This window comes from Vigna unguiculata, chromosome 7, assembly GCF_037176805.1.
Source record: "Vigna unguiculata cultivar grain cowpea cultivar isolate G323 ecotype 2 chromosome 7, ASM3717680v1, whole genome shotgun sequence".
Classification (NCBI taxonomy): domain Eukaryota; kingdom Viridiplantae; phylum Streptophyta; class Magnoliopsida; order Fabales; family Fabaceae; genus Vigna; species Vigna unguiculata.
Window position 1 is genome coordinate 20,175,096 of NC_140798.1, and position 144,179 is coordinate 20,319,274.

A 144,179-nucleotide genomic window follows, 5' to 3' on the forward strand; every position below is an offset into this window, starting at 1 on the left:
ATCGAAGGCCACCCATGTTCAGTTGCATTCATTTACGAAAGCGACAACAATGTTGTAAGCCAAAGATTGGTGGAGAAACTCAAGTTACCAACAAGCTTTCATCCAAATCAACCAAGGATCAAATTCAGTACATGACAATGTGTGAAAGAAGTATTATGTGATATTGCTCCCACGAACTCTTGTCATCTTCTTTTGAGATGGGCTTGGCTTCATTTTATAACGGTCAATCTTGATGAACGTTCCCTTTATTTGAGGCATGAGGGACATGAAATGAAGTTGAGATTTATGACACCAAGACAAACCAAGAAGGATCAACATACATTGAATTCGTTTACGAAAGCGACAACAATGTTGTAATCCAAAGATTAGTGGAGAAACTCAAGTTACCAACAAGCTTTCATCCAAATCAAGCAAGGATCAAATTCAGTACATGACAATGTGTGAAAGAAGTATTATGTGAAATTGGTCCCTCGAACTCTTGTCATCTTCTTTTGAGATCGGCATGGCTTCATTTTATAACGGTCAATCTTGATGAACGTTCCCTTTATTTGAGGCATGAGGGACATGAAATGAAGTTGAGATTTATGACACCAAGACACACCAAGAAGGATCAACATACATTGAAGGAGAAAATAGAAAAAGAAAGAATAGAAAAAGAAGAAATATAAACTGCAGAAGGAAGGGAAATTGAAGAAAAAGAAAAGGAAGTAAAGAAAAAGATTATGGAAAAGGTGGTAGAGAACAACGTGTTTAATCGAAGGCCACCCATGTTTAGTTCCATTCGTTTACGAAAGCGAGAACAATGTTGTAATTCAAAGATTAGTGGAGAAACTCAAGTTACCAACAAGCTTTCATCCAAATCAAGCAAGGATCAAATTCAGTACATGACAATGTGTGAAAGAAGTATTATGTGAAATTGGTCCCTCGAACTCTTGTCATCTTCTTTTGAGATCGGCATGGCTTCATTTTAAAACGGTCAATCTTGATGAACGTTCCCTTTATTTGAGGCATGAGGGACATGAAATGAAGTTGAAATTTATGACACCAAGACAAGCCAAGAAGGATCAAAATACGTTGAAGGAGAAAATAGAAAAAGAAAGAATAGAAAAAGAAGAAATATAAACTGCAGAAGGTAGGGAAATTGAAGAACAAGAAAAGGAAGTAAAGAAAAAGATTATGGAAAAGGTAGTAGAAAACAAGGTGTTTAATCGAAGGCCACCCATGTTCAGTTGCATTCGTTTACGAAAGCGACAACAATGTTGTAAGCCAAAGATTGGTGGAGAAACTCAAGTTACCAACAAGCTTTCATCCAAATCAACCAAGGATCAAATTCAGTACATGACAATGTGTGAAAGAAGTATTATGTGATATTGCTCCCACGAACTCTTGTCATCTTCTTCTGAGATGGGCTTTGCTTCATGTTATAACGGTCAATCTTGATGAACGTTCCCTTTATTTGAGGCATGAGGGACATGAAATGAAGTTGAGATTTATGACACCAAGACAAGCCAAGAAGGATCAAAATACGTTGAAGGAGAAAATAGAAAAAGAAAGAATAGAAAAAGAAGAAATATAAACTGCAGAAGGTAGGGAAATTGAAGAACAAGAAAAGGAAGTAAAGAAAAAGAATATGGAAAAGGTAGTAGAAAACAAGGTGTTTAATCGAAGGCCACCCATGTTCAGTTGCATTCGTTTACGAAAGCGACAACAATGTTGTAAGCCAAAGATTGGTGGAGAAACTCAAGTTACCAACAAGCTTTCATCCAAATCAACCAAGGATCAAATTCAGTACATGACAATGTGTGAAAGAAGTATTATGTGATATTGCTCCCACGAACTCTTGTCATCTTCTTCTGAGATGGGCTTGGCGTCATTTTATAACGGTCAATCTTGATGAACGTTCCCTTTATTTGAGGCATGAGGGACATGAAATGAAGTTGAGATTTATGACACCAAGACAAGCCAAGAAGGATCAACATACGTTGAAGGAGAAAATAGAAAAAGAAAGAATAGAAAAAGAAGAAATATAAACTGCAGAAGAAAGGGAAATTGAAGAAAAAGAAAAGGAAGTAAAGAAAAAGATTATGGAAAAGGTAGTAGAGAACAAGGTGTTTAATTGAAGGCCACCCATGTTCAGTTGCATTCGTTTACGAAAGCGACAACAATGTTGTAAGCCAAAGATTGGTGGAGAAACTCAAGTTACCAACAAGGTTTCATCCAAATCAAGCAAGGATCAAATTCAGTACATGACAATGTGTGAAAGAAGTATTATGTGAAATTGCTCCCACGAACTCTTGTCACCTTCTTTTGAGATGGGCATGGCTTCATTTTAAAACGGTCAATCTTGATGAACGTTCCCTTTATTTGAGGCATGAGGGACATGAAGTTGAAATTTATGACACCAAGACAAGCCAAGAAGGATCAACATACGTTGAAGGAGAAAATAGAAAAAGAAAGAATAGAAAAAGAAGAAATATAAACTGCAGAAGGAAGGGAAATTGAAGAAAAAGAAAAGGAAGTAAAGAAAAAGATTATGGAAAAGGTAGTAGAGAACAGGGTGTTTAATCGAAGGCCACCCATGTTAAGTTGCATTCGTTTACGAAAGCAACAACACTGTTGTAAGCCAAAGATTGGTGGAGAAACTCAAGTTACCAACAAGCTTTCATCCAAATCAAGCAAGGATCAAATTCAGTACATGACAATGTGTGAAAGAAGTATTATGTGATATTGCTCCCACGAACTCTTGTCATCTTCTTTTGAGATGGGCTTGGCTTCATTTTACAACGGTCAATCTTGATGAACGTTCCCTTTATTTGAGGCATGAGGGACATGAAATGAAGCTGAAATTTATTACACCAAGACAAGCCAAGAAGGATCAACATACATTGAAGGAGAAAATAGAAAAATAAAGAATAGAAAAAGAAGAAATATAAACTGCAGAAGGAAGGGAAATTGAAGACAAAGAAAAGGAAGTAAAGAAAAAGATTATGGGAAAGGTAGTAGAGAACAGAGTGTTTAATCGAAGGCAACCCATGTTCAGTTGCATTCGTTTACGAAAGCGACAACAATGTTGTAAGCAAAAGATTGGTGGAGAAACTCCAGTTACCAACAAGCTTTCATCCGAATCAAGCAAGGATCAAATTCAGTACAGGACAATGTGTGAAAGAAGTATTGTGTGATATTACTCCCACAAACTCTTTTCATCTTCTTTTGAGATGGGCATGGCTTCATTTTAAAGCGCTCAATCTTGATGAACGTTCCCTTTATTTTAGGCATGAGGGACATGAAATGAAGTTGAAATTTATGACACCAAGACAAGCCAATAAGGATCAACATAGGGTGAAGGAGAAAATAGAAAAAGAGAGAATAGAAAAAGAAGAAATATAAACTGCAGAAGGAAGGGAAATTGAAGAAAAAGAAAAGGAAGTAAAGAAAAAGATTATGGAAAAGGTAGTAGAGAACAAGGTGTTTAATCGAAGGCCACCCATGTTCAGTTGCATTCGTTTACGAAAGCGACAACAATGTTGTAAGCCAAAGATTGGTGGAGAAACTCAAGTTACCAACAAGCTTTCATCCAAATCAAGCAAGGATCAAATTCAGTACATGACAATGTGTGAAAGAAGTATTATGTGAAATTGGTCCCTCGAACTCTTGTCATCTTCTTTTGAGATCGGCATGGCTTCATTTTAAAACGGTCAATCTTGATGAACGTTCCCTTTATTTGAGGCATGAGGGACATGAAATGAAGTTGAAATTTATGACACCAAGACAAGCCAAGAAGGATCAAAATACGTTGAAGGAGAAAATAGAAAAAGAAAGAATAGAAAAAGAAGAAATATAAACTGCAGAAGGTAGGGAAATTGAAGAACAAGAAAAGGAAGTAAAGAAAAAGATTATGGAAAAGGTAGTAGAAAACAAGGTGTTTAATCGAAGGCCACCCATGTTCAGTTGCATTCGTTTACGAAAGCGACAACAATGTTGTAAGCCAAAGATTGGTGGAGAAACTCAAGTTACCAACAAGCTTTCATCCAAATCAACCAAGGATCAAATTCAGTACATGACAATGTGTGAAAGAAGTATTATGTGATATTGCTCCCACGAACTCTTGTCATCTTCTTCTGAGATGGGCTTTGCTTCATGTTATAACGGTCAATCTTGATGAACGTTCCCTTTATTTGAGGCATGAGGGACATGAAATGAAGTTGAGATTTATGACACCAAGACAAGCCAAGAAGGATCAAAATACGTTGAAGGAGAAAATAGAAAAAGAAAGAATAGAAAAAGAAGAAATATAAACTGCAGAAGGTAGGGAAATTGAAGAACAAGAAAAGGAAGTAAAGAAAAAGAATATGGAAAAGGTAGTAGAAAACAAGGTGTTTAATCGAAGGCCACCCATGTTCAGTTGCATTCGTTTACGAAAGCGACAACAATGTTGTAAGCCAAAGATTGGTGGAGAAACTCAAGTTACCAACAAGCTTTCATCCAAATCAACCAAGGATCAAATTCAGTACATGACAATGTGTGAAAGAAGTATTATGTGATATTGCTCCCACGAACTCTTGTCATCTTCTTCTGAGATGGGCTTGGCGTCATTTTATAACGGTCAATCTTGATGAACGTTCCCTTTATTTGAGGCATGAGGGACATGAAATGAAGTTGAGATTTATGACACCAAGACAAGCCAAGAAGGATCAACATACGTTGAAGGAGAAAATAGAAAAAGAAAGAATAGAAAAAGAAGAAATATAAACTGCAGAAGAAAGGGAAATTGAAGAAAAAGAAAAGGAAGTAAAGAAAAAGATTATGGAAAAGGTAGTAGAGAACAAGGTGTTTAATTGAAGGCCACCCATGTTCAGTTGCATTCGTTTACGAAAGCGACAACAATGTTGTAAGCCAAAGATTGGTGGAGAAACTCAAGTTACCAACAAGGTTTCATCCAAATCAAGCAAGGATCAAATTCAGTACATGACAATGTGTGAAAGAAGTATTATGTGAAATTGCTCCCACGAACTCTTGTCACCTTCTTTTGAGATGGGCATGGCTTCATTTTAAAACGGTCAATCTTGATGAACGTTCCCTTTATTTGAGGCATGAGGGACATGAAGTTGAAATTTATGACACCAAGACAAGCCAAGAAGGATCAACATACGTTGAAGGAGAAAATAGAAAAAGAAAGAATAGAAAAAGAAGAAATATAAACTGCAGAAGGAAGGGAAATTGAAGAAAAAGAAAAGGAAGTAAAGAAAAAGATTATGGAAAAGGTAGTAGAGAACAGGGTGTTTAATCGAAGGCCACCCATGTTAAGTTGCATTCGTTTACGAAAGCAACAACACTGTTGTAAGCCAAAGATTGGTGGAGAAACTCAAGTTACCAACAAGCTTTCATCCAAATCAAGCAAGGATCAAATTCAGTACATGACAATGTGTGAAAGAAGTATTATGTGATATTGCTCCCACGAACTCTTGTCATCTTCTTTTGAGATGGGCTTGGCTTCATTTTACAACGGTCAATCTTGATGAACGTTCCCTTTATTTGAGGCATGAGGGACATGAAATGAAGCTGAAATTTATTACACCAAGACAAGCCAAGAAGGATCAACATACATTGAAGGAGAAAATAGAAAAATAAAGAATAGAAAAAGAAGAAATATAAACTGCAGAAGGAAGGGAAATTGAAGACAAAGAAAAGGAAGTAAAGAAAAAGATTATGGGAAAGGTAGTAGAGAACAGAGTGTTTAATCGAAGGCAACCCATGTTCAGTTGCATTCGTTTACGAAAGCGACAACAATGTTGTAAGCAAAAGATTGGTGGAGAAACTCCAGTTACCAACAAGCTTTCATCCGAATCAAGCAAGGATCAAATTCAGTACAGGACAATGTGTGAAAGAAGTATTGTGTGATATTACTCCCACAAACTCTTTTCATCTTCTTTTGAGATGGGCATGGCTTCATTTTAAAGCGCTCAATCTTGATGAACGTTCCCTTTATTTTAGGCATGAGGGACATGAAATGAAGTTGAAATTTATGACACCAAGACAAGCCAATAAGGATCAACATAGGGTGAAGGAGAAAATAGAAAAAGAGAGAATAGAAAAAGAAGAAATATAAACTGCAGAAGGAAGGGAAATTGAAGAAAAAGAAAAGGAAGTAAAGAAAAAGATTATGGAAAAGGTAGTAGAGAACAAGGTGTTTAATCGAAGGCCACCCATGTTCAGTTGCATTCGTTTACGAAAGCGACAACAATGTTGTAAGCCAAAGATTGGTGGAGAAACTCAAGTTACCAACAAGCTTTCATCCAAATCAAGCAAGGATCAAATTCAGTACATGACAATGTGTGAAAGAAGTATTATGTGAAATTGGTCCCTCGAACTCTTGTCATCTTCTTTTGAGATCGGCATGGCTTCATTTTATAACGGTCAATCTTGATGAACGTTCCCTTTATTTGAGGCATGAGGGACATGAAATGAAGTTGAGATTTATGACACCAAGACAAACCAAGAAGGATCAACATACATTGAAGGAGAAAATAGAAAAAGAAAGAATAGAAAAAGAAGAAATATAAACTGCAGAAGGAAGGGAAATTGAAGAAAAAGAAAAGGAAGTAAAGAAAAAGATTATGGAAAATGTGGTAGAGAACAACGTGTTTAATCGAAGGCCACCCATGTTTAGTTCCATTCGTTTACGAAAGCGACAACAATGTTGTAATCCAAAGATTAGTGGAGAAACTCAAGTTACCAACAAGCTTTCATCCAAATCAAGCAAGGATCAAATTCAGTACATGACAATGTGTGAAAGAGGTATTATGTGAAATTGGTCCCTCGAACTCTTGTCATCTTCTTTTGAGATCGGCATGGCTTCATTTTAAAACGGTCAATCTTGATGAACGTTCCCTTTATTTGAGGCATGAGGGACATGAAATGAAGTTGAAATTTATGACACCAAGACAAGCCAAGAAGGATCAAAATACGTTGAAGGAGAAAATAGAAAAAGAAAGAATAGAAAAAGAAGAAATATAAACTGCAGAAGGTAGGGAAATTGAAGAACAAGAAAAGGAAGTAAAGAAAAAGATTATGGAAAAGGTAGTAGAAAACAAGGTGTTTAATCGAAGGCCACCCATGTTCAGTTGCATTCGTTTACGAAAGCGACAACAATGTTGTAAGCCAAAGATTGGTGGAGAAACTCAAGTTACCAACAAGCTTTCATCCAAATCAAGCAAGGATCAAATTCAGTACATGACAATGTGTGAAAGAAGTATTATGTGATATTGCTCCCACGAACTCTTGTCATCTTCTTCTGAGATGGGCTTTGCTTCATTTTATAACGGTCAATCTTGATGAACGTTCCCTTTATTTGAGGCATGAGGGACATGAAATGAAGTTGAGATTTATGACACCAAGACAAGCCAAGAAGGATCAAAATACGTTGAAGGAGAAAATAGAAAAAGAAAGAATAGAAAAAGAAGAAATATAAACTGCAGAAGGTAGGGAAATTGAAGAACAAGAAAAGGAAGTAAAGAAAAAGATTATGGAAAAGGTAGTAGAAAACAAGGTGTTTAATCGAAGGCCACCCATGTTCAGTTGCATTCGTTTACGAAAGCGACAACAATGTTGTAAGCCAAAGATTGGTGGAGAAACTCAAGTTACCAACAAGCTTTCATCCAAATCAACCAAGGATCAAATTCAGTACATGACAATGTGTGAAAGAAGTATTATGTGATATTGCTCCCACGAACTCTTGTCATCTTCTTCTGAGATGGGCTTGGCTTCATTTTATAACGGTCAATCTTGATGAACGTTCCCTTTATTTGAGGCATGAGGGACATGAAATGAAGTTGAGATTTATGACACCAAGACAAGCCAAGAAGGATCAACATACGTTGAAGGAGAAAATAGAAAAAGAAAGAATAGAAAAAGAAGAAATATAAACTGCAGAAGAAAGGGAAATTGAAGAAAAAGAAAAGGAAGTAAAGAAAAACATTATGGAAAAGGTAGTAGAGAACAAGGTGTTTAATTGAAGGCCACCCATGTTCAGTTGCATTCGTTTACGAAAGCGACAACAATGTTGTAAGCCAAAGATTGGTGGAGAAACTCAAGTTACCAACAAGCTTTCATCCAAATCAAGCAAGGATCAAATTCAGTACATGACAATGTGTGAAAGAAGTATTATGTGAAATTGCTCCCACGAACTCTTGTCACCTTCTTTTGAGATGGGCATGGCTTCATTTTAAAACGGTCAATCTTGATGAACGTTCCCTTTATTTGAGGCATGAGGGACATGAAGTTGAAATTTATGACACCAAGACAAGCCAAGAAGGATCAACATACGTTGAAGGAGAAAATAGAAAAAGAAAGAATAGAAAAAGAAGAAATATAAACTGCAGAAGGAAGGGAAATTGAAGAAAAAGAAAAGGAAGTAAAGAAAAAGATTATGGAAAAGGTAGTAGAGAACAGGGTATTTAATCGAAGGCCACCCATGTTAAGTTGCATTCGTTTACGAAAGCAACAACACTGTTGTAAGCCAAAGATTGGTGGAGAAACTCAAGTTACCAACAAGCTTTCATCCAAATCAAGCAAGGATGAAATTCAGTACATGACAATGTGTGAAAGAAGTATTATGTGATATTGCTCCCACGAACTCTTGTCATCTTCTTTTGAGATGGGCTTGGCTTCATTTTACAACGGTCAATCTTGATGAACGTTCCCTTTATTTGAGGCATGAGGGACATGAAATGAAGCTGAAATTTATTACACCAAGACAAGCCAAGAAGGATCAACATACATTGAAGGAGAAAATAGAAAAATAAAGAATAGAAAAAGAAGAAATATAAACTGCAGAAGGAAGGGAAATTGAAGACAAAGAAAAGGAAGTAAAGAAAAAGATTATGGGAAAGGTAGTAGAGAACAGAGTGTTTAATCGAAGGCAACCCATGTTCAGTTGCATTCGTTTACGAAAGCGACAACAATGTTGTAAGCAAAAGATTGGTGGAGAAACTCCAGTTACCAACAAGCTTTCATCCGAATCAAGCAAGGATCAAATTCAGTACAGGACAATGTGTGAAAGAAGTATTGTGTGATATTACTCCCACAAACTCTTGTCATCTTCTTTTGAGATGGGCATGGCTTCATTTTAAAGCGCTCAATCTTGATGAACGTTCCCTTTATTTTAGGCATGAGGGACATGAAATGAAGTTGAAATTTATGACACCAAGACAAGCCAATAAGGATCAACATAGGGTGAAGGAGAAAATAGAAAAAGAAAGAATAGAAAAAGAAGAAATATAAACTGCAGAAGGAAGGGAAATTGAAGAAAAAGAAAAGGAAGTAAAGAAAAAGATTATGGAAAAGGTAGTAGAGAACAAGGTGTTTAATCGAAGGCCACCCATGTTCAGTTGCATTCGTTTACGAAAGCGACAACAATGTTGTAAGCCAAAGATTGGTGGAGAAACTCAAGTTACCAACAAGCTTTCATGCAAATCAAGCAAGGATCAAATTCAGTACATGACAATGTGTGAAAGAAGTATTATGTGAAATTGCTCCCACGAACTCTTGTCATCTTCTTTTGAGATGGGCATGGCTTCATTTTAAAACGGTCAATCTTGATGAACGTTCCCTTTATTTGAGGCATGAGGGACATGAAGTTGAAATTTATGACACCAAGACAAGCCAAGAGGGATCAACATACGTTGAAGGAGAAAATAGAAAAAGAAAGAATAGAAAAAGAAGAACTATAAATTGCAGAAGGAAGGGAAATTGCAGAAAAAGGAAAGGAAGTAAAGAAAAAGATTATGGAAAAGGTAGTAGAGAACAGGGTGTTTAATCGAAGGCCACCCATGTTAAGTTGCATTCGTTTACGAAAGCAACAACACTGTTGTAAGCCAAAGATTGGTGGAGAAACTCAAGTTACCAACAAGCTTTCATCCAAATCAAGCAAGGATCAAATTCAGTACATGACAATGTGTGAAAGAAGTATTATGTGAAATTGCTCCCACGAACTCTTGTCATCTTCTTTTGAGATGGGCATGGCTTCATTTTAAAACGGTCAATCTTGATGAACGTTCCCTTTATTTGAGGCATGAGGGACATGAAGTTGAAATTTATGACACCAAGACAAGCCAAGAAGGATCAACATACGTTGAAGGAGAAAATAGAAAAAGAAAGAATAGAAAAAGAAGAAATATAAATTGCAGAAGGAAGGGAAATTGCAGAAAAAGGAAAGGAAGTAAAGAAAAAGATTATGGAAAAGGTAGTAGAGAACAGGGTGTTTAATCGAAGGCAACCCATGTTAAGTTGCATTTGTTTACGAAAGCAACAACACTGTTGTAAGCCAAAGATTGGTGGAGAAACTCCAGTTACCAACAACCTTTCATCCAAATCAAGCAAGGATCAAATTCAGTACATGACAATGTGTGAGAGAAGAATTATGGGATATTGCTCCCATGAACTCTTGTCATCTTCTTTTGAGATGGGCATGGGTTCATTTTAAAACGGTCAATCTTGATGAACGTTCCCATTATTTGAGGCATGAGGGACATGAACTGAAGTTGAAATTTATGACACCAAGACAAGCTAATAAGGATCAACATAGGGTGAAGGAGAAAATAGAAAAAGAAGAAATATAAACTGCAGAAGGAAGGGAAATTGAAGAAAAAGAAAAGGAAGTAATAAAAAAGATTATGGAAAAGGTAGTAGAGAACAAGGTGTTTAATCCAACGCCACCCATGTTCAGTTGCATTCGTTTACGAAAGCGACAACAATGTTGTAAGCCAAAGATTGGTGGAGAAACTCCAGTTACCAACAAGCTTTCATCCGAATTAAGCAAGGATCAAATTTGGTACAGGAAAATGTGTGAAAGAAGTATTATGTGATATTACTCCCACGAACTCTTGTCATCTTCTTTTGAGATGGGCATGGCTTCATTTAAAAGCGCTCAATCTTGATGAACGTTCTCTTTATTTGAGACATGAGGGACATGAAATGAAGTTGAAATTTATGACACCAAGACAAGCCAGTAAGGCTCAACACAGGCTGAAGGAGAAAATACAAAAAGAAAGAATAGAAAAACAAGAAATATAAACTGCAGAAGGAAGGGAAATTGAAGAAAAAGAAAAGGAAGTAAAGATCAAGATGATCGAAAAGGAGGTAGAGAACAAGGTGTTTAATCGAAGGCCACCCATGTTGAGTTGGATTCGTTTACGAAAGCGACAACAATGTTGTAATCCAAAGATTGGTGGAGAAACTCAAGTTACCAACAAGCTTTCATCCAAATCAAGCAAGGATGAAATTCAGTACATGACAATGTGTGAAAGAAGTATTATGTGATATTGCTCCCACGAACTCTTGTCATCTTCTTTTGAGATGGGCTTGGCTTCATTTTACAACGGTCAATCTTGATGAACGTTCGCTTTATTTGAGGCATGAGGGACATGAAATGAAGTTGGAATTTATGACACCAAGACAAGCCAAGAAGGATCAACATACGTTGAAGGAGAAAATAGAAAAAGAAAGAATAGAAAAAGAAGAAATATAAACTGCAGAAGGAAGGGAAATTTAAGAAAAAGAAAAGGAAGTAAAGAAAAAGATTATGGAAAAGGTAGTAGAGAACAAGGTGTTTAATCGAAGGCCACCCATGTTCAGTTGCATTCGTTTACGAAAGCGACAACAATGTTGTAAGCCAAAGGTTGGTGGAGAAACTCAAGTTACAACCAAGCTTTCATCTGAATCAAGCAAGGATCAAATTCAGTACATGACAATGTGTGAAAGAAGTATTATGTGATATTGCTCCCACGAACTCTTGTCATCTTCTTTTGAGATGGGCTTGGCTTCATTTTACAACGGTCAATCTTGATGAATGTTCCCTTTATTTGAGGCATGAGGGACATGAAATGAAGTTGGAATTTATGACACCAAGACAAGCCAAGAAGGATCAACATACGTTGAAGGAGAAAATAGAAAAAGAAAGAATAGAAAAAGAAGAAATATAAACTGCAGAAGGAAGGGAAATTTAAGAAAAAGAAAAGGAAGTAAAGAAAAAGATTATGGAAAAGGTTGTAGAGAACAAGGTGTTTAATCGAAGGCCACCCATGTTCAGTTGCATTCGTTTACGAAAGCGACAACAATGTTGTAATCCAAAGATTGGTGGAGAAACTCAAGTTACCAACAAGCTTTCGTCCAAATCAAGCAAGGATCAAATTTAGTACATGACAATGTGTGAAAGAAGTATTATGTGAAATTGCTCCCTCGAACTCTTGTCATATTCTTTTGAGATCAGCATGGCTTCATTCTAAAACGGTCAATCTCTATGAACGTTCCCTTTATTTGAGGCATGAGGGACATGAAATGAAGTTGAAATTTATGACACCCAGATAAGCCAAGAAGGATCAACATACGTTGAAGGAGAAAATAGAAAAAGAAAGAATAGAAAAAGAAGAAATATAAACTACAGAAGAAAGGGAAATTGAAGAAAAAGAAAAGGAAGTAAAGAAAAAGATTATGGAAAAGGTAGTAGAGAACGGGGTGTTTAATCGGAGGCCACCCGTGTTCAGTTACATTCGTTTACGAAAGCGACAACAATGTTGTAAGCCAAAGATTGGTGGAGAAACTCAAGTTACCAACAAGCTTTCATCCAAATCAAGCAAGGATCAAATTCAGTACATGACAATGTGTGAAAGAAGTATTATGTGATATTGCTCTCACGAACTCTTGTCATCTCCCTTTGAGATGGGCATGGCTTCATTTTAAAGCGCTCAATCTTGATGAACGTTCCCTTTATTTGAGGCATGAGGGACATGAAATGAAGTTGAGATTTATGACACCAAGACAAACCGAGAAGGATCAACATATATTGAAGGAGAAAATAGAAAAAGAAAGAATAGAAAAAGAAGAAATATAAACTACAGAAGGAAGGGAAATTGAAGAAAAAGAAAACAAAGTAAAGAAAAAGATTATGGAAAAGGTAGTAGAAAACAACGTGATTAATCGAAGGCCACCCATGTTTAGTTCCATTCGTTTACGAAAGCGACAACAATGTTGTAATCCAAAGATTGGTGGAGAAACTCAAGTTACCAACAAGCTTTCATCCAAATCAAGCAAGGATGAAATTCAGTACATGACAATGTGTGAAAGAAGTATTATGTGAAATTGCTCCCTCGAACTCTTGTCATCTTCTTTTGAGATCGGCATGGCTTCATTTTAAAACGGTCAATCTTGATGAACGTTCCCTTTATTTGAGGCATGAGGGACATGAAATGAAGTTGAAATTTATTACACCAAGACAAGCCAAGAAGGATCAACATACATTGAAGGAGAAAATATAAAAAGAAAGAATAGAGAAAGAAGAAATATAAACTGCAGAAGGAAGGGAAATTGAAGAAAAAGAAAAGGAAGTAAAGAAAAAGATTATGGAAAAGGAAGTAGAGAACAAGGTGTTTAATCGAAGGCAACCCATGTTCAGTTGCATTCGTTTACGAAAGCGACAACAATGTTGTAAGCCAATGATTGGTGTAGAAAATCCGGTTACCAACAAGCTTTCGTCTGAATCAAGCAAGGATCAAATTCAGTATAGGACAATGTGTGAAAGAAGTATTGTGTGATATTACTCCCACGAACTCTTGTCATCTTCTTTTGAGATGGGCATGGCTTCATTTTAAAGCGCTCAATCCTGATGAACGTTCCCTTTATTTGAGGCATGAGGGACATGAAATGAAGTTGAAACTAATGACACCAAGACAAGCCATTAAGGATCAACATAGGGTGAAGGAGAAAATAGAAAAAGAAAGAATAGAAAAAGAAGAAATATAAACTGCAGAAGGAAGGGAAATTGAAGAAAAAGAAAAGGAAGTAAAGAAAAATATTATGGAAAAGGTAGTAGAGAACAAGGTGTTTAATCGAAGGCCACCCATGTTCAGTTGCATTCGTTTACGAAAGCGACAATAATGTTGTAATCCAAAGATTGGTGGAGAAACTCAAGTTACCAACAAGCTTTCGTCCAAATCAAGCAAGGATCAAATTTAGTACATGACAATGTGTGAAAGAAGTATTATGTGAAATTGCTCCCTAGAACTCTTGTCATATTCTTTTGAGATCAGCATGGCTTCATTCTAAAACGGTCAATCTCTATGAACGTTCCCTTTATTTGAGGCATGAGGGACATGAAATGAAGTTGAAATTTATGACACCAAGATAAGCCAAGAAGGATCAACATACGTTGAAGGAGAAAATAGAAAAAGAAAGAATAGAAAAAGAAGAAATATAAACTACAGAAGAAAGGGAAATTGAAGAAAAAGAAAAGGAAGTAAAGAAAAAGATTATGGAAAAGGCAGTAGAGAACATGGTGTTTAATTGAAGGCCACCCATGTTAAGTTGCATTCGTTTACTAAAGCGACAACAATTTTGTAAGCCAAAGATTGGTGGAGAAACTCAAGTTACCAACAAGCTTTCATCCAAATCAAGCAAGGATCAAATTCAGTACATGACAATGTGTGAAAGAAGTATTATGTGATATTGCTCTCACGAACTCTTGTCATCTTCCTTTGAGATGGGCATGGCTTCATTTTAAAACGGTCAATCTTGATGAACGTTCCCTTTATTTGAGGCATGAGGGACATGAAATGAAGTTGGAATTTGTGACACCAAGACAAGCCAAGAAGGATCAACATACGTTGAAGGAGAAAATAGAAAAAGAAAGAATAGAAAAAGAAGAAATATAAACTGCAGAAGGAAGGGAAATTTAAGAAAAAGAAAAGGAAGTAAAGAAAAAGATTATGGAAAAGGTAGTAGAGAACGGGGTGTTTAATCGGAGGCCACCCGTGTTCAGTTGCATTCGTTTACGAAAGCGACAACAATGTTGTAAGCCAAAGATTGGTGGAGAAACTCAAGTTACCAACAAGCTTTCATCCAAATCAAGCAAGGATCAAATTCAGTACATGACAATGTGTGAAAGAAGTATTATGTGATATTGCTCCCACGAACTCTTGTCATCTTCTTTTGAGATGGGCTTGGCTTCATTTTATAACGGTCAATCTTGATGAACGTTCCCTTTATTTGAGGCATGAGGGAAATGAAATGAAGTTGAGATTTATGACACCAAGACAAACCAAGAAGGATCAACATACATTGAAGGAGAAAATAGAAAAAGAAAGAATAGAAAAAGACGAAATATCAACTGCAGAGGGAAGGGAAATTGAAGAAAAAGAAAAGGAAGTAAAGAAAAAGATTATGGAAAAGGTAGTAGAGAACAACGTGTTTTAATCGAAGGCCACCCATGTTTAGTTCCATTCGTTTACGAAAGCGACAACAATGTTGTAATCCAAAGATTGGTGGAGAAACTCAAGTTACCAACAAGCTTTCGTCCAAATTAAGCAAGGATCAAATTTAGTACATGATAATGTGTGAAAGAAGTATTATGTGAAATTGCTCCCTCGAACTCTTGTCATCTTCTTTTGAGATCAGCATGGCTTCATTCTAAAACGGTCAATCTCTATGAACGTTCCTTTTATTTGAGGCATGAGGGACATGAAATGAAGTTGAAATTTATGACACCAAGATAAGCCAAGAAGGATCAACATACGTTGAAGGAGAAAATAGAAAAAGAAAGAATAGAAAAAGAAGAAATATAAACTACAGAAGAAAGGGAAATTGAAGAAAAAGATTATGGAAAAGGTAGTAGAGAACAAGGTGTTTAATCGAAGGCAACCCATGTTCAATTGCATTCGTTTACGAAAGCGACAACAATGTTGTAAGCCAAAGATTGGTGGAGAAACTCAGGTTACCAACAAGCTTTCATCCAAATCAAGCAAGGATCAAATTCAGTACATGACAATGTGTGAAAGAAGTATTATGTGATATTGCTCCCACGAACTGTTTTCATCTTCTTTTGAGATGGGCTTGGCTTCATTTTACAACGGTCAATCTTGTTGAACGTTCCCTTTATTTGAGGCATGAGGGACATGAAATGAAGTTGAAATTTATGACACCAAGACAAGCCAAGAAGGATCAACATACATTGAAGGAGAAAATAGAAAAAGAAAGAATACAAAAAGAACAAATATAAACTGCAAAAGGAAGGGAAATTGAAGAGAAAGAAAAGGAAGTAAAGAAAAAGATTATGGAAAAGGCAGTAGAGAACATGGTGTTTAATTGAAGGCCACCCATGTTAAGTTGCATTCGTTTACTAAAGCGACAACAATTTTGTAAGCCAAAGATTGGTGGAGAAACTCAAGTTACCAACAAGCTTTCATCCAAATCAAGCAAGGATCAAATTCAGTAGATGACAATGTGTGAAAGAAGTATTATGTGATATTGCTCCCACGAACTCTTGTCATCTTCCTTTGAGATGGGCATGGCTTCATTTTAAAACGGTCAATCTTGATGAACGTTCCCTTTATTTGAGGCATGAGGGACATGAAATGAAGTTGGAATTTGTGACACCAAGACAAGCCAAGAAGGATCAACATACGTTGAAGGAGAAAATAGAAAAAGAAAGAATAGAAAAAGAAGAAATATAAACTGCAGAAGGAAGGGAAATTTAAGAAAAAGAAAAGGAAGTAAAGAAAAAGATTATGGAAAAGGTTGTAGAGAACGGGGTGTTTAATCGGAGGGCACCCGTGTTCAGTTGCATTCGTTTACGAAAGCAACAACAATGTTGTAAGCCAAAGATTGGTGGAGAAACTCAAGTTACCAACAAGCTTTCATCCAAATCAAGCAAGGATCAAATTCAGTACATGACAATGTGTGAAAGAAGTATTATGTGATATTGTTGCCACGAACTCTTGTCATCTTCTTTTGAGATGGGCTTGGCTTCATTTTATAACGGTCAATCTTGATGAACGTTCCCTTTATTTGAGGCATGAGGAACATGAAATGAAGTTGAGATTTATGACACCAAGACAAACCAAGAAGGATCAACATACATTGAAGGAGAAAATAGAAAAAGAAAGAATAGAAAAAGAAGAAATATAAACTGCAGAAGAAAGGGAAATTGAAGAAAAAGAAAACAAAGTAAAGAAAAGGATTATGGAAAAGGTAGTAGAGAACAGGGTGTTTAATCGAAGGCCACCCATGCTAAGTTGCATTCGTTTACGAAAGCGACAACAATGTTGTAAGCCAAAGATTGGTGGAGAAACTCAAGTTACCAACAAGCTTTCATCCAAATCAAGCAAGGATCAAATTCAGTACATGACAATGTGTGAAAGAAGTATTATGTGATATTGCTCCCACGAACTCTTGTCATCTTCTCTTGAGATGGGCTTAGCTTCATTTTACAACGGTCAATCTTGATGTTCCCTTTATTTGAGGCATGAGGGACATGAAATGAAGTTGAAATTTATGACACCAAGACAAGCCAGTAAGGATCAACATAGGGTGAAGGAGAAAATAGAAGAAGAAAGAATAGAAAAAGAAGAAATATAAACTGCAGAAGGAAGGAAAATTGAAGAAAAAGAAAAGGAAGTAAGGATAAAGATGATGGAAAATGAAGTAGAGAAACAAGGTGTTTAATTGAAGGCCACCCATGTTCAGTTGCATTCGTTTACGGAAGCGACAACAATGTTGTAAGCCAAAGATTGGTGGAGAAACTCAAATTACCAACAAGCTTTCATCCAAATCAAGCAAAGATCAAATTCAGTACATGACAATGTGTGAAAGAAGTATTATGTTATATTACTCCCGCGAACTCTTGTCATCTTCTTTTTAAAATGGGCTTAGCTTCATTTTACAACGGTCCATCTTGATGAACGTTCCCTTTATTTGAGGCATGAGGGACATGAAATCAAGTTGAAATTTATTACACGAAGACAAGCCAAGAAGGATCACCATACATTGAAGGAGAAAATAGAAAAATAAAGAATAGAAAAAGAAGAAATATAAACTACAGAAGGAAGGGAAATTGAAGAAAAAGAAAAGGAAGTAAAGAAAAAGATTATGGAAAAGGTAGTAGAGAACAAGGTGTTTAATCAAAGGCAACCCATGTTCAGTTGCATTCGTGTACGAAAGCGACAACAATGTTGTAAGCCAAAGATTGGTGGAGAAGCTCCAGTTACTAACAAGCTTTCATCTGAATCAAGAAAGGATCAAATTTGGTACAGGACAATGTGTGAAAGAAGTATTATGTGATATTACTCTCACGAACTTTTGTCATCTATTTTTGAGATGGGCATGGCTTCATTTTAAAACGCGCAATCTTGATGAACGTTCCCTTTATTTGAGGCATGAGGGACATGAAGTTGAAATTTATGACACCAAGACAAGCCAAGAAGGATCAACATACATGGAAGGAGAAAATAGAAAAAGAAAGAATAGAAAAAGAATAAATATAAACTGCAGAAGGAAGGGAAATTGAAGAAAAAGAAAAGGAAGTAAAGAAAAAGATTATGGAAAAGGTAGTAGAGAACAACGTGTTTAATCGAAGGCCACCCATGTTCAGGTCCATTCGTTTACGAAAGCGACAACAATGTTGTAATCCAAAGATTGGTGGAGAAACTCAAGTTAGCAACAAGCTTTCATCCAAATCAAGTAAGGATCAAATTTAGTACATGACAATGTGTGAAAGAAGGATTATGTGAAATTGCTCCCTCAAACTCTTGTCATCTTCTTTTTAGATGGGCATGGCTTCATTTTAAAACGGTCAATCTTGATGAACGTTCCCTTTATTTGAGACATGAGGGACATGAAATGAAGTTGAAATTTATGACACCAAGACAAGCCAAGAAGGATCAACATACGTTGAAGAAGAAATAGAAAAAGAAAGAATAGAAAAAGAAGAAATATAAACTGCAGAAGGAAGGGTAATTGAAGAAAAAGAAAAGGAAGTAAAGAAAAAGATTATGGAAAAGGTAGTAGAGAACAAGGTGTTTAATCGAAGGCCACCCATGTTCAGTTGCATTTCTTTTACGAAAGCGACAACAATGTTGTAAGCCAAAGATTGGTGGAGAAACTCCAGTTACCAACAAGCTTTAATCCGAATCAAGCAAGGATCAAATTCAGTACAGGACAATGTGTGAAAGAAGTATTATGTGATATTACTCCCACGAACTCTTGTCATCTTCTTTTGAGATGGGCATGACTTCATTTTAAAGCGCTCAATCTTGATGAACGTTCCCTTTATTTGAGGCATGAGGGACATGAATTGAAGTTGAAATTTATGACACCAAGACAAGCCAGTAAGGATCAACATAGGGTGAAGGAGAAAATAGAAGAAGAAAGAATAGAAAAAGAAGAAATATAAACTGCAGAAGGAAGGAAAATTGAAGAAAAAGAAAAGGAAGTAAAGATAAAGATGATGGAAAAGAAAGTAGAGAAACAAGGTGTTTAATCGAAGGCCACCCATGTTCAGTTGCATTCGTTTACGAAAGCGACAACAATGTTGTAAGCCAAAGATTGGTGGAGAAACTCCAGTTACCAACAAGATTTCATCCAAATCAAGTCAGGATCAAATTCGGTACAGGACAATGTGTGATAGAAGTATTATGTGATATTACTCTCACGAACTCTTGTCATCTTCTTTTGAGATGGGCATGGCTTCATTTTAAAGCGCTCAATCTTGATGAGCGTTCCCTTTATTTGAGGCATGAGGGACATGAAATGAAGTTGAAATTTATGACACCAAGACAAGCTAGTAACGATCAACATAGGCTGATGGAGAAAATAGAAAAACAAGAAATATAAATTGTAGAAGGAAGGGAAATTGAAGAAAAAGAAAAGGAAGTAAAGATAAAGATGATGGAAAAGGAAGTAGAGAAACAAGGTGTTTAATCGAAGGCCACCCATGTTCAGTTGCATTCGTTTACGAAAGCGACAACAATGTTGTAAGCCAAAGATTGGTGGAGAAACTCCAGTTACCAACAAGATTTCATCCAAATCAAGCAAGGATCAAATTCGGTACAGGACAATGTGTGAAAGAAGTATTATGTGATATTACTCTCACGAACTCTTGTCATCTTCTTTGGAGATGGGCATGGCTTCATTTTAAAGCGCTCAATCTTGATGAGCGTTCCCTTTATTTGAGGCATGAGGGACATGAAATGAAGTTGAAATTTATGACACCAAGACAAGCCAGTAAGGATCAACATAGGGTGAAGGAGAAAATAGAAGAAGAAAGAATAGAAAAAGAAGAAATATAAACTGCAGAAGGAAGGAAAATTGAAGAAAAAGAAAAGGAAGTAAAGATAAAGATGATGGAAAAGAAAGTAGAGAAACAAGGTGTTTAATCGAAGGCCACCCATGTTCAGTTGCATTCGTTTACGAAAGCGACAACAATGTTGTAAGCCAAAGATTGGTGGAGAAACTCCAGTTACCAACAAGATTTCATCCAAATCAAGTCAGGATCAAATTCGGTACAGGACAATGTGTGATAGAAGTATTATGTGATATTACTCTCACGAACTCTTGTCATCTTCTTTTGAGATGGGCATGGCTTCATTTTAAAGCGCTCAATCTTGATGAGCGTTCCCTTTATTTGAGGCATGAGGGACATGAAATGAAGTTGAAATTTATGACACCAAGACAAGCTAGTAACGATCAACATAGGCTGATGGAGAAAATAGAAAAACAAGAAATATAAACTGTAGAAGGAAGGGAAATTGAAGAAAAAGAAAAGGAAGTAAAGATAAAGATGATGGAAAAGGAAGTAGAGAAACAAGGTGTTTAATCGAAGGCCACCCATGTTCAGTTGCATTCGTTTACGAAAGCGACAACAATGTTGTAAGCCAAAGATTGGTGGAGAAACTCAAGTTACCAACAAGATTTCATCCAAATCAAGCAAGGATCAAATTCGGTACAGGACAATGTGTGAAAGAAGTATTATGTGATATTACTCTCACGAACTCTTGTCATCTTCTTTGGAGATGGGCATGGCTTCATTTTAAAGCGCTCAATCTTGATGAGCGTTCCCTTTATTTGAGGCATGAGGGACATGAAATGAAGTTGAAATTTATGACACCAAGACAAGCCAGTAAGGATCAACATAGGGTGAAGGAGAAAATAGAAGAAGAAAGAATAGAAAAAGAAGAAATATAAACTGCAGAAGGAAGGAAAATTGAAGAAAAAGAAAAGGAAGTAAAGATAAAGATGATGGAAAAGAAAGTAGAGAAACAAGGTGTTTAATCGAAGGCCACCCATGTTCAGTTGCATTCGTTTACGAAAGCGACAACAATGTTGTAAGCCAAAGATTGGTGGAGAAACTCCAGTTACCAACAAGATTTCATCCAAATCAAGTCAGGATCAAATTCGGTACAGGACAATGTGTGATAGAAGTATTATGTGATATTACTCTCACGAACTCTTGTCATCTTCTTTTGAGATGGGCATGGCTTCATTTTAAAGCGCTCAATCTTGATGAGCGTTCCCTTTATTTGAGGCATGAGGGACATGAAATGAAGTTGAAATTTATGACACCAAGACAAGCTAGTAACGATCAACATAGGCTGATGGAGAAAATAGAAAAACAAGAAATATAAACTGTAGAAGGAAGGGAAATTGAAGAAAAAGAAAAGGAAGTAAAGATAAAGATGATGGAAAAGGAAGTAGAGAAACAAGGTGTTTAATCGAAGGCCACCCATGTTCAGTTGCATTCGTTTACGAAAGCGACAACAATGTTGTAAGCCAAAGATTGGTGGAGAAACTCAAGTTACCAACAAGATTTCATCCAAATCAAGCAAGGATCAAATTCGGTACAGGACAATGTGTGAAAGAAGTATTATGTGATATTACTCTCACGAACTCTTGTCATCTTCTTTGGAGATGGGCATGGCTTCATTTTAAAGCGCTCAATCTTGATGAGCGTTCCCTTTATTTGAGGCATGAGGGACATGAAATGAAGTTGAAATTTATGACACCAAGACAAGCTAGTAACGATCAACATAGGCTGATGGAGAAAATAGAAAAACAAGAAATATAAACTGTAGAAGGAAGGGAAATTGAAGAAAAAGAAAAGGAAGTAAAGATAAAGATGATGGAAAAGGAAGTAGAGAAACAAGGTGTTTAATCGAAGGCCACCCATGTTCAGTTGCATTCGTTTACGAAAGCGACAACAATGTTGTAAGCCAAAGATTGGTGGAGAAACTCCAGTTACCAACAAGATTTCATCCAAATCAAGCAACGATCAAGTTCGGTACAGGACAATGTGTGAAAGAAGTATTATGTGATATTACTCCCACGAACTCTTGTCATCTTCTTTTGAGATGGGCATGGCTTCATTTTAAAGCGCTCAATCTTGATGAACGTTCCCTTTATTTGAGGCATGAGGGACATGAAATGAAGTTGAAATTTATGACACCAAGACAAGCCAGTAAGGATCAACACAGGGTGAAGGAGAAAATAGAAAAAGAAAGAATAGAAAAAGAAGAAATATAAACTACAGAAGGAAGGGAAATTGAAAAAATAGAAAAGGAAGTGAAAAAAAGATTATGGAAAAGGTAGTAGAGAACAAGGTGTTTAATCGAAGGCCACCCATGTTTAGTTGCATTCGTTTACGAAAGTGACAACAATGTTGTAAGCCAAAGATTGGTGGAGAAACTCCAGTTACCAACAAGCTTTCATCCGTATCAAGCAAGGATCAAATTCAGTACAGGACAATGTGTGAAAGAAGTATTATGTGATATTACTCCCACGAACTCTTGTTATCTTCTTTTGAGATGGGCATGGCTTCATTTTAAAGCGCTCAATCTTGATGAACGTTCCCTTTATTTGAGGCATGAGGGACATGAAATGAAGTTGAAATTTATGACACCAAGACAAGCCAGTAAGGATCAACACAGGGTGAAGGAGAAAATAGAGAAAGAAAGAATAGAAAAAGAAGAAATATAAACTACAGAAGGAAGGGAAATTAAAAAAAAAGAAAAGGAAGTGAAAAAAAGGTTATGGAAAAGGTAGTAGAGAACAAGGTGTTTAATCGAAGGCCACCCATGTTTAGTTGCATTCGTTTACGAAAGTGACAACAATGTTGTAAGCCAAAGATTGGTGGAGAAACTCTAGTTACCAACAAGCTTTCATCCGTATCAAGCAAGGATCAAATTCAGTACAGGACAATGGGTGAAAGAAGTATTATGTGATATTACTCCCACGAACTCTTGTTTATCTTCTTTTAAGATGGGCATGGCTTCATTTTAAAGCGCTCAATCTTGATGAAGGTTCCCTTTATTTGAGGCATGAGGGACATGAAATGAAGTTGAAATTTATGACACCAAGACAAGCCAGTAAGGATCAACACAGGGTGAAGGAGAAAATAGAAAAAGAAGAAATATAAACTGTAGAGGGAAGGGAAATTGAAGAAAAAGAAAAGGAAGTAAAGATAAAGATGATGGAAAAGGAAGTAGAGAAACAAGGTGTTTAATGGAAGGCCACCCATGTTCAGTTGCATTCGTTTACGAAAGCGACAACAATGTTGTAAGCCAAAGATTGGTGGAGAAACTCCAGTTACCAACAAGATTTCATCCAAATCAAGCAAGGATAAAATTCGGTACAGGACAATGTGTGAAAGAAGTATTATGTGATATTACTCTCACGAACTCTTGTCATCTTCTTTTGAGATGGGCATGCCTTCATTTTAAAACGCGCAATCTTGATGAACGTTCCCTTTATTTGAGGCATGAGGGACATGAAATGAAGTTGAGATTTATGACACCAAGACAAACCAAGAAGGATCAACATACATTGAAGGAGAAAATAGAAAAAGAAAGAATAGAAAAAGAAGAAATATAAACTGCAGAAAGGAGGGAAATTGAAGAAAAAGAAAAGGAAGTAAAGAAAAAGATAATGCAAAAGGTAGTAGAGAACAAGGTGTTTAATCGAAGGCCACCCATGTTCAGTTGCATTCGTTTACGAAAGCGACAACAATGTTGTAAGCCAAAGATTGGTGGAGAAACTCCAGTTACCAACAAGCTTTCATCCGAATCAAGCAAGGATCAAATTCAGTACAGGACAATGTGTGAAAGAAGTATTATGTGATATTACTCCCACGAACTCTTGTCATCTTCTTTTGAGATGGGCATGGCTTCATTTTAAAGCACTCAATCTTGATGAACGTTCCCTTTATTTGAGGCATGAGGGACATGAAATGAAGTTGAAAATTATGACACCAAGACAAGCCAGTAAGGATCAACATAGGGTGAAGGAGAAAATAGAAAAAGAAAGAATAGAAAAAGAAGAAATATAAACTGCAGAAGGAAGGAAAATTGAAGAAAAAGAAAACGAAGTAAAGATAAAGATGATGGAAAAGGAAGTAGAGAAACAAGGTGTTTAATCAAAGGCCACTCATGTTCAGTTGCATTCGTTTACGGAAGCGACAACAATGTTGTAAGCCAAAAACTGGTGGAGAAACTCAAGTTACCAACAAGCTTTCATCCAAATCAAGCAAAGATCAAATTCAATACATGACAATGTGTGAAAGAAGTATTATATTATATTACTCCCACGAACTCTTGTCATCTTCTTTTGAGATGGGCATGGCTTCATGTTAAAGCGCTCAATCTTGATGAGCGTTCCCTTTATTTCAGGCATGAGGGACATGAAGTGAAGTTGAAATTTATGACACCAAGACAAGCTAGTAACGATCAACATAGGCTGAAGGAGAAAATAGAAAAAGAAGAAATATAAACTGCAGAAAGGAGGGAAATTGAAGAAAAAGAAAAGGAAGTAAAGAAAAAGATTATGCAAAAGGTAGTAGAGAACAAGGTGTTTAATCGAAGGCCACCCATGTTCAGTTGCATTCGTTTACGAAAGCGACAACAATGTTGTAAGCCAAAGATTGGTGGAGAAACTCCAGTTACCAACAAGCTTTCATCCAAATCAAGCAACGATCAAGTTCGGTACAGGACAATGTGTGAAAGAAGTATTATGTGATATTACTCCCACGAACTCTTGTCATCTTCTTTTGAGATGGGCATGGCTTCATTTTAAAGCGCTCAATCTTGATGAACGTTCCCTTTATTTGAGGCATGAGGGACATGAAATGAAGTTGAAATTTATGACACCAAGACAAGCCAGTAAGGATCAACACAGGGTGAAGGAGAAAATAGAAAAAGAAAGAATAGAAAAAGAACAAATATAAACTACAGAAGGAAGGGAAATTGAAAAAAAAGAAAAGGAAGTGAAAAAAAGATTATGGAAAAGGTAGTAGAGAACAAGGTGTTTAATCGAAGGCCACCCATGTTTAGTTGCATTCGTTTACGAAAGTGACAACAATGTTGTAAGCCAAAGATTGGTGGAGAAACTCCAGTTACCAACAAGCTTTCATCCGTATCAAGCAAGGATCAAATTCAGTACAGGACAATGTGTGAAAGAAGTATTATGTGATATTACTCCCACGAACTCTTGTTATCTTCTTTTGACATGGGCATGGCTTCATTTTAAAGCGCTCAATCTTGATGAACGTTCCCTTTATTTGAGGCATGAGGGACATGAAATGAAGTTGAAATTTATGACACCAAGACAAGCCAGTAAGAATCAACACAGGGTGAAGGAGAAAATAGAAAAAGAAAGAATAGAAAAAGAAGAAATATAAACTACAGAAGGAAGGGAAATTGAAAAAAAAGAAAAGGAAGTGAAAAAAAGATTATGGAAAAGGTAGTAGAGAACAAGGTGTTTAATCGAAGGCCACCCATGTTCAGTTGCATTCGTTTACGAAAGTGACAACAATGGTGTAAGCCAAAGATTGGTGGAGAAACTCCAGTTACCAACAAGCTTTCATCCGTATCAAGCAAGGATCAAATTCAGTACAGAACAATGTGTGAAAGAAGTATTATGTGATATTACTCCCACGAACTCTTGTTATCTTCTTTTGAGATGGGCATGGCTTCATTTTAAAGAGCTCAATCTTGATGAACGTTCCCTTTATTTGAGGCATGAGGGACATGAAATGAAGTTGAAATTTATGACACCAAAACAAGCCAGTAAGGATCAACACAGGGTGAAGGAGAAAATAGAAAAAGAAGAAATATAAACTGTAGAAGGAAGGGAAATTGAAGAAAAAGAAAAGGAAGTAAAGATAAAGATGATGGAAAAGGAAGTAGAGAAACAAGGTGTTTAATGGAAGGCCACCCATGTTCAGTTCCATTCGTTTACGAAAGTGACAACAATGGTGTAAGCCAAAGATTGGTGGAGAAACTCCAGTTACCAACAAGCTTTCATCCGTATCAAGCAAGGATCAAATTCAGTACAGGACAATGGGTGAAAGAAGTATTATGTGATATTACTCCCACGAACTCTTGTTATCTTCTTTTGAGATGGGCATGGCTTCATTTTAAAGCGCTCAATCTTGATGAAGGTTCCCTTTATTTAAGGCATGAGGGACATGAAATGAAGTTGAAATTTATGACACCAAGACAAGCCAGTAAGGATCAACACAGGGTGAAGGAGAAAATAGAAAAAGAAGAAATATAAACTGTAGAAGGAAGGGAAATTGAAGAAAAAGAAAAGGAAGTAAAGATAAAGATGATGGAAAAGGAAGTAGAGAAAAAAGGTGTTTAATGGAAGGCCACCCATGTTCAGTTGCATTCGTTTACGAAAGCGACAACAATGTTGTAAGCCAAAGATTGGTGGAGAAACTCCAGTTACCAACAAGATTTCATCCAAATCAAGCAAGGATAAAATTCGGTACAGGACAATGTGTGAAAGAAGTATTATGTGATATTACTCTCACGAACTCTTGTCATCTTCTTTTGAGATGGGCATGCCTTCATTTTAAAACGCGCAATCTTGATGAACGTTCCCTTTATTTGAGGCATGAGGGACATGAAATGAAGTTGAGATTTATGACACCAAGACAAACCAAGAAGGATCAACATACATTGAAGGAGAAAATAGAAAAAGAAAGAATAGAAAAAGAAGAAATATAAACTGCAGAAGGAAGGGAAATTGAAGAAAAAGAAAAGGAAGTAAAAAAAAGATTATGGAAAATGTAGTAGAGAACAAGGTGTTTAATCGAAGGCCACCCATGTTCAGTTGCATTCGTTTACGAAAGCTACAATAATGTTATAAGCCAAAGATTGGTGGAGAAACTCCAGTTACCAACAAGCTTTCATCCGAATCAAGCAAGGATCAAATTCAGTACAGGACAATGTGTGAAAGAAGTATTATGTGATATTACTCCCACGAACTCTTGTCATCTTCTTTTGAGATGGGCATGGCTTCATTTTAAAGCACTCAATCTTGATGAACGTTCCCTTTATTTGAGGCATGAGGGACATGAAATGAAGTTGAAAATTATGACACCAAGACAAGCCAGTAAGGATCAACATAGGGTGAAGGAGAAAATAGAAAAAGAAAGAATAGAAAAAGAAGAAATATAAACTGCAGAAGGAAGGAAAATTGAAGAAAAAGAAAACGAAGTAAAGATAAAGATGATGGAAAAGGAAGTAGAGAAACAAGGTGTTTAATCAAAGGCCACTCATGTTCAATTGCATTCGTTTACGGAAGCGACAACAATGTTGTAAGCCAAAAACTGGTGGAGAAACTCAAGTTACCAACAAGCTTTCATCCAAATCAAGCAAAGATCAAATTCAATACATGACAATGTGTGAAAGAAGTATTATGTTATATTACTCCCACGAACTCTTGTCATCTTCTTTTGAGATGGGCATGGCTTCATGTTAAAGCGCTCAATCTTGATGAGCGTTCCCTTTATTTCAGGCATGAGGGACATGAAGTGAAGTTGAAATTTATGACACCAAGACAAGCTAGTAACGATCAACATAGGCTGAAGGAGAAAATAGAAAAAGAAGAAATATAAACTGTAGAAGGAAGGGAAATTGAAGAAAAAGAAAAGGAAGTAAAGATAAAGATGATGGAAAAGGAAGTAGATGAACAAGGTGTTTAATCGAAGGCCACCCATGTTCAGTTGCATTCGTTTACGAAAGCCACAACAATGTTGTAAGCCAAAGATTGGTGGAGAAACTCCTGTTACCAACAAGATTTCATCGAAATCAAGCAAGGATCAAATTCGGTACAGGACAATGTGTGAAAGAAGTATTATGTGATATTACTCTCACGAACTCTTGTCATCTTCTTTTGAGATGGGCATGGCTTCATTTTAAAACTCGCAATCTTGATGAACGTTCCCTTTATTTGAGGCATGAGGGACATAAAATGAAGTTGAGATTTAAGACACCAAGACAAACCAAGAAGGATCAACATACATTGAAGAAGAAAATAGAAAAAGAAAGAATAGAAAAAGAAGAAATATAAACTGCAGAAAGGAGAGAAATTGAAGAAAAAGAAAAGGAAGTAAAGAAAAAGTTTATGCAAAAGGTAGTAGAGAACAAGGTGTTTAATCGAAGGCCACCCATGTTTAGTTGCATTCGTTTACGAAAGCGACAACAATGTTGTAAGCCAAAGATTGGTGGAGAAACTCCAGTTACCAACAAGATTTCATCCAAATCAAGCAACGATCAAGTTCGGTACAGGACAATGTGTGAAAGAAGTATTATGTGATATTACTCTCACGAACTCTTGTCATCTTCTTTTGAGATGGGCATGGCTTCATTTTAAAACTCGCAATCTTGATGAACGTTCCCTTTATTTGAGGCATGAGGGACATAAAATGAAGTTGAGATTTATGACACCAAGACAAACCAAGAAGGATCAACATACATTGAAGGAGAAAATAGAAAAAGAAAGAATAGAAAAAGAAGAAATATAAACTGCAGAAAGAAGGGATATTGAAGAAAAAGAAAAGGAAGTAAAGAAAAAGATTATGGAAAAGGTAGTAGAGAAACAAGGTGTTTAATCGAAGGCCACCCATGTTCAGTTGCATTCGTTTACGAAAGCGACAACAATGTTGTAAGCCAAAGATTGGTGGAGAAACTCCAGTTACCAACAAGATTTCATCCAAATCAAGCAACGATCAAGTTCGGTACAGGACAATGTGTGAAAGAAGTATTATGTGATATTACTCCCACGAACTCTTGTTATCTTCTTTTGAGATGGGCATGGCTTCATTTTAAAGCGCTCAATCTTGATGAACGTTCCCTTTATTTGAGGCATGAGGGACATGAAATAAAGTTGAAATTTATGACACCAAGACAATCTAGTAAGGATCAACACAGGGTGAAGGAGAAAATAGAAAAAGAAAGAATAGAAAAAGTAGAAATATAAACTACAGAAGGAAGGAAAATTGAAAAAAAAGAAAAGGAAGTGAAAAAAAGATTATGGAAAAGGTAGTAGAGAACAAGGTGTTTAATCGAAGGCCACCCATGTTCAGTTGCATTCGTTTACGAAAGTGACAACAATGTTGTAAGCCAAAGATTGGTGGAGAAACTCCAGTTACCAACAAGCTTTCATCCGTATCAAGCAAGGATCAAATTCAGTACAGGACAATGTGTGAAAGAAGTATTATGTGATATTACTCCCACGAACTCTTGTTATCTTCTTTTGAGATGGGCATGGCTTCATTTTAAAGCGCTCAATCTTGATGAACGTTCCCTTTATTTGAGGCATGAGGGACATGAAATGAAGTTGAAATTTATGACACCAAGACAAGCCAGTAAGGATCAACACAGGGTGAAGGAGAAAGTGAAGGAGAAAATAGAAAAAGAAGAAATATAAACTGTAGAAGGAAGGGAAATTGAAGAAAAAGAAAAGGAAGTAAAGATAAAGATGATGGAAAAGGAAGTAGAGAAACAAGGTGTTTAATCGAAGGCCACCCATGTTCAGTTGCATTCGTTTACGAAAGCCACAACAATTTTGTAAGCGAAAGATTGGTGGAGAAACTCCAGTTACCAACAAGATTTCATCGAAATCAAGCAAGGATCAAATTCGGTACAGGACAATGTGTGAAAGAAGTATTATGTGATATTACTCTCACGAACTCTTGTCATCTTCTTTTGAGATGGGCATGACTTCATTTTAAGACTCGCAATCTTGATGAACGTTCCCTTTATTTGAGCCATGAGGGACATGAAATGAAGTTGAGATTTATGACACCAAGACAAACCAAGAAGGATCAACATACATTGAAGGAGAAAATAGAAAAAGAAAGAATAGAAAAAGAAGAAATATAAACTGCAGAAAGGAGGGAAATTGAAGAAAAAGAAAAGGAAGTAAAGAAAAAGATTATGCAAAAGGTAGTAGAGAACAAGGTGTTTAATCGAAGGCCACCCATGTTCAGTTGCATTCGTTTACGAAAGCGACAACAATGTTGTAAGCCAAAGATTGGTGGAGAAACTCCAGTTACCAACAAGATTTCATCGAAATCAAGCAAGGATCAAATTTGGTACAGGACAATGTGTGAAAGAAGTATTATGTGATATTACTCTCACGAACTCTTGTCATCTTCTTTTGAGATGGGCATGGCTTCATTTTAAAACGCGCAATCTTGATGAACGTTCCCTTTATTTGAGGCATGAGGGACATGAAATGAAGTTGAAATTTATGACACCAAGACAAGCCAGTAAGGATCAACATAGGGTGAAGGAGAAAATAGAAAAAGAAAGAATAGAAAAAGAAGAAATATAAACTGCAGAAGGAAGGAAAATTGAAGAAAAAGAAAACGAAGTAAAGATAAAGATGATGGAAAAGGAAGTAGAGAAACAAGGTGTTTAATGGAAGGCCACTCATGTTCAGTTGCAGTCGTTTAAGGAAGCGACAACAATGTTGTAAGCCAAAAATTGGTGGAGAAACTCAAGTTACCAACAAGCTTTCATCCAAATCAAGCAAAGATCAAATTCAATACATGACAATGTGTGAAAGAAGTATTATGTTATATTACTCCCACGAACTCTTGTCATCTTCTTTTGAGATGGGCATGGCTTCATGTTAAAGCGCTCAATCTTGATGAGCGTTCCCTTTATTTGAGGCATGAGGGACATGAAATGAAGTTGAAATTTATGACACCAAGACAAGCTAGTAACGATCAACATAGGCTGAAGGAGAAAATAGAAAAAGAAGAAATATAAACTGTAGAAGGAATGGAAATTGAAGAAAAAGAAAAGGAAGTAAAGAAAAAGATTATGGAAAAGGTAGTAGAGAACAAGGTGTTTAATCGAAGGCCACCCATGTTCAGTTGCATTCGTTTACGAAAGCGACAACAATGTTGTAAGCCAAAGATTGGTGGAGAAACTCCAGTTACCAACAAGCTTTCATCCGAATCAAGCAAGGATCAAATTCGGTACAGGACAATGTGTGAAAGAAGTATTATGTGATCTTACTCTCACGAACTCTTGTCATCTTCTTTTGAGATGGGCATGGCTTCATTTTAAAGCACTCAATCTTGATGAACGTTCCCTTTATTTGAGGCATGAGGGACATAAAATGAAGTTGAGATTTATGACACCAAGACAAACCAAGAAGGATCAACATACATTGAAGGAGAAAATAGAAAAAGAAAGAATAGAAAAAGAAGAAATATAAACTGCAGAAGGAAGGGAAATTGAAGAAAAAGAAAAGGAAGTAAAGATAAAGATGATGGAAAAGGAAGTAGAGAAACAAGGTGTTTAATCGAAGGCCACCCATGTTCAGTTGCATTCGTTTACGGAAGCGACAACAATGTTGTAAGCCAAAGATTGGTGGAGAAACTCAAGTTACCAACAAGCTTTCATCCAAATCAAGCAAAGATCAAATTCAATACATGACAATGTGTGAAAGAAGTATTATGTTATATTACTCCCACGAAGTCTTGTCATCTTCTTTTGAGATGGGCATGGCTTCATTTTAAAGCGCTCAATCTTGATGAGCGTTCCCTTTATTTGAGGCATGAGGGACATGAAATGAAGTTGAAATTTATGACACCAAGACAAGCTAGTAACGATCAACATAGGCTGAAGGAGGAAATAGAAAAAGAAGAAATATAAACTGCAGAAGGAAGGAAAATTGAAGAAAAAGAAAAGGAAGTAAAGATAAAGATGATGGAAAAGGAAGTAGAGAAACAAGGTGTTTAATCGAAGGCCACCCATGTTTAGTTGCATTCGTTTACGGAAGCGACAACAATGTTGTAAGCCAAAGATTGGTGGAGAAACTTAAGTTACCAACAAGCTTTCATCCAAATCAAGCAAAGATCAAATTCAGTAGATGACAATGTGTGAAAGAAGTATTATGTGATATTACTCCCACGAACTCTTGTCATCTTCTTTTGAGATGGGCATGGCTTCATTTTAAAGCACTCAATCTTGATGAACGTTCCCTTTATTTGAGGCATGAGTGACATGAAATGAAGTTGAAATTTATGACACCAAGACAAGCCAGTAAGGATCAACATAGGGTGAAGGAGGAAATAGAAAAAGAAGAAATATAAACTGCAGAAGGAAGGAAAATTGAAGAAAAAGAAAACGAAGTAAAGATAAAGATGATGGAAAAGGAAGTAGAGAAACAAGGTGTTTAATGGAAGGCCACTCATGTTCAGTTGCAGTCGTTTACGGAAGCGACAACAATGTTGTAAGCCAAAAATTGGTGGAGAAACTCAAGTTACCAACAAGCTTTCATCCAAATCAAGCAAAGATCAAATTCAATACATGACAATGTGTGAAAGAAGTATTATGTTATATTACTCCCACGAACTCTTGTCATCTTCTTTTGAGATGGGCATGGCTTCATGTTAAAGCGCTCAATCTTGATGAGCGTTCCCTTTATTTGAGGCATGAGGGACATGAAATGAAGTTGAAATTTATGACACCAAGACAAGCTAGTAACGATCAACATAGACTGAAGGAGAAAATAGAAAAAGAAGAAATATAAACTGTAGAAGGAAGGGAAATTGAAGAAAAAGAAAAGGAAGTAAAGATAAAGATGATGGAAAAGGAAGTAGAGAAACAAGGTGTTTAATCGAAGGCCACCCATGTTGAGTTGCATTCGTTTACGAAAGCCACAACAATGTTGTAAGCCAAAGATTGGTGGAGAAACTCCAGTTACCAACAAGATTTCATCCAAATCAAGCAAGGATCAAATTTGGTACAGGACAATGTGTGAAAGAAGTATTATGTGATATTACTCTCACGAACTCTTGTCATCTTCTTTTGAGATGGGCATGGCTTCATTTTAAAACTCGCAATCTTGATGAACGTTCCCTTTATTTGAGGCATGAGGGACATAAAATGAAGTTGAGATTTATGACACCAAGACAAACCAAGAAGGATCAACATACATTGAAGGAGAAAATAGAAAAAGAAAGAATAGAAAAAGAAGAAACATAAACTGCAGAAGGAAGGGAAATTGAAGAAAAAGAAAAGGAAGTAAAGAAAAAGATTATGGAAAAGGTAGTAGAGAACAAGGTGTTTAATCGAAGGCCACCCATGTTCAGTTGCATTCGTTTACGAAAGCGACAACAATGTTGTAAGCCAAAGATTGGTGGAGAAACTCCAGTTACCAACAAGCTTTCATCCGAATCAAGCAAGGATCAAATTCGGTACAGGACAATGTGTGAAAGAAGTATTATGTTATATTACTCCCACGAACTCTTGTCATCTTCTTTTGAGATGGGCATGGCTTCATGTTAAAGCGCTCAATCTTGATGAGCGTTCCCTTTATTTGAGGCATGAGGGACATGAAATGAAGTTGAAATTTATGACACCAAGACAAGCTAGTAACGATCAACATAGGCTGAAGGAGAAAATAGAAAAAGAAGAAATATAAACTGTAGAAGGAAGGGAAATTGAAGAAAAAGAAAAGGAAGTAAAGATAAAGATGATGGAAAAGGAAGTAGAGAAACAAGGTGTTTAATCGAAGGCCACCCATGTTCAGTTGCATTCGTTTACGAAAGCCACAACAATGTTGTAAGCCAAAGATTGGTGGAGAAACTCCAGTTACCAACAAGCTTTCATCCGAATAAAGCAAGGATCAAATTCGGTACAGGACAATGTGTGAAAGAAGTATTATGTGTTATTACTCCTACGAACTCTTGTCATCTTCTTTTGAGATGGGCATGGCTTCATTTTAAAACGCGCAATCTTGATGAACGTTCCCTTTATTTGAGCCATGAGGGACATGAAATGAAGTTGAGATTTATTACACCAAGACAAGCCAAGAAGGATCAACATACATTGAAGGAGAAAATAGAAAAAGAAAGAATAGAAAAAGAAGAAATAGAAACTGCAGAAGGAAGGGAAATTGAAGAAAAAGAAAAGGAAGTAAAGAAAAAGATTATGGAAGAGGTAGTAGAGAACAAGGTGTTTAATCGAAGGCCACCAATGTTCAGTTGCATTTGTTTACGAAAGCGACAACAATGTTGTAAGCCAAAGATTGGTGGAGAAACTCCAGTTACCAACAAGCTTTCATTCGAATCAAGCAAGGATCAAATTCAGTACATGACAATGTGTGAAAGAAGTATTATGTGATATTACTCCCACGAACTCTTGTCATCTTCTTTTGAGATGGGCATGGCTTCATTTTAAAGCACTCAATCTTGATGAACGTTCCCTTTATTTGAGGCATGAGGGACATGAAATGAAGTTGAAATTGATGACACCAAGAGAAGCCAGTAAGGATCAACATAGGGTGAAGGAGAAAATAGAAAAAGAAAGAATAGAAAAAGAAGAAATATAAACTGCAGAAGGAAGGAAAATTGAAGAAAAAGAAAACGAAATAAAGATAAAGATGATGGAAAAGGAAGTAGAGAAACAAGGTGTTTAATGGAAGGCCACTCATGTTCAGTTGCAGTCGTTTACGGAAGCGACAACAATGTTGTAAGCCAAAAATTGGTGGAGAAACTCATGTTACCAACAAGCTTTCATCCAAATCAAGCAAAGATCAAATTCAATACATGACAATGTGTGAAAGAAGTATTATGTTATATTACTCCCACGAACTCTTGTCATCTTCTTTTGAGATGGGCATGGCTTCATGTTAAAGCGCTCAATCTTGATGAGCGTTCCCTTTATTTGAGGCATGAGGGACATGAAATGAAGTTGAAATTTATGACACCAAGACAAGCTAGTAACGATCAACATAGGCTGAAGGAGAAAATAGAAAAAGAAGAAATATAAACTGTAGAAGGAAGGGAAATTGAAGAAAAAGAAAAGGAAGTAAAGATAAAGATGATGGAAAAGGAAGTAGAGAAACAAGGTGTTTAATCGAAGGCCACCCATGTTCAGTTGCATTCGTTTACGAAAGCCACAACAATGTTGTAAGCCAAAGATTGGTGGAGAAACTCCAGTTACCAACAAGATTTCATCCAAATCAAGCAAGGATCAAATTCGGTACAGGACAATGTGTGAAAGAAGTATTATGTGATATTACTCTCACAAACTCTTGTCATCTTCTTTTGAGATGGGCATGGCTTCATTTTAAAACTCGCAATCTTGATGAACGTTCCCTTTATTTGAGGCATGAGGGACATAAAATGAAGTTGAGATTTATGACACCAAGACAAACCAAGAAGGATCAACATACATTGAAGGAGAAAATAGAAAAAGAAAGAATAGAAAAAGAAGAAAGATAAACTGCAGAAGGAAGGGAAATTGAAGAAAAAGAAAAGGAAGTAAAGAAAAAGATTATGGAAAAGGTAGTAGAGAACAAGGTGTTTAATCGAAGGCCACCCATGTTCAGTTGCATTCGTTTACGAAATCGACAACAATGTTGTAAGCCAAAGATTGGTGGAGAAACTCAAGTTACCAACAAGCTTTCATCCAAATCAAGCAAAGATCAAATTCAATACATGACAATGTGTGAAAGAAGTATTATGTTATATTACTCCCACGAACTCTTGTCATCTTCTTTTGAGATGGGCATGGCTTCATGTTAAAGCGCTCAATCTTGATGAGCGTTCCCTTTATTTGAGGCATGAGGGACATGAAATGAAGTTGAAATTTATGACACCAAGACAAGCTAGTAACGATCAACATAGACTGAAGGAGAAAATAGAAAAAGAAGAAATATAAACTGTAGAAGGAAGGGAAATTGAAGAAAAAGAAAAGGAAGTAAAGATAAAGATGATGGAAAAGGAAGTAGAGAAACAAGGTGTTTAATCGAAGGCCACCCATGTTCAGTTGCATTCGTTTACGAAAGCCACAACAATGTTGTAAGCCAAAGATTGGTGGAGAAACTCCAGTTACCAACAAGATTTCATCTAAATCAAGCAAGGATCAAATTCGGTACAGGACAATGTGTGAAAGAAGTATTATGTGATATTACTCTCACAAACTCTTGTCATCTTCTTTTGAGATGGGCATGGCTTCATTTTAAAACTCGCAATCTTGATGAACGTTCCCTTTATTTGAGGCATGAGGGACATAAAATGAAGTTGAGATTTATGACACCAAGACAAACCAAGAAGGATCAACATACATTGAAGGAGAAAATAGAAAAAGAAAGAATAGAAAAAGAAGAAAGATAAACTGCAGAAGGAAGGGAAATTGAAGAAAAAGAAAAGGAAGTAAAGAAAAAGATTATGGAAAAGGTAGTAGAGAACAAGGTGTTTAATCGAAGGCCACCCATGTTCAGTTGCATTCGTTTACGAAATCGACAACAATGTTGTAAGCCAAAGATTGGTGGAGACACTCCAGTTACCAACAAGCTTTCATCCGAATAAAGCAAGGATCAAATTCGGTACAGGACAATGTGTGAAAGAAGTATTATGTGATATTACTCTCACGAACTCTTGTCATCTTCTTTTGAGATGGGCATGGCTTCATTTTAAAACGCGCAATCTTGATGAACGTTCCCTTTATTTGAGCCATGAGGGACATGAAATGAAGTTGAAATTTATGACACCAAGACAAGCCAGTAAGGATCAACATAGGGTGAAGGAGAAAATAGAAAAAGAAAGGATAGAAAAAGAAGAAATATAAACTGCAGAAGGAAGGAAAATTGAAGAAAAAGAAAAAGAAGTAAAGATAAAGATGATGGAAAAGGAAGTAGAGAAACAAGGTGTTTAATCGAAGGCCACCCATGTTCAGTTGCATTCATTTACGGAAGCGACAACAATGTTGTAAGCAAAAGATTGGTGGAGAAACTCCAGTTACCAACAAGCTTTCATCGAAATCAAGCAAAGATCAAATTCAGTAGATGACAATGTGTGAAAGAAGTATTATGTTATATTACTCCCACGAACTCTTGTCATCTTCTTTTGAGATGGGCATGGCTTCATTTTAAAGCGCTCAATCTTGATGAGCGTTCCCTTTATTTGAGGCATGAGGGACATGAAATGAAGTTGAAATTTATGACACCAAGACAAGCTAGTAACGATCAACATAGGCTGAAGGAGAAAATAGAAAAAGAAGAAATATAAACTATAGAAGGAAGGGAAATTGAAGAAAAAGAAAAGGAAGTAAAGATAAAGATGATGGAAAAGGAAGTAGAGAACAACGTGTTTAATCGAAGGCCACCCATGTTTAGTTCCATTCGTTTACGAAAGCGACAACAATGTTGTAAGCCAAAGATTGGTGGAGAAACTCAAGTTACCAACAAGCTTTCATCCGAATCAAGCAAGGATCAAATTCGGTACAGGACAATCTGTGAAAGAAGTATTATGTTATATTACTCCCACGAACTCTTGTCATCTTCTTTTGAGATGGGCATGGCTTCATTTTAAAGTGCTCAATCTTGATTAACATTCCCTATGTTTAAGGCATGGGGGACATGAAATGAAGTTGAAATTTATGACACCAAGACAAGCCAGTAAGGATCAAGATAGACTGAAGGAGAAAATAGAAAAAGAAGAAATATAAACTGCAGAAGGAAGGAAAATTGAAGAAAACGAAAAGGAAATAAAGATAAAGATGATGGAAAAGGAAGTAGAGAAACAAGGTGTTTAATCGAAGGCCACCCATGTTCAGTTGCATTCGTTTACGAAAGCCACAACAATGTTGTAAGCTAAAGATTGGTGGAGAAACTCCAGTTACCAACAAGATTTCATCCAAGTCAAGCAAGGATCAAATTCGGTACAGGACAATGTGTGAAAGAAGTATTATGTGATATTACTCTCACGAACTCTTGTCATCTTCTTTTGAGATGGGCATGGCTTCATTTTAAAACGCGCAATCTTGATGAACGTTCCCTTTATTTGAGCCATGAGGGACACGAAATGAAGTTGAGATTTATGACACCAAGACAAACCAAGAAGGATCAACATACATTGAAGGAGAAAATAGAAAAAGAAGGAATAGAAAAAGAAGAAATATAAACTGCAGAAGGAAGGGAAATTGAAGAAAAAGAAAAAGAAGTAAAGAAAAAGATTATGGAAAAGGTAGTAGAGAACAACGTGTTTAATCGAAGGCCACCCATGTTCAGTTGCATTCGTTTACGAAAGCGACAACAATGTTGTAAGCCAAAGATTGGTGGAGAAACTCCAGTTACCAACAAGCTTTCATCCGAATCAAGCAAGGATCAAATTCCGTACATGACAATGTGTGAAAGAAGTATTATGTGATATTACTCCCACGAACTCTTGTCATCTTCTTTTGAGATGGGCATGGCTTCATTTTAAAGTGCTCAATCTTGATTAACATTCCCTATGTTTAAGGCATGGGGGACATGAAATGAAGTTGAAATTTATGACACCAAGACAAGCCAGTAAGGATCAACATAGACTGAAGGAGAAAATAGAAAAAGAAGAAATATAAACTGCAGAAGGAAGGAAAATTGAAGAAAACTAAAAGGAAATAAAGATAAAGATGATGGAAAAGGAAGTAGAGAAACAAGGTGTTTAATCGAAGGCCACCCATGTTCAGTTGCATTCGTTTACGAAAGCCACAACAATGTTGTAAGCCAAAGATTGGTGGAGAAACTCCAGTTACCAACAAGATTTCATCCAAATCAAGCAAGGATCAAATTCGGTACAGGACAACGTGTGAAAGAAGTATTATGTGATATTACTCTCACGAACTCTTGTCATCTTCTTTTGAGATGGGCATGGCTTCATTTTAAAACGCGCAATCTTGATGAACGTTCCCTTTATTTGAGCCATGAGGGACATGAAATGAAGTTGAGATTTATTACACCAAGACAAGCCAAGAAGGATCAACATCCATTGAAGGAGAAAATAGAAAAAGAAAGAATAGAAAAAGAAGAAATATAAACTGCAGAAGGAAGGGAAATTGAAGAAAAAGAAAAAGAAGTAAAGAAAAAGATTATGGAAAAGGTAGTAGAGAACAACGTGTTTAATCGAAGGCCACCCATGTTCAGTTGCATTCGTTTACGAAAGCGACAACAATGTTGTAAGCCAAAGATTGGTGGAGAAACTCCAGTTACCAACAAGGTTTCATCCGAAACAAGCAAGGATCAAATTCAGTACATGACAATGTCTGAAAGAAGTATTATGTGATATTACTCCCACGAACTCTTGTCATCTTCTTTTGAGATGGGCATGGCTTCATTTTAAAGCGCTCAATCTTGATGAACGTTCCCTTTATTTGAGGCATGAAGGACATGAAATGAAGTTGAAGTTTATGACACCAAGACAAGCCAGTAAGGATCAACATAGGGTGAAGGAGAAAATACAAATAGAAAGAATAGAAAAAGAAGAAATATAAACTGCAGAAGGAAGGAAAATTGAAGAAAAAGAAAAGGAAGTAAAGATAAAGATGATGGAAAAGGAAGTAGAGAAACAAGGTGTTTAATCGAAGGCCACCCATGTCCAGTTGCATTCGTTTACGGAAGCGACAACAATGTTGTAAGCCAAAGATTGGTGGAGAAACTCAAGTTACCAACAAGCTTTCATCCAAATCAAGCAAAGATCAAATTCAGTATATGACAATGTGTGAAAGAAGTATTATGTTATATTACTCCCACGAACTCTTGTCATCTTCTTTTGAGATGGGCATGGCTTCATTTTAAAACGCGCAATCTTGATGAACGTTCCCTTTATTTGAGGCATGAGGGACATGAGATGAAGTTAAAATTTATGACACCAAGACAAGCCAGTAAGGATCAACATAGGGTGAAGGAGAAAATAGAAAAAGAAAGAATAGAAAAAGAAGAAATATAAACTGCAGAAGGAAGGAAAATTGAAGAAAAAGAAAAGGAAGTAAAGATAAAGATGATGGAAAAGGAAGTAGAGAAACAAGGTGTTTAATCGAAGGCCACCCATGTTCAGTTGCATTCGGTTACCGAAGCGACAACAATGTTGTAAGCCAAAGATTGGTGGAGAAACTCAAGTTACCAACAAGCTTTCATCCAAATCAAGCAAAGATCAAATTCAGTAGATGACAATGTGTGAAAGAAGTATTATGTTATATTACTCCCACGAACTCTTGTCATCTTCTTTTGAGATGGGCATGGCTTCATTTTAAAGCGCTCAATCTTGATGAGTGTTCCCTTTATTTGAGGCATGAGGAACATGAAATGAAGTTGAAATTTATGACACCAAGACAATCTAGTAACGATCAACATACGCTGAAGGAGAAAATAGAAAAAGAAGAAATATAAACTGTAGAAGGAAGGGAAATTGAAGAAAAAGAAAAGGAAGTAAAGATAAAGATGATGGAAAAGGAAGTAGAGAAACAAGGTGTTTAATCGAAGGCCACCCATGTTCAGTTGCATTCGTTTACGAAAGCGACAACAATGTTGTAAGCCAAATATTGGTAGAGAAACTCCAGTTACCAACAAGCTTTCATCCAAATCAAGCAAGGATCAAATTCGGTACAGGACAATGTGTGAAAGAAGTATTATGTGTTATTACTCCTACGAACTCTTGTCATCTTCTTTTGAGATGGGCATGGCTTCATTTTAAAACGCGCAATCTTGATGAACGTTCCCTTTATTTGAGCCATGAGGGACATGAAATGAAGTTGAGATTTATGACACCAAGACAAACCAAGAAGGATCAATATACATTGAAGGAGAAAATAGAAAAAGAAAGAATAGAAAAAGAAGAAATATAAACTGCAGAAGGAAGGGAAATTGAAGAAAAAGAAAAGGAAGTAAAGAAAAAGATTATGGAAAAGGTAGTAGAGAACAACATGTTTAATCGAAGGCCACCCATGTTCAGTTGCATTCGTTTACGAAAGCGACAACAATGTTGTAAGCCAAAGATTGGTGGAGAAACTCCAGTTACCAACAAGCTTTCATCCGAATCAAGCAAGGATCAAATTCAGTACATGACAATGTGTGAAAGAAGTATTATGTGATATTACTCCCACGAACTCTTGTCATCTTCTTTTGAGATGGGCATGGCTTCATTTTAAAGCACTCAATCTTGATGAACGTTCCCTTTATTTGAGGCATGAGGGACATGAAATGAAGTTGAAATTTATGACACCAAGACAGGCCAGTAAGGATCAACATATGGTGAAGGAGAAAATAGAAAAAGAAAGAATAGAAAAAGAAGAAATATAAACTGCAGAAGGAAGGAAAATTGAAGAAAAAGAAAAGGAAGTAAAGATAAAGATGATGGAAAAGGAAGTAGAGAAACAAGGTGTTTAATCGAAGGCCACCCATGTTCAGTTGCATTCGTTTACGGAAGCGACAACAATGTTGTAAGCCAAAGATTGGTGGAGAAACTCAAGTTACCAACAAGCTTTCATCCAAATCAAGCAAAGATCAAATTCAGTAGATGACAATGTGTGAAAGAAGTATTATGTTATATTATTCCCACGAACTCTTGTCATCTTCTTTTGAGATGGGCATGGCTTCATTTTAAAACGCGCAATCTTGATGAACGTTCCCTTTATTTGAGGCATGAGGGACATGAAATGAAGTTGAAATTTATGACACCAAGACAAGCCAGTAAGGATCAACATAGGGTGAAGGAGAAAATACAAAAAGAAAGTATAGAAAAAGAAGAAATATAAACTGCAGAAGGAAGGAAAATTGAAGAAAAAGAAAAGGAAGTAAAGATAAAGATGATGGAAAAGGAAGTAGAGAAACAAGGTGTTTAATCAAAGGCCACCCATGTTCAGTTGCATTCGTTTACGGAAGCGACAACAATGTTGTAAGCCAAAGATTGGTGGAGAAACTCAAGTTACCAACAAGCTTTCATCCAAATCAAGCAAAGATCAAATTCAGTAGATGACAATGTGTGAAAAAAGTATTATGTTATATTACTCCCACGAACTCTTGTCATCTTCTTTTGAGATGGGCATGGCTTCATTTTAAAGCGCTCAATCTTGATGAGCGTTCCCTTTATTTGAGGCATGAGGGACATGAAATGAAGTTGAAATTTATGACACCATGACAAGCTAGTAACGATCAACATACGCTGAAGGAGAAAATAGAAAAAGAAGAAATATAAACTGTAGAAGGAAGGGAAATTGAAGAAAAAGAAAAGGAAGTAAAGATAAAGATGATGGAAAAGGAAGTAGAGAAACAAGGTGTTTAATCGAAGGCCACCCATGTTCAGTTGCATTCGTTTACGAAAGCGACAACAGTGTTGTAAGCCAAAGATTGGTGGAGAAACTCCAGTTACCAACAAGCTTTCATCTAAATCAAGCAAAGATCAAATTCAGTAGATGACAATGTGTGAAAGAAGTATTATGTTATATTACTCCCACGAACTCTTGTCATCTTCTTTTGAGATGGGCATGGCTTCATTTTAAAACGCGCAATCTTGATGAACGTTCCCTTTATTTGAGGCATGAGGGACATGAAATGAAGTTGAAATTTATGACACCAAGACAAGCCAGTAAGGATCAACATAGGGTGAAGGAGAAAATAGAAAAAGAAAGAATAGAAAAAGAAGAAATATAAACTGCAGAAGGAAGGGAAATTGAAGAAAAAGAAAAGGAAGTAAAGAAAAAGATTATGGAAAAGGTAGTAGAGAACAACGTGTTTAATCGAAGGCCACCCATGTTTAGTTCCATTCGTTTACGAAAGCGACAACAATGTTATAAGCCAAAGATTGGTGGAGAAACTCAAGTTACCAACAAGCTTACATCCAAATCAAGCAAGGATCAAATTCAGTACAGGACAATGTGTGAAAGAAGTATTGTGTGATATTACTCCCACGAACTCTTGTCATCTTCTTTTGAGTTGGGCATGGCTTCATTTTAAAGCGCTCAATCTTGATGAACGTTCCCTTTATTTGAGGTATGAGGGACATGAAATGAAGTTGAAATTTATGACACCAAGACAAGCCAGTAAGGATCAACATAGGGTGAAGGAGAAAATAGAAAAAGAAAGAATAGAAAAAGAAGAAATATAAACTGCAGAAGGAAGGAAAATTGAAGAAAAAGAAAAGGAAGTAAAGATAAAGATGATGGAAAAGGAAGTAGAGAAACAAGGTGTTTAATCGAAGGCCACCCATGTTCAGTTGCATTCGTTTACGGAAGCGACAACAATGTTGTAAGCCAAAGATTGGTGGAGAAACTCAAGTTACCAACAAGCTTTCATCCAAATCAAGCAAAGATCAAATTCAGTAGATGACAATGTGTGAAAGAAGTATTATGTTATATTACTCCCAGGAACTCTTGTCATCTTCTTTTGAGATGGGCATGGCTTCATTTTAAAGCGCTCAATCTTGATGAGCATTCCCTTTATTTGAGGCATGAGGCACATGAAATGAAGTTGAAATTTATGACACCAAGACAAGCTAGTAACGATCAACATAGGGTGAAGGAGAAAATAGAAAAAGAAGAAATATAAACTGTAGAAGGAAGGGAAATTGAAGAAAAACAAAAGGAAGTAAAGATAAAGATGATGGAAAAGGAAGTAGAGAAACAAGGCGTTTAATCGAAGGCCACCCATGTTCAGTTGCATTCGTTTACGAAAGCGACAACAATGTTGTAAGCCAAAGATTGGTGGAGAAACTCCAGTTACCAACAAGCTTTCATCCAAATCAAGCAAGGATCAAATTGGGTACAGGACAATGTGTGAAAGAAGTATTATGTGATATTACTCTTACGAACTCTTGTCATCTTCTTTTGAGATGGGCATGGCTTCATTTTAAAACGCGCAATCTTGATGAACGTTCCCTTTATTTGAGCCATGAGGGACATGAAATGAAGTTGAGATTTATGACACCAAGAAAAACAAGAAGGATCAACATACATTGAAGGAGAAAATAGAAAAAGAAAGAATAGAAAAAGAAGAAATATAAACTGCAGAATGAAGGGAAATTGAAGAAAAAGAAAAGGAAGTAAAGAAAAAGATTATGGAAAAGGTAGTAGAGAACAACGTGTTTAATCGAAGGCCACCCATGTTTAGTTCCATTCGTTTACGAAAGCGACAACAATGTTGTAAGCCAAAGATTGGTGGAGAAACTCCAGTTACCAACAAGCTTACATCCAAATCAAGCAAGGATCAAATTCAGTACAGGACAATGTGTGAAAGAAGTATTATGTGATATTACTCCCACGAACTCTTGTCATCTTCTTTTGAGATGGGCATGGCTTCATTTTAAAGCGCTCAATCTTGATGAACGTTCCCTTTATTTGAGGCATGAGGGACATGAAATGAAGTTGAAGTTTATGACACCAAGACAAGCCAGTAAGGATCAACATAGGGTGAAGGAGAAAATACAAATAGAAAGAATAGAAAAAGAAGAAATATAAACTGCAGAAGGAAGGAAAATTGAAGAAAAAGAAAAGGAAGTAAAGATAAAGATGATGGAAAAGGAAGTAGAGAAACAAGGTGTTTAATCGAAGGCCACCCATGTCCAATTGCATTCGTTTACGGAAGCGACAACAATGTTGTAAGCCAAAGATTGGTGGAGAAACTCAAGTTACCAACAAGCTTTCATCCAAATCAAGCAAAGATCAAATTCAGTATATGACAATGTGTGAAAGAAGTATTATGTTATATTACTCCCACGAACTCTTGTCATCTTCTTTTGAGATGGGCATGGCTTCATTTTAAAGCACTCAATCTTGATGAACGTTCCCTTTATTTGAGGCATGAGGGACATGAAATGAAGTTGAAATTTATGACACCAAGACAAGCCAGTAAGGATCAACATAGGGTGAAGGAGAAAATAGAAAAAGAAAGAATAGAAAAAGAAGAAATATAAACTGCAGAAGGAAGGAAAATTGAAGAAAAAGAAAAGGAAGTAAAGATAAAGATGATGGAAAAGGAAGTAGAGAAACAAGGTGTTTAATCGAAGGCCACCCATGTTCAGTTGCATTCGTTTACGGAAGCGACAACAATGTTGTAAGCCAAAGATTGGTGGAGAAACTCAAGTTACCAACAAGCTTTCATCCAAATCAAGCAAAGATCAAATTCAGTAGATGACAATGTGTGAAAGAAGTATTATGTTATATTACTCCCACGAACTCTTGTCATCTTCTTTTGAGATGGGCATGGCTTCATTTTAAAGCGCTCAATCTTGATGAGTGTTCCCTTTATTTGAGGCATGAGGGACATGAAATGAAGTTGAAATTTATGACACCAAGACAAGCTAGTAACGATCAACATACGTTGAAGGAGAAAATAGAAAAAGAAGAAATATAAACTGTAGAAGGAAGGGAAATTGAAGAAAAACAAAAGGAAGTAAAGATAAAGATGATGGAAAAGGAAGTAGAGAAACAAGGTGTTTAATCGAAGGCCACCCATGTTCAGTTGCATTCGTTTACGAAAGCGACAACAATGTTGTAAGCCAAAGATTGGTAGAGAAACTCCAGTTACCAACAAGCTTTCATCCAAATCAAGCAAGGATCAAATTCGGTACAGGACAATGTGTGAAAGAAGTATTATGTGTTATTACTCCTACGAACTCTTGTCATCTTCTTTTGAGATGGGCATGGCTTCATTTTAAAACGCGCAATCTTGATGAACGTTCCCTTTATTTGAGCCATGAGGGACATGAAATGAAGTTGAGATTTATGACACCAAGACAAACCAAGAAGGATCAATATACATTGAAGGAGAAAATAGAAAAAGAAAGAATAGAAAAAGAAGAAATATAAACTGCAGAAGGAAGGGAAATTGAAGAAAAAGAAAAGGAAGTAAAGAAAAAGATTATGGAAAAGGTAGTAGAGAACAACATGTTTAATCGAAGGCCACCCATGTTCAGTTGCATTCGTTTACGAAAGCGACAACAATGTTGTAAGCCAAAGATTGGTGGAGAAACTCCAGTTACCAACAAGCTTTCATCCGAATCAAGCAAGGATCAAATTCAGTACATGACAATGTGTGAAAGAAGTATTATGTGATATTACTCCCACGAACTCTTGTCATCTTCTTTTGAGATGGGCATGGCTTCAATTTAAAGCACTCAATCTTGATGAACGTTCCCTTTATTTGAGGCATGAGGGACATGAAATGAAGTTGAAATTTATGACACCAAGACAAGCCAGTAAGGATCAACATAGGGTGAAGGAGAAAATAGAAAAAGAAAGAATAGAAAAAGAAGAAATATAAACTGCAGAAGGAAGGAAAATTGAAGAAAAAGAAAAGGAAGTAAAGATAAAGATGATGGAAAAGGAAGTAGAGAAACAAGGTGTTTAATCGAAGGCCACCCATGTTCAGTTGCATTCGTTTACGGAAGCGACAACAATGTTGTAAGCCAAAGATTGGTGGAGAAACTCAAGTTACCAACAAGCTTTCATCCAAATCAAGCAAATATCAAATTCAGTAGATGACAATGTGTGAAAGAAGTATTATGTTATATTACTCCCACGAACTCTTGTCATCTTCTTTTGAGATGGGCATGGCTTCATTTTAAAACGCGCAATCTTGATGAACGTTCCCTTTATTTGAGGCATGAGGGACATGAAATGAAGTTGAAATTTATGACACCAAGACAAGCCAGTAAGGATCAACATAGGGTGAAGGAGAAAATACAAAAAGAAAATATAGAAAAAGAAGAAATATAAACTGCAGAAGGAAGGAAAATTGAAGAAAAAGAAAAGGAAGTAAAGATAAAGATGATGGAAAAGGAAGTAGAGAAACAAGGTGTTTAATCGAAGGCCACCCATGTTCAGTTGCATTCGTTTACGGAAGCGACAACAATGTTGTAAGCCAAAGATTGGTGGAGAAACTCAAGTTACCAACAAGCTTTCATCCAAATCAAGCAAAGATCAAATTCAGTAGATGACAATGTGTGAAAGAAGTATTATGTTATATTACTCCCACGAACTCTTGTCATCTTCTTTTGAGATGGGCATGGCTTCATTTTAAAACGCGCAATCTTGATGAACGTTCCCTTTATTTGAGGCATGAGGGACATGAAATGAAGTTGAAATTTATGACACCAAGACAAGCCAGTAAGGATCAACATAGGGTGAAGGAGAAAATACAAAAAGAAAATATAGAAAAAGAAGAAATATAAACTGCAGAAGGAAGGAAAATTGAAGAAAAAGAAAAGGAAGTAAAGATAAAGATGATGGAAAAGGAAGTAGAGAAACAAGGTGTTTAATCGAAGGCCACCCATGTTCAGTTGCATTCGTTTACGGAAGCGACAACAATGTTGTAAGCCAAAGATTGGTGGAGAAACTCAAGTTACCAACAAGCTTTCATCCAAATCAAGCAAAGATCAAATTCAGTAGATGACAATGTGTGAAAAAAGTATTATGTTATATTACTCCCACGAACTCTTGTCATCTTCTTTTGAGATGGGCATGGCTTCATTTTAAAGCGCTCAATCTTGATGAGCGTTCCCTTTATTTGAGGCATGAGGGACATGAAATGAAGTTGAAATTTATGACACCATGACAAGCTAGTAACGATCAACATACGCTGAAGGAGAAAATAGAAAAAGAAGAAATATAAACTGTAGAAGGAAGGGAAATTGAAGAAAAAGAAAAGGAAGTAAAGATAAAGATGATGGAAAAGGAAGTAGAGAAACAAGGTGTTTAATCGAAGGCCACCCATGTTCAGTTGCATTCGTTTACGAAAGCGACAACAATGTTGTAAGCCAAAGATTGGTGGAGAAACTCCAGTTACCAACAAGCTTTCATCCAAATCAAGCAAAGATCAAATTCAGTAGATGACCATGTGTGAAAGAAGTATTATGTTATATTACTCCCACGAACTCTTGTCATCTTCTTTTGAGATGGGCATGGCTTCATTTTAAAACGCGCAATCTTGATGAACGTTCCCTTTATTTGAGGCATGAGGGACATGAAATGAAGTTGAAATTAATGACACCAAGACAAGCCAGTAAGGATCAACATAGGGTGAAGGAGAAAATAGAAAAAGAAAGAATAGAAAAAGAAGAAATATAAACTGCAGAAGGAAGGGAAATTGAAGAAAAAGAAAAGGAAGTAAAGAAAAAGATTATGGAAAAGGTAGTAGAGAACAACGTGTTTAATCGAAGGCCACCCATGTTTTGTTCCATTCGTTTACGAAAGCGACAACAATGTTATAAGCCAAAGATTGGTGGAGAAACTCAAGTTACCAACAAGCTTACATCCGAATCAAGCAAGGATCAAATTCAGTACAGGACAATGTGTGAAAGAAGTATTGTGTGATATTACTCCCACGAACTCTTGTCATCTTCTTTTGAGATGGGCATGGCTTCATTTTAAAGCGCTCAATCTTGATGAACGTTCCCTTTATTTGAGGTATGAGGGACATGAAATGAAGTTGAAATTTATGACACCAAGACAAGCCAGTAAGGATCAACATAGGGTGAAGGAGAAAATAGAAAAAGAAAGAATAGAAAAAGAAGAAATATAAACTGCAGAAGGAAGGAAAATTGAAGAAAAAGAAAAGGAAGTAAAGATAAAGATGATGGAAAAGGAAGTAGAGAAACAAGGTGTTTAATCGAAGGCCACCCATGTTCAGTTGCCTTCGTTTACGGAAGCGACAACAATGTTGTAAGCCAAAGATTGGTGGAGAAACTCAAGTTACCAACAAGCTTTCATCCAAATCAAGCAAAGATCAAATTCAGTAGATGACAATGTGTGAAAGAAGTATTATGTTATATTACTCCCAGGAACTCTTGTCATCTTTTTTTGAGATGGGCATGGCTTCATTTTAAAGCGCTCAATCTTGATGAGCATTCCCTTTATTTGAGGCATGAGGGACATGAAATGAAGTTGAAATTTATGACACCAAGACAAGCTAGTAACGATCAACATAGGCTGAAGGAGAAAATAGAAAAAGAAGAAATATAAACTGTAGAAGGAAGGGAAATTGAAGAAAAACAAAAGGAAGTAAAGATAAAGATGATGGAAAAGGAAGTAGAGAAACAAGGCGTTTAATCGAAGGCCACCCATGTTCAGTTGCATTCGTTTACGAAAGCGACAACAATGTTGTAAGCCAAAGATTGGTGGAGAAACTCCAGTTACCAACAAGCTTTCATCCAAATCAAGCAAGGATCAAATTGGGTACAGGACAATGTGTGAAAGAAGTATTATGTGATATTACTCTGACGAACTCTTGTCATCTTCTTTTGAGATGGGCATGGCTTCATTTTAAAGCGCTCAATCTTGATGAACGTTCCCTTTATTTGAGGCATGAGGGACATGAAATGAAGTTGAAGTTTATGACACCAAGACAAGCCAGTAAGGATCAACATAGGGTGAAGGAGAAAATACAAATAGAAAGAATAGAAAAAGAAGAAATATAAACTGCAGAAGGAAGGAAAATTGAAGAAAAAGAAAAGGAAGTAAAGATAAAGATGATGGAAAAGGAAGTAGAGAAACAAGGTGTTTAATCGAAGGCCACCCATGTCCAGTTGCATTCGTTTACGGAAGCGACAACAATGTTGTAAGCCAAAGATTGGTGGAGAAACTCAAGTTACCAACAAGCTTTCATCCAAATCAAGCAATGATCAAATTCAGTATATGACAATGTGTGAAAGAAGTATTATGTTATATTACTCCCACGAACTCTTGTCATCTTCTTTTGAGATGGGCATGGCTTCATTTTAAAGCACTCAATCTTGATGAACGTTCCCTTTATTTGAGGCATGAGGGACATGAAATGAAGTTGAAATTTATGACACCAAGACAAGCCAGTAAGGATCAACATAGGGTGAAGGAGAAAATAGAAAAAGAAAGAATAGAAAAAGAAGAAATATAAACTGCAGAAGGAAGGAAAATTGAAGAAAAAGAAAAGGAAGTAAAGATAAAGATGATGGAAAAGGAAGTAGAGAAACAAGGTGTTTAATCGAAGGCCACCCATGTTCAGTTGCATTCGTTTACGGAAGCGACAACAATGTTGTAAGCCAAAGATTGGTGGAGAAACTCAAGTTACCAACAAGCTTTCATCCAAATCAAGCAAAGATCAAATTCAGTAGATGACAATGTGTGAAAGAAGTATTATGTTATATTACTCCCACGAACTCTTGTCATCTTCTTTTGAGATGGGCATGGCTTCATTTTAAAGCGCTCAATCTTGATCAGTGTTCCCTTTATTTGAGGCATGAGGGACATGAAATGAAGTTGAAATTTATGACACCAAGACAAGCTAGTAACGATCAACATACGCTGAAGGAGAAAATAGAAAAAGAAGAAATATAAACTGTAGAAGGAAGGGAAATTGAAGAAAAACAAAAGGAAGTAAAGATAAAGATGATGGAAAAGGAAGTAGAGAAACAAGGTGTTTAATCGAAGGCCACCCATGTTCAGTTGCATTCGTTTACGAAAGCGACAACAATGTTGTAAGCCAAAGATTGGTAGAGAAACTCCAGTTACCAACAAGCTTTCATCCAAATCAAGCAAGGATCAAATTCGGTACAGGACAATGTGTGAAAGAAGTATTATGTGTTATTACTCCTACGAACTCTTGTCATCTTCTTTTGAGATGGGCATGGCTTCATTTTAAAACGCGCAATCTTGATGAACGTTCCCTTTATTTGAGCCATGAGGGACATGAAATGAAGTTGAGATTTATGACACCAAGACAAACCAAGAAGGATCAATATACATTGAAGGAGAAAATAGAAAAAGAAAGAATAGAAAAAGAAGAAATATAAACTGCAGAAGGAAGGGAAATTGAAGAAAAAGAAAAGGAAGTAAAGAAAAAGATTATGGAAAAGGTAGTAGAGAACAACATGTTTAATCGAAGGCCACCCATGTTCAGTTGCATTCGTTTACGAAAGCGACAACAATGTTGTAAGCCAAAGATTGGTGGAGAAACTCCAGTTACCAACAAGCTTTCATCCGAATCAAGCAAGGATCAAATTCAATACATGACAATGTGTGAAAGAAGTATTATGTGATATTACTCCCACGAACTCTTGTCATCTTCTTTTGAGATGGGCATGGCTTCATTTTAAAGCACTCAATCTTGATGAACGTTCCCTTTATTTGAGGCATGAGGGACATGAAATGAAGTTGAAATTTATGACACCAAGACAAGCCAGTAGGGATCAACATAGGGTGAAGGAGAAAATAGAAAAAGAAAGAATAGAAAAAGAAGAAATATAAACTGCAGAAGGAAGGAAAATTGAAGAAAAAGAAAAGGAAGTAAAGATAAAGATGATGGAAAAGGAAGTAGAGAAACAAGGTGTTTAATCGAAGGCCACCCATGTTCAGTTGCATTCGTTTACGGAAGCGACAACAATGTTGTAAGCCAAAGATTGGTGGAGAAACTCAAGTTACCAACAAGCTTTCATCCAAATCAAGCAAAGATCAAATTCAGTAGATGACAATGTGTGAAAGAAGTATTATGTTATATTACTCCCACGAACTCTTGTCATCTTCTTTTGAGATGGGCATGGCTTCATTTTAAAACGCGCAATCTTGATGAACGTTCCCTTTATTTGAGGCATGAGGGACATGAAATGAAGTTGAAATTTATGACACCAAGACAAGCCAGTAAGGATCAACATAGGGTGAAGGAGAAAATACAAAAAGAAAGTATAGAAAAAGAAGAAATATAAACTGCAGAAGGAAGGAAAATTGAAGAAAAAGAAAAGGAAGTAAAGATAAAGATGATGGAAAAGGAAGTAGAGAAACAAGGTGTTTAATCGAAGGCCACCCATGTTCAGTTGCATTCGTTTACGGAAGCGACAACAATGTTGTAAGCCAAAGATTGGAGGAGAAACTCAAGTTACCAACAAGCTTTCATCCAAATCAAGCAAAGATCAAATTCAGTTGATGACAATGTGTGAAAAAAGTATTATGTTATATTACTCCCACGAACTCTTGTCATCTTCTTTTGAGATGGGCATGGCTTCATTTTAAAGCGCTCAATCTTGATGAGCGTTCCCTTTATTTGAGGCATGAGGGACATGAAATGAAGTTGAAATTTATGACACCATGACAAGCTAGTAACGATCAACATACGCTGAAGGAGAAAATAGAAAAAGAAGAAATATAAACTGTAGAAGCAAGGGAAATTGAAGAAAAAGAAAAGGAAGTAAAGATAAAGATGATGGAAAAGGAAGTAGAGAAACAAGGTGTTTAATCGAAGGCCACCCATGTTCAGTTGCATTCGTTTACGAAAGCGACAACAATGTTGTAAGCCAAAGATTGGTGGAGAAACTCCAGTTACCAACAAGCTTTCATCCAAATCAAGCAAAGATCAAATTCAGTAGATGACAATGTGTGAAAGAAGTATTATGTTATATTACTCCCACGAACTCTTGTCATCTTCTTTTGAGATGGGCATGGCTTCATTTTAAAACGCGCAATCTTGATGAACGTTCCCTTTATTTGAGGCATGAGGGACATGAAATGAAGTTGAAATTTATGACACCAAGACAAGCCAGTAAGGATCAACATAGGGTGAAGGAGAAAATAGAAAAAGAAAGAATAGAAAAAGAAGAAATATAAACTGCAGAAGGAAGGGAAATTGAAGAAAAAGAAAAGGAAGTAAAGAAAAAGATTATGGAAAAGGTAGTAGAGAACAGCGTGTTTAATCGAAGGCCACCCATGTTTTGTTCCATTCGTTTACGAAAGCGACAACAATGTTATAAGCCAAAGATTGGTGGAGAAACTCAAGTTACCAACAAGCTTACATCCGAATCAAGCAAGGATCAAATTCAGTACAGGACAATGTGTGAAAGAAGTATTGTGTGATATTACTCCCACGAACTCTTGTCATCTTCTTTTGAGATGGGCATGGCTTCATTTTAAAGCGCTCAATCTTGATGAACGTTCCCTTTATTTGAGGTATGAGGGACATGAAATGAAGTTGAAATTTATGACACCAAGACAAGCCAGTAAGGATCAACATAGGGTGAAGGAGAAAATAGAAAAAGAAAGAATAGAAAAAGAAGAAATATAAACTGCAGAAGGAAGGAAAATTGAAGAAAAAGAAAAGGAAGTAAAGATAAAGATGATGGAAAAGGAAGTAGAGAAACAAGGTGTTTAATCGAAGGCCACCCATGTTCAGTTGCCTTCGTTTACGGAAGCGACAACAATGTTGTAAGCCAAAGATTGGTGGAGAAACTCAAGTTACCAACAAGCTTTCATCCAAATCAAGCAAAGATCAAATTCAGTAGATGACAATGTGTGAAAGAAGTATTATGTTATATTACTCCCAGGAACTCTTGTCATCTTTTTTTGAGATGGGCATGGCTTCATTTTAAAGCGCTCAATCTTGATGAGCATTCCCTTTATTTGAGGCATGAGGGACATGAAATGAAGTTGAAATTTATGACACCAAGACAAGCTAGTAACGATCAACATAGGCTGAAGGAGAAAATAGAAAAAGAAGAAATATAAACTGTAGAAGGAAGGGAAATTGAAGAAAAACAAAAGGAAGTAAAGATAAAGATGATGGAAAAGGAAGTAGAGAAACAAGGCGTTTAATCGAAGGCCACCCATGTTCAGTTGCATTCGTTTACGAAAGCGACAACAATGTTGTAAGCCAAAGATTGGTGGAGAAACTCCAGTTACCAACAAGCTTTCATCCAAATCAAGCAAGGATCAAATTCGGTACAGGACAATGTGTGAAAGAAGTATTATGTGATATTACTCTTACGAACTCTTGTCATCTTCTTTTGAGATGGGCATGGCTTCATTTTAAAACGCGCAATCTTGATGAACGTTCCCTTTATTTGAGCCATGAGGGACATGAAATGAAGTTGAGATTTATGACACCAAGAAAAACAAGAAGGATCAACATACATTGAAGGAGAAAATAGAAAAAGAAACAATAGAAAAAGAAGAAATATAAACTGCAGAATGAAGGGAAATTGAAGAAAAAGAAAAGGAAGTAAAGAAAAAGATTATGGAAAGGGTAGTAGAGAACAACGTGTTTAATCGAAGGCCACCCATGTTTAGTTCCATTCGTTTACGAAAGCGACAACAATGTTGTAAGCCAAAGATTGGTGGAGAAACTCCAGTTACCAACAAGCTTACATCCAAATCAAGCAAGGATCAAATTCAGTACAGGACAATGTGTGAAAGAAGTATTGTGTGATATTACTCCCACGAACTCTTGTCATCTTCTTTTGAGATGGGCATGGCTTCATTTTAAAGCGCTCAATCTTGATGAACGTTCCCTTTATTTGAGGCATGAGGGACATGAAATGAAGTTGAAATTTATGACACCAAGACAAGCCAGTAAGGATCAACATAGGGTGAAGGAGAAAATAGAAAAAGAAAGAATAGAAAAAGAAGAAATATAAACTGCAGAAGGAAGGAAAATTGAAGAAAAAGAAAAGGAAGTAAAGATAAAGATGATGGAAGAGGAAGTAGAGAAACAAGGTGTTTAATCGAAGGCCACCCATGTTCAGTTGCATTCGTTTACGGAAGCGACACCAATGTTGTAAGCCAAAGATTAGTGGAGAAACTGAAGTTACCAACAAGCTTTCATCCAAATCAAGCAAGGATCAAATTCAGTACAGGACAATGTGTGAAAGAAGTATTATGTGATATTACTCCCAGAAACTCTTGTCATCTTCTTTTGAGATGGGCATGGCTTTATTTTAAAGCTCTCAATCTTGATGAACGTTCCCTTTATTTGAGGCATGTGGGACATGAAATGAAGTTAAAATTTATGACACCAAGACAAGCTAGTAACGATCAACATATGCTGAAGGAGAAAATAGAAAAAGAACAAATATAAACTGTAGAAGGAAGGGAAATTAAAGAAAAAGAAAAGAAAGTAAAGATAAAGATGATGGAAAAGGAAGTAGAGAAACAAGGTGTTTAATCGAAGGCCACCCATGTTCAGTTGCATTCATTTACGAAAGCGACAACAATGCTGTAAGCCAAAGATTGGTGGAGAAACTCCAGTTACCAACAAGCTTACATCCGAAACAAGCAAGGATCAAATTCAGTACAGGACAATGTGTGAAAGAAGTATTGTGTGATATTACAACCACGAACTCTTGTCATCTTCTTTTGAGATGGGCATGGCTTCATTTTAAAGCGCTCAATCTTGATGAGCGTTCGCTTTATTTGAGGCATGAGGGACATGAAATGAAGTTGAAATTTATGACACCAAGACAAGCCAGTAAGGATCAACAAAGGCTGAAGGAGAAAATAGAAAAAGAAAGAATAGAAAAAGAAGAAATATAAACTGCAGAAGGAAGGGAAATTGAAGAAAAAGAAAAGGAAGTAAAGATAAAGATGATCGAAAAGGAGGTAGAGAAACAAGGTGTCTAATTCAAGGCCACCCATGTTCAGTTGCATTCGTTTACGAAAGCGACAACAATGTTGTAAGCCAAAGATTGGTGGAGAAACTCCAGTTACCAACAAGCTTTCATCCGAATCAAGCAAGGATCAAATTCAGTACAGGACAATGTGTGAAAGAAGTATTTTGTGATATTACTCCCACAAACTCTTGTCATCTTCTTTTGAGATGGGCATGGCTTTATTTTAAAGCTCTCAATGTTGATGAACGTTCCCTTTATTTGAGGCATGAGAGACATGAAATGAAGTTGAAATTTATGACACCAAGACAAGCCAGTAAGGATCAACATAGGGTGAAGGAGAAAATAGAAAAAGAAGGAATAGAAAAAGAAGAAATATAAACTGCAGAAGGAAGGGAAATTGAAGAAAAAGAAAAGGAAGTAAAGATAAAGATGATGGAAAAGGAAGTAGAGAAAGAAGGTGTTTAATCGAAGGCCACCCATGTTCAGTTGCATTCGTTTACGAAAGCGACAACAATGTTGTAAGCCAAAGATTGGTGGAGAAACTCCAGTTACCAACAAGCTTACATCCGAATCAAGCAAGGATCAAATTCAGTACAGGACATTGTGTGAAAAAAGTATTGTGTGATATTACTCCCATGAACTCTTGTCATCTTCTTTTGAGATGGGCATGGCTTCATTTTAAAGCGCTCAATCTTGATGAACGTTCCCTTTATTTGAGGCATGAGGGACATGAAATGAAGTTGAAATTTATGACACCAAGACAAGCCAGTAAGGATCAACATAGGGTGAAGGAGAAAATAGAAAAAGAAGGAATAGAAAAAGAAGAAATATATACTGCAGAAGGAAGGAAAATTGAAGAAAAAGAAAAGGAAGTAAAGATAAAGATGATGGAAAAGGAAGTAGAGAAACAAGGTGTTTAATCGAAGGCCACTCATGTTCAGTTGCATTCGTTTACGGAAGCGACAACAATGTTGTAAGCCAAAAATTGGTGGAGAAACTCAAGTTACCAACAAGCTTTCATCCAAATCAAGCAAAGATCAAATTCAATACATGACAATGTGTGAAAGAAGTATTATGTTATATTACTCCCACGAACTCTTGTCATCTTCTTTTGAGATGGGCATGGCTTCATGTTAAAGCGCTCAATCTTGATGAGCGTTCGCTTTATTTGAGGCATGAGGGACATGAAATGAAGTTGAAATTTATGACACCAAGACAAGCCAGTAAGGATCAACAAAGGCTGAAGGAGAAAATAGAAAAAGAAAGAATAGAAAAAGAAGAAATATAAACTACAGAAGGAAGGGAAATTGAAGAAAAAGAAAAGGAAGTAAAGATAAAGATGATGGAAAAGGAGGTAGAGAAACAAGGTGTTTAATTCAAGGCCACCCATGTTCAGTTGCATTCGTTTACGAAAGCGACAACAATGTTGTAAGCCAAAGATTGGTGGAGAAACTCAAGTTACCAACAAGCTTTCATCCAAATCAAGCAAAGATCAAATTCAATACATGACAATGTGTGAAAGAAGTATTATGTTATATTACTCCCACGAACTCTTGTCATCTTCTTTTGAGATGGGCATGGCTTCATGTTAAAGCGCTCAATCTTGATGAGCGTTCCCTTTATTTGAGGCATGAGGGACATGAAATGAAGTTGAAATTTATGACACCAAGACAAGCTAGTAACGATCAACATAGGCTGAAGGAGAAAATAGAAAAAGAAGAAATATAAACTGTAGAAGGAAGGGAAATTGAAGAAAAAGAAAAGGAAGTAAAGATAAAGATGATGGAAAAGGAAGTAGAGAAACAAGGTGTTTAATCGAAGGCCACCAATGTTTAGTTGCATTCGTTTACGAAAGCCACAACAATGTTGTAAGCCAAAGATTGGTGGAGAAACTCCAGTTACCAACAAGATTTCATCCAAATCAAGCAAGGATCAATTTTGGTACAGGACAATGTGTGAAAGAAGTATTATGTGATATTACTCTCACGAACTCTTGTCATCTTCTTTTGAGATGGGCATGGCTTCATTTTAAAACTCGCAATCTTGATGAACGTTCCCTTTATTTGAGGCATGAGGGACATAAAATGAAGTTGAGATTTATGACACCAAGACAAACCAAGAAGGATCAACATACATTGAAGGAGAAAATAGAAAAAGAAAGAATAGAAAAAGAAGAAACATAAACTGCAGAAGGAAGGGAAATTGAAGAAAAAGAAAAGGAAGTAAAGAAAAAGATTATGGAAAAGGTAGTAGAGAACAAGGTGTTTAATCGAAGGCCACCCATGTTCAGTTGCATTCGTTTACGAAAGCGACAACAATGTTGTAAGCCAAAGATTGGTGGAGAAACTCCAGTTACCAACAAGCTTTCATCCGAATCAAGCAAGGATCAAATTCGGTACAGGACAATGTGTGAAAGAAGTATTATGTGATATTACTCTCACGAACTCTTGTCATCTTCTTTTGAGATGGGCATGGCTTCATTTTAAAACGCGCAATCTTGATGAACGTTCCCTTTATTTGAGCCATGAGGGACATGAAATGAAGTTGAGATTTATTACACCAAGACAAGCCAAGAAGGATCAACATACATTGAAGGAGAAAATAGAAAAAGAAAGAATAGAAAAAGAAGAAATATAAACTGCAGAAGGAAGGGAAATTGAAGAAAAAGAAAAGGAAGTAAAGAAAAAGATTATGGAAAAGGTAGTAGAGAACAAGGTGTTTAATCGAAGGCCACCAATTTTCAGTTGCATTCGTTTACGAAAGCGACAACAATGTTGTAAGCCAAAGATTGGTGGAGAAACTCCAGTTACCAACAAGCTTTCATTCGAATCAAGCAAGGATCAAATTCAGTACATGACAATGTGTGAAAGAAGTATTATGTGATATTACTCCCACGAACTCTTGTCATCTTCTTTTGAGATGGGCATGGCTTCATTTTAAAGCACTCAATCTTGATGAACGTTCCCTTTATTTGAGGCATGAGGGACATGAAATGAAGTTGAAATTGATGACACCAAGAGAAGCCAGTAAGGATCAACATAGGGTGAAGGAGAAAATAGAAAAAGAAAGAATAGAAAAAGAAGAAATATAAACTGCAGAAGGAAGGAAAATTGAAGAAAAAGAAAACGAAGTAAAGATAAAGATGATGGAAAAGGAAGTAGAGAAACAAGGTGTTTAATGGAAGGCCACTCATGTTCAGTTGCAGTCGTTTACGGAAGCGACAACAATATTGTAAGCCAAAAATTGGTGGAGAAACTCATGTTACCAACAAGCTTTCATCCAAATCAAGCAAAGATCAAATTCAATACATGACAATGTGTGAAAGAAGTATTATGTTATATTACTCCCACGATCTCTTGTCATCTTCTTTTGAGATGGGCATGGCTTCATGTTAAAGCGCTCAATCTTGATGAGCGTTCCCTTTATTTGAGGCATGAGGGACATGAAAGAAAGTTGAAATTTATGACACCAAGACAAGCTAGTAACGATCAACATAGGCTGAAGGAGAAAATAGAAAAAGAAGAAATATAAACTGTAGAAGGAAGGGAAATTGAAGAAAAAGAAAAGGAAGTAAAGATAAAGATGATGGAAAAGGAAGTAGAGAAACAAGGTGTTTAATCGAAGGCCACCCATGTTCAGTTGCATTCGTTTACGAAAGCGACAACAATGTTGTAAGCCAAAGATTGGTGGAGAAACTCCAGTTACCAACAAGCTTTCATCCAATCAAGCAAGGATCAAATTCAGTACAGGACAATGTGTGAAAGAAGTATTATGTGATATTACTCTCACGAACTCTTGTCAGCTTCTTTTGAGATGGGCATGGCTTCATTTTAAAACGCGCAATCTTGATGAACGTTCCCTTTATTTGAGCCATGAGGGACATGAAATGAAGTTGAGATTTATTACACCAAGACAAGCCAAGAAGGATCAACATACATTGAAGGAGAAAATAGAAAAAGAAAGAATAGAAAAAGAAGAAATATAAACTGCAGAAGGAAGGGAAATTGAAGAAAAAGAAAAGGAAGTAAAGAAAAAGATTATGGAAAAGGTAGTAGAGAACAAGGTGTTTAATCGAAGGCCACCAATGTTCAGTTGCATTCGTTTACGAAAGCGACAACAATGTTGTAAGCCAAAGATTGGTGGAGAAACTCCAGTTACCAACAAGCTTTCATTCGAATCAAGCAAGGATCAAATTCAGTACATGACAATGTGTGAAAGAAGTATTATGTGATATTACTCCCACGAACTCTTGTCATCTTCTTTTGAGATGGGCATGGCTTCATTTTAAAGCACTCAATCTTGATGAACGTTCCCTTTATTTGAGGCATGAGGGACATGAAATGAAGTTGAAATTGATGACACCAAGAGAAGCCAGTAAGGATCAACATAGGGTGAAGGAGAAAATAGAAAAAGAAAGAATAGAAAAAGAAGAAATATAAACTGCAGAAGGAAGGAAAATTGAAGAAAAAGAAAAGGAAGTAAAGATAAAGATGATGGAAAAGGAAGTAGAGAAACAAGGTGTTTAATGGAAGGCCACTCATGTTCAGTTGCAGTCGTTTACGGAAGCGACAACAATGTTGTAAGCCAAAAATTGGTGGAGAAACTCATGTTTCCAACAAGCTTTCATCCAAATCAAGCAAAGATCAAATTCAATACATGACAATGTGTGAAAGAAGTATTATGTTATATTACTCCCACGATCTCTTGTCATCTTCTTTTGAGATGGGCATGGCTTCATGTTAAAGCGCTCAATCTTGATGAGCGTTCCCTTTATTTGAGGCATGAGGGACATGAAATGAAGTTGAAATTTATGACACCAAGACAAGCTAGTAACGATCAACATAGGCTGAAGGAGAAAATAGAAAAAGAAGAAATATAAACTGTAGAAGGAAGGGAAATTGAAGAAAAAGAAAAGGAAGTAAAGATAAAGATGATGGAAAAGGAAGTAGAGAAACAAGGTGTTTAATCGAAGGCCACCCATGTTCAGTTGCATTCGTTTACGAAAGCCACAACAATGTTGTAAGCCAAAGATTGGTGGAGAAACTCCAGTTACCAACAAGATTTCATCCAAATCAAGCAAGGATCAAATTCGGTACAGGACAATGTGTGAAAGAAGTATTATGTGATATTACTCTCACAAACTCTTGTCATCTTCTTTTGAGATGGGCATGGCTTCATTTTAAAACTCGCAATCTTCATGAAAGTTCCCTTTATTTGAGGCATGAGGGACATAAAATGAAGTTGAGATTTATGACACCAAGACAAACCAAGAAGGATCAACATACATTGAAGGAGAAAATAGAAAAAGAAAGAATAGAAAAAGAAGAAACATAAACTGCAGAAGGAAGGGAAATTGAAGAAAAAGAAAAGGAAGTAAAGAAAAAGATTATCGAAAAGGTAGTAGAGAACAAGGTGTTTAATCGAAGGCCACCCATGTTCAGTTGCATTCGTTTACGAAATCGGCAACAATTTTGTAAGCCAAAGATTGGTGGAGACACTCCAGTTACCAACAAGCTTTCATCCGAATAAAGCAAGGATCAAATTCGGTACAGGACAATGTGTGAAAGAAGTATTATGTGATATTACTCTCACGAACTCTTGTCATCTTCTTTTGAGATGGGCATGGCTTCATTTTAAAACGCGCAATCTTGATGAACGTTCCCTTTATTTGAGCCATGAGGGACATGAAATGAAATGAAATTTATGACACCAAGACAAGCCAGTAAGGATCAACATAGGGTGAAGGAGAAAATAGAAAAAGAAAGGATAGAAAAAGAAGAAATATAAACTGCAGAAGGAAGGAAAATTGAAGAAAAAGAAAAGGAAGTAAAGATAAAGATGATGGAAAAGGAAGTAGATAAACAAGGTGTTTAATCGAAGGCCACCCATGTTCAGTTGCATTCATTTACGGTAGCGACAACAATGTTGTAAGCAAAAGATTGGTGGAGAAACTCCAGTTACCAACAAGCTTTCATCGAAATCAAGCAAAGATCAAATTCAGTAGATGACAATGTGTGAAAGAAGTATTATGTTATATTACTCCCACGAACTCTTGTCATCTTCTTTTGAGATGGGCATGGCTTCATTTTAAAGCGCTCAATCTTGATGAGCGTTCCCTTTATTTGAGGCATGAGGGACATGAAATGAAGTTGAAATTTATGACACCAAGACAAGCTAGTAACGATCAACATAGGCTGAAGGAGAAAATAGAAAAAGAAGAAATATAAACTGTAGAAGGAAGGGAAATTGAAGAAAAAGAAAAGGAAGTAAAGATAAAGATGATGGAAAAGGAAGTAGAGAAACAAGGTGTTTAATCGAAGGCCACCCATGTTCAGTTGCATTCGTTTACGAAAGCCACAACAATGTTGTAAGCCAAAGATTGGTGGAGAAACTCCAGTTACCAACAAGATTTCATCCAAATCAAGCAAGGATCAAATTCGGTACAGGACAATGTGTGAAAGAAGTATTATGTGATATTACTCTCACAAACTCTTGTCATCTTCTTTTGAGATGGGCATGGCTTCATTTTAAAACTCGCAATCTTCATGAACGTTCCCTTTATTTGAGGCATGAGGGACATAAAATGAAGTTGAGATTTATGACACCAAGACAAACCAAGAAGGATCAACATACATTGAAGGAGAAAATAGAAAAAGAAAGAATAGAAAAAGAAGAAACATAAACTGCAGAAGGAAGGGAAATTGAAGAAAAAGAAAAGGAAGTAAAGAAAAAGATTACGGAAAAGGTAGTAGAGAACAACGTGTTTAATCGAAGGCCACCCATGTTTAGTTCCATTCGTTTACGAAAGCGACAACAATGTTGTAAGCCAAAGATTGGTGGAGAAACTCAAGTTACCAACAAGCTTTCATCCGAATCAAGCAAGGATCAAATTCGGTACAGGACAATGTGTGAAAGAAGTATTATGTTATATTACTCCCACGAACTCTTGTCATCTTCTTTTGAGATGGGCATGGCTTCATTTTAAAGTGCTCAATCTTGATTAACATTCCCTATGTTTAAGGCATGGGGGACATGAAATGAAGTTGAAATTTATGACACCAAGACAAGCCAGTAAGGATCAACATAGACTGAAGGAGAAAATAGAAAAAGAAGAAATATAAACTGCAGAAGGAAGGAAAATTGAAGAAAACGAAAAGGAAACAAAGATAAAGATGATGGAAAAGGAAGTAGAGAAACAAGGTGTTTAATCGAAGGCCACCCATGTTCAGTTGCATTCGTTTACGAAAGCGACAACAATGTTGTAAGCCAAAGATTGGTGGAGAAACTCAAGTTACCAACAAGCTTTCATCCAAATCAAGCAAAGATCAAATTCAATACATGACAATGTGTGAAAGAAGTATTATGTTATATTACTCCCACGAACTCTTGTCATCTTCTTTTGAGATGGGCATGGCTTCATGTTAAAGCGCTCAATCTTGATGAGCGTTCCCTTTATTTGAGGCATGAGGGACATGAAATGAAGTTGAAATTTATGACACCAAGACAAGCTAGTAACGATCAACATAGGCTGAAGGAGAAAATAGAAAAAGAAGAAATATAAACTGTAGAAGGAAGGGAAATTGAAGAAAAAGAAAAGGAAGTAAAGATAAAGATGATGGAAAAGGAAGTAGAGAAAAAAGGTGTTTAATCGAAGGCCACCCATGTTTAGTTGCATTCGTTTACGAAAGCCACAACAATGTTGTAAGCCAAAGATTGGTGGAGAAACTCCAGTTACCAACAAGATTTCATCCAAATCAAGCAAGGATCAAATTTGGTACAGGACAATGTGTGAAAGAAGTATTATGTGATATTACTCTCACGAACTCTTGTCATCTTCTTTTGAGATGGGCATGGCTTCATTTTAAAACTCGCAATCTTGATGAACGTTCCCTTTATTTGAGGCATGAGGGACATAAAATGAAGTTGAGATTTATGACACCAAGACAAACCAAGAAGGATCAACATACATTGAAGGAGAAAATAGAAAAAGAAAGAATAGAAAAAGAAGAAATATAAACTGCAGAAGGAAGGGAAATTGAAGAAAAAGAAAAGGAAGTAAAGAAAAAGATTACGGAAAAGGTAGTAGAGAACAACGTGTTTAATCGAAGGCCACCCATGTTTAGTTCCATTCGTTTACGATAGCGACAACAATGTTGTAAGCCAAAGATTGGTGGAGAAACTCAAGTTACCAACAAGCTTTCATCCGAATCAAGCAAGGATCAAATTCGGTACAGGACAATGTGTGAAAGAAGTATTATGTTATATTACTCCCACGAACTCTTGTCATCTTCTTTTGAGATGGGCATGGCTTCATTTTAAAGTGCTCAATCTTGATTAACATTCCCTATGTTTAAGGCATGGGGGACATGAAATGAAGTTGAAATTTATGACACCAAGACAAGCCAGTAAGGATCAACATAGACTGAAGGAGAAAATAGAAAAAGAAGAAATATAAACTGCAGAAGGAAGGAAAATTGAAGAAAACGAAAAGGAAACAAAGATAAAGATGATGGAAAAGGAAGTAGAGAAACAAGGTGTTTAATCGAAGGCCACCCATGTTCAGTTGCATTCGTTTACGAAAGCGACAACAATGTTGTAAGCCAAAGATTGGTGGAGAAACTCAAGTTACCAACAAGCTTTCATCCAAATCAAGCAAAGATCAAATTCAATACATGACAATGTGTGAAAGAAGTATTATGTTATATTACTCCCACGAACTCTTGTCATCTTCTTTTGAGATGGGCATGGCTTCATGTTAAAGCGCTCAATCTTGATGAGCGTTCCCTTTATTTGAGGCATGAGGGACATGAAATGAAGTTGAAATTTATGACACCAAGACAAGCTAGTAACGATCAACATAGGCTGAAGGAGAAAATAGAAAAAGAAGAAATATAAACTGTAGAAGGAAGGGAAATTGAAGAAAAAGAAAAGGAAGTAAAGATAAAGATGATGGAAAAGGAAGTAGAGAAAAAAGGTGTTTAATCGAAGGCCACCCATGTTTAGTTGCATTCGTTTACGAAAGCCACAACAATGTTGTAAGCCAAAGATTGGTGGAGAAACTCCAGTTACCAACAAGATTTCATCCAAATCAAGCAAGGATCAAATTTGGTACAGGACAATGTGTGAAAGAAGTATTATGTGATATTACTCTCACGAACTCTTGTCATCTTCTTTTGAGATGGGCATGGCTTCATTTTAAAACTCGCAATCTTGATGAACGTTCCCTTTATTTGAGGCATGAGGGACATAAAATGAAGTTGAGATTTATGACACCAAGACAAACCAAGAAGGATCAACATACATTGAAGGAGAAAATAGAAAAAGAAAGAATAGAAAAAGAAGAAATATAAACTGCAGAAGGAAGGGAAATTGAAGAAAAAGAAAAGGAAGTAAAGAAAAAGATTACGGAAAAGGTAGTAGAGAACAACGTGTTTAATCGAAGGCCACCCATGTTTAGTTCCATTCGTTTACGATAGCGACAACAATGTTGTAAGCCAAAGATTGGTGGAGAAACTCAAGTTACCAACAAGCTTTCATCCGAATCAAGCAAGGATCAAATTCGGTACAGGACAATGTGTGAAAGAAGTATTATGTTATATTACTCCCACGAACTCTTGTCATCTTCTTTTGAGATGGGCATGGCTTCATTTTAAAGTGCTCAATCTTGATTAACATTCCCTATGTTTAAGGCATGGGGGACATGAAATGAAGTTGAAATTTATGACACCAAGACAAGCCAGTAAGGATCAACATAGACTGAAGGAGAAAATAGAAAAAGAAGAAATATAAACTGCAGAAGGAAGGAAAATTGAAGAAAACGAAAAGGAAATAAAGATAAAGATGATGGAAAAGGAAGTAGAGAAACAAGGTGTTTAATCGAAGGCCACCCATGTTCAGTTGCATTCGTTTACGAAAGCCACAACAATGTTGTAAGGCAAAGATTGGTGGAGAAACTCCAGTTACCAACAAGATTTCATCCAAATCAAGCAAGGATCAAATTCGGTACAGGACAATGTGTGAAAGAAGTATTATGTGATATTACTCTCACGAACTCTTGTCATCTTCTTTTGAGATGGGCATGGCTTCATTTTAAAACGCGCAATCTTGATGAACGTTCCCTTTATTTGAGCCATGAGGGACATGAAATGAAGTTGAGATTTATTACACCAAGACAAGCCAAGAAGGATCAACATACATTGAAGGAGAAAATAGAAAAAGAAAGAATAGAAAAAGAAGAAATATAAACTGCAGAAGGAAGGGAAACTGAAGAAAAAGAAAATGAAGTAAAGAAAAAGATTATGGAAAAGGTAGTAGAGAACAACGTGTTTAATCGAAGGCCACCCATGTTCAGTTGCATTCGTTTACGAAAGCGACAAGAATGTTGTAAGCCAAAGATTGGTGGAGAAACTCCAGTTTCCAACAAGCTTTCATCCGAATCAAGCAAGGATCAAATTCAGTACATGACAATGTGTGAAAGAAGTATTATGTGATATTACTCCCACGAACTCTTGTCATCTTCTTTTGAGATGGGCATGGCTTCATTTTAAAGTGCTCAATCTTGATTAACATTCCCCATGTTTAAGGCATGGGGGACATGACATGAAGTTGAAATTTATGACACCAAGACAAGCCAGTAAGGATCAACATAGGGTGAAGGAGAAAATAGAAGAAGAAAGAATAGAAAAAGAAGAAATATAAACTGCAGAAGGAAGGAGAATTGAAGAAAAAGAAAAGGAAGTAAAGATAAAGATGATGGAAAATGAAGTAGAGAAACAAGGTGTTTAATTGAAGGCCACCCATGTTCAGTTGCATTCGTTTACGGAAGCGACAACAATGTTGTAAGCCAAAGATTGGTGGAGAAACTCAAGTTACCAACAAGCTTTCATCCAAATCAAGCAAAGATCAAATTCAGTAGATGACAATGTGTGAAAGAAGTATTATGTTATATTACTCCCACGAACTCTTGTCATCTTCTTTTGAGATGGGCATGGCTTCATTTTAAAGCACTCAATCTTGATGAACGTTCCCTTTATTTGAGGCATGAGGGACATGAAATGAAGTTGAAATTTATGACACCAAGACAAGCCAGTAAGGATCAACATAGGGTGAAGGAGAAAATAGAAAAAGAAAGAATAGAAACAGAAGAAATATAAACTGCAGAAGGAAGGAAAATTGAAGAAAAAGAAAAGGAAGTAAAGATAAAGATGATGGAAAAGGAAGTAGAGAAACAAGGTGTTTAATCGAAGGCCACCCATGTTCAGTTGCATTTGTTTACGGAAGCGACAACAATGTTGTAAGCCAAAGATTGGTGGAGAAACTCAAGTTACCAACAAGCTTTCATCCAAATCAAGCAAAGATCAAATTCAGTAGATGACAATGTGTGAAAGAAGTATTATGTTATATTACTCCCACGAACTCTTGTCATCTTCTTTTGAGATGGGCATGGCTTCATTTTAAAACGCGCAATCTTGATGAACGTTCCCTTTATTTGAGGCATGAGGGACATGAAATGAAGTTGAAATTTATGACACCAAGACAAGCCAGTAAGGATCAACATAGGGTGAAGGAGAAAATACAAAAAGAAAGTATAGAAAAAGAAGAAATATAAACTGCAGAAGGAAGGAAAATTGAAGAAAAAGAAAAGGAAGTAAAGATAAAGATGATGGAAAAGGAAGTAGAGAAACAAGGTGTTTAATCGAAGGCCACCCATGTTCAGTTGCATTCGTTTACGGAAGCGACAACAATGTTGTAAGCCAAAGATTGGTGGAGAAACTCAAGTTACAACAAGCTTTCATCCAAATCAAGCAAAGATCAAATTCAGTAGATGACAATGTGTGAAAAAAGTATTATGTTATATTACTCCCACGAACTCTTGTCATCTTCTTTTGAGATGGGCATGGCTTCATTTTAAAGCGCTCAATCTTGATGAGCGTTCCCTTTATTTGAGGCATGAGGGACATGAAATGAAGTTGAAATTTATGACACCAAGACAAGCTAGTAACGATCAACATACGCTGAAGGAGAAAATAGAAAAAGAAGAAATATAAACTGTAGAAGGAAGGGAAATTGAAGAAAAAGAAAAGGAAGTAAAGATAAAGATGATGGAAAAGGAAGTAGAGAAACAAGGTGTTTAATCGAAGGCCACCCATGTTCAGTTGCATTCGTTTACGAAAGCGACAACAATGTTGTAAGCCAAAGATTGGTGGAGAAACTCCAGTTACCAACAAGCTTTCATCCAAATCAAGCAAAGATCAAATTCAGTAGATGACAATGTGTGAAAGAAGTATTATGTTATATTACTCCCACGAACTCTTGTCATCTTCTTTTGAGATGGGCATGGCTTCATTTTAAAACGCGCAATCTTGATGAACGTTCCCTTTATTTGAGGCATGAGGGACATGAAATGAAGTTGAAATTTATGACACCAAGACAAGCCAGTAAGGATCAACATAGGGTGAAGGAGAAAATAGAAAAAGAAACAATAGAAAAAGAAGAAATATAAACTGCAGAAGGAAGGGAAATTGAAGAAAAAGAAAAGGAAGTAAAGAAAAAGATTATGGAAAAGGTAGTAGAGAACAACGTGTTTAATCGAAGGCCACCCATGTTCAATTGCATTCGTTTACGGAAGCGACAACAATGTTGTAAGCCAAAGATTAGCGGAGAAACTCAAGTTACCAACAAGCTTTCATCCAAATCAAGCAAAGATCAAATTCAGTAGATGACAATGTGTGAAAGAAGTATTATGTTATATTACTCCCAGGAACTCTAGTCATCTTCTTTTGAGATGGGCATGGCTTCATTTTAAAGCGCTTAATCTTGATGAGCATTCCCTTTATTTGAGGCATGAGGGACATGAAAAGAAGTTGAAATTTATGACACCAAGACAAGCTAGTAACGATCAACATAGGCTGAAGGAGAAAATAGAAAAAGAAGAAATATAAACTGTAGAAGGAAGGGAAATTGAAGAAAAAGAAAAGGAAGTAAAGATAAAGATGATGGAAAAGGAAGTAGAGAAACAAGGCGTTTAATCGAAGGCCACCCATGTTCAGTTGCATTCGTTTACGAAAGCGACAACAATGTTGTAAGCCAAAGATTGGTGGAGAAACTCCAGTTACCAACAAGCTTTCATCCAAATCAAGCAAGGATCAAATTGGGTACAGGACAATGTGTGAAAGAAGTATTATGTGATATTACTCTTACGAACTCTCGTCATCTTCTTTTGAGATGGGCATGGCTTCATTTTAAAACGCGCAATCTTGATGAACGTTCCCTTTATTTGAGCCATGAGGGACATGAAATGAAGTTGAGATTTATGACACCAAGAAAAACAAGAAGGATCAACATACATTGAAGGAGAAAATAGAAAAAGAAAGAATAGAAAAAGAAGAAATATAAACTGCAGAATGAAGGGAAATTGAAGAAAAAGAAAAGGAAGTAAAGAAAAAGATTATGGAAAAGGTAGTAGAGAACAACGTGTTTAATCGAAGGCCACCCATGTTTAGTTCCATTCGTTTACGAAAGCGACAACAATGTTGTAAGCCAAAGATTGGTGGAGAAACTCCAGTTACCAACAAGCTTACATCCAAATCAAGCAAGGATCAAATTCAGTACAGGACAATGTGTGAAAGAAGTATTGTGTGATATTACTCCCCCAAAATCTTGTCATTTTCTTTTGAGATGGGCATGGCTTCATTTTAAAGCGCTCAATCTTGATGAACGTTCCCTTTATTTGAGGCATGAGGGACATGAAATGAAGTTGAAATTTATGACACCAAGACAAGCCAGTAAGGATCAACATAGGGTGAAGGAGAAAATAGAAAAAGAAAGAATAGAAAAAGAAGAAATATAAACTGCAGAATGAAGGGAAATTGAAGAAAAAGAAAAGGAAGTAAAGATAAAGATGATGGAAGAGGAAGTAGAGAAACAAGGTGTTTAATCGAAGGCCACCCATGTTTAGTTCCATTCGTTTACGAAAGCGACAACAATGTTGTAAGCCAAAGATTGGTGGAGAAACTCCAGTTACCAACAAGCTTACATCCAAATCAAGCAAGGATCAAATTCAGTACAGGACAATGTGTGAAAGAAGTATTGTGTGATATTACTCCCCCAAACTCTTGTCATCTTCTTTTGAGATGCGCATGGCTTCATTTTAAAGCGCTCAATCTTGATGAACGTTCCCTTTATTTGAGGCATGAGGGACATGAAATGAAGTTGAAATTTATGACACCAAGACAAGCCAGTAAGGATCAACATAGGGTGAAGGAGAAAATAGAAAAAGAAAGAATAGAAAAAGAAGAAATATAAACTGCAGAAGGAAGGAAAATTGAAGAAAAAGAAAAGGAAGTAAAGATAAAGATGATGGAAAAGGAATTAGAGAAACAAGGTGTTTAATCGAAGGCCACCCATGTTCAGTTGCATTCGTTTACGAAAGCGACAACAATGTTGTAAGCCAAAGATTGGTTGAGAAACTCCAGTTACCAACAAGCTTTCATCCGAATCAAGCAAGGATCAAATGCAGTACAGGACAATGTGTGAAAGAAGTATTTTGTGATATTACTCCCCCAAACTCTTGTCATCTTCTTTTGAGATGGGCATGGCTTTATTTTAAAGCTCTCAATCTTGATGAACGTTCCCTTTATTTGAGGCATGAGGGACATGAAATGAAGTTGAAATTTATGACACCAAGACAAGCCAGTAAGGATCAACATAGGGTGAAGGAGAAAATAGAAAAAGAAAGAATAGAAAAAGAAGAAATATAAACTGCAGAAGGAAGGAAAATTGAAGAAAAAGAAAAGGAAGTAAAGATAAAGATGATGGAAGAGGAAGTAGAGAAACAAGGTGTTTAATCGAAGGCCACCCATGTTCAGTTGCATTCGTTTACGGAAGCGACACCAATGTTGTAAGCCAAAGATTAGTGGAGAAACTGAAGTTACCAACAAGCTTTCATCCAAATCAAGCAAGGATCAAATTCAGTACAGGACAATGTGTGAAAGAAGTATTATGTGATATTACTCCCAGAAACTCTTGTCATCTTCTTTTGAGATGGGCATGGCTTTATTTTAAAGCTCTCAATCTTGATGAACGTTCCCTTTACTTGAGGCATGTGGGACATGAAATGAAGTTAAAATTTATGACACCAAGACAAGCTAGTAACGATCAACATATGCTGAAGGAGAAAATTGAAAAAGAACAAATATAAACTGTAGAAGGAAGGGAAATTAAAGAAAAAGAAAAGGAAGTAAAGATAAAGATGATGGAAAAGGAAGTAGAGAAACAAGGTGTTTAATCGAAGGCCACCCATGTTCAGTTGCATTCATTTACGAAAGCGACAACAATGCTGTAAGCCAAAGATTGGTGGAGAAACTCCAGTTACCAACAAGCTTACATCCGAAACAAGCAAGGATCAAATTCAGTACAGGACAATGTGTGAAAGAAGTATTGTGTGATATTACTCCCACGAACTCTTGTCATCTTCTTTTGAGATGGGCATGGCTTCATTTTAAAGCGCTCAATCTTGATGAGCGTTCGCTTTATTTGAGGCATGAGGGACATGAAATGAAGTTGAAATTTATGACACCAAGACAAGCCAGTAAGGATCAACAAAGGCTGAAGGAGAAAATAGAAAAAGAAAGAATAGAAAAAGAAGAAATATAAACTGCAGAAGGAAGGGAAATTGAAGAAAAAGAAAAGGAAGTAAAGATAAAGATGATCGAAAAGGAGGTAGAGAAACAAGGTGTCTAATTCAAGGCCACCCATGTTCAGTTGCATTCGTTTACGAAAGCGACAACAATGTTGTAAGCCAAAGATTGGTGGAGAAACTCCAGTTACCAACAAGCTTTCATCCGAATCAAGCAAGGATCAAATTCAGTACAGGACAATGTGTGAAAGAAGTATTGTGTGATATTACTCCCACGAACTCTTGTCCTCTTCTTTTGAGATGGGCATGGCTTCATTTTAAAGCGCTCAATCTTGATGAACGTTCCCTTTATTTGAGGCATGTGGGACATGAAATGAAGTTGAAATTTATGACACCAAGACAAGCCAGTAAGGATCAACAAAGGCTGAAGGAGAAAATAGAAAAAGAAAGAATAGAAAAAGAAGAAATATAAACTGCAGAAGGAAGGGAAATTGAAGAAAAAGAAAAGGAAGTAAATATAAAGATGATCGAAAAGGAGGTAGAGAAACAAGGTGTTTAATTCAAGGCCACCCATGTTCAGTTGCATTCGTTTACGAAAGCGACAACAATGTTGTAAGCCAAAGATTGGTGGAGAAACTCAAGTTACCAACAAGCTTTCATCCGAATCAAGCAAGGATCAAATTCAGTACAGGACAATGTGTGAAAGAAGTATTGTGTGATATTACTCCCACGAACTCTTGTCCTCTTCTTTTGAGATGGGCATGGCTTCATTTTAAAGCGCTCAATCTTGATGAACGTTCCCTTTATTTGAGGCATGTGGGACATGAAATGAAGTTGAAATTTATGACACCAAGACAAGCCAGTAAGGATCAACAAAGGCTGAAGGAGAAAATAGAAAAAGAAAGAATAGAAAAAGAAGAAATATAAACTGCAGAAGGAAGGGAAATTGAAGAAAAAGAAAAGGAAGTAAAGAGAAAGATGATCGAAAAGGAGGTAGAGAAACAAGGTGTTTAATTCAAGGCCACCCATGTTCAGTTGCATTCGTTTACGAAAGCGACAACAATGTTGTAAGCCAAAGATTGGTGGAGAAACTCAAGTTACCAACAAGCTTTCATCCGAATTAAGCAAGGATCAAATTCAGTACAGGACAATGTGTGAAAGAAGTATTGTGTGATATTACTCCCACAAACTCCTGTCATCTTCTTTTGAGATGGGCATGGCTTCATTTTAAAGCGCTCAATCTTGATGAACGTTCCCTTTATTTGAGGCATGAGGGACATGAAATGAAGTTGAAACTAATGACACCAAGACAAGTCAGTAAGGATCAACATAGGGTGATGGAGAAAAAAGAAAAAGAAGGAATAGAAAAAGAAGAAATATAAACTGCAGAAGGAAGGGAAATTGAAGAAAAAGAAAAGGAAGTAAAGATAAAGATGATGGAAAAGGAAGTAGAGAAAGAAGGTGTTTAATCGAAGGCCACCCATGTTCAGTTGCATTCGTTTACGAAAGCGACAACAATGTTGTAACCCAAAGATTGGTGGAGAAATTCCAGTTACCAACAAGCTTTCATCCGAATCAAGCAAGGATCAAATTCAGTACAGGACAATGTGTGAAAGAAGTATTTTGTGATATTACTCCCACAAACTCTTGTCATCTTCTTTTGAGATGGGCATGGCTTCATGTTAAAGCGCTCAATCTTGATGAGCGTTCGCTTTATTTGAGGCATGAGGGACATGAAATGAAGTTGAAATTTATGACACCAAGACAAGCCAGTAAGGATCAACATAGGGTGAAGGAGAAAATAGAAAAAGAAGGAATAGAAAAAGAAGAAATATAAACTGCAGAAGGAAGGAAAATTGAAGAAAAAGAAAAGGAAGTAAAGATAAAGATGATGGAAAAGGAAGTAGAGAAACAAGGTGTTTAATCGAAGGCCACTCATGTTCAGTTGCATTCGTTTACGGAAGCGACAACAATGTTGTAAGCCAAAAATTGGTGGAGAAACTCAAGTTACCAACAAGCTTTCATCCAAATCAAGCAAAGATCAAATTCAATACATGACAATGTGTGAAAGAAGTATTATGTTATATTACTCCCACGAACTTTTGTCATCTTCTTTGGAGATGGGCATGGCTTCATGTTAAAGCGCTCAATCTTGATGAGCGTTCGCTTTATTTGAGGCATGAGGGACATGAAATGAAGTTGAAATTTATGACACCAAGACAAGCCAGTAAGGATCAACAAAGGCTAAAGGAGAAAATAGAAAAAGAAAGAATAGAAAAAGAAGAAATATAAACTGCAGAAGGAAGGGAAATTGAAGAAAAAGAAAAGGAAGTAAAGATAAAGATGATCGAAAAGGAGGTAGAGAAACAAGGTGTTTAATTCAAGGCCACCCATGTTCAGTTGCATTCGTTTACGAAAGCGACAACAATGTTGTAAGCCAAAGATTGGTGGAGAAACTCAAGTTACCAACAAGCTTTCATCCGAATCAAGCAAGGATCAAATTCAGTACAGGACAATGTGTGAAAGAAGTATTGTGTGATATTACTCCCACAAACTCCTGTCATCTTCTTTTGAGATGGGCATGGCTTCATTTTAAAGTTCTCAATCTTGATGAACGTTCCCTTTATTTGAGGCATGAGGGACATGAAATGAAGTTGAAATTTATGACACCAAGACAAGCCAGTAAGGATCAACAAAGGCTGAAGGAGAAAATAGAAAAAGAAAGAATAGAAAAAGAAGAAATATAAACTGCAGAAGGTAGGGAAATTGAAGAAAAAGAAAAGGAAGTAAAGATAAAGATGATCGAAAATGAGGTAGAGAAACAAGGTGTTTAATTCAAGGCCACCCATGTTCAGTTGCATTCGTTTACGAAAGCGACAACAATGTTGTAAGCCAAAGATTGGTGGAGAAACTCCAGTTACCAACAAGCTTTCATCCGAATCAAGCAAGGATCAAATTCAGTACAGGACAATGTGTGAAAGAAGTATTTTGTGATATTACTCCCCCAAACTCTTGTCATCTTCTTTTGAGATGGGCATGGCTTTATTTTAAAGCTCTCAATCTTGATGAACGTTCCCTTTATTTGAGGCATGAGAGACATGAAATGAAGTTGAAATTTATGACACCAAGACAAGCTAGTAAGGATCAACATAGGCTGAAGGAGAAAATAGAAAAAGAAGAAATATAAACTGTAGAAGGAAAGGAAATTGAAGAAAAAGAAAAGGAAGTAAAGATAAAGATGATGGAAAAGGAAGTAGAGAAACAAGGTGTTTAATCGAAGGCCACCCATGTTTAGTTTCATTCGTTTACGAAAGCGACAACAATGTTGTAAGCCAAAGATTGGAGGAGAAACTCCAGTTACCAACAAGCTTACATCCGAATCAAGCAAGGATCAAATTCAGTACAGGACAATGTGTGAAAGAAGTATTGTGTGATATTACAACCACGAACTCTTGTCATATTCTTTTGAGATGGGCATGGCTTCATTTTAAAGTGCTCAATCTTGATGAACGTTCCCTTTATTTGAGGCATGAGGGACATGAAATGAAGTTGAAATTTAGGACACCAAGACAAGCTAGTAACGATTAACATAGGCTGAAGGAGAAAATAGAAAGGGAAGAAATATAAACTGTAGAAGGAAGGGAAATTGAAGAAAAAGAAAAGGAAGTAAAGATAAAGATGATGGAAAAGGAAGTAGAGAAACAAGGTGTTTAATCGAAGGTCACCCATGTTCAGTTGCATTCGTTTACGAAAGCACAACAATGTTGTAAGCCAAAGATTGGTGGAGAAACTATAGTTACCAACAAGCTTACATCCGAATCAAGCAAGGATCAAATTCAGTACAGGACAATGAGTGAAAGAAGTATTGTGTGATATTACTCCCACGAACTCTCGTCCTCTTCTTTTGAGATGGGCATGGCTTCATTTTAAAGCGCTCAATCTTGATGAACGTTCCCTTTATTTGAGGCATGAGGGACATGAAATGAAGTTGAAATTTATGACACCAAGACAAGCCAGTAAGGATCAACATAGGGTGAAGGAGAAAATAGAAAAAGAAAGAATAGAAAAAGAAGAAATATAAACTGCAGAAGGAAGGAAAATTGAAGAAAAAGAAAAGGAAGTAAAGATAAAGATGATGGAAAAGGAAGTAGAGAAACAAGGTGTTTAATCGAAGGCCACCCATGTTCAGTTGCATTCGTTTACGGAAGCGACAACAATGTTGTAAGCCAAAGATTAGTGGAGAAACTCAAGTTACCAACAAGCTTTCATCCAAATCAAGCAAGCATCAAATTCACTACATGACAATGAGTGAAAGAAGTATTATGTGATATTACTCCCACGAACTCTTGTCATCTTCTTTTGAGATGGGCATGGCTTCATTTTAAAGCGCTCAATCTTGATGAACGTTCCCTTTATTTGAGGCATGAGGGACATGAAATGAAGTTGAAACTAATGACACCAAGACAAGTCAGTAAGGATCAACAAAGGCTGAAGGAGAAAATAGAAAAAGAAAGAATAGAAAAAGAAGAAATATAAACTGCAGAAGGAAGGGAAATTGAAGAAAAAGAAAAGAAAGTAAAGATAAAGATGATCGAAAAGGAGGTAGAGAAACAAGGTGTTTAATTCAAGGTCACCCATGTTCAGTTGCATTCGTTTACGAAAGCGACAACAATGTTGTAAGCCAAAGATTGGTGGAGAAACTCAAGTTACCAACAAGCTTTCATCCGAAACAAGCAAGGATCAAATTCAGTACAGGACAATGTGTGAAAGAAGTATTGTGTGATATTACTCCCACGAACTCTTGTCATCTTCTTTTGAGATGGGCATGGCTTCATTTTAAAGCGCTCAATCTTGATGAGGTTCGCTTTATTTGAGGCATGAGGGACATGAAATGAAGTTGAAATTTATGACACCAAGACAAGCCAGTAAGGATCAACAAAGGCTGAAGGAGAAAATAGAAAAAGAAAGAATAGAAAAAGAAGAAATATAAACTGCAGAAGGAAGGGAAATTGAAGAAAAAGAAAAGAAAGTAAAGATAAAGATGATCGAAAAGGAGGTAGAGAAACAAGGTGTTTAATTCAAGGCCACCCATGTTCAGTTGCATTCGTTTACGAAAGCGACAACAATGTTGTAAGCCAAAGATTGGTGGAGAAACTCAAGTTACCAACAAGCTTTCATCCGAATCAAGCAAGGATCAAATTCAGTACAGGACAATGTGTGAAAGAAGTATTGTGTGATATTACTCCCACAAACTCCTGTCATCTTCTTTTGAGATGGGCATGGCTTCATTTTAAAGCGCTCAATCTTGATGAACGTTCCCTTTATTTGAGGCATGAGGGACATGAAATGAAGTTGAAACTAATGACACCAAGACAAGTCAGTAAGGATCAACAAAGGCTGAAGGAGAAAATAGAAAAAGAAGGAATAGAAAAAGAAGAAATATAAACTGCAGAAGGAAGGGAAATTGAAGAAAAAGAAAAGGAAGTAAAGATAAAGATGATGGAAAAGGAAGTAGAGAACAAGGTGTTTAATCGAAGGCCACCCATGTTCAGTTGCATTCGTTTACGAAAGCGACAACAATGTTGTAAGCCAAAGATTGGTGGAGAAACTCCAGTTACCAACAAGCTTTCATCCGAATCAAGCAAGGATCAAATTCAGTACAGGACAATGTGTGAAAGAAGTATTTTGTGATATTACTCCCACAAACTCTTGTCATCTTCTTTTGAGATGGGCATGGCTTTATGTTAAAGCGCTCAATCTTGATGAGCGTTCGCTTTATTTGAGGCATGAGGGACATGAAATGAAGTTGAAATTTATGACACCAAGACAAGCCAGTAAGGATCAACATAGGGTGAAGGAGAAAATAGAAAAAGAAGGAATAGAAATAGAAGAAATATAAACTGCAGAAGGAAGGAAAATTGAAGAAAAAGAAAAGGAAGTAAAGATAAAGATGATGGAAAAGGAAGTAGAGAAACAAGGTGTTTAATCGAAGGCCACTCATGTTCAGTTGCATTCGTTTACGGAAGCGACAACAATGTTGTAAGCCAAAAATTGGTGGAGAAACTCAAGTTACCAACAAGCTTTCATCCAAATCAAGCAAAGATCAAATTCAATACATGACAATGTGTGAAATAAGTATTATGTTATATTACTCCCACGAACTCTTGTCATCTTCTTTGGAGATGGGCATGGCTTCATGTTAAAGCGCTCAATCTTGATGAGCGTTCGCTTTATTTGAGGCATGAGGGACATGAAATGAAGTTGAAATTTATGACACCAAGACAAGCCAGTAAGGATCAACAAAGGCTGAAGGAGAAAATAGAAAAAGAAAGAATAGAAAAAGAAGAAATATAAACTGCAGAAGGAAGGGAAATTGAAGAAAAAGAAAAGGAAGTAAAGATAAAGATGATCGAAAAGGAGGTAGAGAAACAAGGTGTTTAATTCAAGGCCACCCATGTTTAGTTGCATTCGTTTACGAAAGCGACAACAATGTTGTAAGCCAAAGATTGGTAGAGAAACTCAAGTTACCAACAAGCTTTCATCCGAATCAAGCAAGGATCAAATTCAGTACAGGACAATGTGTGAAAGAAGTATTGTGTGATATTACTCCCACAAACTCCTGTCATCTTCTTTTGAGATGGGCATGGCTTCATTTTAAAGCTCTCAATCTTGATGAACGTTCCCTTTATTTGAGGCATGAGGGACATGAAATGAAGTTGAAATTTATGACACCAAGACAAGCCAGTAAGGATCAACAAAGGCTGAAGGAGAAAATAGAAAAAGAAAGAATAGAAAAAGAAGAAATATAAACTGCAGAAGGTAGGGAAATTGAAGAAAAAGAAAAGGAAGTAAAGATAAAGATGATCGAAAAGGAGGTAGAGAAACAAGGTGTTTAATTCAAGGCCACCCATGTTCAGTTGCATTCGTTTACGAAAGCGACAACAATGTTGTAAGCCAAAGATTGGTGGAGAAACTCCAGTTACCAACAAGCTTTCATCCGAATCAAGCAAGGATCAAATTCAGTACAGGACAATGTGTGAAAGAAGTATTTTGTGATATTACTCCCCCAAACTCTTGTCATCTTCTTTTGAGATGGGCATGGCTTTATTTTAAAGCTCTCAATCTTGATGAACGTTCCCTTTATTTGAGGCATGAGAGACATGAAATGAAGTTGAAATTTATGACACCAAGACAAGCTAGTAAGGATCAACATAGGCTGAAGGAGAAAATAGAAAAAGAAGAAATATAAACTGTAGAAGGAAAGGAAATTGAAGAAAAAGAAAAGGAAGTAAAGATAAAGATGATGGAAAAGGAAGTAGAGAAACAAGGTGTTTAATCGAAGGCCACCCATGTTTAGTTTCATTCGTTTACGAAAGCGACAACAATGTTGTAAGCCAAAGATTGGAGGAGAAACTCCAGTTACCAACAAGCTTACATCCGAATCAAGCAAGGATCAAATTCAGTACAGGACAATGTGTGAAAGAAGTATTGTGTGATATTACTCCCACGAACTCTTGTCATATTCTTTTGAGATGGGCATGGCTTCATTTTAAAGTGCTCAATCTTGATGAACGTTCCCTTTATTTGAGGCATGAGGGACATGAAATGAAGTTGAAATTTAGTACACCAAGACAAGCTAGTAACGATCAACATAGGCTGAAGGAGAAAATAGAAAAGGAAGAAATATAAACTGTAGAAGGAAGGGAAATTGAAGAAAAAGAAAAGGAAGTAAAGATAAAGATGATGGAAAAGGAAGTAGAGAAACAAGGTGTTTAATCGAAGGTCACCCATGTTCAGTTGCATTCGTTTACGAAAGCACAACAATGTTGTAAGCCAAAGATTGGTGGAGAAACTATAGTTACCAACAAGCTTACATCCGAATCAAGCAAGGATCAAATTCAGTACAGGACAATGTGTGAAAGAAGTATTGTGTGATATTACTCCCACGAACTCTTGTCATCTTCTTTTGAGATGGGCATGGCTTCATTTTAAAGCGCTCAATCTTGATGAACGTTCCCTTTATTTGAGGCATGAGGGACATGAAATGAAGTTGAAATTTATGACACCAAGACAAGCCAGTAAGGATCAACATAGGGTGAAGGAGAAAATAGAAAAAGAAAGAATAGAAAAAGAAGAAATATAAACTGCAGAAGGAAGGAAAATTGAAGAAAAAGAAAAGGAAGTAAAGATAAAGATGATGGAAAAGGAAGTAGAGAAACAAGGTGTTTAATCGAAGGCCACCCATGTTCAGTTGCATTCGTTTACGGAAGCGACAACAATGTTGTAAGCCAAAGATTAGTGGAGAAACTCAAGTTACCAACAAGCTTTCATCCAAATCAAGCAAGCATCAAATTCACTACATGACAATGAGTGAAAGAAGTATTATGTGATATTACTCCCACGAACTCTTGTCATCTTCTTTTGAGATGGGCTTGGCTTCATTTTAAAGCGCTCAATCTTGATGAACGTTCCCTTTATTTGAGGCATGAGGGACATGAAATGAAGTTGAAATTTATGACACCAAGACAAGCCAGTAAGGATCAACATAGGCTGAAGGAGAAAATAGATAAAGAAAGAATAGAAAAAGAAGAAATATAAACTGCAGAAGGAAGGGAAATTGAAGAAAAAGAAAAGGAAGTAAAGATAAAGATGATCGAAAAGGAGGTAGAGAAACAAGGTGTTTAATTCAAGGCCACCCATGTTCAGTTGCATTCGTTTACGAAACCGACAACAATGTTGTAAGCCAAAGATTGGTGGAGAAACTTCAGTTACCAACAAGCTTTCATCCGAATCAAGCAAGGATCAAATTCAGTACAGGACAATGTGTGAAAGAAGTATTGTGTGATATTACTCCCATAAACTCTTGTCATCTTCTTTTGAGATGGGCATGGCTTCATTTTAAAGCTCTCAATCTTGATCAACGTTCCCTTTATTTGAGGCATGAGAGACATGAAATGAAGTTGAAATTTATCACAGCAAGACAAGCCAGTAAGGATCAACATAGGGTGAAGTAGAAAATAGAAAAAGAAAGAATAGAAAAAGAAGAAATATAAACTGCAGAAGGAAGGAAAATTGAAGAAAAAGAAAAGGAAGTAGAGATAAAGATGATGGAAAAGGAATTAGAGAAACAAGGTATTTAATCGAAGGCCACCCATGTTCAGTTGCATTCGTTTACGAAAGCGACAACAATGTTGTAAGCCAAAGATTGGTTGAGAAACTTCAGTTACCAACAAGCTTACATCCGAATCAAGTAAGGATCAAATTCAGTACAAGACAATGTGTGAAAGAAGTATTGTGTGATATTACTCCCACGAACTCTTGTCATCTTCTTTTGAGATGGGCATGGCATCATTTTAAAGCGCTCAATCTTGATCAACGTTCCCTTTATTTGAGGCATGAGGGACATGAAATGAAGTTGAAATTTATGACACCAAGACAAGCCAGTAAGGATCAACATAGGGTGAAGGAGAAAATAGAAAAAGAAAGAATAGAAAAAGAAGAAATATAAACTGCAGAAGGAAGGAAAATTGAAGAAAAAGAAAAGAAAGTAAAGATAAAGTGATGGAAAAGGAAGTAGAGAAACAAGGTGTTTAATCGAAGGCTACCCATGTTCAGTTTCATTCCTTTACGAAAGCGACAACAATGTTGTAAGCAAAAGATTGGTGGAGAAACTCCAGTTACTAACAAGCTTTCATCTAGATGAAGAAAGGGTCAAATTCGATACAGGACAATGTGTGAAAGAATTATTATGTGATATTACTCCCACGAACTCTTGTCATCTTCTTTTGAGATGGGCATGGCTTCATTTTAAAGCGCTCAATCTTGATGAACGTTCCCTTTATTTGAGACATGAGGGACATGAAATGAAGTTGAAATTTATGACACCAAGACAAGCCAGTAAGGATCAACATAGGGTGAAGGAGAAAATAGAAAAAGAAAGAATAGAAAAAGAAGAAATATAAACTGCAGAAGGAAGGAAAATTGAAGAAAAAGAAAAGAAAGTAAAGATAAAGTGATGGAAAAGGAAGTAGAGAAACAAGGTGTTTAATCGAAGGCTACCCATGTTCAGTTGCATTCGTTTACGAAAGCGACAACAATGTTGTAAGGCAAAGATTGCAGGAGAAACTCCAGTTACCAACAAGCTTTCATCCGAATCAAGCAAGGATCAAATTCAGTACAGGACAATGTGTGAAAGAAGTATTGTGTGATATTACTCCCACGAACTCTTGTCATCTTCTTTTGAGATGGCCATGGCTTCATTTTAAAGCGCTCAATCTTGATGAACGTTCCCTTCATTTGAGGCATGAGGGACATGAAATGAAGTTGAAATTTATGACACCAAGACAAGCCAGTAAAGATCAACATAGGGTGAAGGAAAAAATAGAAAAAGAAAGAATAGAAAAAGAAAGAATATAAAAAGAAAGAATAGAAAAGAAGAAATATAAACTGCAGAAGGAAGGAAAATTGAAGAAAAAGAAAAGGAAGTAAAGAAAAAGATTATGGAAAAGGTAGTAGAGAACAAGGTGTTTAATGGAAGGCCACCCATGTTCAGTTGCATTCGTTTACGGAAGCGACAACAATGTTGTAAGGCAAAGATTGGTGGAGAAACTCAAGTTACCAACAAGCTTTCATCCAAATCAAGCAAAGATCAAATACAGTACATGACAATGTGTGAAAGAAGTATTATGTGATATTGCTCCCACGAATTCTTGTCATCTTCTTTTGAGATGGGCATGGCTTCCTTTTAAAACGGTCAATCTTGATGAACGTTCCCTTTATTTGAGGCATGAGGGACATGAGATGAAGTTGAAATTTATGACACCAAGACAAGCCAAGAAGGATCAACATACGTTGAAGGAGAAAATAGAAAAAGAAAGAATAGAAAAAGAAGAAATATAAACTGCAGAAGGAAGAGAAATTGAAGAAAAAGAAAAGGAAGTAAAGAAAAAGATTATGGAAAAAGTAGTAGAGAACAAGGTGTTTAATCGAAGGCCACCAATGTTCAGTTGCATTCGTTTACGAAAGCGACAACAATGTTGTAAGCCAAAGATTGGTGGAGAAACTCAAGTTACCAACAAGCTTTCATCCAAATCAAGCAAGGATCAAATTCAGTACATGACAATGTGTGAAAGAAGTATTATGTGATATTGCTCCCACGAACTCTTGTCATCTTCTTTTGAGATGGGCTTGGCTTCATTTTACAACGGTCAATCTTGATGAACGTTACCTTTATTTGAGTCATGAAGGACATGAAAAGAAGTTGAAATTTATTACACCAAGACAAGCCAAGAAGGATTAACATACGTTGAAGGAGAAAATAGAAAAAGAAGAAATGTAAACTGCAGAAGGAAGGGAAATTGAAGAAAAAGAAAAGGAAGTAAAGAAAAAGATTATGGAAAAGGTAGTAGAGAACAAGGTGCTTAATCGAAGGCTACCCATGTTCAGTTGCATTCGTTTATGAAAGCGACAACAATGTTGTAAGCCAAAGATTGGTGGAGAAACTCCAGTTACCAACAAGGTTTCATCTGAATCAAGCAAGGATCAAATTCAGTACAGGACAATGTGTGAAAGAAGTATTGTGTGATATTACTCCCACGAACTCTTGTCATCTTCTTTTGAGATGGGCATGGCTTCATTTTAAAACAGTCAATCTTGATGAACGTTCCCTTTATTTGAGGCATGAGGGACATGAGATGAAGTTGAAATTTATGACACCAAGACAAGCCAAGAAGGATCAACATACGTTGAAGGAGAAAATAGAAAAAGAAGAAATATAAACTGCAGAAGGAAGGGAAATTGAAGAAAAAGAAAAGGAAGTAAAGAAAAAGATTATGGAAAAGGTAGTAGAGAACAAGGTGTTTAATGGAAGGCCACCCATGTTCAGTTGCATTCGTTTACGGAAGCGACAACAATGTTGGAAGCCAAAGATTGGTGGAGAAACTCAAGTTACCAACAAGCTTTCATCCAAATCAAGCAAAGATCAAATTCAGTAGATGACAATGTGTGAAAGAAGTATTATGTGATATTACTCCCACGAACTCTTGTCATCTTCTTTTGAGATGGCCATGGCTTCGTTTTAAAGCGCTCAATCTTGATGAACGTTCCCTTTATTTGAGGCATGAGGGACAAGAAATGAAGTTAAAATTTATGACACCAAGACAAGCCAAGAAGGATCAACATACGTTGAAGGAGAAAATAGAAAAAGAAGAAATATAAATTGCAGAAGGAAGGGAAATTGAAGAAAAAGAAAAGGAAGTAAAGAAAAAGATTATGGAAAAAGTAGTAGAGAACAAGGTGTTTAATCGAAGGCCACCAATGTTCAGTTGCAATCGTTTACGAAAACGACAACAATGTTGTAAGCCAAAGATTGGTGGAGAAACTCAAGTTACCAACAAGCTTTCATCCAAATCAAGCAAGGATCAAATTCAGTACATGACAATGTGTGAAAGAAGTAATATGTGATATTGCTCCCACGAACTCTTGTCATCTTCTTTTGAGATGGGTATGGCTTCATTTTAAAACGGTCAATCTTGATGAACGTTCCCTTTATTTCAGGCATGAGGGACATGAGATGAAGTTGATATTTATGACACCAAGACAAGCCAAGAAGGATCAACATACGTTGAACCAGAAAATAGAAAAAGAAAGAATAGAAAAAGAAGAAATATAAACTGCAGAAGGAAGGGAAATTGAAGAAAAAGAAAAGGAAGTAAAGAAAAAGATTATGGAAAAGGTAGTAGAGAACAAGGTGTTTAATGGAAGGCCACCCATGTTCAGTTGCATTCGTTTACGGAAGCGACAACAATGTTGGAAGCCAAAGATTGGTGGAGAAACTCAAGTTACCAACAAGCTTTCATCCAAATCAAGCAAAGATCAAATTCAGTAGATGACAATGTGTGAAAGAAGTATTATGTGATATTACTCCCACGAACTCTTGTCATCTTCTTTTGAGATGGCCATGGCTTCGTTTTAAAGCGCTCAATCTTGATGAACGTTCCCTTTATTTGAGGCATGAGGGACATGAAATGAAGTTAAAATTTATGACACCAAGACAAGCCAAGAAGGATCAACATACGTTGAAGGAGAAAATAGAAAAAGAAGAAATATAAATTGCAGAAGGAAGGGAAATTGAAGAAAAAGAAAAGGAAGTAAAGAAAAAGATTATGGAAAAAGTAGTAGAGAACAAGGTGTTTAATCGAAGGCCACCAATGTTCAGTTGCAATCGTTTACGAAAACGACAACAATGTTGTAAGCCAAAGATTGGTGGAGAAACTCAAGTTACCAACAAGCTTTCATCCAAATCAAGCAAGGATCAAATTCAGTACATGACAATGTGTGAAAGAAGTAATATGTGATATTGCTCCCACGAACTCTTGTCATCTTCTTTTGAGATGGGTATGGCTTCATTTTAAAACGGTCAATCTTGATGAACGTTCCCTTTATTTCAGGCATGAGGGACATGAGATGAAGTTGATATTTATGACACCAAGACAAGCCAAGAAGGATCAACATACGTTGAACCAGAAAATAGAAAAAGAAAGAATAGAAAAAGAAGAAATATAAACTGCAGAAGGAAGGGAAATTGAAGAAAAAGAAAAGGAAGTAAAGAAAAAGATTATGGAAAAAGTAGTAGAGAACAAGGTGTTTAATCGAAGGCCACCAATGTTCAGCTGCATTCGTTTACGAAAGCGACAACAATGTTGTAAGCCAAAGATTGGTGGAGAAACTCAAGTTACCAACAAACTTTCATCCAAATCAAGCAAGGATCAAATTCAGTACATGACAATGTGGGAAAGAAGTATTATGTGATATTGCTCCCACGAACTCTTGTCATCTTCTTTTGAGATGGGCTTGGCTTCATTTTACAATGGTCAATCTTGATGAACGTTACCTTTATTTGAGGCATGAAGGACATGAAATGAAGTTGAAATTTATCACACCAAGGAAAGCCAAGAAGGATTAACATGCATTGAAGGAGAAAATAGAAAAAGAAGAAATATAAACTGCAGAAGGAAGGGAAATTGAAGAAAAAGAAAAGGAAGTAAAGAAAAAGATTATGGAATGTCCCAACCATACCCAAGTAGACGGCCATCAGAGAGCACGATGGCCGCCTACCACACAGTCGCCTTCGCACAGAACCAGGCAGCCATCAGAGAGCGCGATGGCCGCCTACCACGCAGAGCCGCTTACCACATAGGAACCCCTCCGTATGGACAGCACGGCCCCCACCTAGCTCCACACCCCCCTGTTAAACCACGTGGCCGTCAAGCCGAAGCCCGACAGCCGATTTCCACACGAAAGGCACCCTCCCAAAAGAAAGCCCCCCTTTTTATGCATCTCATGGCCGAGCACCGGACGCCGCCAACACCTGAAGGAAATGAAGGACCCCTTGGTAAATTCTCCCCTTTTACACTAGATCCAAGAATGGCTAAAAAAGGAGTATTGGGCCAGAAAGCCCATCCCAGGTAGGACCCACAGGTAAAAAGGTATAAATAGCACACTATCCCATGCATTCATTACGCATTAATTATTCTCTGAAACCCTGACATCACCAGTGCTGACCTAGGCATCGGAGTGTCTTTTGCAGGTCTCCTGCGCCGCCCTCAAGCCCCCTCTGATGAGAGAAGACCGGCCCCGAGAAGACGTACAAGACCCTTGGTTGATTTGGGGATTACAGACCTCGGTCCCTTGAGAACAATTGGCGCCCACCGTGGGACCGAAGAGTATTTCACAGATCCAAGGTAAACCCTAGAAGCAAGATGGTGTCCACCCGAAGCAGAACAGCAGAAGTCCCCCCCTTGGCGCCGGCTGTGGAGGTTGGCGACCCCGGCCCCGCCTCGGAGGTGTCACGCATCCTGGAAGCTCAAGCCAGGATGCAGGAGGAGTTCGTAGAGTACAAAAAGAGAAATGCGGAAGAGATGCAAGCACTAAGGGAAGAAAACTCCCGCCTTAGGCGGAGAATTGAGACAGACAAAGCGGCTGGGGAGCCAAACCCCCCTCCCTATTCGAAACTCGACGTCCATCCTACTGAGAACGAAAGCGAATACAGGCCCACCGCTCCAACCCTAGGCGGCAATTATAGCTCCTTCGCCTCCAGAAGAAATCGCCGCCACCCCTTCGTGGACGGGATAACAGAGACACCTCTACCCCATAAATGGAAGGCACCAACAGTCACCTACGACGGAACCACGGACCCAGACGAATTTGTATCCATCTATACCAATCAAATAAGCTTGTACTCCACTGATGATGCAGTGCTATGCAAATCATTCTCAGTAGCCCTCAGGGGATCGACTCTAGAGTGGTTCATGAGCCTCCCCCCCTACACCATCGACTCCTTCGCTACACTCACCTCTACCTTCACCACGCAATTTGACACAAGCAGACGGCATGATCTAACCACAATCGCCCTCCTCAACCTCAGACAAGAAGAAGGAGAACCCCTATGAGTTTTCATTGATAGGTTCGGGGCCATTGCCATGAAGATCAAGGACCTCACCCCTAACCTCATCCTGATGTACATGATGACCTCCCTCAGGCCGTGACCTTTCGCCGACGAGCTGGCAATGCGCCCCCCCTGAGTATGTAGGAACTTCGCAAGAGAGCGGCCATGTTCATAAGGGTTGAAGACATGAGGCGTTACCAGAACAATGCCCAACCCGCCCCAGCGCGGACAGAGACCAAAAGGACCAACAAAGAGCCCATTCCACGGGACCATAACCGTCCCTTAGAACGCAGACCAGCGAAGTTCTCGAACTATGCCCCCCTCAACGCACCCAGGTCCCGCATACTCGATGAAGTCCTGCAAGCGGAGCTCCTCCCCCCACCCAGGAAGTATCAAAACCCACCCAACGCAGATTTGAGCAAGTATTGTCACTACCACCGCAACAATGGCCACACCACCGACGAATGCGACACCCTACGGGACAAAATCGAAGAACTCATCCGAGCTGGACATCTAAGGCACTATATAAGAGAAGTTGGGGCGGGTCCATGCAGACCCCGTTACGACAGGAACGACAATAGGAGGACCGAGCGACGCAATGACCAGCGAGTCGAACGCCGAGAGCCCAGGAGAGAGCCAGCCAGAACACAGAACGCGGAACGAAGGGAACCACCGCAACCACATCCGCGACGAGCGGATGACAGACCCCCCCTACGAGGAACAATCAATACGATATCAGGAGGATTCGCAGGAGGAGGAAGGTCCTCTTCCTCGAGGAAGAGGCACCTACGGGCCGTCCAGCAAATACACGTAGTATCCAGCCGAACGCAAAGAAGAATGCCGCCCATCACTTTTTCAGACTCTGACTTTCAGGGTACCAACCCCAACCAAGACGACCCCATGGTCATAACTGTAGAAGTCGAGAGCTTCGCGATAAAGAAGGTTCTCATTGACCAGGGAAGCTCCGTGGACATCTTGTATTGGAAAACATTCAACTGGATGCAGATACCTCTCGCTGACCTGACCCCCCACAATGAACCCATATACGGATTCTCAGGCGAGAGAGTCCCCACCAAAGGGTACATAGACCTTCACACAACATTCGGAGAGGGAAGGCAGACCAAAACCATTCCCATTCGCTACTTGGTCGTCGACGCCCACACGTCCTACAACATCCTCCTTGGCCGTCCATCCATCAACGCGCTAGGCGCCATAGTATCCACCCCACACCTTGCGATGAAGTTTCCATCCCCGGAAGGCGACATTATCACAGTACATGGCGACCAACGCGCAGCCAGAGAATGCTACATGGCAAGCCTGAAACTCCCACTCCCACCCTTGACAACCCACAACATTGAACAATCCCAAGCCCACCCCACTCTGTACGGCGATGACTTAGACCCCAGACTAAACTCCGAAACACGCCTCGAACCCGTGGGCGAAACAAGGCAGCTCCCACTCGAACAACAAGGCCACTTCCTCCAGGTTGGAACTTCCCTTCCTAAAGGAGAGGTAGATCACATAGAGCAAGTACTCAGACAGAACGCTGACCTCTTCGCCTGGTCAGCAGCCGACCTCCCCGGCGTTCACCCTAGGATAGCCGCCCACCGGCTATCCGTTTTCCCTAACGCAAAACCCGTCTCCCAGAAAAAAAGAAAGCTTAGAGAAAGTAGAAGACAAGCGGCTATGGCAGAGGCCGAAAAACTAAAACAGGCCGGTTTTGTCGGTGAAGCCCAGTACACAACCTGGCTCGCCAACGTGGTGCTAGTTAAGAAACCCAGCGGGAAGTGGCGTATGTGCGTAGATTACACAGACCTGAACAAGGCCTGCCCCCGGGACGCTTACCCATTACCTAGCATAGACAGACTCATTGATGGGGCCGCAGGACACGCCCTACTGAGCTTCTTAGACGCTTACTCCGGCTATAACCAAATACCCATGGCTGATGAAGATAAAATCAAAACCGCGTTCATAACCGAAGAAGCCAACCTTTACTACAAAGTCATGCCCTTCGGTCTCAAAAACGCCGGCGCTACATACCAACGCTTGATGGACAGAGTCTTCCAGCCACTCTTGGGCAAGACGGTAGAGGTATATGTCGACGACATCATCGTCAAGTCCCCCAACGCACAACAACACTCCTCGGACCTAGCACAAGTCTTCAAAGCCCTGCGCACCTACAAAATCAGGCTCAACCCTGAAAAATGCACATTCGGGGTAGACGGCGGAAAATTCCTGGGCTTCATGCTCACGCAGCGGGGAATCGAGGCCAACCCTAAAAAATGTCAAACCATCATCGACATGAGAAGCCCCGCGAATGTCAAGGAGGTGCAGCGATTAGTGGGCAGACTAACCGCCATCTCGCGCTTCCTCCCCAAGTTGGCAGACAAGATCAAACCAATGATCCAACTCCTGAGAAAGTCGACAAAGTTTACTTGGGATGACAACTGCGAGCAAAATTTCAACACTCTGAAACAACTCCTCACCACCCCCCCGGTCCTAACCAAACCCGATCCCTCCCTCCCCCTTGTTATGTACATAGCCGCGTCCGCAAACGCCATCAGCTCTGCACTCGTCCAAGAAAGGGACAACACCCAACATCCAATATACTTTACGAGCCGCATCCTCCAAGACCCAGAAACGCGATATCAGATGGTAGAGAAAGTAGCCCTCGCAATTATAACAGCGGCGCGTCGCCTGCGACCGTACTTCCAATCACACACGATCATCATCAGAACGGACCATCCCATACAAAAGATCCTGCAAAAACCCGATTTAGCCGGTCGGCTATCCTCCTGGGCCATCGAACTGTCAGAATTTACAATCCGCTATGAACCACATGGACCCATCCGAGCACAATGCCTGGCAGACTTCGCTAATGACCTTCAAGAGCAAGCCCCTTGTGACACCTGGTGGACCATGCACGTAGACGGCTCCTCAAACCCGCTAGGGGCCGGCGCCGGCATAGTACTGGAAGGACCCGGCAACGTCCTCATAGAGCAATCTCTACGTTTCACCTTCAAAACATCCAACAATCAAGCTGAATACGAGGCCATCATAGCCGGCCTCAATTTAGCACAAGACGTTGGCGCACGTAAACTCCTATGCAAGACAGACTCAAAGCTCACCGTAGGACACCTCAACGGTGAGTACCAAATCAAAGATCCCACCCTCGCACAATACTACCACATGGTAGTATCCCTGGCTGAGCACTTCGACACTTTCCAAATTCATCACGTCCCACGAAGCGAAAATACCCGGGCAGACATTCTCTCAAAGCTCGCTAGTACCAAAAAGAAAGGTCGTTACAAGTCACTCCTCCAACACACCATAACCGCACCCTCCATTGAGCAACAAAACCAGTGCTTAAACATTACTACCACCAACACTTGGATGGAGCCTTTCATCAGATACCTAGAAACAGGGGTCATCCCGCCAAACGAAGAAAAAGGGTGGGTGCGGAAAGCGGCACGATACACACTAATTGGGGGCGAACTATTCAGAAGAGGCTTCAGCAAGCCCCTGCTCAAGTGCGTAACTAAGGAAAAGGCCGACTATGTCATCCAAGAAATACACCAAGGCATCTGCGGCTACCACTCAGGATCCAAAACCATGGCCGCTAGGATACTACGCGCCGGATATTACTGGCCCACAATGGAAGAAGACTGCACCACATACGTCCAAAAATGCGTCCAATGCCAAAAGCCGGGCCGGTTACACACATGCACCAGGAAGAACTGCACCACGTCTCCTCACCCTGGCCATTCTCAAAATGGGGGATGGACATAATCGGCCCTTTCGCACCAGGGAAAGGCCAAGTCAAGTTCCTTCTTGTTGCGGTCGACTACTTCTCCAAGTGGATCGAAGCAGAGCCATTAGCCACCATCACAGCCAACCAAGTCCAACGCTTCGTTTGGAAAAACATTATCTGCCGCTATGGAATCCCTCACACAATCATAACCGACAACGGCCGCCAGTTCATAGACAAGGGCCTCGCTGACTTCTACCGCAACCTGAACATTACCCACATAACGAGCTCCGTCGAACACCCTCAAACCAACGGCCAGGCTGAGGCCACTAACAAGGTCATCCTCGGGCAATTGAAGAAACGCTTAGACGGAGCCAAAGGCAAATGGCCAGACGAACTACTCGAAGTGCTATGGGCATATAGATGCACCCCCCAGTCTTCGACCCACGAAGCATCGTATACTCTAGTCTACGGAACAGACGCTGTCATACCAGTGGAAATCGGGGAACCCTCAATCCGACAACAACACCACGATGCACAGATAAACGCCGACTGCATGGCCACACACCTCGACCTCCTTTACGAGACAAGGGAAAAGGCACGAATCCGGGACTTGGCGACCAAATTGAGGGCAGCAAGAAGGTACAACTCCAAGCTGAAACCACGTTCTTTGCACAAAGGAGACCTCGTATGGAGGATGGCTAGCAAAGCCCGCAAGCACGAAGGCAAGTTCTCACCCAACTGGGAAGGACCTTTCTGAGTACTTAAAGAGGTCGGCAAGGGAGCCTATCGCCTGGAAAAACTATCCGGAGAGCCGCTTCCCAACACTTGGAACATCTCTCACCTCAAATTCTATTTTAGCTGAACTACACTTGTAATCTGATGTACTCTTTCCTAACCCGGCATTTTTTCCCTAAGGAGGGTTTTGGCTGGGAAGGTTTTAACGAGGCATCACCCATCAATGAAATACAAGTTTATGCATCTCTTTTCACCACAGCTCCCAGCCACTACTCTAAGTGCCGCTGGTCGAATAAGTAACTCCCAGCCACTGCTCTAAGTGCCGCTGGTCGAATAAATTAACTTCCAGCCACTGCTCTAAGTGCCGCTGGTCGAATAAATTAACTCCCAGCCACTGCTCTAAGTGCCGCTGGTCGAATAAATTAACTCCCAGCCACTGCTCTAAGTGTCGCTGGTCGAATAAATTAACTCCCAGCCACTACTCTAAGTGCCGCTGGTCGAATAAATAAACTCCCAGCCACTGCTCTAAGTGCCGTTGGTCGAATAAGTAAACCCCCAGCCACTGCTATAAGTGCCGCTGGTCGAATAACTTAACTCCTACCAACACTCTTAAGTGTTGCTGGTCAAATACGTAAACCCCTAGCCCCTACTCTAAAATACCGCTAGACGAACTTAATAATCACATGCCGCTACGCACGACAAGTTAAACATTCTGGTATACGGGAAATTAAAATTGACAGATTTAAAAACAAAGTATATGACAACACCACCATTTCCATAAATTTCCAAATATAATTACAATGATAACAAAGTTCAATACAGGCACATTCGCCCTCCAAACAAACCGGCAACACACCGACAAAACATTATAGTCCCCACACGGACATACAAAAAAGAACTAAACAAATTTCGGCGTCCTCGCCCCCAATATCTACACTAATGTTACTCTTCAACTTCATCCACCTCGTCGCCCGCCGCGTCCTCCTCCACGCCATCGGCTTCCTCATCAGCAACCACCTGCTCCACCCCCTCATCAACCATGGTGGCCGCTGGAGTCGTCACCAATGTATCTTCATTTGCAATAGTGACCGCTTCCTTCTCAGCCTTGAGCCGGCTAATCTCCGCAACGTCCAGCATACGACCATCGTACACATCCAGATTTACGTTAAAACGACAGTCGGTCACAGACACCTCCCGATACAAGAACTCGGCTTGCCTCAAAGCCTTCTGGAAACCGTTCACATGTTCATTATACACGGCCTGCTGCAGACCAAAAACTTCACTAGCGGCTTCCTCAGCAGCAGCTTCCTTGGCGGCGTTCACCCCATCCAACTCCATTTGCTTAGCTTTCAATTTTTTCTCCAAACCCGCAACACTCCCCTTCAATTTCTTCACCTCAACCTCCAGCCTCGTTTTCTCATCCGCCCAAGCCGCCTGCTCGCGATCCCTTTGCACCTTCAAAGAAGCAACCTCCTCAGCCAACTTTTTCTTATCACCCGCAGCCAGCTCACCCTGCAGCAAAGTCGTCACCCACCGACTCAACACCATACCCCGCGCCAAGTACTCGCTCATGGCCCGCATAGTCAGCCCCGGGTCAGCAGCCTCCACGACGGCCACCTCCTCGTCACTCAGTTTGAGATCCACACCCTTCCTCATTTGAATCTTCACCTTCTCAAAGCCGCCAAGATCAGGGTTACTCGACCCACTGGACCCAACACCCCCGGTCTTCGCAAGAGCCCTCAGCCTCTTACGATCCTTCCCAACCCCCTTCATCTTAGAAGGAGCCGACCTCTTAGCGACAGGAGGTCGATAAGTATCCACAACCGGGCCAACGAGGTTCGGAGCCTGCGACTGCCCCTCCCCCTTCGCGGCGTTCGCCATCTGGTCTCTGATCTTGGCAAATAAGTCCACTTCCCCACCAACCTTTTTCGCATGGTGCGCCATCACACCTGCACAAAGGAAAATTTTTCAGATTAGTCCAACACAAAACCAACAACAATAAATCAACATACCACATAAGTCACGGCCAGGATTGTCCGTCAAATAACAGCAAACAACCCACTTCCCCGGCACCCTAATCGGCAACATCTCTAACACCTCCACCACCCTCTGGCTATCCGCATCCAAAGCCCCCTTCGACAATGCATCCCTACGCGCCGGCGCACTCGTCCAATAGAAAGGAAACCGAGGCCGCCCCTCATCATCATAATATACCCGCCTCCCGGCAGGTAGCACCCGCACTCGAAAGAACCCATCCTTAAATCTCTTAAACGACTGCGTGAAACCATCCAACAAACTAATCTTCGACCTGCCAACCAAAGATACCCAAGACAACGGGTCCCTCGGACGCGTGATGTAAAAGTACAGGAAACTCTCGGGAGTCGGCGTCAGATAAAGCGCCTTACAAATCAACCGGAAAGCTTGCAAACTCCCCCAGCTGTTAGGATGCAATTGCGTCGGCGCCACGTTTAACAGCCGTAGAACCCCCATCATAAAATCATCCAACGGCAACCGAACATGAAGCTTTGTAAACATACATGCGTACATATAGAAAAAATCACCTTCCAACCCCTCGCGACCATGACACACGGCCTCCACAACACTCACCCTCTCAATAGCCACCATACTAGGGTCCGCCCCCCTTTCAAACAGATAGATGCTATTCATCCACGATCTAAGCAACCTAGACCAACGATACTTTGAAGAGCACGACCTCACCCCCTCAGCCACCCACTCGTACCCACCCCTTCTCGGCCAGAGCGATTCCGCATGCTCATTAGCCGGATCTTCACGCACCTCCCGTTCAACTTCGATGTGCAACGTCTCTGACGAACTCAAGAACTCTAACCTTAGCCCACCAAAGCTCGCACCCGAATCACCTTCATTCGAACCACTAGAAGACGTAGTCGACATACCTCAAAACTGGTCAAACAGAAGACGGCACGCGAACACCAACAAGCGGCAAAGCAACAACACAACAACCACAACGAAACCAGAAGCTAAGAGCGATGAAAATGACCAACGAATCCACTCCTATTTAAAGAACTTAGCCAAAACCCTTCACCTACCACCAAACCCCCCAAAGGCCCAAGGCCCAGCCACCAAAAACCTCCTCGAAAAGCCAACTCTGACACCAGCAGGCTAACCAACAGTCACGTCTTTTCACCTCACCTAACTCCTGACCAAACGTCAGATCAAACAGTACCACCCCCTGGCACCTCTTCAAAGATACCGGCCCAATTATCACAACAACACGGCAATAGTCTACACGTCACTTCTTGCCTCTAGACTGGGAGGCTAGTATGGTACACGGCCAACGGCCAAAAACCACAAATGAAATTTGCACGGCCAACGGCCAAAAACCACAAATGAAATTTGCAAAATAGTCTATACGTCACTTCTTGCCTCTAGACTGGGAGGCTAGTATGGTACACGGCCAACGGCCAAAAACCACAAATGAAATTTGCACGGCCAACGGCCAAAAACCACAAATGAAATTTGCAAAATAGTCTATACGTCACTTCTTGCCTCTAGACTGGGAGGCTGATGTCCCAACCATACCCAAGTAGACGGCCATCAGAGAGCACGATGGCCGCCTACCACACAGTCGCCTTCGCACAGAACCAGGCAGCCATCAGAGAGCGCGATGGCCGCCTACCACGCAGAGCCGCTTACCACACAGGAACCCCTTCGTATGGACAGCACGGCCCCCACCTAGCTCCACACCCCCATGTTAAACCACGTGGCCGGCAAGCCGAAGCCCGACAGCCGATTTCCACACGAAAGGCACCCTCCCAAAAGAAAGCCCCCCTTTTTATGCATCTCATGGCCGAGCACCGGACGCCGCCAACACCTGAAGGACATGAAGGACCCCTTGGTAAATTCTCCCCTTTTACACTAGATCCAAGAATGGCTAAAAAAGGAGTATTGGGCCAGAAAGCCCATCCCAGGTAGGACCCACAAGTAAAAAGGTATAAATAGCACACTATCCCATGCATTCATTACGCATTAATTATTCTCTGAAACCCTGACATCACCAGTGCTGACTTAGGCATCGGAGTGTCTTTTGCAGGTCTCCTGCGCCGCCCTCAAGCCCCCTCTGACGAGAGAAGACCGGCCCCGAGAAGACGTACAAGACCCTTGGTTGATTTGTGGATTACAGACCTCGGTCCCTTGAGAACATGGAAAAGGTAGTAGAGAACAAGGTGCTTAATCGAAGGCCACCCATGTTCAGTTGCATTCGTTTACGAAAGCAACAACAATGTTGTAAGCCCAAGATTGGAGGAGAAACTCCAGTTACCTACAAGCTTTCATCCGAATCAAGCAAGGATCAAATTCAGTACAGGACAATGTGTGAAAGAAGTATTGTGTGATATTACTCCCACGAACTCTTGTCATCTTCTTTTGAGATGGCCATGGCTTCATTTTAAAGCGCTCAATCTTGATGAACGTTCCCTTTATTTGAGGCATGAGGGACATGAAATGAAGTTGAAATTTATGACATCAAGACAAGCCAGTAAGGATCAACATAGGGTGAAGGAGAAAATAGAAAAAGAAAGAATAGAAAAAGAAGAAATATAAACTGCAGAAGGAAGGGAAATTGAAGAAAAAGAAAAGGAAGTAAAGAAAAAGATTATGGAAAAAGTAGTAGAGAACAAGGTGTTTAATCGAAGGACACCAATGTTCAGTTGCATTCGTTTACGAAAGCGACAACAATGTTGTAAGCCAAAGATTGGTGGAGAAACTCAAGTTACCAACAAACTTTCATCCAAATCAAGCAAGGATCAAATTTAGTACATGACAATGTGGGAAAGAAGTATTACGTGATATTGCTCCCACGAACTCTTGTCATCTTCTTTTGAGATGGGCTTGGCTTCATTTTACAACGGTCAATCTTGATGAACGTTACCTTTATTTGAGGCATGAAGGACATGAAATGAAGTTGAAATTTATCACACCAAGGAAAGCCAAGAAGGATTAACATGCCTTGAAGGAGAAAATAGAAAAAGAAGAAATATAAACTGCAGAAGGAAGGGAAATTGAAGAAAAAGAAAAGGAAGTAAAGAAAAAGATTATGGAAAAAGTAGTAGAGAACAAGGTGTTTAATCGAAGGCCACCAATGTTTAGTTCCATTCGTTTACGAAAGCGACAACAATGTTGTAATCCAAAGATTGGTGGAGAAACTCAAGTTACCAACAAGCTTTCATCCAAATCAAGCAAGGATCAAATTCAGTACCTGACAATGTGTGAAAGAAGTATTATGTGAAATTGCTCCCACGAATTCTTGTCATCTTCTTTTGAGATGGGCATGGCTTCATTTTAAAACGATCAATCTTGATGAACGTTCCCTTTATTTGAGGCATGAGGGACATGTGATGAAGTTGAAATTTATGACACCAAGACAAGCCAAGAAGGATCAACATACGTTGAAGGAGAAAATAGAAAATGAAGAAATATAAACTGCAGAAGGAAGGGAAATTGAAGAAAAAGAAAAGGAAGTAAAGAAAAAGATTATGGAAAAGGTAGTAGAGACCAAGGTGTTTAATGGAAGGCCACCCATGTTCAGTTGCATTCGTTTACAGAAGCGACAACAATGTTGTAAGCCAAAGATTGGTGGAGAAACTCAAGTTACCAACAAGCTTTCATCCAAATCAAGCAAAGATCAAATTCAGTACATGACAATGTGTGAAAGAAGTATTATGTGATATTACTCCCACGAACTCTTGTCATCTTCTTTTGAGATGGCCATGGCTTCATTTTAAAGCGCTCAATCTTGATGAACGTTCCCTTTATTTGAGGCATGAGGGACATGAAATGAAGTTGAAATTTATGACACCAAGACAAGCTAAGAAGGATCAACATACGTTGAAGGAGAAAATAGAAAAAGAAGAAATATAAACTGCAAAAGGAAGGGAAATTGAAGAAAAAGAAAAGGAAGTAAAGAAAAAGATTATGGAAAAAGTAGTAGAGAACAAGGTGTTTAATCGAAGGCCACCAATGTTCAGTTGCATTCGTTTACGAAAACGACAACAATGTTGTAAGCCAAAGATTGGTGGAGAAACTCAAGTTACCAACAAGCTTTCATCCAAATCAAGAAAGGATCAAATTCAGTACATGACAATGTGTGAAAGAAGTATTATGTGAAATTGCTCCCACGAATTCTTGTCATCTTCTTTTGAGATGGGCATGGCTTCATTTTAAAACGATCAATCTTGATGAACGTTCCCTTTATTTGAGGCATGAGGGACATGAGATGAAGTAGAAATTTATGACACCAAGACAAGCCAAGAAGGATCAACATACGTTGAAGGAGAAAATAGAAAAAGAAGAAATATAAACTGCAGAAGGAAGGGAAATTGAAGAAAAAGAAAAGGAAGTAAAGAAAAAGATTATGGAAAAGGTTGTAGAGAACAAGGTGTTTAATGGAAGGCCACCCATGTTCAGTTGCATTCGTTTACGGAAGCGACAACAATGTTGTAAGCCAAAGATTGGTGGAGAAACTCAAGTTACCAACAAGCTTTCATCCAAATCAAGCAAAGATCAAATTCAGTACATGACAATGTGTGAAAGAAGTATTATGTGATATTACTCCCACGAACTCTTGTCATCTTCTTTTGAGATGGCCATGGCTTCATTTTAAAGCGCTTAATCTTGATGAACGTTCCCTTTATTTGAGGCATGAGGGACATGAAATGAAGTTGAAATTTATGACACCAAGACAAGCCAAGAAGGATCAACATACGTTGAAGGAGAAAATAGAAAAAGAAGAAATATAAACTGCAGAAGGAAGGGAAATTGAAGAAAAAGAAAAGGAAGTAAAGAAAAAGATTATGGAAAAGGTAGTAGAGAACAAGGTGTTTAATGGAAGGCCACCCATGTTCAGTTGCATTCGTTTACGGAAGCGACAACAATGTTGTAAGCCAAAGATTGGTGGAGAAACTCAAGTTACCAACAAGCTTTCATCCAAATCAAGCAAAGATCAAATTCAGTACATGACAATGTGTGAAAGAAGTATTATGTGATATTACTCCCACGAACTCTTGTCATCTTCTTTTGAGATGGCCATGGCTTCATTTTAAAACGCTCAATCTTGATGAACGTTCCCTTTATTTGAGGCATGAGGGACATGAAATGAAGTTGAAATTTCTGACACCAAGACAAGCTAAGAAGGAGTAACATACGTTGAAGGAGAAAATAGAAAAAGAAGAAATATAAACTGCAAAAGGAAGGGAAATTGAAGAAAAAGAAAAGGAAGTAAAGAAAAAGATTATGGAAAAAGTAGTAGAGAACAAGGTGTTTAATCGAAGGCCACCAATGTTCAGTTGCATTCGTTTACGAAAACGACAACAATGTTGTAAGCCAAAGATTGGTGGAGAAACTCAAGTTACCAACAAGCTTTCATCCAAATCAAGAAAGGATCAAATTCAGTACATGACAATGTGTGAAAGAAGTATTATGTGAAATTGCTCCCACGAATTCTTGTCATCTTCTTTTGAGATGGGCATGGCTTCATTTTAAAACGATCAATCTTGATGAACGTTCCCTTTATTTGAGGCATGAGGGACATGAGATGAAGTAGAAATTTATGACACCAAGACAAGCCAAGAAGGATCAACATACGTTGAAGGAGAAAATAGAAAAAGAAGAAATATAAACTGCAGAAGGAAGGGAAATTGAAGAAAATGAAAAGGAAGTAAAGAAAAAGATTATGGAAAAGGTTGTAGAGAACAAGGTGTTTAATGGAAGGCCACCCATGTTCAGTTGCATTCGTTTACGGAAGCGACAACAATGTTGTAAGCCAAAGATTGGTGGAGAAACTCAAGTTACCAACAAGCTTTCATCCAAATCAAGCAAAGATCAAATTCAGTACATGACAATGTGTGAAAGAAGTATTATGTGATATTACTCCCACGAACTCTTGTCATCTTCTTTTGAGATGGCCATGGCTTCATTTTAAAGCGCTCAATCTTGATGAGCGTTCCCTTTATTTGAGGCATGAGGGACATGAAATGAAGTTGAAATTTATGACACCAAGACAAGCTAGTAACGATCAACATAGGCTGAAGGAGAAAATAGAAAAAGAAGAAATATAAACTGTAGAAGGAAGGGAAATTGAAGAAAAAGAAAAGGAAGTAAAGATAAAGATGATGGAAAAGGAAGTAGAGAAACAAGGTGTTTAATCGAAGGCCACCCATGTTCAGTTGCATTCGTTTACGAAAGCGACAACAATGTTGTAAGCCAAAGATTGGTGGAGAAACTCCAGTTACCAACAAGCTTTCATCCAAATCAAGCAAGGATCAAATTCAGTACATGACAATGTGTGAAAGAAGTATTATGTGAAATTGCTCCCACGAACTCTTGTCATCTTCTTTTGAGATGGGCATGGCTTCATTTTAAAACGGTCAATCTTGATGAACGTTCCCTTTATTTGAGGCATGAGGGACATGAGATGAAGTTGAAATTTATGACACCAAGACAAGCCAAGAAGGATCAACATACGTTGAAGGAGAAAATAGAAAAAGAAAGAATAGAAAAAGAAGAAATATAAACTACAGAAGGAAGGGAAATTGAAGAAAAAGAAAAGGAAATAAAGAAAAAGATTATGGAAAAGGTAGTAGAGAAAAACGTGTTTAATCGAAGGCCACCCATGTTTAGTTCCATTCGTTTACGAATGCGACAACAATGTTGTAATCCAATGATTGGTGGAGAAACTCAAGTTACCAACAAGCTTTCATCCAAATTAAGCAAAGATCAAATTCAGTACATGACAATGTGTGAAAGAAGTATTATGTGAAATTGCTCCCACGAACTCTTGTCATCTTCTTTTGAGATGGGCATGGCTTCATTTTAAAACAGTCAATCTTGATGAACGTTCCCTTTATTTGAGGCATAAGGGACATGAGATGAAGTTGAAATTTATGACACCAAGACAAGCCAAGAAGGATCAACATACGTTGAAGGAGAAAATAGAAAAAGAAAGAATAGAAAAAGAAGAAATATAAACTGCAGAAGGAAGGGAAATTGAAGAAAAAGAAAAGGAAGTAAAGAAAAAGATTATGGAAAAGGTAGTAGAGAACAAGGTGTTTAATCGAAGGCCACCCATGTTCAGTTGCATTCGTTTACGGAAGCGACAACAATGAAGTAAGCCAAAGATTGGTGGAGAAACTGAAGTTACCAACAAGCTTTCATCCAAATTAAGCAAAGATCAAATTCAGTACATGACAATGTGTGAAAGAAGTATTATGTGATATTACTCCCACGAACTCTTGTCATCTTCTTTTGAGATGGCCATGGCTTCATTTTAAAGCACTCAATCTTGATGAACGTTCCCTTTATTTGAGGCATGAGGGACATGAGATGAAGTTGAAATTTATGACACCAAGACAAGCCAAGAAGGATCAACATACGTTGAAGGAGAAAATAGAAAAAGAAAGAATAGAAAAAGAAGAAATATAAACTGCAGAAGGAAGGGAAATTGAAGAAAAAGAAAAGGAAATAAATAAAAAGATTATGGAAAAGGTAGTAGAGAACAACGTGTTTAATCGAAGGCCACCCATGTTTAGTTTCATTCGTTTACGAAAGCGACAACAATGTTGTAATCCAAAGATTGGTGGAGAAACTCAAGTTACCAACAAGCTTTCATCCAAATCAAGCAAGGATCAAATTCAGTACATGACAATGTGTGAAAGAAGTATTATGTGAAATTGCTCCCACGAACTCTTATCATCTTCTTTTGAATTGGGCATGGCTTCATTTTAAAACGGTCAATCTTGATGAACGTTCTTTTTATTTGAGGCATGAGGGACATGAGATGAAGTTGAAATTTATGACACCAAGACAAGCCAAGAAGGATCAACATACGTTGAAGGAGAAAATAGAAAAAGAAAGAATAGAAAAAGAAGAAATATATACTGCAGAAGGAAGGGAAATTGAAGAAAAAGAAAAGGAAGTAAAGAAAAAGATTATGGAAAAGGTAGTAGAGAACAACGTGTTTAATCGAAGGCCACCCATGTTCAGTTGCATTCGTTTACGGAAGCGACAACAATGTTGTAAGCCAAAGATTGGTGGAGAAACTCAAGTTACCAACAACCTTTCATCCAAATCAAGCAAAGATCAAATTCAGTACATGACAATGTGTGAAAGAAGTATTATGTGATATTACTCCCACGAACTCTTGTCATCTTCTTTTGAGATGGCCATGGCTTCATTTTAAAGTGCTCAATCTTGATGAACGTTCCCTTTATTTGAGGCATGAGGGACATGAAATGAAGTTGAAATTTATGACACCAAGACAAGCCAAGAAGGAACAACATACGTTGAAGGAGAAAATAGAAAAAGAAGAAATATAAACTGCAGAAGGAAGGGAAATTGAAGAAAAAGAAAAGGAAGTAAAGAAAAAGATTATGGAAAAGGTAGTAGAGAACAACGTGTTTAATCGAAGGCCACCCATGTTTAGTTCCATTCGTTTACGAAAGCGACAACAATGTTGTAATCCAAAGATTGGTGGAGAAACTCAAGTTACCAACAAGCTTTCATCCAAATCAAGCAAGGATCAAATTCAGTACATGACAATGTGTGAAAGAAGTATTATGTGAAATTGCTCCCACGAACTATTGTCATCTTCTTTTGAGATGGGCATGGTTCATTTTAAAACGGTCAATCTTGATGAACGTTCCCTTTATTTGAGGCATGAGGGACATGAGATGAAGTTTAAATTTATGACACCAAGACAAGCCAAGAAGGATCAACATACGTTGAAGGAGAAAATAGAAAAAGAAAGAATAGAAAAAGAAGAAATATAAACTGCAGAAGGAAGGGAAATTGAAGAAAAAGAAAAGGAAGTAAAGAAAAAGATTATGGAAAAAGTAGTAGAGAACAAGGTGTTTAATCGAAGGCCACCAATGTTCAGTTGCATTCGTTTACGAAAGCGACAACAATGTTGTAAGCCAAAGATTGGTGGAGAAACTCAAGTTACCAACAAGCTTTCATCCAAATCAAGCAAGGATCAAATTCAGTACATGACAATGTGTGAAAGAAGTATTATGTGATATTGCTCCCACGAACTCTTGTCATCTTCTTTTGAGATGGGCTTGGCTTCATTTTACAACGGTCAATCTTGATGAACGTTACCTTTATTTGAGTCATGAAGGACATGAAAAGAAGTTGAAATTTATTACACCAAGACAAGCCAAGAAGGATTAACATACATTGAAGGAGAAAATAGAAAAAGAAGAAATGTAAACTGCAGAAAGAAGGGAAATTGAAGAAAAAGAAAAGGAAGTAAAGAAAAAGATTATGGAAAAGGTAGTAGAGAACAAGGTGCTTAATCGAAGGCCACCCATGTTCAGTTGCATTCGTTTACGAAAGCGACAACAATGTTGTAAGCCAAAGATTGGTGGAGAAACTCCAGTTACCAACAAGGTTTCATCTGAATCAAGCAAGGATCAAATTCAGTACAGGCAATGTGTGAAAGAAGTATTGTGTGATATTACTCCCACGAACTCTTGTCATCTTCTTTTGAGATGGGCATGGCTTCATTTTAAAACAGTCAATCTTGATGAACGTTCCCTTTATTTGAGGCATGAGGGACATGAGATGAAGTTGAAATTTATGACACCAAGACAAGCCAAGAAGTATCAACATACGTTGAAGGAGAAAATAGAAAAAGAAAGAATAGAAAAAGAAGAAATATAAACTGCAGAAGGAAGGGAAATTGAAGAAAAAGAAAAGGAAGTAAAGAAAAAGATTATGGAAAAGGTAGTAGAGAACAACGTGTTTAATCGAAGGCCACCCATGTTCAGTTGCATTCGTTTACGGAAGCGACAACAATGTTGTAAGCCAAAGATTGGTGGAGAAACTCAAGTTACCAACAACCTTTCATCCAAATCAAGCAAAGATCAAATTCAGTACATGACAATGTGTGAAAGAAGTATTATGTGATATTACTCCCACGAACTCTTGTCATCTTCTTTTGAGATGGCCATGGCTTCATTTTAAAGCGCTCAATCTTGATGAACGTTCCCTTTATTTGAGGCATGAGGGACATGAAATGAAGTTGAAGTTTATGACACCAAGACAAGCCAAGAAGGATCAACATACGTTGAAGGAGAAAATAGAAAAAGAAGAAATGTAAACTGCAGAGGGAAGGGAAATTGAAGAAAAAGAAAAGGAAGTAAAGAAAAAGATTATGGAAAAGGTAGTAGAGAACAAGGTGCTAAATCGAAGGCCACCCATGTTCAGTTGCATTCGTTTACGAAAGCGACAACAATGTTGTAAGCCAAAGATTGGTGGAGAAACTCCAGTTACCAACAAGGTTTCATCTGAATCAAGCAAGGATCAAATTCAGTACAGGCAATGTGTGAAAGAAGTATTGTGTGATATTACTCCCACGAACTCTTGTCATCTTCTTTTGAGATGGGCATGGCTTCATTTTAAAACAGTCAATCTTGATGAACGTTCCCTTTATTTGAGGCATGAGGGACATGAGATGAAGTTGAAATTTATGACACCAAGACAAGCCAAGAAGTATCAACATACGTTGAAGGAGAAAATAGAAAAAGAAAGAATAGAAAAAGAAGAAATATAAACTGCAGAAGGAAGGGAAATTGAAGAAAAAGAAAAGGAAGTAAAGAAAAAGATTATGGAAAAGGTAGTAGAGAACAACGTGTTTAATCGAAGGCCACCCATGTTCAGTTGCATTCGTTTACGGAAGCGACAACAATGTTGTAAGCCAAAGATTGGTGGAGAAACTCAAGTTACCAACAACCTTTCATCCAAATCAAGCAAAGATCAAATTCAGTACATGACAATGTGTGAAAGAAGTATTATGTGATATTACTCCCACGAACTCTTGTCATCTTCTTTTGAGATGGCCATGGCTTCATTTTAAAGCGCTCAATCTTGATGAACGTTCCCTTTATTTGAGGCATGAGGGACATGAAATGAAGTTGAAGTTTATGACACCAAGACAAGCCAAGAAGGATCAACATACGTTGAAGGAGAAAATAGAAAAAGAAGAAATGTAAACTGCAGAAGGAAGGGAAATTGAAGAAAAAGAAAAGGAAGTAAAGAAAAAGATTATGGAAAAGGTAGTAGAGAACAAGGTGCTAAATCGAAGGCCACCCATGTTCAGTTGCATTCGTTTACGAAAGCGACAACAATGTTGTAAGCCAAAGATTGGTGGAGAAACTCCAGTTACCGACAAGCTTTCATCTGAATCAAGCAAGGATCAAATTCAGTACAGGACAATGTGTGAAAGAAGTATTGTGTGATATTACTCCCACGAACTCTTGTCATCTTCTTTTGAGATGGGCATGGCTTCATTTTAGAACAGTCAATCTTGATGAACGTTCCCTTTATTTGAGGCATGAGGGACATGAGATGAAGTTGAAATTTATGACACCAAGACAAGCCAAGAAGTATCAACATACGTTGAAGGAGAAAATAGAAAAAGAAAGAATAGAAAAAGAAGAAATATAAACTGCAGAAGGAAGGGAAATTGAAGAAAAAGAAAAGGAAGTAAAGAAAAAGATTATGGAAAAGGTAGTAGAGAACAACGTGTTTAATCGAAGGCCACCCATGTTCAGTTGCATTCGTTTACGGAAGCGACAACAATGTTGTAAGCCAAAGATTGGTGGAGAAACTCAAGTTACCAACAACCTTTCATCCAAATCAAGCAAAGATCAAATTCAGTACATGACAATGTGTGAAAGAAGTATTATGTGATATTACTCCCACGAACTCTTGTCATCTTCTTTTGAGATGGCCATGGCTTCATTTTAAAGCGCTCAATCTTGATGAACGTTCCCTTTATTTGAGGCATGAGGGACATGAAATGAAGTTGAAATTTATGACACCAAGACAAGCCAAGAAGGATCAACATACGTTGAAGGAGAAAATAGAAAAAGAAGAAATATAAACTGCAGAAGGAAGGGAAATTGAAGAAAAAGAAAAGGAAGTAAAGAAAAAGATTATGGAAAAGGTAGTAGAGAACAAGGTGCTAAATCGAAGGCCACCCATGTTCAGTTGCATTCGTTTACGAAAGCGACAACAATGTTGTAAGCCAAAGATTGGTGGAGAAACTCCAGTTACCAACAAGCTTTCATCTGAACCAAGCAAGGATCAAATTCAGTACAGGACAATGTGTGAAAGAAGTATTGTGTGATATTACTCCCACGAACTCTTGTCATCTTCTTTTGAGATGGGCATGGCTTCATTTTAAAACAGTCAATCTTGATGAACGTTCCCTTTATTTGAGGCATGAGGGACATGAGATGAAGTTGAAATTTATGACACCAAGACAAGCCAAGAAGTATCAACATACGTTGAAGGAGAAAATAGAAAAAGAAAGAATAGAAAAAGAAGAAATATAAACTGCAGAAGGAAGGGAAATTGAAGAAAAAGAAAAGGAAGTAAAGAAAAAGATTATGGAAAAAGTAGTAGAGAACAAGGTGTTTAATCGAAGGCCACCAATGTTCAGTTGCATTCGTTTACGAAAGCGACAACAATGTTGTAAGCCAAAGATTGGTGGAGAAACTCAAGTTACCAACAAGCTTTCATCCAAATCAAGCAAGGATCAAATTCAGTACATGACAATGTGTGAAAGAAGTATTATGTGATATTGCTCCCACGAACTCTTGTCATCTTCTTTTGAGATGGGCTTGGCTTCATTTTACAACGGTCAATCTTGATGAACGTTACCTTTATTTGAGTCATGAAGGACATGAAAAGAAGTTGAAATTTATTACACCAAGACAAGCCAAGAAGGATTAACATACGTTGAAGGAGAAAATAGAAAAAGAAGAAATGTAAACTGCAGAAGGAAGGGAAATTGAAGAAAAAGAAAAGGAAGTAAAGAAAAAGATTATGGAAAAGGTAGTAGAGAACAAGGTGCTTAATCGAAGGCCACCCATGTTCAGTTGCATTCGTTTACGAAAGCGACAACAATGTTGTAAGCCAAAGATTGGTGGAGAAACTCCAGTTACCAACAAGGTTTCATCTGAATCAAGCAAGGATCAAATTCAGTACAGGACAATGTGTGAAAGAAGTATTGTGTGATATTACTCCCACGAACTCTTGTCATCTTCTTTTGAGATGGGCATGGCTTCATTTTAAAACAGTCAATCTTGATGAACGTTCCCTTTATTTGAGGCATGAGGGACATGAGATGAAGTTGAAATTTATGACACCAAGACAAGCCAAGAAGTATCAACATACGTTGAAGGAGAAAATAGAAAAAGAAAGAATAGAAAAAGAAGAAATATAAACTGCAGAAGGAAGGGAAATTGAAGAAAAAGAAAAGGAAGTAAAGAAAAAGATTATGGAAAAGGTAGTAGAGAACAACGTGTTTAATCAAAGGCCACCCATGTTCAGTTGCATTCGTTTACGGAAGCGACAACAATGTTGTAAGCCAAAGATTGGTGGAGAAACTCAAGTTACCAACAACCTTTCATCCAAATCAAGCAAAGATCAAATTCAGTACATGACAATGTGTGAAAGAAGTATTATGTGATATTACTCCCACGAACTCTTGTCATCTTCTTTTGAGATGGCCATGGCTTCATTTTAAAGCGCTCAATCTTGATGAACGTTCCCTTTATTTGAGGCATGAGGGACATGAAATGAAGTTGAAATTTATGACACCAAGACAAACCAAGAAGGATCAACATACGTTGAAGGAGAAACTAGAAAAAGAAGAAATATAAACTGCAGAAGGAAGGGAAATTGAAGAAAAAGAAAAGGAAGTAAAGAAAAAGATTATGGAAAAGGTAGTAGAGAACAACGTGTTTAATCGAAGGCCACCCATGTTCAGTTGCATTCGTTTACGGAAGCGACAACAATGTTGTAAGCCAAAGATTGGTGGAGAAACTCAAGTTACCAACAAGCTTTCATCCAAATCAAGCAAGGATCAAATTCAGTACATGGCAATGTGTGAAAGAAGTATTATGTGAAATTGCTCCCACGAACTCTTGTCATCTTCTTTTGAGATGCGCATGGCTTCATTTTAAAACGGTCAATCTTGATGAACGTTCCCTTTATTTGAGGCATGAGGGACATGAGATGAAGTTGAAATTTATGACACTAAGACAAGCCAAGAAGTATCAACATACGTTGAAGGAGAAAATAGAAAAAGAAAGAATAGAAAAAGAAGAAATATAAACTGCAGAAGGAAGGGAAATTGAAGAAAAAGAAAAGGAAGTAAAGAAAAAGATTATGGAAAAGGTAGTAGAGAACAAGGTGTTTAATCGAAGGCCACCCATGTTCAGTTGCATTCGTTTACGGAAGCGACAACAATGTTGTAAGCCAAAGATTGGTGGAGAAACTCAAGTTACCAACAAGCTTTCATCCAAATCATGCAAAGATCAAATTCAGTACATCACAATGTGTGAAAGAAGTATTGTGTGATATTACTCCCACGAACTCTTGTCATCTTCTTTTGAGATGGCCATGGCTTTATTTTAAAGCGCTCAATCTTGATGAACGTTCCCTTTATTTGAGGCATGAGGGACATGAAATGATGTTGAAGTTTATTACACCAAGTCAAGCCAAGAAGGATTAACATACATTGAAGGAGAAAATAGTAAAAGAAAGAATAGAAAAAGAAGAAATATAAACTTCAGAAGGAATGGAAATTGAAGAAAAAGAAAAGGAAGTAAAGATAAAGATGATGGAAAAGGAAGTAGAGAAAGTAGGTGTTTAATCGAAGGCCACCCATATTCAGTTGCATTTGTTTACGAAAGCGACAACAATGTTGTAAGCCAAAGATTGGTGGAGAAACTCCAGTTACCAACAAGCTTTCATCCGAATCAAGCAAGGACCAAATTCAGTACATGACAATGTGTGAAAGAAGTATTATGTGAAATTGCTCCCACGAACTCTTGTCATCTTCTTTTGAGATGGGCATGGCTTCATTTTAAAACCGTCAATCTTGATGAACGATCCCTTTATTTGAGGCATGAGGGACATGAGATGAAGTTTAAATTTATGACACCAAGACAAGCCAAGAAGGATCAACATACGTTGAAGGAGAAAATAGAAAAAGAAAGAATAGAAAAAGAAGAAATATAAACTGCAGAAGGAAGGGAAATTGAAGAAAAAGAAAAGGAAGTAAAGAAAAAGATTATGGAAAAAGTAGTAGAGAACAAGGTGTTTAATCGAAGGCCACCAATGTTCAGTTGCATTCGTTTACGAAAACGACAACAATGTTGTAAGCCAAAGATTGGTGGAGAAACTCAAGTTACCAACAAGCTTTCATCCAAATCAAGCAAGGATCAAATTCAGTACATGACAATGTGTGAAAGAAGTATTATGTGAAATTGCTCCCACGAACTCTTGTCATCTTCTTTTTAGATGGGCATGGCTTCATTTTAAAACGGTCAATCTTGATGAACGTTCCCTTTATTTGAGGCATGAGGGACATGAGATGACGTTGAAATTTATGACACCAAGACAAGCCAAGAAGGATCAACATACGTTGAAGGAGAAAATAGAAAAAGAAAGAATAGAAAAAGAAGAAATATAAACTGCAGAAGGAAGGGAAATTGAAGAAAAAGAAAAGGAAGTAAAGAAAAAGATTATGGAAAGGGTAGTAGAGAACAAGGTGCTTAATCGAAGGCCACCCATGTTCAGTTGCATTCGTTTACGAAAGCGACAACAATGTTGTAAGCCAAAGATTGATGGAGAAACTCCAGTTACCAACAAGCTTTCATCTGAATCAAGCAAGGATCAAATTCAGTACAGGACAATGTGTGAAAGAAGTATTATGTGATATTACTCCCACGAACTCTTGTCATCTTCTTTTGAGATGGGCATGGCTTCATTTTAAAACGGTCAATCTTGATGAACGTTCCCTTTATTTGAGGCATGAGGGACATGAGATGAAGTTGAAATTTATGACACCAAGATAAGCCAAGAAGTATCAACATACGTTGAAGGAGAAAATAGAAAAAGAAAGAATAGAAAAAGAAGAAATATAAACTGCAGAAGGAAGGGAAATTGAAGAAAAAGAAAAGGAAGTAAAGAAAAAGATTATGGAAAAGGTTGTAGAGAGCAACGTGTTTAATCGAAGGCCACCCATGTTCAGTTGCATTCGTTTACGGAAGCGACAACAATGTTGTAAGCCAAAGATTGGTGGAGAAACTCAAGTTACCAGCAAGCTTTCATCCAAATCAAGCAAGGATCAAATTCAGTACATGGCAATGTGTGAAAGAAGTATTGTGTGATATTACTCCCACGAACTCTTGTCATCTTCTTTTGAGATGGCCATGGCTTCATTTTAAAGCGCTGAATCTTGATGAACGTTTCCTTTGTTTGAGGCATGAGGTACATGAAATGAAGTTGAAATTTATGACACCAAGACAAGCCAAGAAGGATCAACATACGTTGAAGGAGAAAATAGAAAAAGAAGAAATATAAACTGCAGAAGGAAGGGAAATTGAAGAAAAAGAAAAGGAAGTAAAGAAAAAGATTATGGAAAAGGTAGTCGAGAACAACGTGTTTAATCGAAGGCCACCCATGTTCAGTTGCATTCGTTTACGAAAACGACAACAATGTTGTAAGCCAAAGATTGGTGGAGAAACTCAAGTTACCAAAAAGCTTTCATCCAAATCAAGCAAGGATCAAATTCAGTACATGACAATGTGTGAAAGAAGTATTATGTGAAATTGCTCCCACGAACTCTTGTCATCTTCTTTTGAGATGGGCATGGCTTCATTTTAAAACGGTCAATCTTGATGAACGTTCCCTTTCTTTAAGGCATGAGGGACATGAGATGAAGTTGAAATTTATGACACCAAGACAAGCCAAGAAGGATCAACATACGTTGATGGAGAAAATAGAAAAAGAAAGAATAGAAAAAGAAGAAATATAAACTGCAGAAGGAAGGGAAATTGAAGAAAAAGAAAACGAAGTAAAGAAAAAGATTATGGAAAAAGTAGTAGAGAGCAAGGTGTTTAATCGAAGGCCACCAATGTTCAGTTGCATTCATTTACGAAAGCGACAACAATGTTGTAAGCCAAAGATTGGTGGAGAAACTCAAGTTACCAACAAGCTTTCATCCAAATCAAGCAAGGATCAAATTCAATACATGACAATGTGTGAAAGAAGTATTATGTGAAATTGCTCCCACGAACTCTTGTCATCTTCTTTTGAGATGGGCATGGCTTCATTTTAAAACGGTCAATCTTGATGAACGTTCCCTTTATTTAAGGCATGAGGGACATGAGATGAAGTTGAAATTTATGACACCAAGACAAGCCAAGAAGGATCAACATACGTTGAAGGAGAAAATAGAAAAAGAAAGAATAGAAAAAGAAGAAATATAAACTGCAGAAGGAAGGGAAATTGAAGAAAAAGAAAAGGAAGTAAAGAAAAAGATTATGGAAAAGGTAGTCGAGAACAACGTGTTTAATCGAAGGCCACCCATGTTCAGTTGCATTCGTTTACGAAAACGACAACAATGTTGTAAGCCAAAGATTGGTGGAGAAACTCAAGTTACCAACAAGCTTTCATCCAAATCAAGCAAGGATCAAATTCAGTACATGACAATGTGTGAAAGAAGTATTATGTGAAATTGCTCCCACGAACTCTTGTCATCTTCTTTTGAGATGGGCATGGCTTCATTTTAAAACGGTCAATCTTGATGAACGTTCCCTTTCTTTAAGGCACGAGGGAGATGAGATGAAATTGAAATTTATGACACCAAGACAAGCCAAGAAGGATCAACATACGTTGATGGAGAAAATAGAAAAAGAAAGAATAGAAAAAGAAGAAATATAAACTGCAGAAGGAAGGGAAATTGAAGAAAAAGAAAACGAAGTAAAGAAAAAGATTATGGAAAAAGTAGTAGAGAGCAAGGTGTTTAATCGAAGGCCACCAATGTTCAGTTGCATTCATTTACGAAAGCGACAACAATGTTGTAAGCCAAAGATTGGTGGAGAAACTCAAGTTACCAACAAGCTTTCATCCAAATCAAGCAAGGATCAAATTCAATACATGACAATGTGTGAAAGAAGTATTATGTGATATTGCTCCCACGAACTCTTGTCATCTTCATTTGAGATGGGCATGGCTTCATTTTAAAACGGTCAATCTTGATGAACGTTCCCTTTATTTAAGGCATGAGGGACATGAGATGAAGTTGAAATTTATGACACCAAGACAAGCCAAGAAGGATCAACATACGTTGAAGGAGAAAATAGAAAAAGAAAGAATAGAAAAAGAAGAAATATAAACTGCAGAAGGAAGGGAAATTGAAGAAAAAGAAAAGGAAGTAAAGAAAAAGATTATGGAAAAGGTAGTCGAGAACAACGTGTTTAATCGAAGGCCACCCATGTTCAGTTGCATTCGTTTACGAAAGGGACAACAATGTTGTAAGCCAAAGATTGGTGGAGAAACTCAAGTTACCAACAAGCTTTCATCCAAATCAAGCAAGGATCAAATTCAGTACATGATAATGTGTGAAAGAAGTACTATGTGAAATTGCTCCCACGAACTCTTGTCATCTTCTTTTGAGATGGCCATGGCTTCATTTTAAAGCGCTCAATCTTGATGAACGTTTCCTTTGTTTGAGGCATGAGGTACATGAAATGAAGTTGAAATTTATGACACCAAGACAAGCCAAGAAGGATCAACATACGTTGAAGGAGAAAATAGAAAAAGAAGAAATATAAACTGCAGAAGGAAGGGAAATTGAAGAAAAAGAAAAGGAAGTAAAGAAAAAGATTATGGAAAAGGTAGTCGAGAACAACGTGTTTAATCGAAGGCCACCCATGTTCAGTTGCATTTGTTTACGAAAACGACAACAATGTTGTAAGCCAAAGATTGGTGGAGAAACTCAAGTTACCAACAAGCTTTCATCCAAATCAAGCAAGGATCAAATTCAGTACATGACAATGTGTGAAAGAAGTATTATGTGAAATTGCTCCCACGAACTCTTGTCATCTTCTTTTGAGATGGGCATGGCTTCATTCTAAAACGGTCAATCTTGATGAACGTTCCCTTTATTTAAGGCATGAGGGACATGAGATGAAGTTGAAATTTATGACACCAAGACAAGCCAAGAAGGATCAACATACGTTGAAGGAGAAAATAGAAAAAGAAAGAATAGAAAAAGAAGAAATATAAACTGCAGAAGGAAGGGAAATTGAAGAAAAAGAAAAGGAAGTAAAGAAAAAGATTATGGAAAAGGTAGTCGAGAACAACGTGTTTAATCGAAGGCCACCCATGTTCAGTTGCATTCGTTTACGAAAACGACAACAATGTTGTAAGCCAAAGATTGGTGGAGAAACTCAAGTTACCAAAAAGCTTTCATCCAAATCAAGCAAGGATCAAATTCAATACATGACAATGTGTGAAAGAAGTATTATGTGAAATTGCTCCCACGAACTCTTGTCATCTTCTTTTGAGATGGGCATGGCTTCATTTTACAACGGTCAATCTTGATGAACGTTACCTTTATTTGAGGCATGAAGGACATAAAATGAAGTTGAAATTTATTACACCAAGACAAGCCAAGAAGGATTAACATACATTGAAGGAGAAAATAGCAAAAGAAAGAATAGAAAAAGAAGAAATATAAACTGCAGAAGGAAGGGAAATTGAAGAAAAAGAAAACGAAGTAAAGAAAAAGATTATGGAAAAGGTAGTCGAGAACAACGTGTTTAATCGAAGGCCACCCATGTTCAGTTGCATTCGTTTACGAAAATGACAACAATGTTGTAAGCCAAAGATTGGTGGAGAAACTCAAGTTACCAACAAGCTTTCATCCAAATCAAGCAAGGATCAAATTCAGTACATGACAATGTGTGAAAGAAGTATTATGTGAAATTGCTCCCACGAACTCTTGTCATCTTCTTTTGAGATGGGCATGGCTTCATTTTAAAACGGTCAATCTTGATGAACGTTCCCTTTCTTTAAGGCATGAGGGACATGAGATGAAGTTGAAATTTATGACACCAAGACAAGCCAAGAAGGATCAACATACGTTGATGGAGAAAATAGAAAAAGAAAGAATAGAAAAAGAAGAAATATAAACTGCAGAAGGAAGGGAAATTGAAGAAAAAGAAAAGGAAGTAAAGAAAAAGATTATGGAAAAGGTAGTAGAGAACAACGTGTTTAATCGAAGGCCACCAATGTTCAGTTGCATTCGTTTACGAAAGCGACAACAATGTTGTAAGCCAAAGATTGGTGGAGAAACTCAAGTTACCAACAAGCTTTCATCCAAATCAAGCAAGGATCAAATTCAGTACATGACATTGTGTGAAAGAAGTATTATGTGAAATTGCTCCCACGAACTCTTGTCATCTTCTTTTGAGATGGGCATGGCTTCATTTTCAAACGGTCAATCTTGATGAACGTTCCCTTTATTTAAGGCACGAGGGACATGAGATGAAGTTGAAATTTATGACACCAAGACAAGCCAAGAAGGATCAACATACGTTGAAGGAGAAAATAGAAAAAGAAAGAATAGAAAAAGAGGAAATATAAACTGCAGAAGGAAGGGAAATTGAAGAAAAAGAAAAGGAAGTAAAGAAAAAGATTATGGAAAAGGTAGTCGAGAACAACGTGTTTAATCGAAGGCCACCCATGATCAGTTGCATTCGTTTACGAAAACGACAACAATGTTGTAAGCCAAAGATTGGTGGAGAAACTCAAGTTACCAAAAAGCTTTCATCCAAATCAAGCAAGGATCAAATTCAGTACATGACAATGTGTGAAAGAAGTATTATGTGAAATTGCTCCCACGAACTCTTGTCATCTTCTTTTGAGATGGGCATGGCTTCATTTTAAAACGGTCAATCTTGATGAACGTTCCCTTTCTTTAAGGCATGAGGGACATGAGATGAAGTTGAAATTTATGACACCAAGACAAGCCAAGAAGGATCAACATACGTTGATGGAGAAAATAGAAAAAGAAAGAATAGAAAAAGAAGAAATATAAACTGCAGAAGGAAGGGAAATTGAAGAAAAAGAAAAGGAAGTAAAGAAAAAGATTATGGAAAAGGTAGTAGAGAACAACGTGTTTAATCGAAGGCCACCAATGTTCAGTTGCATTCGTTTACGAAAGCGACAACAATGTTGTAAGCCAAAGATTGGTGGAGAAACTCAAGTTACCAACAAGCTTTCATCCAAATCAAGCAAGGATCAAATTCAGTACATGACAATGTGTGAAAGAAGTATTATGTGAAATTGCTCCCACGAACTCTTGTCATCTTCTTTTGAGATGGGCATGGCTTCATTCTAAAACGGTCAATCTTGATGAACGTTCCCTTTCTTTAAGGCATGAGGGACATGAGATGAAGTTGAAATTTATGACACCAAGACAAGCCAAGAAGGATCAACATACGTTGATGGAGAAAATAGAAAAAGAAAGAATAGAAAAAGAAGAAATATAAACTGCAGAAGGAAGGGAAATTGAAGAAAAAGAAAACGAAGTAAAGAAAAAGATTATGGAAAAAGTAGTAGAGAGCAAGGTGTTTAATCGAAGGCCACCAATGTTCAGTTGCATTCATTTACGAAAGCGACAACAATGTTGTAAGCCAAAGATTGGTGGAGAAACTCAAGTTACCAACAAGCTTTCATCCAAATCAAGCAAGGATCAAATTCAGTACATGACAATGTGTGAAAGAAGTATTATGTGAAATTGCTCCCACGAACTCTTGTCATCTTCTTTTGAGATGGGCATGGCTTCATTCTAAAACGGTCAATCTTGATGAACGTTCCCTTTCTTTAAGGCATGAGGGACATGAGATGAAGTTGAAATTTATGACACCAAGACAAGCCAAGAAGGATCAACATACGTTGATGGAGAAAATAGAAAAAGAAAGAATAGAAAAAGAAGAAATATAAACTGCAGAAGGAAGGGAAATTGAAGAAAAAGAAAACGAAGTAAAGAAAAAGATTATGGAAAAAGTAGTAGAGAGCAAGGTGTTTAATCGAAGGCCACCAATGTTCAGTTGCATTCATTTACGAAAGCGACAACAATGTTGTAAGCCAAAGATTGGTGGAGAAACTCAAGTTACCAACAAGCTTTCATCCAAATCAAGCAAGGATCAAATTCAATACATGACAATGTGTGAAAGAAGTATTATGTGAAATTGCTCCCACGAACTCTTGTCATCTTCTTTTGAGATGGGCATGGCTTCATTTTAAAACGGTCAATCTTGATGAACGTTCCCTTTATTTAAGGCATGAGGGACATGAGATGAAGTTGAAATTTATGACACCAAGACAAGCCAAGAAGGATCAACATACGTTGATGGAGAAAATAGAAAAAGAAAGAATAGAAAAAGAAGAAATATAAACTGCAGAAGGAAGGGAAATTGAAGAAAAAGAAAACGAAGTAAAGAAAAAGATTATGGTAAAAGTAGTAGAGAGCAAGGTGTTTAATCGAAGGCCACCAATGTTTAGTTGCATTCATTTACGAAAGCGACAACAATGTTGTAAGCCAAAGATTGGTGGAGAAACTCAAGTTACCAACAAGCTTTCATCCAAATCAAGCAAGGATCAAATTCAATACATGACAATGTGTGAAAGAAGTATTATGTGATATTGCTCCCACGAACTCTTGTCATCTTCTTTTGAGATGGGCATGGCTTCATTTTAAAACGGTCAATCTTGATGAACGTTCCCTTTATTTAAGGCATGAGGGACATGAGATGAAGTTGAAATTTATGACACCAAGACAAGCCAAGAAGGATCAACATACGTTGATGGAGAAAATAGAAAAAGAAAGAATAGAAAAAGAAGAAATATAAACTGCAGAAGGAAGGGAAATTGAAGAAAAAGAAAACGAAGTAAAGAAAAAGATTATGGAAAAAGTAGTAGAGAGCAAGGTGTTTAATCGAAGGCCACCAATGTTCAGTTGCATTCATTTACGAAAGCGACAACAATGTTGTAAGCCAAAGATTGGTGGAGAAACTCAAGTTACCAACAAGCTTTCATCCAAATCAAGCAAGGATCAAATTCAATACATGACAATGTGTGAAAGAAGTATTATGTGATATTGCTCCCACGAACTCTTGTCATCTTCTTTTGAGATGGGCATGGCTTCATTTTAAAACGGTCAATCTTGATGAACGTTCCCTTTATTTAAGGCATGAGGGACATGAGATGAAGTTGAAATTTATGACACCAAGACAAGCCAAGAAGGATCAACATATGTTGAAGGAGAAAATAGAAAAAGAAAGAATAGAAAAAGAAGAAATATAAACTGCAGAAGGAAGGGAAATTGAAGAAAAAGAAAAGGAAGTAAAGAAAAAGATTATGGAAAAGGTAGTCGAGAACAACGTGTTTAATCGAAGGCCACCCATGTTCAGTTGCATTCATTTACGAAAGGGACAACAATGTTGTAAGCCAAAGATTGGTGGAGAAACTCAAGTTACCAACAAGCTTTCATCCAAATCAAGCAAGGATCAAATTCAGTACATGACAATGTGTGAAAGAAGTATTATGTGAAATTGCTCCCACGAACTCTTGTCATCTTCTTTTGAGATGGGCATGGCTTCATTTTAAAACGGTCAATCTTGATGAACGTTCCCTTTATTTGAGGCATGAGGGACATAAGATGAAGTTTAAATTTATGACACTAGGACAAGCCAAGAAGGATCAACATACGTTGAACGAGAAAATAGAAAAAGAAAGAATAGAAAAAGAAGAAATATAAACTGCAGAAGGAAGGGAAATTGAAGAAAAAGAAAAGGAAGTAAAGAAAAAGATTATGGAAAAGGTAGTAGAGAACAACGTGTTTAATCGAAGGCCACCAATGTTCAGTTGCATTCGTTTACGAAAGCGACAACAATGTTGTAAGCCAAAGATTGGTGGAGAAACTCCAGTTACCAACAAGCTTTCATCCAAATCAAGCAAGGATCAAATTCAATACATGACAATGTGTGAAAGAAGTATTATGTGATATTGCTCCCACGAACTCTTGTCATCTTCTTTTGAGATGGGCATGGCTTCATTTTAAAACGGTCAATCTTGATGAACGTTCCCTTTATTTAAAGCATGAGGGACATGAGATGAAGTTGAAATTTATGACACCAAGACAAGCCAAGAAGGATCAACATATGTTGAAGGAGAAAATAGAAAAAGAAAGAATAGAAAAAGAAGAAATATAAACTGCAGAAGGAAGGGAAATTGAAGAAAAAGAAAAGGAAGTAAAGAAAAAGATTATGGAAAAGGTAGTCGAGAACAACGTGTTTAATCGAAGGCCACCCATGTTCAGTTGCATTCGTTTACGAAAGGGACAACAATGTTGTAAGCCAAAGATTGGTGGAGAAACTCAAGTTACCAACAAGCTTTCATCCAAATCAAGCAAGGATCAAATTCAATACATGACAATGTGTGAAAGAAGTATTATGTGATATTGCTCCCACGAACTCTTGTCATCTTCTTTTGAGATGGGCATGGCTTCATTTTAAAACGGTCAATCTTGATGAACGTTCCCTTTATTTAAGGCATGAGGGACATGAGATGAAGTTGAAATTTATGACACCAAGACAAGCCAAGAAGGATCAACATACGTTGATGGAGAAAATAGAAAAAGAAAGAATAGAAAAAGAAGAAATATAAACTGCAGAAGGAAGGGAAATTGAAGAAAAAGAAAACGAAGTAAAGAAAAAGATTATGGAAAAAGTAGTAGAGAGCAAGGTGTTTAATCGAAGGCCACCAATGTTCAGTTGCATTCATTTACGAAAGCGACAACAATGTTGTAAGCCAAAGATTGGTGGAGAAACTCAAGTTACCAACAAGCTTTCATCCAAATCAAGCAAGGATCAAATTCAATACATGACAATGTGTGAAAGAAGTATTATGTGATATTGCTCCCACGAACTCTTGTCATCTTCTTTTGAGATGGGCATGGCTTCATTTTAAAACGGTCAATCTTGATGAACGTTCCCTTTATTTAAGGCATGAGGGACATGAGATGAAGTTGAAATTTATGACACCAAGACAAGCCAAGAAGGATCAACATATGTTGAAGGAGAAAATAGAAAAAGAAAGAATAGAAAAAGAAGAAATATAAACTGCAGAAGGAAGGGAAATTGAAGAAAAAGAAAAGGAAGTAAAGAAAAAGATTATGGAAAAGGTAGTCGAGAACAACGTGTTTAATCGAAGGCCACCCATGTTCAGTTGCATTCGTTTACGAAAGGGACAACAATGTTGTAAGCCAAAGATTGGTGGAGAAACTCAAGTTACCAACAAGCTTTCATCCAAATCAAGCAAGGATCAAATTCAGTACATGACAATGTGTGAAAGAAGTATTATGTGAAATTGCTCCCACGAACTCTTGTCATCTTCTTTTGAGATGGGCATGGCTTCATTTTAAAACGGTCAATCTTGATGAACGTTCCCTTTATTTGAGGCATGAGGGACATAAGATGAAGTTTAAATTTATGACACTAGGACAAGCCAAGAAGGATCAACATACGTTGAACGAGAAAATAGAAAAAGAAAGAATAGAAAAAGAAGAAATATAAACTGCAGAAGGAAGGGAAATTGAAGAAAAAGAAAAGGAAGTAAAGAAAAAGATTATGGAAAAGGTAGTAGAGAACAACGTGTTTAATCGAAGGCCACCAATGTTCAGTTGCATTCGTTTACGAAAGCGACAACAATGTTGTAAGCCAAAGATTGGTGGAGAAACTCCAGTTACCAACAAGCTTTCATCCAAATCAAGCAAGGATCAAATTCAATACATGACAATGTGTGAAAGAAGTATTATGTGAAATTGCTCCCACGAACTCTTGTCATCTTCTTTTGAGATGGGCATGGCTTCATTTTAAAACGGTCAATCTTGATGAACGTTCCCTTTCTTTAAGGCATGAGGGACATGAGATGAAGTTGAAATTTATGACACCAAGACAAGCCAAGAAGGATCAACATACGTTGATGGAGAAAATAGAAAAAGAAAGAATAGAAAAAGAAGAAATATAAACTGCAGAAGGAAGGGAAATTGAAGAAAAAGAAAAGGAAGTAAAGAAAAAGATTATGGAAAAGGTAGTAGAGAACAACGTGTTTAATCGAAGGCCACCAATGTTCAGTTGCATTCGTTTACGAAAGCGACAACAATGTTGTAAGCCAAAGATTGGTGGAGAAACTCAAGTTACCAACAAGCTTTCATCCAAATCAAGCAAGGATCAAATTCAGTACATGACATTGTGTGAAAGAAGTATTATGTGAAATTGCTCCCACGAACTCTTGTCATCTTCTTTTGAGATGGGCATGGCTTCATTTTCAAACGGTCAATCTTGATGAACGTTCCCTTTATTTAAGGCACGAGGGACATGAGATGAAGTTGAAATTTATGACACCAAGACAAGCCAAGAAGGATCAACATACGTTGAAGGAGAAAATAGAAAAAGAAAGAATAGAAAAAGAGGAAATATAAACTGCAGAAGGAAGGGAAATTGAAGAAAAAGAAAAGGAAGTAAAGAAAAAGATTATGGAAAAGATAGTCGAGAACAACGTGTTTAATCGAAGGCCACCCATGATCAGTTGCATTCGTTTACGAAAACGACAACAATGTTGTAAGCCAAAGATTGGTGGAGAAACTCAAGTTACCAAAAAGCTTTCATCCAAATCAAGCAAGGATCAAATTCAGTACATGACAATGTGTGAAAGAAGTATTATGTGAAATTGCTCCCACGAACTCTTGTCATCTTCTTTTGAGATGGGCATGGCTTCATTTTAAAACGGTCAATCTTGATGAACGTTCCCTTTCTTTAAGGCATGAGGGACATGAGATGAAGTTGAAATTTATGACACCAAGACAAGCCAAGAAGGATCAACATACGTTGATGGAGAAAATAGAAAAAGAAAGAATAGAAAAAGAAGAAATATAAACTGCAGAAGGAAGGGAAATTGAAGAAAAAGAAAAGGAAGTAAAGAAAAAGATTATGGAAAAGGTAGTAGAGAACAACGTGTTTAATCGAAGGCCACCAATGTTCAGTTGCATTCGTTTACAAAAGCGACAACAATGTTGTAAGCCAAAGATTGGTGGAGAAACTCAAGTTACCAACAAGCTTTCATCCAAATCAAGCAAGGATCAAATTCAGTACATGACAATGTGTGAAAGAAGTATTATGTGAAATTGCTCCCACGAACTCTTGTCATCTTCTTTTGAGATGGGCATGGCTTCATTCTAAAACGGTCAATCTTGATGAACGTTCCCTTTATTTAAGGCATGAGGGACATGAGATGAAGTTGAAATTTATGACACCAAGACAAGCCAAGAAGGATCAACATACGTTGAAGGAGAAAATAGAAAAAGAAAGAATAGAAAAAGAAGAAATATAAACTGCAGAAGGAAGGGAAATTGAAGAAAAAGAAAAGGAAGTAAAGAAAAAGATTATGGAAAAGGTAGTCGAGAACAACGTGTTTAATCGAAGGCCACCCATGTTCAGTTGCATTCGTTTACGAAAACGACAACAATGTTGTAAGCCAAAGATTGGTGGAGAAACTCAAGTTACCAAAAAGCTTTCATCCAAATCAAGCAAGGATCAAATTCAGTACATGACAATGTGTGAAAGAAGTATTATGTGAAATTGCTCCCACGAACTCTTGTCATCTTCTTTTGAGATGGGCATGGCTTCATTTTAAAACGGTCAATCTTGATGAACGTTCCCTTTCTTTAAGGCATGAGGGACATGAGATGAAGTTGAAATTTATGACACCAAGACAAGCCAAGAAGGATCAACATACGTTGATGGAGAAAATAGAAAAAGAAAGAATAGAAAAAGAAGAAATATAAACTGCAGAAGGAAGGGAAATTGAAGAAAAAGAAAACGAAGTAAAGAAAAAGATTATGGAAAAAGTAGTAGAGAGCAAGGTGTTTAATCGAAGGCCACCAATGTTCAGTTGCATTCATTTACGAAAGCGACAACAATGTTGTAAGCCAAAGATTGGTGGAGAAACTCAAGTTACCAACAAGCTTTCATCCAAATCAAGCAAGGATCAAATTCAATACATGACAATGTGTGAAAGAAGTATTATGTGATATTGCTCCCACGAACTCTTGTCATCTTCTTTTGAGATGGGCATGGCTTCATTTTAAAACGGTCAATCTTGATGAACGTTCCCTTTATTTAAGGCATGAGGGACATGAGATGAAGTTGAAATTTAAGACACCAAGACAAGCCAAGAAGGATCAACATATGTTGAAGGAGAAAATAGAAAAAGAAAGAATAGAAAAAGAAGAAATATAAACTGCAGAAGGAAGGGAAATTGAAGAAAGAGAAAAGGAAGTAAAGAAAAAGATTATGGAAAAGGTAGTCGAGAACAACGTGTTTAATCGAAGGCCACCCATGTTCAGTTGCATTCGTTTACGAAAGGGACAACAATGTTGTAAGCCAAAGATTGGTGGAGAAACTCAAGTTACCAACAAGCTTTCATCCAAATCAAGCAAGGATCAAATTCAGTACATGACAATGTGTGAAAGAAGTATTATGTGAAATTGCTCCCACGAACTCTTGTCATCTTCTTTTGAGATGGGCATGGCTTCATTTTAAAACGGTCAATCTTGATGAACGTTCCCTTTATTTGAGGCATGAGGGACATAAGATGAAGTTTAAATTTATGACACTAGGACAAGCCAAGAAGGATCAACATACGTTGAACGAGAAAATAGAAAAAGAAAGAATAGAAAAAGAAGAAATATAAACTGCAGAAGGAAGGGAAATTGAAGAAAAAGAAAAGGAAGTAAAGAAAAAGATTATGGAAAAGGTAGTAGAGAACAACGTGTTTAATCGAAGGCCACCAATGTTCAGTTGCATTCGTTTACGAAAGCGACAACAATGTTGTAAGCCAAAGATTGGTGGAGAAACTCCAGTTACCAACAAGCTTTCATCCAAATCAAGCAAGGATCAAATTCAATACATGACAATGTGTGAAAGAAGTATTATGTGAAATTGCTCCCACGAACTCTTGTCATCTTCTTTTGAGATGGGCATGGCTTCATTTTAAAACGGTCAATCTTGATGAACGTTCCCTTTCTTTAAGGCATGAGGGATATGAGATGAAGTTGAAATTTATGACACCAAGACAAGCCAAGAAGGATCAACATACGTTGATGGAGAAAATAGAAAAAGAAAGAATAGAAAAAGAAGAAATATAAACTGCAGAAGGAAGGGAAATTGAAGAAAAAGAAAAGGAAGTAAAGAAAAAGATTATAGAAAAGGTAGTAGAGAACAACGTGTTTAATCGAAGGCCACCAATGTTCAGTTGCATTCGTTTACGAAAGCGACAACAATGTTGTAAGCCAAAGATTGGTGGAGAAACTCAAGTTACCAACAAGCTTTCATCCAAATCAAGCAAGGATCAAATTCAGTACATGACATTGTGTGAAAGAAGTATTATGTGAAATTGCTCCCACGAACTCTTGTCATCTTCTTTTGAGATGGGCATGGCTTCATTTTCAAACGGTCAATCTTGATGAACGTTCCCTTTATTTAAGGCACGAGGGACATGAGATGAAGTTGAAATTTATGACACCAAGACAAGCCAAGAAGGATCAACATACGTTGAAGGAGAAAATAGAAAAAGAAAGAATAGAAAAAGAGGAAATATAAACTGCAGAAGGAAGGGAAATTGAAGAAAAAGAAAAGGAAGTAAAGAAAAAGATTATGGAAAAGGTAGTCGAGAACAACGTGTTTAATCGAAGGCCACCCATGATCAGTTGCATTCGTTTACGAAAACGACAACAATGTTGTAAGCCAAAGATTGGTGGAGAAACTCAAGTTACCAAAAAGCTTTCATCCAAATCAAGCAAGGATCAAATTCAGTACATGACAATGTGTGAAAGAAGTATTATGTGAAATTGCTCCCACGAACTCTTGTCATCTTCTTTTGAGATGGGCATGGCTTCATTTTAAAACGGTCAATCTTGATGAACGTTCCCTTTCTTTAAGGCATGAGGGACATGAGATGAAGTTGAAATTTATGACACCAAGACAAGCCAAGAAGGATCAACATACGTTGATGGAGAAAATAGAAAAAGAAAGAATAGAAAAAGAAGAAATATAAACTGCAGAAGGAAGGGAAATTGAAGAAAAAGAAAAGGAAGTAAAGAAAAAGATTATGGAAAAGGTAGTAGAGAACAACGTGTTTAATCGAAGGCCACCAATGTTCAGTTGCATTCGTTTACGAAAGCGACAACAATGTTGTAAGCCAAAGATTGGTGGAGAAACTCAAGTTACCAACAAGCTTTCATCCAAATCAAGCAAGGATCAAATTCAGTACATGACAATGTGTGAAAGAAGTATTATGTGAAATTGCTCCCACGAACTCTTGTCATCTTCTTTTGAGATGGGCATGGCTTCATTCTAAAACGGTCAATCTTGATGAACGTTCCCTTTATTTAAGGCATGAGGGACATGAGATGAAGTTGAAATTTATGACACCAAGACAAGCCAAGAAGGATCAACATACGTTGAAGGAGAAAATAGAAAAAGAAAGAATAGAAAAAGAAGAAATATAAACTGCAGAAGGAAGGGAAATTGAAGAAAAAGAAAAGGAAGTAAAGAAAAAGATTATGGAAAAGGTAGTCGAGAACAACGTGTTTAATCGAAGGCCACCCATGTTCAGTTGCATTCGTTTACGAAAACGACAACAATGTTGTAAGCCAAAGATTGGTGGAGAAACTCAAGTTACCAAAAAGCTTTCATCCAAATCAAGCAAGGATCAAATTCAGTACATGACAATGTGTGAAAGAAGTATTATGTGAAATTGCTCCCACGAACTCTTGTCATCTTCTTTTGAGATGGGCATGGCTTCATTTTAAAACGGTCAATCTTGATGAACGTTCCCTTTCTTTAAGGCATGAGGGACATGAGATGAAGTTGAAATTTATGACACCAAGACAAGCCAAGAAGGATCAACATACGTTGATGGAGAAAATAGAAAAAGAAAGAATAGAAAAAGAAGAAATATAAACTGCAGAAGGAAGGGAAATTGAAGAAAAAGAAAACGAAGTAAAGAAAAAGATTATGGAAAAAGTAGTAGAGAGCAAGGTGTTTAATCGAAGGCCACCAATGTTCAGTTGCATTCATTTACGAAAGCGACAACAATGTTGTAAGCCAAAGATTGGTGGAGAAACTCAAGTTACCAACAAGCTTTCATCCAAATCAAGCAAGGATCAAATTCAATACATGACAATGTGTGAAAGAAGTATTATGTGAAATTGCTCCCACGAACTCTTGTCATCTTCTTTTGAGATGGGCATGGCTTCATTTTAAAACGGTCAATCTTGATGAACGTTCCCTTTATTTAAGGCATGAGGGACATGAGATGAAGTTGAAATTTATGACACCAAGACAAGCCAAGAAGGATCAACATACGTTGATGGAGAAAATAGAAAAAGAAAGAATAGAAAAAGAAGAAATATAAACTGCAGAAGGAAGGGAAATTGAAGAAAAAGAAAACGAAGTAAAGAAAAAGATTATGGTAAAAGTAGTAGAGAGCAAGGTGTTTAATCGAAGGCCACCAATGTTCAGTTGCATTCATTTACGAAAGCGACAACAATGTTGTAAGCCAAAGATTGGTGGAGAAACTCAAGTTACCAACAAGCTTTCATCCAAATCAAGCAAGGATCAAATTCAATACATGACAATGTGTGAAAGAAGTATTATGTGATATTGCTCCCACGAACTCTTGTCATCTTCTTTTGAGATGGGCATGGCTTCATTTTAAAACGGTCAATCTTGATGAACGTTCCCTTTATTTAAGGCATGAGGGACATGAGATGAAGTTGAAATTTATGACACCAAGACAAGCCAAGAAGGATCAACATACGTTGATGGAGAAAATAGAAAAAGAAAGAATAGAAAAAGAAGAAATATAAACTGCAGAAGGAAGGGAAATTGAAGAAAAAGAAAACGAAGTAAAGAAAAAGATTATGGAAAAAGTAGTAGAGAGCAAGGTGTTTAATCGAAGGCCACCAATGTTCAGTTGCATTCATTTACGAAAGCGACAACAATGTTGTAAGCCAAAGATTGGTGGAGAAACTCAAGTTACCAACAAGCTTTCATCCAAATCAAGCAAGGATCAAATTCAATACATGACAATGTGTGAAAGAAGTATTATGTGATATTGCTCCCACGAACTCTTGTCATCTTCTTTTGAGATGGGCATGGCTTCATTTTAAAACGGTCAATCTTGATGAACGTTCCCTTTATTTAAGGCATGAGGGACATGAGATGAAGTTGAAATTTATGACACCAAGACAAGCCAAGAAGGATCAACATATGTTGAAGGAGAAAATAGAAAAAGAAAGAATAGAAAAAGAAGAAATATAAACTGCAGAAGGAAGGGAAATTGAAGAAAAAGAAAACGAAGTAAAGAAAAAGATTATGGTAAAAGTAGTAGAGAGCAAGGTGTTTAATCGAAGGCCACCAATGTTCAGTTGCATTCATTTACGAAAGCGACAACAATGTTGTAAGCCAAAGATTGGTGGAGAAACTCAAGTTACCAACAAGCTTTCATCCAAATCAAGCAAGGATCAAATTCAATACATGACAATGTGTGAAAGAAGTATTATGTGATATTGCTCCCACGAACTCTTGTCATCTTCTTTTGAGATGGGCATGGCTTCATTTTAAAACGGTCAATCTTGATGAACGTTCCCTTTATTTAAGGCATGAGGGACATGAGATGAAGTTGAAATTTATGACACCAAGACAAGCCAAGAAGGATCAACATACGTTGATGGAGAAAATAGAAAAAGAAAGAATAGAAAAAGAAGAAATATAAACTGCAGAAGGAAGGGAAATTGAAGAAAAAGAAAACGAAGTAAAGAAAAAGATTATGGAAAAAGTAGTAGAGAGCAAGGTGTTTAATCGAAGGCCACCAATGTTCAGTTGCATTCATTTACGAAAGCGACAACAATGTTGTAAGCCAAAGATTGGTGGAGAAACTCAAGTTACCAACAAGCTTTCATCCAAATCAAGCAAGGATCAAATTCAATACATGACAATGTGTGAAAGAAGTATTATGTGATATTGCTCCCACGAACTCTTGTCATCTTCTTTTGAGATGGGCATGGCTTCATTTTAAAACGGTCAATCTTGATGAACGTTCCCTTTATTTAAGGCATGAGGGACATGAGATGAAGTTGAAATTTATGACACCAAGACAAGCCAAGAAGGATCAACATATGTTGAAGGAGAAAATAGAAAAAGAAAGAATAGAAAAAGAAGAAATATAAACTGCAGAAGGAAGGGAAATTGAAGAAAAAGAAAAGGAAGTAAAGAAAAAGATTATGGAAAAGGTAGTCGAGAACAACGTGTTTAATCGAAGGCCACCCATGTTCAGTTGCATTCGTTTACGAAAGGGACAACAATGTTGTAAGCCAAAGATTGGTGGAGAAACTCAAGTTACCAACAAGCTTTCATCCAAATCAAGCAAGGATCAAATTCAGTACATGACAATGTGTGAAAGAAGTATTATGTGAAATTGCTCCCACGAACTCTTGTCATCTTCTTTTGAGATGGGCATGGCTTCATTTTAAAACGGTCAATCTTGATGAACGTTCCCTTTATTTGAGGCATGAGGGACATAAGATGAAGTTTAAATTTATGACACTAGGACAAGCCAAGAAGGATCAACATACGTTGAACGAGAAAATAGAAAAAGAAAGAATAGAAAAAGAAGAAATATAAACTGCAGAAGGAAGGGAAATTGAAGAAAAAGAAAAGGAAGTAAAGAAAAAGATTATGGAAAAGGTAGTAGAGAACAACGTGTTTAATCGAAGGCCACCAATGTTCAGTTGCATTCTTTACGAAAGCGACAACAATGTTGTAAGCCAAAGATTGGTGGAGAAACTCAAGTTACCAACAAGCTTTCATCCAAATCAAGCAAGGATCAAATTCAGTACATGACAATGTGTGAAAGAAGTATTATGTGAAATTGCTCCCACGAACTCTTGCAATCTTCTTTTGAGATGGGCATGGCTTCATTTTAAAACGGTCAATGTTGATGAACGTTCCCTTTATTTGAGGCATGAGGGACATAAGATGAAGTTTAAATTTATGACACTAGGACAAGCCAAGAAGGATCAACATACGTTGAACGAGAAAATAGAAAAAGAAAGAATAGAAAAAGAAGAAATATAAACTGCAGAAGGAAGGGAAATTGAAGAAAAAGAAAAGGAAGTAAAGAAAAAGATTATGGAAAAGGTAGTAGAGAACAACGTGTTTAATCGAAGGCCACCAATGTTCAGTTGCATTCGTTTACGAAAGCGACAACAATGTTGTAAGCCAAAGATTGGTGGAGAAACTCAAGTTACCAACAAGCTTTCATCCAAATCAAGCAAGGATCAAATTCAGTACATGACAATGTGTGAAAGAAGTATTATGTGAAATTGCTACCACGAACTCTTGTCATCTTCTTTTGAGATGGGCATGACTTCATTCTAAAACGGTCAATCTTGATGAACGTTCCCTTTATTTAAGGCATGAGGGACATGAGATGAAGTTGAAATTTATGACACCAACACAAGCCAAGAAGGGTCAACATACGTTGAAGGAGAAAATAGAAAAAGAAAGAATAGAAAAAGAAGAAATATAAACTGCAGAAGGAAGGGAAATTGATGAAAAAGAAAACGAAGTAAAGAAAAAGATTATGGAAAAAGTAGTAGAGAGCAAGGTGTTTAATCGAAGGCCACCAATGTTCAGTTGCATTCATTTACGAAAGCGACAACAATGTTGTAAGCCAAAGATTGGTGGAGAAACTCAAGTTACCAACAAGCTTTCATCCAAATCAAGCAAGGATCAAATTCAATACATGACAATGTGTGAAAGAAGTATTATGTGATATTGCTCCCACGAACTCTTGTCATCTTCTTTTGAGATGGGCATGGCTTCATTTTAAAACGGTCAATCTTGATGAACGTTCCCTTTATTTAAGGCATGAGGGACATGAGATGAAGTTGAAATTTATGACACCAAGACAAGCCAAGAAGGATCAACATATGTTGAAGGAGAAAATAGAAAAAGAAAGAATAGAAAAAGAAGAAATATAAACTGCAGAAGGAAGGGAAATTGAAGAAAAAGAAAACGAAGTAAAGAAAAAGATTATGGAAAAAGTAGTAGAGAGCAAGGTGTTTAATCGAAGGCCACCAATGTTCAGTTGCATTCATTTACGAAAGCGACAACAATGTTGTAAGCCAAAGATTGGTGGAGAAACTCAAGTTACCAACAAGCTTTCATCCAAATCAAGCAAGGATCAAATTCAATACATGACAATGTGTGAAAGAAGTATTATGTGAAATTGCTCCCACGAACTCTTGTCATCTTCTTTTGAGATGGGCATGGCTTCATTTTAAAACGGTCAATTTTGATGAACGTTCCCTTTATTTAAGGCATGAGGGACATGAGATGAAGTTGAAATTTATGACACCAAGACAAGCCAAGAAGGATCAACATACGTTGATGGAGAAAATAGAAAAAGAAAGAATAGAAAAAGAAGAAATATAAACTGCAGAAGGAAGGGAAATTGAAGAAAAAGAAAACGAAGTAAAGAAAAAGATTATGGAAAAAGTAGTAGAGAGCAAGGTGTTTAATCGAAGGCCACCAATGTTCAGTTGCATTCATTTACGAAAGCGACAACAATGTTGTAAGCCAAAGATTGGTGGAGAAACTCAAGTTACCAACAAGCTTTCATCCAAATCAAGCAAGGATCAAATTCAATACATGACAATGTGTGAAAGAAGTATTATGTGATATTGCTCCCACGAACTCTTGTCATCTTCTTTTGAGATGGGCATGGCTTCATTTTAAAACGGTCAATCTTGATGAACGTTCCCTTTATTTAAGGCATGAGGGACATGAGATGAAGTTGAAATTTATGACACCAAGACAAGCCAAGAAGGATCAACATACGTTGATGGAGAAAATAGAAAAAGAAAGAATAGAAAAAGAAGAAATATAAACTGCAGAAGGAAGGGAAATTGAAGAAAAAGAAAACGAAGTAAAGAAAAAGATTATGGAAAAAGTAGTAGAGAGCAAGGTGTTTAATCGAAGGCCACCAATGTTCAGTTGCATTCATTTACGAAAGCGACAACAATGTTGTAAGCCAAAGATTGGTGGAGAAACTCAAGTTACCAACAAGCTTTCATCCAAATCAAGCAAGGATCAAATTCAATACATGACAATGTGTGAAAGAAGTATTATGTGAAATTGCTCCCACGAACTCTTGTCATCTTCTTTTGAGATGGGCATGGCTTCATTTTAAAACGGTCAATTTTGATGAACGTTCCCTTTATTTAAGGCATGAGGGACATGAGATGAAGTTGAAATTTATGACACCAAGACAAGCCAAGAAGGATCAACATACGTTGATGGAGAAAATAGAAAAAGAAAGAATAGAAAAAGAAGAAATATAAACTGCAGAAGGAAGGGAAATTGAAGAAAAAGAAAACGAAGTAAAGAAAAAGATTATGGAAAAAGTAGTAGAGAGCAAGGTGTTTAATCGAAGGCCACCAATGTTCAGTTGCATTCATTTACGAAAGCGACAACAATGTTGTAAGCCAAAGATTGGTGGAGAAACTCAAGTTACCAACAAGCTTTCATCCAAATCAAGCAAGGATCAAATTCAATACATGACAATGTGTGAAAGAAGTATTATGTGATATTGCTCCCACGAACTCTTGTCATCTTCTTTTGAGATGGGCATGGCTTCATTTTAAAACGGTCAATCTTGATGAACGTTCCCTTTATTTAAGGCATGAGGGACATGAGATGAAGTTGAAATTTATGACACCAAGACAAGCCAAGAAGGATCAACATACGTTGATGGAGAAAATAGAAAAAGAAAGAATAGAAAAAGAAGAAATATAAACTGCAGAAGGAAGGGAAATTGAAGAAAAAGAAAACGAAGTAAAGAAAAAGATTATGGAAAAAGTAGTAGAGAGCAAGGTGTTTAATCGAAGGCCACCAATGTTCAGTTGCATTCATTTACGAAAGCGACAACAATGTTGTAAGCCAAAGATTGGTGGAGAAACTCAAGTTACCAACAAGCTTTCATCCAAATCAAGCAAGGATCAAATTCAATACATGACAATGTGTGAAAGAAGTATTATGTGAAATTGCTCCCACGAACTCTTGTCATCTTCTTTTGAGATGGGCATGGCTTCATTTTAAAACGGTCAATCTTGATGAACGTTCCCTTTATTTAAGGCATGAGGGACATGAGATGAAGTTGAAATTTATGACACCAAGACAAGCCAAGAAGGATCAACAAACGTTGATGGAGAAAATAGAAAAAGAAAGAATAGAAAAAGAAGAAATATAAACTGCAGAAGGAAGGGAAATTGAAGAAAAAGAAAACGAAGTAAAGAAAAAGATTATGGAAAAAGTAGTAGAGAGCAAGGTGTTTAATCGAAGGCCACCAATGTTCAGTTGCATTCATTTACGAAAGCGACAACAATGTTGTAAGCCAAAGATTGGTGGAGAAACTCAAGTTACCAACAAGCTTTCATCCAAATCAAGCAAGGATCAAATTCAATACATGACAATGTGTGAAAGAAGTATTATGTGATATTGCTCCCACGAACTCTTGTCATCTTCTTTTGAGATGGGCATGGCTTCATTTTAAAACGGTCAATCTTGATGAACGTTCCCTTTATTTAAGGCATGAGGGACATGAGATGAAGTTGAAATTTATGACACCAAGACAAGCCAAGAAGGATCAACATACGTTGATGGAGAAAATAGAAAAAGAAAGAATAGAAAAAGAAGAAATATAAACTGCAGAAGGAAGGGAAATTGAAGAAAAAGAAAACGAAGTAAAGAAAAAGATTATGGAAAAAGTAGTAGAGAGCAAGGTGTTTAATCGAAGGCCACCAATGTTCAGTTGCATTCATTTACGAAAGCGACAACAATGTTGTAAGCCAAAGATTGGTGGAGAAACTCAAGTTACCAACAAGCTTTCATCCAAATCAAGCAAGGATCAAATTCAATACATGACAATGTGTGAAAGAAGTATTATGTGATATTGCTCCCACGAACTCTTGTCATCTTCTTTTGAGATGGGCATGGCTTCATTTTAAAACGGTCAATCTTGATGAATGTTCCCTTTATTTAAGGCATGAGGGACATGAGATGAAGTTGAAATTTATGACACCAAGACAAGCCAAGAAGGATCAACATATGTTGAAGGAGAAAATAGAAAAAGAAAGAATAGAAAAAGAAGAAATATAAACTGCAGAAGGAAGGGAAATTGAAGAAAAAGAAAAGGAAGTAAAGAAAAAGATTATGGAAAAGGTAGTCGAGAACAACGTGTTTAATCGAAGGCCACCCATGTTCAGTTGCATTCGTTTACGAAAGGGACAACAATGTTGTAAGCCAAAGATTGGTGGAGAAACTCAAGTTACCAACAAGCTTTCATCCAAATCAAGCAAGGATCAAATTCAGTACATGACAATGTGTGAAAGAAGTATTATGTGAAATTGCTCCCACGAACTCTTGTCATCTTCTTTTGAGATGGGCATGGCTTCATTTTAAAACGGTCAATCTTGATGAACGTTCCCTTTATTTGAGGCATGAGGGACATAAGATGAAGTTTAAATTTATGACACTAGGACAAGCCAAGAAGGATCAACATACGTTGAACGAGAAAATAGAAAAAGAAAGAATAGAAAAAGAAGAAATATAAACTGCAGAAGGAAGGGAAATTGAAGAAAAAGAAAAGGAAGTAAAGAAAAAGATTATGGAAAAGGTAGTAGAGAACAACTCGTTTAATCGAAGGCCACCAATGTTCAGTTGCATTCGTTTACGAAAGCGACAACAATGTTGTAAGCCAAAGATTGGTGGAGAAACTCAAGTTACCAACAAGCTTTCATCCAAATCAAGCAAGGATCAAATTCAGTACATGACAATGTGTGAAAGAAGTATTATGTGAAATTGCTCCCACGAACTCTTGCAATCTTCTTTTGAGATGGGCATGGCTTCATTTTAAAACGGTCAATGTTGATGAACGTTCCCTTTATTTGAGGCATGAGGGACATAAGATGAAGTTTAAATTTATGACACTAGGACAAGCCAAGAAGGATCAACATACGTTGAACGAGAAAATAGAAAAAGAAAGAATAGAAAAAGAAGAAATATAAACTGCAGAAGGAAGGGAAATTGAAGAAAAAGAAAAGCAAGTAAAGAAAAAGATTATGGAAAAGGTAGTAGAGAACAACGTGTTTAATCGAAGGCCACCAATGTTCAGTTGCATTCGTTTACGAAAGCGACAACAATGTTGTAAGCCAAAGATTGGTGGAGAAACTCAAGTTACCAACAAGCTTTCATCCAAATCAAGCAAAGATCAAATTCAGTACATGACAATGTGTGAAAGAAGTATTATGTGAAATTGCTCCCACGAACTCTTGTCATCTTCTTTTGAGATGGGCATGACTTCATTCTAAAACGGTCAATCTTGATGAACGTTCCCTTTATTTAAGGCATGAGGGACATGAGATGAAGTTGAAATTTATGACACCAAGACAAGCCAAGAAGGATCAACATACGTTGAAGGAGAAAATAGAAAAAGAAAGAATAGAAAAAGAAGAAATATAAACTGCAGAAGGAAGGGAAATTGAAGAAAAAGAAAACGAAGTAAAGAAAAAGATTATGGAAAAGGTAGTCGAGAACAACGTGTTTAATCGAAGGCCACCCATGTTCAGTTGCATTCATTTACGAAAACGACAACAATGTTGTAAGCCAAAGATTGGTGGAGAAACTCAAGTTACCAACAAGCTTTCATCCAAATCAAGCAAGGATCAAATTCAGTACATGACAATGTGTGAAAGAAGTATTATGTGAAATTGCTCCCACGAACTCTTGCAATCTTCTTTTGAGATGGGCATGGCTTCATTTTAAAACGGTCAATGTTGATGAACGTTCCCTTTATTTGAGGCATGAGGGACATAAGATGAAGTTTAAATTTATGACACTAGGACAAGCCAAGAAGGATCAACATACGTTGAACGAGAAAATAGAAAAAGAAAGAATAGAAAAAGAAGAAATATAAACTGCAGAAGGAAGGGAAATTGAAGAAAAAGAAAAGCAAGTAAAGAAAAAGATTATGGAAAAGGTAGTAGAGAACAACGTGTTTAATCGAAGGCCACCAATGTTCAGTTGCATTCGTTTACGAAAGCGACAACAATGTTGTAAGCCAAAGATTGGTGGAGAAACTCAAGTTACCAACAAGCTTTCATCCAAATCAAGCAAAGATCAAATTCAGTACATGACAATGTGTGAAAGAAGTATTATGTGAAATTGCTCCCACGAACTCTTGTCATCTTCTTTTGAGATGGGCATGACTTCATTCTAAAACGGTCAATCTTGATGAACGTTCCCTTTATTTAAGGCATGAGGGACATGAGATGAAGTTGAAATTTATGACACCAAGACAAGCCAAGAAGGATCAACATACGTTGAAGGAGAAAATAGAAAAAGAAAGAATAGAAAAAGAAGAAATATAAACTGCAGAAGGAAGGGAAATTGAAGAAAAAGAAAACGAAGTAAAGAAAAAGATTATGGAAAAGGTAGTCGAGAACAACGTGTTTAATCGAAGGCCACCCATGTTCAGTTGCATTCGTTTACGAAAACGACAACAATGTTGTAAGCCAAAGAATGGTGGAGAAACTCAAGTTACCAACAAGCTTTCATCCAAATCAAGCAAGGATCAAATTCAGTACATGACAATGTGTGAAAGAAGTATTATGTGAAATTGCTCCCACGAACTCTTGTCATCTTCTTTTGAGATGGGCATGGCTTCATTTTAAAACGGTCAATCTTGATGAACGTTCCCTTTCTTTAAGGCATGAGGGACATGAGATGAAGTTGAAATTTATGACACCAAGACAAGCCAAGAAGGATCAACATACGTTGATGGAGAAAATAGAAAAAGAAAGAATAGAAAAAGAAGAAATATAAACTGCAGAAGGAAGGGAAATTGAAGAAAAAGAAAACGAAGTAAAGAAAAAGATTATGGAAAAAGTAGTAGAGAGCAAGGTCTTTAATCGAAGGCCACCAATGTTCAGTTGCATTCATTTACGAAAGCGACAACAATGTTGTAAGCCAAAGATTGGTGGAGAAACTCAAGTTACCAACAAGCTTTCATCCAAATCAAGCAAGGATCAAATTCAGTACATGACAATGTGTGAAAGAAGTATTATGTGAAATTGCTCCCACGAACTCTTGTCATCTTCTTTTGAGATGGGCATGACTTCATTCTAAAACGGTCAATCTTGATGAACGTTCCCTTTATTTAAGGCATGAGGGACATGAGATGAAGTTGAAATTTATGACACCAAGACAAGCCAAGAAGGATCAACATACGTTGAAGGAGAAAATAGAAAAAGAAAGAATAGAAAAACAAGAAATATAAACTGCAGAAGGAAGGGAAATTGAAGAAAAAGAAAAGGAAGTAAAGAAAAAGATTATGGAAAAGGTAGTCGAGAACAACGTGTTTAATCGAAGGCCACCCATGTTCAGTTGCATTCGTTTACGAAAACGACAACAATGTTGTAAGCCAAAGATTGGTGGAGAAACTCAAGTTACCAACAAGCTTTCATCCAAATCAAGCAAGGATCAAATTCAGTACATGACAATGTGTGAAAGAAGTATTATGTGAAATTGCTCCCACGAACTCTTGTCATCTTCTTTTGAGATGGGCATGGCTTCATTTTAAAACGGTCAATCTTGATGAACGTTCCCTTTCTTTAAGGCATGAGGGACATGAGATGAAGTTGAAATTTATGACACCAAGACAAGCCAAGAAGGATCAACATACGTTGATGGAGAAAATAGAAAAAGAAAGAATAGAAAAAGAAGAAATATAAACTGCAGAAGGAAGGGAAATTGAAGAAAAAGAAAACGAAGTAAAGAAAAAGATTATGGAAAAAGTAGTAGAGAGCAAGGTGTTTAATCGAAGGCCACCAATGTTCAGTTGCATTCATTTACGAAAGCGACAACAATGTTGTAAGCCAAAGATTGGTGGAGAAACTCAAGTTACCAACAAGCTTTCATCCAAATCAAGCAAGGATCAAATTCAGTACATGACAATGTGTGAAAGAAGTATTATGTGAAATTGCTCCCACGAACTCTTGTCATCTTCTTTTGAGATGGGCATGACTTCATTCTAAAACGGTCAATCTTGATGAACGTTCCCTTTATTTAAGGCATGAGGGACATGAGATGAAGTTGAAATTTATGACACCAAGACAAGCCAAGAAGGATCAACATACGTTGAAGGAGAAAATAGAAAAAGAAAGAATAGAAAAAGAAAAAATATAAACTGCAGAAGGAAGGGAAATTGAAGAAAAAGAAAAGGAAGTAAAGAAAAAGATTATGGAAAAGGTAGTCGAGAACAACGTGTTTAATCGAAGGCCACCCATGTTCAGTTGCATTCGTTTACGAAAACGACAACAATGTTGTAAGCCAAAGATTGGTGGAGAAACTCAAGTTACCAACAAGCTTTCATCCAAATCAAGCAAGGATCAAATTCAGTACATGACAATGTGTGAAAGAAGTATTATGTGAAATTGCTCCCACGAACTCTTGTCATCTTCTTTTGAGATGGGCATGGCTTCATTTTAAAACGGTCAATCTTGATGAACGTTCCCTTTCTTTAAGGCATGAGGGACATGAGATGAAGTTGAAATTTATGACACCAAGACAAGCCAAGAAGGATCAACATACGTTGATGGAGAAAATAGAAAAAGAAAGAATAGAAAAAGAAGAAATATAAACTGCAGAAGGAAGGGAAATTGAAGAAAAAGAAAACGAAGTAAAGAAAAAGATTATGGAAAAAGTAGTAGAGAGCAAGGTGTTTAATCGAAGGCCACCAATGTTCAGTTGCATTCATTTACGAAAGCGACAACAATGTTGTAAGCCAAAGATTGGTGGAGAAACTCAAGTTACCAACAAGCTTTCATCCAAATCAAGCAAGGATCAAATTCAATACATGACAATGTGTGAAAGAAGTATTATGTGAAATTGCTCCCACGAACTCTTGTCATCTTCTTTTGAGATGGGCATGGCTTCATTTTAAAACGGTCAATCTTGATGAACGTTCCCTTTATTTAAGGCATGAGGGACATGAGATGAAGTTGAAATTTATGACACCAAGACAAGCCAAGAAGGATCAACATACGTTGAAGGAGAAAATATAAAAAGAAAGAATAGAACAAGAAGAAATATAAACTGCAGAAGGAAGGAAAATTGAAGAAAAAGAAAAGGAAGTAAAGAAAAAGATTATGGAAAAGGTAGTCGAGAACAACGTGTTTAATCGAAGGCCACCAATGTTCAGTTGCATTCGTTTACGAAAACGACAACAATGTTGTAAGCCAAAGATTGGTGGAGAAACTCAAGTTACCAACAAGCTTTCATCCAAATCAAGCAAGGATCAAATTCAGTACATGACAATGTGTGAAAGAAGTATTATGTGAAATTGCTCCCACGAACTCTTGTCATCTTCTTTTGAGATGGGCATGGCTTCATTTTAAAACGGTCAATCTTGATGAACGTTCCCTTTCTTTAAGGCACGAGGGACATGAGATGAAGTTGAAATTTATGACACCAAGACAAGCCAAGAAGGATCAACATACGTTGAAGGAGAAAATAGAAAAAGAAAGAATAGAAAAAGAAGAAATATAAACTGCAGAAGGAAGGGAAATTGAAGAAAAAGAAAAGAAGTAAAGAAAAAGATTATGGAAAAGGTAGTCGAGAACAACGTGTTTAATCGAAGGCCTCCCATGTTCAGTTGCATTCGTTTACGAAAACGACAACAATGTTGTAAGCCAAAGATTGGTGGAGAAACTCAAGTTACCAACAAGCTTTCATCCAAATCAAGCAAGGATCAAATTCAGTACATGACAATGTGTGAAAGAAGTATTATGTGAAATTGCTCCCACGAACTCTTGTCATCTTCTTTTGAGATGGGCATGGCTTCATTTTAAAACGGTCAATCTTGATGAACGTTCCCTTTCTTTAAGGCACGAGGGACATGAGATGAAGTTGAAATTTATGACACCAAGACAAACCAAGAAGGATCAACATACGTTGATGGAGAAAATAGAAAAAGAAAGAATAGAAAAAGAAGAAATATAAACTGCAGAAGGAAGGGAAATTGAAGAAAAAGAAAAGGAAGTAAAGAAAAAGATTATGGAAAAGGTAGTAGAGAACAACGTGTTTAATCGAAGGCCACCAATGTTCAGTTGCATTCGTTTACGAAAGCGACAACAATGTTGTAAGCCAAAGATTGGTGGAGAAACTCAAGTTACCAACAAGCTTTCATCCAAATCAAGCAAGGATCAAATTCAGTACATGACAATGTGTGAAAGAAGTATTATGTGAAATTGCTCCCACGAACTCTTGTCATCTTCTTTTGAGATGGGCATGGCTTCATTTTAAAACGGTCAATCTTGATGAACGTTCCCTTTCTTTAAGGCATGAGGGACATGAGATGAAGTTGAAATTTATGACACCAAGACAAGCCAAGAAGGATCAACATACGTTGAAGGAGAAAATATAAAAAGAAAGAATAGAACAAGAAGAAATATAAACTGCAGAAGGAAGGAAAATTGAAGAAAAAGAAAAGGAAGTAAAGAAAAAGATTATGGAAAAGGTAGTCGAGAACAACGTGTTTAATCGAAGGCCACCAATGTTCAGTTGCATTCGTTTACGAAAACGACAACAATGTTGTAAGCCAAAGATTGGTGGAGAAACTCAAGTTACCAACAAGCTTTCATCCAAATCAAGCAAGGATCAAATTCAGTACATGACAATGTGTGAAAGAAGTATTATGTGAAATTGCTCCCACGAACTCTTGTCATCTTCTTTTGAGATGGGCATGGCTTCATTTTAAAACGGTCAATCTTGATGAACGTTCCCTTTCTTTAAGGCACGAGGGACATGAGATGAAGTTGAAATTTATGACACCAAGACAAACCAAGAAGGATCAACATACGTTGATGGAGAAAATAGAAAAAGAAAGAATAGAAAAAGAAGAAATATAAACTGCAGAAGGAAGGGAAATTGAAGAAAAAGAAAAGGAAGTAAAGAAAAAGATTATGGAAAAGGTAGTAGAGAACAACGTGTTTAATCGAAGGCCACCAATGTTCAGTTGCATTCGTTTACGAAAGCGACAACAATGTTGTAAGCCAAAGATTGGTGGAGAAACTCAAGTTACCAACAAGCTTTCATCCAAATCAAGCAAGGATCAAATTCAGTACATGACAATGTGTGAAAGAAGTATTATGTGAAATTGCTCCCACGAACTCTTGTCATCTTCTTTTGAGATGGGCATGGCTTCATTTTAAAACGGTCAATCTTGATGAACGTTCCCTTTCTTTAAGGCATGAGGGACATGAGATGAAGTTGAAATTTATGACACCAAGACAAGCCAAGAAGGATCAACATACGTTGATGGAGAAAATAGAAAAAGAAAGAATAGAAAAAGAAGAAATATAAACTGCAGAAGGAAGGGAAATTGAAGAAAAAGAAAACGAAGTAAAGAAAAAGATTATGGAAAAAGTAGTAGAGAGCAAGGTGTTTAATCCAAGGCCACCAATGTTCAGTAGCATTCATTTACGAAAGCGACAACAATGTTGTAAGCCAAAGATTGGTGGAGAAACTCAAGTTACCAACAAGCTTTCATCCAAATCAAGCAAGGATCAAATTCAATACATGACAATGTGTGAAAGAAGTATTATGTGAAATTGCTCCCACGAACTCTTGTCATCTTCTTTTGAGATGGGCATGGCTTCATTTTAAAACGGTCAATCTTGATGAACGTTCCCTTTATTTAAGGCATGAGGGACATGAGATGAAGTTGAAATTTATGACACCAAGACAAGCCAAGAAGGATCAACATACGTTCAAGGAGAAAATAGAAAAAGAAAGAATAGAAAAAGAAGAAATATAAACTGCAGAAGGAAGGAAAATTGAAGAAAAAGAAAAGGAAGTAAAGAAAAAGATTATGGAAAAGGTAGTCGAGAACAACGTGTTTAATCGAAGGCCACCAATGTTCAGTTGCATTCGTTTACGAAAACGACAACAATGTTGTAAGCCAAAGATTGGTGGAGAAACTCAAGTTACCAACAAGCTTTCATCCAAATCAAGCAAGGATCAAATTCAGTACATGACAATGTGTGAAAGAAGTATTATGTGAAATTGCTCCCACGAACTCTTGTCATCTTCTTTTGAGATGGGCATGGCTTCATTTTAAAACGGTCAATCTTGATGAACGTTCCCTTTCTTTAAGGCACGAGGGACATGAGATGAAGTTGAAATTTATGACACCAAGACAAGCCAAGAAGGATCAACATACGTTGAAGGAGAAAATAGAAAAAGAAAGAATAGAAAAAGAAGAAATATAAACTGCAGAAGGAAGGGAAATTGAAGAAAAAGAAAAGGAAGTAAAGAAAAAGATTATGGAAAAGGTAGTCGAGAACAACGTGTTTAATCGAAGGCCTCCCATGTTCAGTTGCATTCGTTTACGAAAACGACAACAATGTTGTAAGCCAAAGATTGGTGGAGAAACTCAAGTTACCAACAAGCTTTCATCCAAATCAAGCAAGGATCAAATTCAGTACATGACAATGTGTGAAAGACGTATTATGTGAAATTGCTCCCACGAACTCTTGTCATCTTCTTTTGAGATGGGCATGGCTTCATTTTAAAACGGTCAATCTTGATGAACGTTCCCTTTCTTTAAGGCACGAGGGACATGAGATGAAGTTGAAATTTATGACACCAAGACAAGCCAAGAAGGATCAACATACGTTGATGGAGAAAATAGAAAAAGAAAGAATAGAAAAAGAAGAAATATAAACTGCAGAAGGAAGGGAAATTGAAGAAAAAGAAAACGAAGTAAAGAAAAAGATTATGGAAAAAGTAGTAGAGAGCAAGGTGTTTAATCGAAGGCCACCAATGTTCAGTTGCATTCATTTACGAAAGCGACAACAATGTTGTAAGCCAAAGATTGGTGGAGAAACTCAAGTTACCAACAAGCTTTCATCCAAATCAAGCAAGGATCAAATTCAATACATGACAATGTGTGAAAGAAGTATTATGTGATATTGCTCCCACGAACTCTTGTCATCTTCTTTTGAGATGGGCATGCCTTCATTTTAAAACGGTCAATCTTGATGAACGTTCCCTTTATTTAAGGCATGAGGGACATGAGATGAAGTTGAAATTTATGACACCAAGACAAGCCAAGAAGGATCAACATACGTTGAAGGAGAAAATAGAAAAAGAAAGAATAGAAAAAGAAGAAATATAAACTGCAGAAGGAAGGGAAATTGAAGAAAAAGAAAAGGAAGTAAAGAAAAAGATTATGGAAAAGGTAGTCGAGAACAACGTGTTTAATCGAAGGCCACCCATGTTCATTTGCATTCGTTTACGAAAGGGACAACAATGTTGTAAGCCAAAGATTGGTGGAGAAACTCCAATTACTAACAAGCTTTCATCTGAATCAAGCAAGGATCAAATTCATTACATGACAATGTGTGAAAGAAGTATTATGTGAAATTGCTCACACGAACTCTTGTCATCTTCTTTTGAGATGGGCATGGCTTCATTTTAAAACGGTCAATCTTGATGAACGTTCCCTTTATTTGAGGCATGAGGGACATGAGATGAAGTTGAAATTTATGACACCAAGACAAGCCAAGAAGGATCAACATACGTTGAAGGAGAAAATAGAAAAAGAAAGAATACAAAAAGAAGAAATATAAACTGCAGAAGGAGGAGAAATTGAAGACAAAGAAAAGGAAGTAAAGAAAAAGATTATGGAAAAGGTAGTAGTGATGAAGGATTAACTTGTTCCTTTTTTAAGATTATTGAATATGGTGTGAGTTGATTAAGAAAGCTAAGCGAAATCCCCACTGGACATTAAGATAGCAAGCTATCTAGATGTGAAGGTTCCTTTCACAAAGCTCAAGAGAAGAAGATGATGGATTGATTCAAAATGAAAAGGAAATGGAAAGAACATAAACCATATAAAACCAAGAACAATTAAAGGAAGAAGAAAACATAAAATGGAAAGGAAAGAAATGGTAAAAATGTGAGAAGCACGCCACTACAAGGCTAGGCTAGAAGCCATGGCAACCTTGAAGATGAGTGGATGTGTGCCGCCACTTGCTATGCAAGATAAGGCTTACAAGTTTCACTCCCAAGGGAGGAAACTCTCACAAATGGTTGAGACACAAGAGTGTTTTTACTTCAAAATGTTCAACCCGTTTACATGTCTAGGAGCACCCCTTATATAGAAGAGTTTAGGGGCCTCTAAGCAAATAAAAGATACCTAAGGATGTCTCTACAAAAACCTAACCCTAGCTTCTAGAAACTAGGTCAAATAAGGTTACAAAAATGAGAGACAAAAGAGCTAACTATGGTGTGTGCAAGGCTAATTTCGTTCTAGGACAAAAGGAGACCAAGAATATGTCTCATATGTCTCTAGAAAGTGGCCATAGTGTGCTAAAAACAAAGGAGACCAAAGGTACATAGGTACACTTGCTTTATGCCTTTTTCTTTATGCTTTATGCCTTTGCTTTACTCTCTCCTCCACATCATTTATGCTCCCCAATCACCATGTGCCACCTAGCATTGCTTTCTTACTCCTAATTAACCTACAAAGCAAATAAACATAGATTAGCATGTTGGCTTAAGTCAAGTCAACTATAGTCAACAAGTCAAACCTAGTCAAAGGTCAACAAGTCAACTAAAGTTGATTCAACTAAGTCAACTTAGGGAATCAAAAATAACAAGCATAAATGAAAGGGATGAAGGATTAGTGAACTTCCTTTCTAAACATGCTTAGTCTTCTTAAGCATGGGCCTCCATCCTTGATTAAGGTCAATCCTTCATCAAGTAGAGAACAAGGTGTTTAATCGAAGGCCACCAATGTTCAGTTGCATTCGTTTACGAAAGCGACAACAATGTTGTAAGCCAAAGATTGGTGGAGAAACTCAAGTTACCAACAAGCTTTCATCCAAATCAAGCAAGGATCAAATTCAGTACATGACAATATGTGAAAGAAGTATTATGTGATATTGCTCCCACGAACCCTCTTGTCATCTTCTTTTGAGATGGGCATGGCTTCATTTTAAAACGGTCAATCTTGATGAACGTTCCCTTTATTTGAGGCATGAGGGACATGAGAAGAAGTTGAAATTTATGACACCAAGACAAGCCAAGAAGGATCAACATACGTTGAAGGAGAAAATAGAAAAAGAAAGAATAGAAAAAGAAGAAATATAAACTGCAGAAGGAGGAGAAATTGAAGACAAAGAAAAGGAAGTAAAGAAAAAGATTATGGAAAAGGTAGTAGAGAACAAGGTGTTTAATCGAAGGCCACCAATGTTCAGTTGCATTCGTTTACGAAAGCGACAACAATGTTGTAAGCCAAAGATTGGTGGAGAAACTCAAGTTACCAACAAACTTTCATCCAAATCAAGCAAGGATCAAATTCAGTACATGACAATATGTGAAAGAAGTATTATGTGATATTGCTCCCACGAACCCTTGTCATCTTCTTTTGAGATGGGCTTGGCTTCATTTTACAACGGTCAATCTTGATGAACGTTACCTTTATTTGAGGCATGAGGGACATAAGATGAAGTTGAAATTTATGACACCAAGACAAGCCAAGAAGGATCAACATACGTTGCAGGAGAAAGTAGAAAAAGAAAGAATAGAAAAAGAAGAAATATAAACTGCAGAAGGAAGGGAAATTGAAGAAAAAGAAAAGGAAGTAAAGAAAAAGATTATGGAAAAGGTGGTAGAGAACAACGTGTTTAATCGAAGGCCACCCATGTTTAGTTCCAATCGTTTACGAAAGCGACAACAATGTTGTAATCCAAAGATTGGTGGAGAAACTCAAGTTACCAACAAGCTTTCATCCAAATCAAGCAAGGATCAAATTCAGTACATGACAATGTGTGAAAGAAGTATTATGTGAAATTGCTCCCACGAACTCTTGTCATCTTCTTTTGAGATGGGCATGGCTTCATTTTAAAACGGTCAATCTTGATGAACGTTCCCTTTATTTGAGGCATGAGGGACATGAGATGAAGTTGAAATTTTGATGAAGGATTATCTTGTTCCTTTTTAAGAATATTGAATATGGTGTGAGTTGATTAAGAAAGCTAAGTGAAATCCCCACTGGACATTAAGATAGCAAGCTATCTAGATTTGAAGGTTCCTTTCACAAAGCTCAAGAAAGGAAGAAGAGAGTTGGATTCAAGCTTAAACACACACGGCAATAACAACACTAAAGAGCAAAATGAAAGAAGAAATAATAAAAATGGAAAGCATAGAAGATGAAGAATGGAAGAAGCACGCCACTCATAGGGGGGGATCTAAGCCAACCAAGCCCTAGAGATGAGTGATGGTGCCGCCACTTGCAAGCAAGATAAGGCAAAGGTGAGTTCACTTCTAGGAAGGAGAGCTCACGAAAATTTAAAGGTTGAAACATAATAGTTTAGAAACAAAATGATCAACCCTTTTACAAGACAAGGAGCACCCTTTAAATAGGAGTTCATAGGGGTCCTTTAGCAAATACAAAAACATTAAAAAGGATTAACTAGCAAACCCTAAACCTAATGTGAGAGTGAGTCTTGGCCAAGTGAAGGAAGATGATTGGTGGAGGCATTCCCATGAAGATTCTAGGCCAAAAGAGGAAGGAGACCAAGTGACCTTCTAAGGCATAAACCACAAAGGCAAAAGGAGACAAGGTACATGTCTACTTTTGCTTTTGCTTTATGCTTTTTGCTTTCCTCTCTCTTCCACTTCATCCAAGTGCTCCAATCACCAAGTGCCACCTAGCCATGCTCTACTTTCTCTTAATTACCTACAAAACAACACAAACAAGGATTAGCATGTTGGTTTAAGTTAATCTAATCTTGGTCAAAGGTCAACTTTGGATCAAAGTCAACAAGTCAACCAAAATAAATCAACTAGAAACCAACTTAGGGAATTCAAACTAAAGTAATGCAAAACAAAGATAAAGGTGATGGAATAGAAGACTCCCCTCTAGACATGCTTCTAGTGATCCTTCTTGATGGAGCTTCTAAGGAGGTGGTCATGCCTTCATCAAATTTATAACACCAAGACAAGCCAAGAAGGATCAACATATGTTGAAGGAGAAAATAGAAAAAGAAAGAATAGAAAAAGAAGAAATATAAACTGCAGAAGGAAGGGAAATTGAAGAAAAAGAAAATGAAGTAAAGAAAAAGATTATGGAAAAGGTAGTAGAGAACAAGGTGCTTAATCGAAGGCCACCCATGTTCAGTTGCATTCGTTTACGAAAGCGACAACAATGTTGTAAGCCAAAGATTGGTGGAGAAACTCCAGTTACCAACAAGCTTTCATCCGAATCAAGCAAGGATCAAATTCAGTAC